General features: G+C 38.6%; 1 protein-coding gene and 1 long non-coding RNA gene across 4 annotated transcripts; one reads left to right on the forward strand and one right to left on the reverse strand.

Moving 5' to 3' along the window:
* Positions 1–25619: 25619 nt before the first annotated feature.
* LOC146553325 (uncharacterized) lies at positions 25620–85914 on the reverse strand. Its single transcript, XR_014889554.1, has 3 exons — positions 85669–85914; positions 65319–65543; positions 25620–26025 (listed from the first exon to the last, which is right to left on the reverse strand). It is a non-coding gene; the product is annotated as an uncharacterized LOC146553325 (long non-coding RNA).
* On the forward strand, positions 51569–116163 carry LOC146553326 (netrin-G1-like). 3 transcript variants are annotated; one of them, XM_085254978.1, is made up of 7 exons: positions 51569–51713; positions 57678–58321; positions 81969–82612; positions 104560–104732; positions 108758–108784; positions 109974–110018; positions 115525–116163. In XM_085254978.1, the coding sequence occupies exons 2-7, from the start codon at positions 58064–58066 to the stop codon at positions 115761–115763; spliced, it is 1386 nt and encodes a 461-aa protein (XP_085111104.1). In that variant the 5' UTR covers positions 51569–51713; positions 57678–58063; the 3' UTR covers positions 115764–116163. The 3 variants fall into 3 exon arrangements, with proteins under 3 accessions (XP_085111104.1, XP_085111102.1, XP_085111105.1); XM_085254976.1 differs by lacking the exon at positions 51569–51713 and adding an exon at positions 52063–52926; XM_085254979.1 differs by lacking the exons at positions 51569–51713; positions 109974–110018 and adding an exon at positions 52063–52926.
* The last annotated feature ends 12672 nt before the right edge of the window (positions 116164–128835 follow it).

Consider the following 128835-nt stretch of genomic DNA (forward strand, 5'->3'; position numbering starts at 1 on the left):
TGTCCAGGAATAGCATCTCTCGCACCCTGCAATTAATTCACTGATGTCGACCTCTGGCTTGAGTTTTAGTGAAGCCAACATCAAACCCCTGCAAATGGGACAGAAAGGGACATAAAACAAATGACCTGTTTTAGTACGCCTCATCAAAGCCAACAATAAAAAATCAAATAGGGCAGCAGCAACCAGGATCTTTTGCAATTGCCTTAAAGTAAGACACTAAATGACAAAGGTCAGCTTGCCATTGATCTGTCTACAGCAAATCAACATTTACGTTCACACTTTGGATGGAAAAGTATTTGGAGGATTTAAGCAGTTTATTTCATACACAGTTTTAAATGTTGAAATAATTGTTGTTAAATGAAGAGACCAAATACAAATGAGGGTTTGTTTTGTACTCTTAGAAGTGATGTAGAAACATACTGGAAAGTACGCAGAAATGCATATCAAGTATTGCAAACACATCTATAGAGGTCTTGTTTAGAATCTCAAAGTGTTGTATGAAGACTTAGGTAAATGTGACATGCAGTCTAAAGCAATAAATGGTCAGTAAGACTAGAAAAGTGCTTTATGTAAATCCATTTCCAGTGTATCAAACATCTGTGTTTTTATCAATAAAAACAAAACAAAACATGAAATTGCTTTATTTCCTTTGGGTGTAATTTTAATGAGACCTGCCCCCATCTATTATCTAAGAGTTAAAGAAAATATGTCAGTAGCTATGAGATTTAAATCTGAAGGTTTTTGTTGTCATTTACAACATCCTACTCAAGGCAAAATGTTTCAGTATACTTTGAAAGGGTTTTATCAGAATAACACAATATACTAAATCAGATTTACTTTTCAATATTGACACAGCATCTGCGCTCCCTGCCTGTCACATCCTTCATCCCTGCAACTTTGATCAAAGAAAAAGTCTGCCTCACCTGCTATTAAACACCATCGTAATAATGTTTGCCAGACATTTTCACTAATTTATTTGCACTCCATTTATAATTACAATATTTTCAGCCACACTTTGACTTACAAAAGCTGGGTACTCATTAGTGACATTATGCTTTCACATGATGTAAAGATAAGTCGTGCTGGTTTCTAGTTTTAACACCATCAATTTACAATAATTTATTCACTGGAATTTTGTCTTTGAATGATTTTGTTATGGGTTTTAGCCACATTATAAGAGTTTAGCTGTTATTTTATGTTTGTTTTTTTCAATTTATCAACTATGAAGTAATCTGTATTTTTTTTGTAGCTCATCTCTTGCCTAAATGCTTTTTGTTTGTTTGTTTGTTTGTTTGTTTGTTTGTTTGTTTGTTTGTTTGTTTGTTTGTTTTGTCCTACATTTTACTAGTTTGCACAAATGTGTGACTGAAACCACATTGATTGAAAATCATATTGACTGTAAGTACTCATTCTAGGTAAAATATATTTAAACATTGTTAAATGCACCCAAAAATTCTTTCAACTCCATTACATGTTGAAACTCTTATTTATCAACCAGCTTGTTAAGGTAAGAGCCTTTGAACACTTTTTGAACTTTAATTGGATTGGCCACTAATGGATGCTGGGCACCTTGCACCCCTCCAGCAGCTTGCAACCCTGGGGTCCCAGTTTATGAAGTCTTCAGTTACACTACCCCTGTATGACACTCAATAAGAAAGCAAAACTTACAGTAAGTAGATCTGGCAATGAAACTCAAATAAGCAGTATTGACTTAAAAATACAGGTAAAATAAATAGGTGATAAAGTAATATTTAATACAAAATATAGCAATAATAAAAAAAAGGTTTCTCTTTTTACACGAGAGAGTAAGACCTTCGCTATAAACCCAAATCACTGACAACCTATAGTCATCAATAATCTGGAGATTAGCCTCTGTTGGCTATCTGTAGTCACCAATGACAAAGATAGAGAGCTAGGCAGATTAGATGAGAGTGTTATATTTTTGTACTCTGATCAAGTGAAGAAAATGATGGATGGACTAATACCTGTCTGTGTCGCCCTCCACTCCTGACTTGAGCTTTATTGAGGTCTTTAGATTCACTTATCTGCAGGCCCGCTGGTTATCTCTCTCTTCTCTTTCAATGACAAGTGCCACCTCAGAGAAGCACTGCAGATGCTCTTTTCCCTAAACAAAGGAATTCAAACTGCTGCTGCCTCTATGTTCCATAATGCATATCAAGGGTGAAGTAAATGCTCAGTTTCACCACTACCAACAAAATTTCATTTTATATTTCATTATATGTCATAATAACTGATTCCAAATTATACTTCCATACATCGTCAACATTGGGCTGCTTTTCAAGTGAAAAACCAAAAACTCCTTGAAAGCGTGCTGAAATCTCCACTCTGTTGTTCTGACCATATGACTGGTAAACATTGTTTCCATGTTTTTTTGTTCCTTATCTAATTCAGCACATTGGATCTCAACCAAATAAGCAGCAATACCTTTGCATGGGTTTGAACATCTGTGTTTGATGATTGTCAATACTGTGCCAGTTGTCCTTGTTTTCTGCTGCCAGCACAAACACACAAAGGGTGGAAAGTGAGGTCGCAATTCAGTTTCGTTTGATTTCAGTTTATCCTTTTGACCAGGCGGTATTTGAACAAGTTTTGTAATCTCACTGACTGGCATCTGACTGGACTGACCCAATACAGTTACTGGTGCTTATATTCCAACTTTTCCTCAGCTAGACTAAGTGCTGCGTACTGAGAAGCATTTGTTTGCTCTGTTTTTGTTTACAAAAAATGTTTTGTTTGAGTTAGTGAGACATACTTTTGAGAAGCAGTTTCTGCATATTCATTACATTTTACAGGCACTTCAAAACACCTTTTCAATCTGTCTTCAAGCAAAGACAGCTTATTGGTATTAAATATCCTTTGCTATGATCATCCCATTTACTCAGCTGTGAGCAACATAGAGGACGCTCATCTACCTAATACCCTACTGCCTTGAGGCAAACTCTTCTTTTCCCCATCGGGGTGTTGGGTCAAATCCAAATCTCTATCACCAACATCAGGTATGACTCAGTTGAGTACTGGACGTATGGACTGCTGTCTTTTTATGTTGATCATTAACCAACTGGTTCTTCCTTGTGTAGATCTTATCAGTATATTAAATTAAAAAAAAATAAAAAACTATGTTAGTGTTGTTACCTTCAGATATGGTGGAACTTACCATTTAACGTGCATTAAGTGTTATTAAAGTATTATTAAATACTATATTAAATGTCCTTATTGCTTGATGCTTTCATTCAAACAACATGAACAAATTACTAAAAGTTATAGATTTGCATTTTCTATTTCCAGTATGCAACACACATCTATTTTTCCTATTAAAAAAGACGCTGTTGTCATTTACAATAATTAACATAGCTACAATGAAAAGATTCTGCTGTCATGTGGGATACAGAAAGTTCATCAGTGCAAAGAAAAATAAGAAAAAAATCATATAATCACAGGTAAGAATTTATAATAAAAAGCATGTTCAGCCTTCCACTGCAGCTCTACCTTTAGATTCTTAAACATTTATTTAAGAATACATGTCAAAAAGTTGCAGTTTGCCCGACAGTTAGCAAGTGTGACACTTTGCATTGAAAAGACAGGAACAGCATGATGTCACCTAGCCCGCTTTTTTTAGATGTCCTGCCTCTGATGGGGAGTTGTTTCAAGGAACGCCCTAGGGCCTACGGTGTCTTAAAGAACTCTAGGAAATGCCCTTGACTGTCTCAAGAGCACTTCCACTTCACAATGTAAAGGTAGTCAAACAAAGAGCAATTACATAGCTGATTGTGTGGTATCCACAGTAATGTTAAATATCTATGTATTATTGTAATTATGGCTGTACATAAAGAAAAGCTTAGGTTTTAAAATCTTAAGAAGTACTTGCTCAGAAATAAAAGTAAATAAATAAAATATTCAAAAAATGCATTATACTTGTTTTCAGCTGAAATCCCCATGTAACCCTATCTATCTATCTATCTATCTATCTATCTATCTATCTATCTATCTATCTATCTATCTATCTATCTATCTATAAAATAATCATGTGATATGAGATAGTGTTGAGTTAGACAACAGTGAAAAGTATTTGAAAGTAACAAAAAGAAACTGCTGCATCAGCACTGTCATGCATTTAAAGATTAAACTTTCAAGAGGAGGAAAGTATCTGCCAACTTACATCAGTGCAATCTGTGAATCCAATCTAGAGCTAGCAGCCATGGTGACAGTCACTGAAGAGGGGAAAACAATCTTAAACTCGACATAAGCTGTGGAAAGAGTGCAGCCTTGTTCTACCAAATGGATCTAATTTATTTAGCAGAACAGGTGTTATAAAAAACAATTATTTTGTAGAGATATTTTTAACAGTAAATACACATTAGGTGCTGAAATCAAAGCAAATTCTAGGAGACGGCTCCTTTAAGCCTTGAAAATAATACCCAAACTGAAACTTTCAGCCTTAAATCCATCATGAGTTGAAGGACAATGTCAGATGAAACATTATCCATCTGTTCTCTGTCCACTTGCATGGCTCCCTTTGCCTCTCTCCTTCCCTTCCCCTGGTGAGGCAGAGGCGACTTGTGCATTACAAGTAGAAGGCTGATGATTACATTGTTGGACTGAGAGCGATGCTCATGGTGCTGTAATCCCAGCAGTAATCAATATCTCTGGCCGCTTCCCTGTCCCATCCCTTCTACTGAATGTAAAATATCCCCAAGCAACACTTAGCCCACACTTTAATTATTCTTTCAAAGTCATCAGTGGCTGGAACCAATGCTGGTCCTCAGTGTACCAAATAATTCACAGGTTTTTTTTTTGGGTCACTTTGCAGCACCAGGAATTGTGGCGATTAATATTAGTGTACATTTTAATGCTGGAAAAATTGGAGTACTTTGACATTTATGGAATATATTTAATTATTTTTCTTGTCAAGAGCTAATTAAATGAAGTGATTGATCCCACTATTATATTTTCAGGTTAAATAAAAAGCCACTGCTACCTACCTGTAACCTAAACATATGACAAAATCTTTCAAAGAAAAAATGAAAGAAGTCTTTGCTTTAAATTCTTGCAAATGTATTAAAAAAATAATAAATACTCGATACTTTCTTGAAGCACCTTTTTCAGCAATTACAAGCTCAAGTCTTTTTGAGTATGATGCTACAAGTTTGGCAAACCTGTTTTTTGGGCAGTTTCTCCCCTTTTTCATTGCAGAACCTTTTATACTCCATCAGGTTGAATGGGGACATGCACTGCCAACTATGGTACCTTCTGTAGATAGGTATGTGTCTTTCCACAGCCAAATGGGGTGACCATGGTTCAGGGGTTTGGAAAGCTCATCTTGTAATCAGAAGGTTGCCGGTTCGATCCCCAGCTCTGTCTGTCTTGGGCATTGTGTCCTTGGGCAAGACCTTCCGCCTACTGGTGGCACGATACAGCGGCCTCCCCTCTGTCAGTCTGTAGCTTGCCTCCACCAGTGTGTGAATGTGAGAGTAAATGAATAGTGGAATTGTAAAGCTTTGAGGGTCTGAAGAAGCGCTATATAAGTGCAATCCATTATTATTATTAAATCATGTCCAGTTGACTGAATTTACCACAGGTGGACTCCAATCAAATGTAACAGATGATCAATGTAAACAGGAACCAACTGAACTCAATTTTGAGTACCAAAGACTTACATATGAATGTTATAGTTTTGTTTTTATTTTTTAATAAAAAGAAAAGTTAGTATGTAACTCTGTGTAGAATTTTGAGTTGAAATATGAATTTAATACATTTTGAAATAAGTCTGTAACATTTCAAATGTAGAATAAGTGAAGCACTGTGAATACTTTCCAGATGCACCGTATTCTGACCAGTTAGACTAGAGCAATTCTGGTCAAACTATTTTGGTTTCACAACATGACATTAATATCTGATGGACACAGATTTTTAGACCTGTCACTATGTTGGAGAGAGTGTGTGCACTTAATATCATTGCCACCCCTAGAACAGCTCTTCTAAATGTACCTTTAAAGTCTATAACCACATATCCTGTCTGACACTGTAGCTGTTGCTATGTAATATTGTCAGGATATGATGATGTGTCCAGAAGACCTTTTTTAAGCACAAAACTTAGAAAGTGATGATGAACGAGCTAGAAGCTAAAATTAGATGACTGCCTACTACATATTTTATCTCTGCTCATCATTTAAAAGCAAGTTAGTGAGAGGTCAGCCGTCCAGTCCTGAGAAAATTCCTCTACCTCAGTGTTCTAACATCACTGGCAACTATTACACTCAAGTCAACCTTACAGTTCTTCTTTTTGCTTTTCAGCTGACTGTGAAGTTGAATTTCTATAAATTAGTACAGTGCTTTCTAAGAAAAAATACTATAAGGCAAATCTTGATAGTCTTTTACTGTTTTGGTTAAATAAATTAATACTTTATATTTTCTTCTTATAATTGCATGTTTCTTGTATTTTACCAATAATTACTTTGTAGCTAAACATTAATAAAGTATCAATTTGTAATTTAGATCGCTCTAGATTGCTGCAAAACAGTCAAAGATGCTATTACTCTTTGGATTCAATGCCCCAACTAAGGAAAATTTCTTTTCTTCCTGCATTTATTTATGTTGATGCTGCTATTGATCATGCTCACAAGAAAATTATGTCTCTAGGCTGCAGTGCTAGTAGGTGGGCCAGGACATTAATCAGGAAATCAATTGTGCTGTCGATTGGCCTGGCTGTGTTTGGAAAAGGATTGTGATCTGAAGACTCATTTAGATTGGAGTGTGAAGCTACTTATTCTGCAATTACGCAGCAATATTACAGTTTGAAAGGAATTTGAAGTGTTATCAGTTACCGGAGTACATTGTTGCCAGATCTTTTCTGCTTAAGCCACAAAACTGAACTGTGAGATTACTCAGTGCTAGTAATGACAACATTTATTGAATTTCTGTTGTTTATGGTTTCACAACTTTTAAAGGGCAAGACAGGCAATAATCTATATTTTTCTTGTTGTCTACAAATTGCACTAAAAATAGGAATGAACTAATCCTAACCAATAACTAAAAAGGCAAAGCTGGATGAAATGTATTCTTCTTTGCTTTGAAAAGTCAGCAATAAAACTATGAAAAACACATTAGTGCAGCACACCAATGTGTTGACATGATCTTTCAATATGGTGCACAAGACCACTGCAGTTTTAGTCAGACCCATGTAAGCTGTCTGACTGCTGCAGATAGTAACTGGTGCAACAAATGCATACTAATCAGTGGATGAAAAAGTCCAAAACAAATGGCCTGTGCAGTGGCATTTGAGTAATGTTTGCTAAACACTACAGTTTCCTCACATCTGTGTCTTTTTCAATAAAATAAAATTAAATTGAGGTATGAAGATTATAATTCATATTTTCAATGTTAATGAAATCAACTTTACAATATATCACATAGTGATTTAGCAGCTAACCTGGTTTGATGGTGCTTGCAGTTACTTACTATATAAATAATAGTAAGTAATTGTACGGGGTGATTGTGGCTCAAGAGTTGGCAATTCGCCTTGTAATCGGAAGGTTGCCGGTTCGAGCCCCGGCTCGGACAGTCTCGGTCATTGTATCCTTGGGCAAGACGCTTCACCTACTGGGGGGCAATGGCGCGATATGGCACCCTCGCCTCTGTCAGTCTGCCCCAGGGCAGCTGTGGCTACAACCGTAGCTTGCCTCCACCAGCGTGTGTGAATGAATAGTGGAATTGTAAAGCGCTATGTAAATGCAATCCATTATTATTAATAAAGCATACATATATATACACACATATATACACACATACACACACACACATATGTGTGTTTGTGTATTTTATGCATAACTATATACTATATATGGTACTTGGACCATTTATTAAATCTCATTAAATGCATTTCTAAATACAATGCCAAAATAATCTCAGCATGAGTATAGTTCCTTTTTTCAAACGTATTTGCTTCAGATTGTGATAATATCAGATATAGTCAGAGCAATTCATGCAATTACCAATTGTTGTTACAAATTGAGATGTTAGGTGCACGAGTTCAAACATTAACTCTGCAAGGCATCAACATGCAGACCACATGTGGTCGGAATAATGATCAAGAGAACAACAATGCTACTGTTCCTGGGGTGAGGTTGAAGTTCTCACCCCCCTTCCCCTCCACCACCATCACAAGGCTCTTTGACATGGTATGAATCACTGGCATCTCTCATTCCATCTGTCAGCCTGTCTCTGTTTTTCCTGCCTGGTTTCTCTCTCTCCATGGACAGCTTCAAACATACCAGCTCCTGTTGACAGCTACAGATGGGTGACAAATTAAAGGAAAAATAATCCTATAAAGTTGAACCCTACAGATCTGGTACCTTTATTAGGCTGTAGTAATAACATATACTATAGCGTTATCAGTTGCACCAAATATTTCAGAATGCATCATTTTCTAGAAGCTATACAGCAGTTTTACAGACTGAACACCCAGGATTATCCTCTTTTTAAACTTTCTCTTGGACACAAACAGTTAACTCCTAGTTGCACACCTTCTTACTTCCTGCTTTGGAAATACCTTTGTTAGGGTGGAGTGTGCACAATGAAAAGAAACTGTAGAAACAAGTTTGATTGCACCAAATCTGTCAGTGAGGATCATTATCTCTAGAAAGTTTCCTACAGTGAGCAGCTGGGAAATTGTCAAAAACCATCTTGTTGTGAATGCAAATGAACCCCTTTGAACTCCATTTTATGTATGTAGGTGTTTATGGCTGTCAATCACCATTAAGATTTTGAGAGTCTTGCAAATAGTGCACCAGTTCTCATTTCTAGTTACCTTCTGTTGTTTGGAAGCTGGAGTGCTGTAGAAAGATTTTGCCATATTTGCCTTCAAACCTGGCTAAATATTATGAGCAGAAGATGCATGCATATGGCTCCAAATGTTGAACCTCTCTGTGAAGTCTATCACAAACCAGTATGTCATTATAAGATTTGTTTTAGCAATAAAGTCACTAAAACAAAGTTGGACTAATGACAAGAGAACATACATTAAAAGAAGGATATATTGAGTTTGATGTTTTAAAATGATTGTTTTAATAATTGCCACTGGTTTCATCTTAATACATGAAACCAGTGGCATGCCGTGACTTTTACGGAAAGCCTGAGGCCACGGACCCACTCTCCAATCTACTCCTTAGAAAAAGAAAAAGAAAAGTAAATTTTTACATTGCTTTGAAGATGACAGCTGGTTGCCCGCAGACATTTCTAGCTCTGGTTGCCTTGGTAACTCACTAATGTATTTACTACCAGGTTATATATTAATTAATTATGTATTAAGTGCTTCAATCGCTTGCCTGGAAGTTGAGAAAAGTTTCACTTGGGCCCTACCTCCCTCTTCCCAGTCACCTCATCTAGAGGCACACCCAGACATCTCCAAACATGCCAAGAGATATTCGGCCCCCAGCCAGTCTCATTCTTTCAGTCACTACCCAAAGCTCATGACCATTGGTGAGTGTAGGAACATTCACAGCGTCCCTTTTACACACAGCATTCTCATCACCACAATAGATCGGTGCAACATTCACGTCATTGCTGCTCCTACATCAGTCTATCTGTCAGTGTTATGCCTAAGTCAACCCTCACTCATGAACAACTCCTCTACTCAGGGCAGCAACTCATCCTTGTCTTTGAGTGAACGGTTCACTCCTTTTCAAGGTGGGAATCATGGCTTTGTACCAAGAGGTGCAAATTTCCATACCCACATTCCATTCTCACACTAACAGAAAACTATGTCACTGCAAACTGGAGGCCACCACTTGATGAATCCAGCAGAACCACATCTTTTGCAAAAAGCAAAGGAAACAAATCCAGCAAAGTGCAGACTCTCACCTAACTGCACCAAGAAATTTTGTCCACCAAAACTCAGGCAGCCCTTGGAGTCCAATACCAACCGGAAAAAAGTCTGACTTACTGCAAGCAATATGGACCAAGTGATGCTCACTAGAATTTGCAAACAAAACCTAATTAAAATATTATGTTTCTAATATTATTTTGCAATGTTTCCATCATTTTAAAAAAAAGGCACAGGAAATGATAATTGTCACATAGATATGTGCATTTACTTTGCATCATACAATATAGGATGCAGACATAAAGCATTGCTGTGCTGCAAAGATTACTCCTCAATATATTCTTTTTTTTTTTTTTTATTCTTCACAAATGTTAGAGTAAACACAGGGGTAACGTTGGAGTGCTGACAGACAGACTCTCTTTTTTCACACAAGCATTTTAGATTGTTTCACAAAAGACAGTTTATCTTTTATACATTTATCATCATGTATTCTCCCAGTGAAAAATTCTGTTTCTGTTTCTTACTTTGCTGATAAATTTACAAAGCTTCCTTGTAGTTTTGTGGACTCCTGTGAAGGAGAGGGATGTGATGTCTCCCTGATGTTTTGGTCATGACACATTTGGAGCACAACATGCTGAGATTGGTGACCTCTTCATCTTGACAGTGACTCAACTGATAAGGCTACTGAGTAACGTGGCAAATACACTGTTAATTTTAAACTAGGTGAAACAGTAAATAATTTTCTGGTTTAAAAGACCTCCTTGTTGTATGCTAAAAAGGGAGTCTAATGTATTGCTGACCACTGTCACTGTCGGGGACTGGATAACCCGCAACAATGTGCCAGATACCCCATTGTCCCAAAGCACCCCCAAAAGGACATCCTGAGAGGCCACCCTGCAGCCTTCCATGTATACAAAACACATGTAGACTGTTGGGCAAACTTGCATGAACCCTCAAATATCCTCTAGAGGGAAAAGAGGAATTTTTTCCACGACCAGGATTAGTCAAAATTTGTTCCTTTGAGGTTTAACTAATGGACAGACTTTCCAACCCATTGGCCCCGACCTCCACTTGATGTTGTAGAGGCCAATGTTTAAATACCTCAGTGACCTCACACAAAGTAATGAATGGGTCATCCCCTTTATCGCCACACTCTGTTTCTGCTATAGGAGGTGTGTCACTGGAGTTAGCAGATCCTCAAAGAATTCCTTCCACGGTCAAACTATATCCTTAGTTGAACTCAGCAGGAGTCCAATCCAGCCAGATATAACATGAGCTGGAAGCTGCTTTACTCTCCTGAGGCACCAGACAGCTTCTCCAAACTACTTAGAGACCAACAGAAAATCTTGCTCCATGGCCTTAAGAAACTCTTCCCACATCCAGGTTCTCTTTCAACTTTTGTCCAAGCCACACTCCACTTAGCACCGCCACATGTTTTCTTTAAATATATTCTTAAAGTAAGAATCTCATATATCCTTGAAGTTTTTATATCAACCACAGTATAGCATATTGATGTGATTTTAGCCATCATTAGCAGGTAACTGAAGCATAGTTTCTACTAGATTGTTAACTGTCAATACCTGGCAGCTCTATGTTCATCATTCTGGCTCCATTTTTAAAAGTCATGCATAGTATTAAACTTTGAGGAAGGATGAGGAGACAAAACAGGTGCAGGAAAAACAGTACTTAGACTGTTAGGCAGCCATACAGCTGGTAATAGAGAGAGGAAGAAGAATTCCAAACAGTGAACAATTCACAGACATATGAACAGATGTCTGGAAGAAAAACAGAATTAAGGATGATGAGTTAAGATAACAGACCAATAGAAATAAATGTTCTTGGAAGGTGTGAGGAAAAAGTTCTCAGAAAAGATCATTTGCCTAATATCATGTTCAGTGTTATCAGCTCGTGTGCCTCTGGACCATTTTCAGAATGGCCTCTTCTTCTAGAATCCTTTTGTAAAATCCTTTACATCTATGCTTCTCCCATGAGTACTGGCTTTCCTCTAGTGTGTCAAAATGGAAATTCTTTAACTTGATTTTCATTTTTGGGAAGTGGAAAAAGTGTTGACAAGTGTTCTAGGTGGTGAATGAAGAGTATATTTATGTGGACAAGAAAATGTCACATTATCACTGCTCTCTGACATGCAAAAGACAGCATGCATAGCAGTTCAGCTTATTTCCTCTGAATGTTCTTCTTTAGACCTCGGGACAATACAGCCAAGTTGACAAGTTGCAGTCTCACTATAGGAGGGGTTGGAAACTCCAGGCCTCAAGAACTGGTGTCCTGCAGGTTTTAGATGTGCCCTTGATCCAAGACAGCTGATTTAAATAGCTAAATTACCTCCTCAACATGTCTTGAAGTTCTCCAGAGGCCTGGTAAAGAACTAATCATTTGATTAAACATCATCTGCAGGATTTAGGTGATATCTAAAACCTGCAGGACAGGTTCCCCAGCCCTGAACTATAGGGAAGACATAATGCACATCCTGATGAATGTTAAAAGAATGAATGAATGGCTTTACTCCTTACCTGATGCTATGCCTTAAGTGTGGAGCCTGCAACTGAAAAATACTGTAAACAGGACAGTCATTGCAAGAGACCAAGGTCTCATCACCTGAAATTCAGTTCAGCTTGGAAGACACATGTGCAAGTCCATTGGTGAAACAGTAATGTGCAAGTGGTCAAGGCGACTCCAGCAAGTGAGCATAAAATAGCAACTGAAATTGAGTTCGTGTGGACATGCCCAAGTAGACGACCTTGAATGACTGGATAAATCATCTATCTTCTAGGAAAATGCCCTAGACAGATAAAAACAGCCAGATTGTTTTTTATTGTTTCTGCAAGAATATTTTTGCATAGATAGAAAATTGGTTATTAAGTCTATTTTATCCGATCTCTAAATGTCATATTTCATAAGGTTAATCACTGTTGTTCAATAATGATCAAATGCAGATATAGCAATACAGAAAACAAATATTTATTTATTTACTTTTCCCCCCAGATAACAGTATAGTGTAGACCTCAGCACGGGGCTCATCCCTTTTGTGTGTGGATTAATGGGGACAACATGGAATTATTTCTTCAACATGATTCTTTAAATTTAAATATCCTATTACGATTCAATAAATGGAGAGAAAGGGGTGAGCATCTAAAGAAAATGCACTGGATCTGTCTAAGAATACTAAACAGATTATACATATTCACAGGGGCCAGCACACCTCGGTGAATAGAGAGCTATGGATTTGCCCAGGCTCTGTTCCTGGCATTTTAATCCACTATGGAGATTAAAGCTGTTATCCACCTTCATCTCAAATAATTTGACACATACTGTACAACGCATCCTAACCATTGCAGGTGCGATCTAAACATCATCTGGACATTTTAATGAATATTCTCAAAATACATTTCCTCTGAAGGACAGATACAGTGCAGAGCTTTCCTTTCCAGACAGATCCTTAAAATAATTCTTCTGATTTGACTGGTTTTGCCTTTTTGGATTTCTGATCAAATGGTTTAATCTTGATTTGCTCAAACTGCATTCTTAACAGCAATGCATATATTATTCCTAGAAAAGTTTAAGATATCTGCAAATGATTCACAAATTTAAATCAAAGCTGTAAACTTATGTGTCTAACAGTGTCGCTGGTAAAGCCCAGAAACTCAATCTAAAAATCCCCAGCTACAGTGAAAGCTGACACAAAAGCCATAGAGTAAAGAATTGTGGATCTTTGATCCTACAAACTTTAGTCCCTGAGGGCAAGTCGTAAACCCGTCTTTCTGCTTTTACTTCAAATATATATTTCTGCTAGAATTCTTGTGACACAGCAAGCTACTGAACTTCCTAACACTGAGTGCTGCCATTGTCTTTAACCTTTTTGTCATTTGTGCTTGTGTCTACTACTTGACTCAAATTACATGATATCTAATACTGGTCTTTGGCATTGAAATGTGTGGCTCATTCTTACCTTTTCTTGCTTGGGCCCTTTTATCACTGCTAAATATTGATAAGGAAAGATGTTTTTGAGAGAAGCAAATGTTGGCTGATTGTGCAGCTTACTGTGTTCCTGACATACTCGGGGCTACAAACATCACATTTTCCTGTAATAGCCTTTGTAGCATTTGTTTATATTTAAAAGCCTTAACCATTTTTATTTAAAGTGTTCACGGCAAAAATTTCTGGTACAACTTCACCTACTTCCAAGGTGCATGGAGAGGATGAAAGAATTCACAATGCAGGCACTCCAGCAACACTTAAGGGAAGATGAACAACTTTAATAATTAACCAATGCGTTTCGGCTTGTGGCCTTCATCAGGGTCGATGACCCCTGATGAAGGCCACAAGCACTTTAAGCACACACTTAAAATTGTTATTTAAAGTGTTCTAAATGATTAAACCTGAACACATTTTTAGTATAACTACTTTTGCATAGCCACAATCTTAATTTAAAGCAACACTGCTGTGGTAGTTAGCACAGAGTATTCAAAACAGCAGCTTTTACCAAATTTCGGTCTCATGACTGTGGAAGCTGTAAGAATGAATGAAATGAATAGAAAAAAAGTTTAAAAAAAAAGAATGAGAGAAAGATAAGAAAAAAGATGCAGGTGCTTAAAATAAGAGGTTGTTTCTGTAATATTGATTTCACACCACAAGAGGATCAGGTGTACCCCTAATGCACATTGAAGAATTTTGACTTCAGGGCGTTCTCTCAGAGAACCTTGTCTCCTTTAAACCAGAGAGCTTTCTACCAAAAAAGCTTGTGTGGATAACTTTGTAAAGGGGTTTATTGGAACCCAAATCACAATCATTAGCTCAGTTTAATTAATCTAGTCAATCTAATAGAGTAGCTTTATTACCCAAAAACGAATATATAACATAACGGATGTAGCTCTATTATCTGATGACCTATTATCACACTCAACTTTCTACGACTATGACACTAAGCCTTCACAATGTGACATTCAACTTCCTGTGTAAAAAAAATAAAACTCCACTCCTCCTTTTTTACAAATTTAAACAAAGTATTTTCACAAACAAGAATCTAATTTAACAATTTAGATCTGGCCTAAAAATGGAACCGTCAGATTAATTTTTTTACTGGCCTCTCCAGGTAAGGTTGCTGGCTGGTGGAACCGCAAATTGATTGAGCCCCACTTAAAAAAGAAATGATCAGTTCTTGCTGATAATGCAATTCAAAGTCTGTTTCTATTTTAAATTCTTTCTTTTTAAAATTTAATTCAATTCAGTTTTTTTATATAGCATCATTCACAAAAGCAGTCGCCTCAAGGTACCTTATATTATAAAGTCAAGACCGTACAGTAATCCAATCGATAATTAAACAACCCCGTACGAGCAAATATTTGGCAACAGTAGAGAGGAAAAACTCCCTTTTAACAGAAAGAAACCTCCAACAGAAACAGGCTGGGGGGGATGGCCATATTGTGGGACAGGTTGTGGGTGATGGGAGGTAGTATAGGAATAGAGCCAAAGATTAAAAATAACTAATGATTAAATGTAGAGTGGTGTTTAAGCACATAGTGAGTGAAAAAAGGTGAGTGCAAAGAAAACAAATTGATTCATTATTCACATTAATTCATTACAACATTTAGAACGATGTCTGTTCCTTTTTGTCATGTTCATGTTTACAGAAATATGCAAAGCTGAAAATTCTATCTAGGAGAAATACAATATGCTAAACATGTAAACAATTGCTATCTTCAGTCAACACATATCTAGTATAACCATGCCCTTATCTGCTGCTGTACTCTCATATAGAGAAATTCTTTTTTCTCCACTGAGAGGAGATGTTGCATGCAACCAGTGAATGCCCCATTTCTTGGTTTGCAATATACATGCACATGTGAAATGTGAAGGAGGTATTATTTTCTTCATTCCCTGTCAGAAAGACCTCTGTGGGGTAAATCTTTCTTCTATGACAGCCTCAGGCAGCAAGGATCTCACCGCTACCAGCGTGCTCCATCTTTATAATCCTGCCTTATTTAAATGGTGACTGTCTGCCAAATCTTGGTATGTTTTATTAAATCCTCATGTCTTTAGATCCACTTGGTTGGATCTTGGAACTGTATGAAAAATTGTCACAAAGAAAGACAAACTGAATACAATTTTTCAGCCATATTGAAACTAGAGTTGAATCTGAACTGAACTAATTTCAGGTAATCTTGTTTTTGAATTATAAATTTAATCTTTATTGGATTTGAATATGGGAATAATTACAGAAAAGTCTTGCTATTTTTTAATGTATAAATGATCCTGGAAAATACTGAGTATATTTAGCATATTCCAAATTCAAATTTATTATTATACTGATCATCTGTACAATAGAAGAGCTGCCATTGTTTCACTGCCTCCTTAATGAAAATAACCAAGTGCACATGCACACATATTGTAGATGGTAAAACTTGTTGCTCATTGTTGCAAATTGTGTATAAAATCAGCCACCTTCTGTCTAAGCAAAGGCTTTGGGCTTGTTATGAGCAGCTATGGAAATAATGCTTTTATTCCATTTTTAAGCACTATTTGCTCCCTTTACACTAAATTAATCAAGGCTTTTATCCTTTAATAGGATTAATCTTCACACTGACTGTTGTGGGTAACAGTGAACCAGGAAATAATTCTTTAAAAGCTTTGAAATTTAGGTCAATCTTTAATTTTCATTTGTAAAATATCTTTTATGTCCTTTTTGTAGTTGTGACATGTTTAGTATTTAAACTGCTTTATTAACATTTGTACCATGAAATTCCTCTTTATTTGCATAGCATACAGACAAAGAGGAATAAAACATATGTTTTCTTTATTTTCATGACACTCAGATTTTAGGTTACTCTACTGCTAAATATTTTTGCAGGTCCTGCTTGATAAGTAGACATCTTTTTTTTTGTCCTTTTTTCTTCTGTGTGCCATCTTCAGCTGAGAGGAAAGCCAGCGGTCAGGAAAAGCCAAGACAGGCAAAGTTTTCAAGAGGATTACAGGCAGACTTTGTCAAACAACCCAGGACAAGGAAATCACTTTCACTAATCCCACTCTCTGATGTCCGCTCCACAAAATGTCCCTTTCATCAGCAATAATTGAACATTGAGCAGACTACTATTGTGCTAAAGTCATTTCCTATGCCCTTAGTATTGTGACTTTCAAAGTATCTTGTCTCGCTGCTCTGTCTTAGATTTGGAAGAGGTTTTGTCATTGCCTTGATGCTATATGGTGTATGGTTCCCTTATGCTGAGGGTGAAAACCTACATTTAGTTTCATATTGGCGCACAACTAAACAAGCTACGTAACTTAAAAGAAAAGTGTGCTTACCTCCAGTAACTGCACATTGGTCAACACTTTTCTCTTTAGTTAATTATTTTTGCTACTCCTGTACTGGTGGAAGGTGAGTTTATTGTTCAAAATTGACTTTAATCTTCTTTTTCTTTTCTTTTTTTACTACTGTGGAGTCTGACTTGGCTGATGTGTATACTATTCATACAAACTGTTTCTTGAAAGTAAGATGTGAGCTGTGGGTAACCTCTGCTGAAGTATTTGACACATTCAGTCCACATGACCCCGAGCTCCATTTGCCAGCTTTGTCCTTGAAATAAGCTTTCTGTCTGCAATACAGAGGAGCTAAGAGAAGCTGAAAAATAGGAGAAATCCACTAGGCAGCAACAGTTCATAAATCAGACAAAAAATATGCAAGAAAGAGATTTCAGGTTATGTCAAGAGAAAGTGATTACAAATAGTAGCTTTTAAAAATTAGACAACATATAAATAGTGTTAAAAAAGGGATAGGCTTGAAACATTTACGCACAAAATGTGGGTGCTATGTGGGCGGGTTATTCACAGGTGTAGGTGAGCAATCAGTGTGGATTGACAGATTTAGTAGATTGGAAGTCTGTTGTGTGAGATGGACATCAGATGGACATCAGACGGACACGAAAAAACACTGACATTTTCACTGCTGCACTTGAAACCTAGTATTTCTTTTATTGCAGTGTCCTGCACACTGCTTTCATGTGTTGAGGAATACAAAGCAAGCAGTGACAGGTTCAGTTTCTAAACTCTGGACAATCACTATTCAGAGGAGCATTTAAAGAAGTATTAGTTTTGCTTGTTTGTTTTGTTTTTTAAATGCCAAAAGCCTAATCTCTGTTGGTCATGTACAAATGACGTTTATTTTTGCTGGCAAATTGCGAATTCAGCTATAAAAGGGAACCCTCTGCATATAGCTGTAGGTTGCTAGTGAGGAAAAAAATAAATATTGTGAATCTAATCTCTGAGTCCACTGACCTTGAGTGTTTGGACATCACTGCGATAAAAATTCAGAAGGATATTTTAGTTTAACCTAGTGCAGCTCAATCCAACAGTAGCTGCAAGTGAACCATCATTTCAAAGTGCTCTGTCCCACACTGAGTTAGTGAAATGTCAGAGTGGGTTTGGGTATTTCTCATACACTTACAAGGAAGGACAGGGTGTTAAAGTTTATACATTTGGGCTTGTTGTTTTGTCTTGTTTCCCCAGCAGCAGGGAGTTCTCAGGCTCTGCCGTCTTTACACATGGTTTAGCCTGGGGCACTTTAAACCCCCTCTATATCAGACACGTACGCATCACTCTTCCCAAGCCTCTCAGTCTCTCTTTTTCTGTATCTGTCATTCTTTTCAGTTTTGTCCGTCTGTCTGTCTCCCATTCTATCTGTCACCATCTCGCTCCACCTGTTCAGCGTTAGTTAGCGAATCCCTCAAGTCTACAGCAGAAACCTTCCTTTGACACACACAGCAAAAGCTCCTGGACTGACAGGATGAGGCCAAACTTACCCAAAAGTTATGTATGCAGTGTATGTAAGAATGTTTGCAAAAGCAGAAAAATATCAGTTTGTGTAAACATGTAATATAAAGTTAAACATTTTTCAAATACTTTTTTGCAAGATACAGTCATCTGAATATGCCTAGATACACAACATCCACTCAGAATTTGGCTTGAACAGATTACTAACTGTATCCATAATTCACACTGGTGGTGTAATGGTGCCAAAAGCATTTTCTTGGGACTCTTTGATTCCCAAATGGGCATCATTTAAATTCCACAGCCTACCTACCAGCACTGTTGCTGATCATGTCCACCCGTTTATGTCCAAACTGTACTCATCTTCTGATGGCTGCTTTAGCATCATGTCACAAAGCTCAGATAATCTCAAACTGGTTTCTTCAATATGACAAGCTGAGTGTATACTGAAATGGCTTTTGATCTCGATTCACCTTTGAGATGTCGTAGAAAGGGATATTCACATCAAGGAGGTGCAACCTACAGCTCTTTAGCAACTGAGGGATGCTATCAATGTCACTGTGCCCAGAAAAGAATAAGAAATGTTTCCAGCACCTTGCTGAATTAAGAATTAAGAAATTTCTGAAGGCAAAAGAGGGTGCAACCAAAAGGTTCCACCTCAGTAATATAGGAGAATAACAAAACAGGAACAATACACTATGACAGAGATAACACAAGTTAATGGCATGCAGGGTGACATTATTTCGTGACATAGCGTCAGCAATGCACAGGATTATATTATTATGGACTCTCTATCTTAAGTGCCAAGAAACAAGGCATCAAGGAAACAGGGTTGCAATGAAACTGTGGGTTCATATGATAAAAAAAATGCAATAAAACTGATCGGACCAAAGCCAAAATACATCATTTACTGAGCCTTTTTACTGAGGCTTATTACATGATCAGATCGGACCAGTTTTGCAGGCGATACATCTGTCATAAAAACCTGTCTGGAACAAGGATGACTTCAGGGGGAGGGAGAAGATAGAGACAGAGAGAGCCTTTATTAAGCTCTTGCTGCCTCTTAAAGCTTACTATTTAGTGAGACAGTTGGCCTTGTTTCAGATTTCAAAAATAATTTATTTCTGAATTATTTTTGACGCCACATGGAAAAAATTACACTGGGAGGTTGTTGATGACATGAGAGAGAGAGGCTGATGAAGTAAATCTACTGTTAGTAGGTGCACTCCCATCAGATGATGAGAATCAGTGAAATTACTCCAAATCAATGCACAATAATTGTGCACATAGACATAACAAGCAACCCATGAGCCATGTGGGGAAAGAAACCCAGTATCCTCCAAATGTCATGCAACAGGCATTATTGAGAGTCACGTGCACACTGCAGAGTTTAACATGAATTTATTATACATAACAAAACCATTAGATTTTCTTACACTTTATGCATTTATAAAAATAGTCATTGTAGTGTTAAAAAATGGTTGTTATAAATTTGAAAATTTTGAAAGACAAACCTGAAATGTTGCAGCTTCTGGGGGTGACCTGAGCCTTTAAGCCAGGTATCCATGACATTTATTACACTGAAGATATATTGTCTTTTTACCACTGCTGCCACATTCTATAATACAGCAACACTCCAGTTTAAAGCAGTACTTTCATTTATGTAAGTTCTAGTCACCAGAAGCAGCAGAAAGCAGACTGATGGTGAGCACTCAGAGGGGTGAGCAAAGATAAAATCTGGTGCAGTGTTTGATTTTACATGGTTTGAATTGTCTCTACGGGAAGTCATCCCTCACTGCTGGTGTTCAGCATGTTTTTGTCATTTCACACCAGCCTGACATTGACATTTTGTGCCTAATTTAATCTTTGTCCTGAGTTTGCATTTTGAATATCCTTCCCATAACAAATTTCATGAATGCTTGAATGACTAACATGTTTAGGCTCCATCTGTTAGTCCACAAGGGATCTGATTCATTGTATGATGGACGGACATGATGGCACAAGGGCTAAAGAAAAGCATGCTGTTGGACCCTCAGTTTGAGCTTTGCATTATATATAATTTTGGTTGCCTTTAAGGTTGTATACATTTATATTACTCTACTATATACTATATTTTTCTATATTATATTACATATATATATATATATATTATACATTATATATTTTATATATATCAAATTATATATAACAATTATATATTAATTAATTAAGCTAAATATCAAATTCCATAGCCACCTTTTTACTTTTAATGTTCAGTTTTCATATAGAGCAGTTTTCATTTATCAATTCCACTGAAACATTGAAGCCAAAGAAAGAATTATGCAGATCATCATAATCAACAGAAGATTATGAGAATTACACCTCGCACAGATGATAAGATCAAAAAGTCGGTCTGAAAAATGCTCAGAACAAATTATCCTGACCACTACCTGATGGCAAACAGTGTGAATATATGAGTCACAGTCTCTAGACATGGCATATACAGATGTAGGTTTATGTACAGATAGGTCCATAAGTATTTAGACAGTGACATAGATTATACACACACATATATACACACACACACACGTATATATATACACACACACACACATAAACAACAACACCCAGCACGCCCCTGCGGGCGGTTTATCCTTCAAGCTCGGGTCCTCTACCAGAGGCCTGGGAGCTTGAGGGTCCTGCGCAGTATCTTAGCTGTTCCCAGGACTGCGCTCTTCTGGACAGAGATCTCCGATGGATCTGCTGGAGCCACTCGCCTAGCTTGGGAGTCACCGCACCTAGTGCTCCGATTACCACTGGGACCACCGTTACCTTCACACTCCACATCCTCTTGACCTCTTCTCTGAGCCCTTGGTATTTCTCCAGCTTCTCGTGTTCCTTCTTCCTGATGTTGCTGTCATTCGGAACCGCTACATCGATCACTACGGCCGTCTTCTTCTGTTTGTCTACCACCACTATGTCCGGTTGGTTAGCCACCACCATTTTGTCCGTCTGTATCTGGAAGTCCCACAGGATCTTAGCTCGGTCATTCTCCACCACCCTTGGGGGCATCTCCCATTTTGACCTCGGGACTTCCAGGTTATACTCGGCACAGATGTTCCTGTACACTATGCTGGCCACTTGGTTATGGCGTTCCATGTATGCCTTGCCTGCTAGCATCTTGCACCCTGCTGTTATGTGCTGGATTGTCTCAGGGGCATCTTTACACAGCCTGCACCTGGGGTCTTGCCTGGTGTGATAGACCTATATATATATATATATATATATATATATATATATATATATATATATATATATATTATAAAAAAAATAATATAATATAATATAAAGGTTGTTTTTAATACTTGTAAACCTTTTGTAGTCAGTGACTACCTGAAGTCTACAACCCATGGACATCATCATCAGTGCTGAACGAGAGAGCGCTTCCAATTCCTTGGGGATGATCTTATAACCAGGTTTTTCCCATATTTGGGCCCATATTGTAGTGATTTGTCAAAGTAAAAGTGTATCAAAGCATTGAATCAGTCTACCATGACTAGGTGTGTTTAAAAACGAAGCAATTTTCTATTGAGACAGAGCACTATTTTTTTCACGATGCACAAATATCCATTGTGAAACCATATCATCGAAGGACAGATTACCAAATAAGTTACACGGTCACTGACTACTACAGTGCAGTTTCACAAGGAAATACTTGAGCATCAACAAATTGCCAAGTTGACTTTGCTATTTTCTTCAAGGACATTTGCTCCATGCTTATCTCTTCGACTTTGCGGGCTTGACTGGTGCAATGGAACAAAAAAGTTGACACCTTGTTTCAACAAATGAGAAATGACAAATGCATAAATCATTCAAGCTCTGGCGCGTAGAGATTTCAGTTTGACACAAACTCGGGCTGTTTGATGCTCTGCTGATGAAAACTTCCAGGAAAGCCCACGGAAGTCTCATGTCACCATTGATATGCAAAAATGGTCAGAGCCGTTGTTCAAGCTTCAAACCACGACATAAGACCATTACATCATACCACTCTGTACATATATGTTGCTGCACTTTTACAAACGCAATCATTCATGCATCTCACTTGTGGGCATACGGTCAATATAATTTAATAATAAATATTGTGAATCAATGTTCTAAATTAAGAATAAGGGACTAATTCAATATATTCTACATTATAGCCTTGTTGATGCTATATTGCCACTGATATTGTGCTTGACCTCAATAGCAAAAGACTCTTATCTTTGTCAGAGGTTAGTATTCCTCAGTGAAACAAAGCAATATGTGAGATTTCCAGGGAGAGTTCATCTTATTGGATGAAGCTACACAATGGTAGCTTAGATTATATTGTAAACACAAACCCAAAGTGGTTCGATATTTGCTCTTTTCTGAGAAAACATAATGGCGACAAACAATATTTTACAAAATCTGAAAACACACTTTATTTACTAAGAAAAAAAGCAATTTCACCTGGTTTTATGGACTCGTAAATCAGTAGTTATCATAGTATGGCATACTGTAAATTTGCTGCTTTGCATTTCTTCAAAAATTACTGCATTTCAAAGCATTCCTCAGAAGCATTAATTTATCTTCAAGCCCATCCAATTATCTATTTAGCCAATCGTATAATTACTTGTCTGTGTGCCAAGAGTGTTTATTAGGATTCCTAACACACAAATTAAATTGCCCCATAAACAATTTAGGAGCCATTAGAGCATCCTAAGAAACGATTCACTTAATGAGGGGGTGGGATGGCTATGGTGAGATGAGGAGACAGGGGGTTGTAGCAAATAGCAGCATCAACTGACATTGGGGTAACAGACAATTAAATCTTGGCAAGCTAAACTGCTATACAACCGATATGATGGCTTGTTTGAAATCCATATAATGAGCTACATGCAGAGTCTTGTAAATTTTTTATTTTTTTATATAACAGATGGAAAACACACCCTCCCTTGCTATGTTTATGAATGAGTACCTGTATAGAAAACCAAATTACAGACGAATCTTTCACTGTATCCCACTGGTGGTGGAAGCGAGTATCATCATGTCACCAGCATCTTGTTGAAGTTGATTTCTCCTGAAGGCAAAATGGTAGGCGTGTGAGTAAAATAATTACAATATGTAACAATCTGTTTCTCCTGCTCACAATAATTAATTTAAACAATTAATGTCCGAAGGTTAAATTTGCTTTATAAAACAAAAGGGTTTTCAGACAAACCCCACTCATAAAAAACGTCCAATATAAAAGATATTAGCATACATATACATATACACAATAGCAACACAGTTAAGTTTAAGGAGAAAAAAGTCCTACAAAAATAGAAAATGTACTTATTTTTTGCAGATCAGTTGTTTCTTTGGTTGGTATACAATACTATATTTTATAATTTCACAAGTTTTACTGTTAGATGTTAAACATTTTATCTTCTTTTAACTACACCTATAGCATATAAACCACAACCTTATACCATGAAATATGTTGCCACATTACTTTTTGCAGCATTACAAGTATGTGTTTTTAAACTTCTTCCAAACAAACCTTGAAGAATCAAATTTTGTCCACAAGAGGTGCTGTCATAACTTATTCAATAGCAAGTGAGGACTTGTGTTTTGACACCTAACTTCAAAGTATCTGGATTCTTTTTCATGTCGGCATTGGAGGAAAGTCAAAAGGATGCCAAATGCAAAATCCGTCACCGAGGTCAAAGCTACTTCCCAAGATGACAGAGGGGTCGGCAGATTCATTGTCAGTGCAGAGTCACAATGCCACCTGTCCTTGAAACACTGTTCTAAGCATCAGCTTTGTCTTTTCCATCCAGCATGACCAGCTCTCCTTTCTCTTTAGCTGCTCTTTCATCTGGTATTTAATGGAGGGATTGTCGACATGAAAGACATGACCACTTTGCCTTTCATCACAATGACATCATCCCTCTGGGTGCACCTGAGAACTTATCTTGTTAAAGTGGAATTCTGTATATTAAGATAAAATCCCACATTTCATTGGGAATGGTTCGCTTACACAGAAGAATGATAACATCGGGGGGGATAAAGCTTCAACATTTAGAATGATTTGTTGACAGGATCTTTGACCCTCTTTTTATTACACTATAACCATTTTAGGAAGAAAAAATGTAGTCCCTAACATTTACGTGCAATAATGAAATGTGTGTATTGTATTAACTTTTACTTCAAATGAGTTATCTGATCAAAAAATTACTTTTTTAGTATTAAATATTGTGTATGTAAAGCTTTTTGCTATTCAAATCTCCGTGTGACTGTTGACTGAAACTCCCTATGCTTCAGTGTAGTATCATTTTGAGTAACAAGCAGGATCTCTATTAGCAAAAGCTTTATTTCCCCTTGATAAAGCTTTAAGGACCTGTATATTTTTAATGGTACTTGTAGGCAAGGAAATCAGTGAACCACACAAAAAAGTATTATTTCACATTTAATCTTACTATCTGCGTGTTTGAGAAAAAGAGAGAGTGTGTTGAACATTACAGCAATGAAATGGATATCCTCTAAATCCAATAATTACGCTGCTAAGACACGCACTTCTGAATTTAATCAAACTTATTGAACAGAACCTCTTGTACCCCTGCACTGAGTTTAACAGGAGCTCCCTCTTTTTTATTGAAGTTGTAATGTTTTGCGGTACTTGGTCCCTCTGAGACTGTAGACACATCTTCAAAAGAACACCTGCCCTTATCTGTGTGCTTGACCTATTTCCCCAGCTTCTTTCCTCTATCCCTCCCTCTGTACAGCTTGGGCTACAGAGGACAGGTAATCCCATTGACAGTACCAGAGACTGATGCGGTGCACCTGTGATCTAGTTATCTTGTCTAATCTTAATCATGAATAAAGCTGGTAGCAAACCAGTGAGGCTTTTGTAAGAGTTCCTGGGCTGTCATAGATCATTAGACTTAAAATAAGTGAGCACTGAACTAGATATTGTCAGGGGAAAACACTGGACAGAAGAGGTGAATGAAACTGCTGATAACAGTTTGTATGTAGGTAATGTTGACGCTTTTATGGAAGAGAGTCAAGTTAAAACAGCACTGATGGTATTCATAAAGAGAAAGAAATGATAAGGCCTTTAGTTCAAGGTTTAGCAGGACAGTTTAGAAATGCTTTTGATTGTGTTTTCTAGGACAAACTGAATTAACACAAGAAACCTAGACAAAACAGTACATGCAAACCTAGCGGCTTGGAGCTGTTGCAATATGAAAACAAAGACAAGAAAGGAAAATATTAAGTTCCCTGAGCATGGTCAATAAAGTGAAACAGCTAAACATAAACAAACTTAAATATTGATGGAGGATGTTATTCTCCTGGGAGGGAAAGCAAAGGCGTCTTCTGGTGCCTCGGCGTCTGTGTGAGCAGCAGCATAACGCAGGGAGCCTCTGTAGCTGTAAGAGATGAGAAGCAATGAGTACAGTCAGTATCTTTGCTCAGCCTCCAGGTGCTTAACTCGTTTTTTACCGTAATGTGCACTTTGTTTTTATCAAAGCAGTGAAACTCGATCCATGCAAGAGTTGTCCACTCATTCAATTAATTGATTTTGCTGTCATCAGCCACTCTCTGCTGAACACTCTCTCTATCCTGTGCAGTCTCTCGTTCTTTCCGACCTCTCTGTGGGCTCTTGATGGCAGCTGAACGTTTATAGAGAGGCCCAGCAGGTATTTAGGCTTTCAACAGCTCAGGATAATGTGCATCTAGTGCACGAAGCTAAAAATGTAGCTACTCAGGCCTACCTAATTCATTTAACACAGCCCAAGGAGGCTGTGTTCTGGATCTTCAAAATCCATCAGCTTGTGGAGGAGTTCAGACACAAGTACAGCAAACAAACTGTTCCCAAGAAGCCGAGACAAGTGTGCGGAAGAGTTTTAATCCTCTGACACAATTTACTGCTTCCCATCAGATGAGGATTCATAATCCAGATTTACTGTGAATCAGAATCAGAATACTTTATTCATCCCGAGGGAAATTAGGGGTTACAGCAGGCAGCACGCTAATGGCGCATGCGCACTCACAAAGGAACCTTCTGACCAACTTTACACAAACATCACATTGGGCAGACATGTCAGAAGGTAGGCTGATAGGAAAAAAACAACGAAAATACACTACATGAGGTAAGAGGAGGAGAAAAAAAACTCCACTCAGACTGAGCTCCTAGTGGGAGAACAGTTTGATAAAAGAAAAAACACCTCAGCACAAAAGCACATGACTATCAATACACCATAGAAACACGAGACAAGCAACAGGGGCGGGTAAAGGGTAAGAGAGAGCCGGCGTAGACAGCGCATCCGGTCCTGCAGCATCTGTGCTGGTCCAGTTGACTGCTATCATCCCCGGTAGGGCACAAGCATCGAAGGCGTTGGAAAGGGAGGGGGATGAGTGAGTGCTTATCAGTGTAAGTGTGTGTGTGTGCGTGTCCATAGTTTAGCTGAGACAGTGTCCTTCGGCCTATCAGGCTAAGTAAACAGTCCTCCAGCCAATCCAGGTGTCCTTCATGGGGCGGGAAGAATAGTCATCGCACAGTCGTTATCAGGGAGTTGTTTTGGTGGGCTCCAGCCTTGGGCCTGCAGCTGGAGCCGTGGTGTCCAAATGTTGCATATTGTTGATTTCTCCTTTGTGAGCAGCTCGAATTCTAGCACTCCGAGGCTGGTCTCTCGATCTCCCGTTGAAGAGCTGCGAGCCTCCCCATGATGGTATCAAACTTCTGTTCCGTGGTGTTGTCAGTCTTTTGATTCTGAGACCTCACAACTGCAGTGATCCGTTCCGCGATGTTTTCCAACTGTCGCTCAAGGGTCTCATTTTGAGCAGGCCTTTCTCTGATGTTTCCCCTCATACGCTCAATGGTGTTGTTTTGAGCCTTCACAGCAGCTGTAAGCGTCTCCAAGGTGTTGACCATATTATGTTCGTTGTGAGAGGTCGCACCTCGTCCCGTCGCTTCGAATCCAGCGGGCAGCCTTGTGGGGGTTTGAACAGCCGGTTCCGCTTTCTTATTTCTCTGATAAACCAGGGCTAAGCCAACGCCGATCAGCATGAACCCTGTTATCATGGTTCCGAATAGGTAGATATCTTCAGCGTCCTCGATCGACAGTCCCGCCAGGCACACGGTCCTCCAGTTCTGCCACCCGTCCAAGGTGCATAACACTAAAATAATGACAGAGCTGCTCATCGTTCTCAGTATGGTCAGACTCAATCTACTTAGTTTTGCCTTGTACGAGAGTTTCCCTTTTTTCAGAGCTTTTCCTAATGGTTATTTTTTATTTGCTGCATTCAGGCAGATTGCATCTTTGTTCTGGGGTTGTGCAGGAGATGCTCATCTTTCTTGCTAAGGAAACCAGGGCAACCACCTTCTGACAACTCCCTCGACTCCACTGGCTTATGGAGTCAGACAGTGAACACATGCATACACAGAGGCGCACGCCAACACATACTGTAGGTGGTGATAGACAAGTTAGAGGAGGAAGAATGCATTCACATACATACTGTATAAGGTGAGAGAGAGGTTCAAAGATGGATTGGAAGGCAAAAACAAGTGCACTGTAAAATCTGATTCTGGTTTTAATTTTTGTTATTAATAACATAGATAATCACATCATCCATAATCCTTAAAAAAAACATACCACTACATCAATGTGACAAAATCTGTACCATTTAAAAAGCTATAAATCCTTTTAAAGTACTCCTGAAAAAAATATTCTATCTAGCTTGCTGATATGGTGGGGTTTATCAAAAATTCTTAAAGCTTGTCTACCCCAATATATTTGCCCCACATTAAAGAAAAATACCATCTAACTTTTTTATGCATTCACACAGTCACAAAATTTTCTCTTGCAGCGACAGAGGTATTGAGGCCTGTCTATACGGATGCGCTGTGGCATGGTTGTCTTCAGCTGGGAAGAGGACTGCAGAGGGTTTTGAAAGTGTTCACTCCAGATATCCTGCTCCAAGTGGAACTGATCAGAATAGACGCCTCTCTCAGCACTGCCGGGTGAGCTCCACATCATGTCTGTCACTGCTGTCAAAAAGTGGGGCCTGCACTTGGATGCTCACTTTATAACATAGAGATGGGCTGTAACATCTTGTTAAACTCTCAAAATTGCCTATTTTCTTTCTTTCTTTTTCTCATTGCATTTTTTACCGTGTTACCTACTAATTTAAGACTAAAAAGATTATCTGAATGATCTGAATAAAAACTACTGCTTACTCACGGCCCTCAGCTAATGATGAAACCCATCTCTTTGCAGGTCTTATGACAATTAGACAGAAAGCAGATTTGTTTATTTATTTATTCGTTCATTGAATCAGCACATTGGCAAGTTTGTTGAATGTGCTACATTATACCATACAGTTATTATTTCTCGTCATATGGTAGTTAGTTCTGCTTCCTCACAGCCAGAAGGTCCTGCTTCTGAATCCTTTCTGTTTGGTATTGCAGGTATTCCAGCTTCCTCCCACAGTCCAAAGGTTAATTTTTGGGTGTAGGTGTGAATGGTTGTCTGTCTTTATGTTTTATATCAGCGACTGATCAGTGACCTGTCCAGGGTATTCCCTGCCTCGTGTCCTATGACAGCTGGGATAGGTTATATTCCCTTGTGATTCTGAATTGAATGAGTGCAGGAAAATGAAGGGATTATTATTTCTTTTAATTTCTTTGTGCGTCCAATGAGGCAAATCATTTTGAGTGTTCCATAATATCCTAATATTCTATTCTAGATAATTGTACATAATAATCACTATTTAGTATTTAGAAACAAGCACCATCTTGACAGAACCACAGTGGTGAAATCTTCTGATAAATACCCAGTTATGTCATTTACCCTCATCTTTCTCTGTGAGAACATAGTAAAAGTAAGAAAAGATTTTTGTAATTTCATTAGAAAATGAGCCTGAAAAAATGAAGTGAGTTGTGTGATGCTTTTCTCATCAGTATTTTGATAAAGGCTCTGTCGAAGTGTTTGGCTGCTGTACTGGACGGGTGGAGAGTGTCCCCATCAACACTGAGGTGAAGTGAAATCTCAAACCGACGGAGCTTTCCCTGGTGACTCGGCAACATGGCTAATGGCTTTGCTCAGGGCCTGTCCAGGCATAGCTTGTCAATACAATTCTGTTCCGCTTTTCCCACTTGCCAGTTCCCATCTGGAGCCAATTCATGAACTAAGATGGTGTGTACCTTTCCCATGAGGTCACTGCCTGTTTCTACACAACACTTAGCCCCAGTCCTGCCTTTCACATCCCATGTGCTCCTCTTTCTTCTCGCTCCACTGAGCTTCTTTTTCATTGTGACAGACCATACAGGGAAGTGCTTTACAGTAACTTAACTTCCTCTTTACTGTAAGGCCTCTAAGGCCTTTATGTCAAAGAAAGTAATGAAGATGTTGCTATAGGTCAAAGCACAACTTTGTGATCTATGTATGCAGTAAAAACATAGGTGCACGTGTATATAATATTCCTGAAAAGTTTGGGATCATTGTAATTTATTGTTCTGTTCTTCATGTATAGCCTCTTTTTGTGTCAAAATACATTTGACTAGAATAGGAAATTTATGTTTACAGTTTAAGTTCACTTGAATTATGGACTGGATTTTCATTCAACAATTCTGAAATGCTCAGTAAAATGGTAGAAACAAAATCAAAGAGAGGATGCTGGTCATCTGCAGTGAAAGAGGTTGATAACAGCAGGTACAACCTGCAAATTATTGGCCTGCTGTTGTTAGTCCACTGGCCATGCTGGCTCCCACAGTTAAAGCATGCAGCCCTACCCAAGTCTTGGGGCCATTATTTTCAAAAAGACAGTGTATTACACATTTCTAATTACTTTTCATTTTAATTTGTTACACTGGTCATACGGCTTGTTTTGCTCTCTGCAACATCACCAGGGATCCAGTGTAACTTAACTGACAGTTAATAATAGAAACCCTGAAACTGCCCAGGCATTAGCACAAATCCCTGATCTTATAAGCAGAACACATGCAAGATCTCTGCACTTTACCATCACATCCTTTTGTTGATCAGTTTCAAAGTAATGTGCATATCTTCAACCCTCAGCAGCCAAGGATTTCTGCACCTATTGAATTCAGGGAGCTGTTGCACGAGGGAGTATAAAAGGCACTTGTTGGTACCCTTCTCAAAAATTTCAGCTGGGGATAAACAAGTACTTAATTACTTTTACATACGACAGTTCCACAAGTATTTCTGAAGGGCGCCAATTCTGTATACTGCGTTCTTCTGTTACTAGGTCAGTAATTGCATTCTGACACCACTTTAGTGGAAATCACTGTCACTTTGATTGTGGCATAAGAAACAAACAAAGAAAGAGGTTAGATAAATTATATCTTTATCTAACCTCTATATTTATATAACCTCAATACATACTTTTATTTGTCCTCCAAATAGATTCCTTGTCAGTCTCCAAATAATAATTTGGTAAATTAAGTGACCAAGCTTAACAAGTATATAATAAAGTTTTCCTCTTATCATTTAGGAGCAGCTTAGCTTTTGAGCCACTAAAACATATCATCCATAAAGAAAAGAAATGTAAGCTGCCACAAGTCAAGTACTAAACAGCAGGAGGTTGTCAGACAGCCTGGCTAAGGGGGTTACGGTTTCTACTCACCCAGTCAAAGTGCATATTCATTCTTGCTGCTCTACTCTGGTTCAGCACTGAACTGTTCAACTGTGTCTCAAGGGTGAGCATCAGACAGGCATAATTCCAGGGCCATGCACTGTTGCTCACATTACTATGCCGAGCCATATTTACCTGTTTAGTTGAAGGAAGAACGAGTGAACAAGGAGAAACTGTTAGATCAACTGAAGGAGCATCAGGGACTTTGGATTTTGTATTAGAACATTTAAACAATGGTCTGTAACTTGACTGCAAAATAAATATTTAATCTTTTTCTGACCAACTCTGTAACCTTTTTGGATTTGAGAAGTTTGAACATTTAGCAGTGCTGGGTAAAAACACAGAAATACTTTTGACAGATCTTCAATATATCACAAAGAAAAAACACACGTTAAACCTAGGAGTATCTGCCTGCTTGTACAAGTAAACTAGGAAGTGGACGAAAAGTAATACAGTCAAAAAACATACAGCCCCAAAGGATGGATGGCTACATTTGTAAATTTGCCTTTGAATTTTGAGATATACTGCACAATAATTATTACACATTATTATTTTCACTCATGTAATAATGTGGAAACAGCAAGAATGACCCATATATAAGCAGTTACACAAGAATGCTTCCCAAGTCTGCTGATTGCTATTTCTTATTATGCCCCCTGATCAACGTGCCTTACAATGTGTATTTGCCCTTTTTCCTTTTCTATGCCTGAGATTTTTATACATTTTAAAACTTATAGTTTACTTTTTTATATTTTATACTAACAAGAGTAACTAGAAGGGGAGCCAGAGAGTACATTTTGAACATCGTATAAAATCTTACAACTTACTTCAGTCAGTTCTGATGTTGCCCATGCTACAACTCTGGCCAGGTTTCATGAATTTTTGTTTGGTCAGTGTCCTTGTAGTCTTGGTAAATTCTAAATAAATAAATAGTGTACCTTTAACTTCTTAAAAAAGTTCTTAGAAAGTTTGAAACTTTGCCACAAATAAGGGTTTCAAAAACTTTCCCTCTTCAGATTATAGTTTTACTATGTTTACTATGTATCTACAAAGTTTCGCAACTTGTTGCTTCATTTATGAATTAATCCAGAGGGCTGACTAGAATGGTGGTCATTCACTAATATTTATGTGAAAATGGTCCTACCCTGCACAAAAAACAAATGCATATGTACGTTTACCATCATAAAACATTCATAAAACCCTGTGCACCAGAATATTTTGTTCTTACCATTGAAAGGCTTGTGAAATCTGCACACAATCGGCATAGTGCCCCATTTCTCAAACCTCCAGGTGAAATGGAGAAACTGGTTACAATGTGAAAGGCAAGCCTACACCGCTAAAGGCAAGAAAGTAGGTCCCTGCATTACAAAGGGAGTTCAAAATACCTAGCATACGTCTCTGTTATCTGGATTCCCTTACCCTTAGTTATCAACTCTTTTTGTTAACCCAGGGTTTCCCCTGCATGAAAGTGCACATGAAAGACATGACCTTGGCAGCATCTGACCAATTCCAGTTACTACAAAGTCTAATGCCAACAAGTGGAAGATGAATCTATACTATGGAGAAAAAATTTGAAGAAGTTAAACACAATACAAACTGAAAACAACACAGCTGCTCCCGACAGATCAATAGTGTAAGTGTGCACAAGAGGAAAAACACTGTAGAGTAATATAGTAATAAAGGTGTATGCTTTAAGCACTTTGGTAGGTAAGACTGGAACAGCGCTACTACATTAATAAAGTCCACCTTATTCGAAGAAAGGAAAGAAGGCCTGGAAAAATGTTAACAGACTCGTCAATATCATATCTCTATCATTAAGACACAGGAGAATCTGATGGTTTATGATTGAGTATTGCCCTGGGGCAGACTGACAGAAGCGAGGCTGCCATATCGCGCCATCGGCCCCTCTGGCCAACACCAGTAGGCAGTAGGTGAAGTGTCTTGGACACAACGACCAGGACAGAGAGCCCGGGGAACAAACCGGCAACCTTCCGGTTACAGATGCGCTTCCCAACCCCCTGAGCCACGGTCGCCCATAATCTTTAGACTAACCAGATTAGGTTTAGATTAGCTTTACAGGGTAAGATATAATGACTGTATACCACATCATTGTACTTTGAATCCAGTGTTAGCCTGGATAAAATAAGTTACTTGAAGAAATTCCAACAAAAAAATTGAAACAACAGTGGCCACCAAGGAAGCCGGAAAAATTACATTTTTCCATGGTTTCAAATATTTAATGTGGTGACACTTTAGCTCGGTGTATAACCAGATAACAACATACGACATCTACACTGATCCATTATGCAATTAGTTTTTAATTAATTACAAAATCTGAGGCTCCAAGTTCTCAATGCTGTTTCTCCAGTGCTAGCAATTGTATTCAGTTAAGGGTGTATGTAAATTATCTGAGATAGCTAGCCCTTAAACTTAGTTTGCATATATGGTCAGAGGGTCTTCTAAATTTGTTTGGAGAGTATGAACACATTTAGGAAAATATTGACAAATCAGTTTTGTGAATGAGGTCCATTTTTGGATCTTCCTACCAAAGTATTTGAACTAAGAACATGCTAATGATGTGGATACAGTAGCCTAATGAACAGATCACACAGTTCTCTCATGATCTTGCTTCAGTGGGACAACATGACTGGCACATATATTTCCAGGCTGGGCTGCTGTTTGGCTCTTTGGAAGCAGTGGCTTGAACACAACCATTTTATTATGCATTATGCAGTTCTCCTGTAAAGTTCTGCTCAGGATATTGTGAATACTATTTCTCTCCCTCCCTCTCTCTCTCTCTAACTGTGTTGGCATTTAGATAAGCAAATGCAACAATCACATCTTGGCTTGGCATAATTTTCGTGTCATGTTTGTGTCCACTCAGCAATTCTATAGTAGCATATGGTTACAGTATGCTTATGTTACAATGGGAGTTAACAGAAATGCATATCTGTGTATGAAATGCATGTCAACTGAACAAAGAGTCAGAAGCATAGTGACACATGTCTGATATTACACAGTGTGTGTTTGTGTTTAGAAACATTAGCTGTAACTTTCTGAAACTGACAGTTTCTGATGTTTACATCTATTTTATTTAATGGTAACAGTGAAGATTCTGGCTTTTTTTTTTTTAATTTCCCAACATCACATTCCTTTCATCTTTATACACTTGATTTTCAACAAGTCATAGTTATGAGATGCCATGACACAATGCTCTGTACTGTCTTTACATGTCAGTGACCTAATCTCAAATGGTATTCAGCAGTGTTTTGCTTAAATCACATTCTCACATACTGTACTGTCACTTTTCAGCAAGGTTGCTGGAAATAATCATGACATCTCGGTGTGTCATGCATCATGGTGGATAGCTCAGGTGACACAGGGCTGATGTCAGCACCCCACATCATATAAAAAAGCTCTCATCATTCATACCCACAGGTCTCTCCCTATAGCAAAGAGTGCTGAACCTGACACACGCCAACCGTCAGGGAAATGTGCTACTTCCCACGTAGCTTTGCCTGTTGGACAAGTTGGTGCAAACATGCAGTATAGCGTACAAGGTTTGACTCGGTGCTCAGCACTGTAGGCCTAGGCATCTGTCTCTCACACCCACAGGTCTCTTCTTGGCCCACAGGTCTCTTCTACAACACCCTCTCTCAGTCAGCAAATGCCACCCACCAGCTATCCCAGCTGCCAAACAGTAGGTGGTGGAAAGCAAAATAGGCAGGTGTATTAAGTACAACAACACCTCAAACCACAAAGCACAGTCTCATCTGCCTCCTCCTGGTTCTTAGCACAGATACAGGAAGCAACCCACAGTTTCATTTGTAGGTAATAATTACAAAATTCATTTTCACAAGAAATGTATTTAAATAGCACAAGAACAATCTTTTCAGGGCACTTTACATCATAAGGGGACTGATTTACAAATGTTATATAGGAAGAAATCTAACATTGCCTTTTAGGCAAGGACTCAAATGTAAGAACCTTCAGGTGCATAAGATATACCTGTGTGTACAATCTGGCTAGTAAACTCCATGTGGTCAAGGAGTAGTTCAAGGACCAAGAAACAAACAAGCGAACAGAGCATGATTTTGTGTATCGTAGTAAGATTGATGTGCCTCATGCAATTTCTGTCTGCGCTTTACAAAAAGAAAAAAAGTCTGCCCCCTTCTTAACCGTTCATCCACTTCTGAGGGAAGCTAGAGCCTTTCTCATGTGTTATAAGGCAAAAAGCAGGGTACACCATGGAGAAGTTGTCATTTAGTCTTTTAAAGGGCCAGAACAGAGAGACAGACGGTCATTCACACTGATGGCCAATTCAGAATCATCAGTCAATCTAACATACTCCCACACTCTAAAGACTGGGGTGAGACATGTATGTCAGAATAGCCACACGGGCAAAAGAAGAACAAGCTCCATGCAGACAGGCCCTGGCCGCTTAATGGATTCAAACCCAGAACCTTGTTGATGGTAAAAGGTAGTACTTACCACACTGCCACTGTTGCTGCACAGAAACACACTGCTGACACTGCTAATTAAAAGGTTAGTACAAAACATGTTGCAGAAAACTTCCAGACCAATGGTGTCTTTTGTTTAGGTATATGTAAAATTGGAACTGCTTATAAACTGTCTACGGCACTCTTCACACAAGCAAGGTGTGGACTTTTAATATGATTCGCAGGCAAGCCTTTTGTCAGAGCTGTGCTTCTTTCCTTCTGTGAAACACCACCTATTATGATGCAGAATCCAATTACAGATGGCAGAGGCTTGTCAGGTGCAATGAGCTCTAGTGACCCCTGACCCTTCAGTCAATGTTTTCTAGCTTTCCCTTGCAGCTGATCACTGGTGCTGTCGAATTCTTCCACTGAACGGTTATGCAAAAATTTAAACAGCGATAGCGATGAGTTAATTAGTGATGGATGGAGTCAGTCATGACTGAGCTAGGTATCAAACTTACATTATGAAACAAGCACATGTTTTAAATGAAATGATGGTTCATATTGTGAATTTTACTTCTGATAAAGGTTTTAGTTTTTTTTATGTTGTTTTGATCCTGCTACAGTCACTTTAAGTAAATACAATTTTGCACGAGGCTGTTTGGGTTTAAAACTGATAAAATACAATTTGAGTGAACATTTTATAGCAATGAAAATTTGAGGATGTATTCAGTACATTTTTCAGCTTTCCTGGTAAATAATTTACAAAATGCTCTCATTATTTTTCTTTAAAAATAATTGTGGGTGAAATCGAGGAGATATGGTTGGATTTAGAGTTAGGGTTATGTTATTGCACATGATCCCAGTGTTGTGTTCACTTGCTTGTACTGGGTCCAGTTGTATTTGTTTCTTTACTTATGTCCAGACTTGTTACATTGTTTGCTGCCTTCTTGGCCACATGTGTCTCATACAAATAAAAGATTATTGATATTAGACCAAAACTCTTTTTGCAGTAGTTGTGTCTACTGACATTGCATCACAACATCTTCTGTGCCCCATGACTTATGAACATTTGAATTAAGAGTCAGTGTCAGCTGCATTAATTTTTTAAATTAAATAAATAATCACTCAAAGCACAATCATACAGAGTCTAGAGTCTCTGAATGGAATATAATATTGTTGAATAATAACTATGTGGTGAGGTGTGAGTACTAGAAATTTGGATCCATGCAAACGACAGGTAACAACAGACGCAAGCCTAACGAGGCTTTCAAACTTAGAGCCTGGCTTTTCATGTGAAATGAAAAGAGTGGATCTTAATATCCTTGCATACATGGCATTTCTGCTGCTCTCTACCTGCCAGCCTCTCTGAGGTAGGGCGAATATTACATGGCTCCTTTTTTAATGTTCTCTGCAAATCCTGGGGGGAAATTACCCAAGCCCGGTCACCGCCGTTTGTGACAGATGGAAAACCTTTCCAAAGGGATTATGATGCCCTAGACTTACTCTCATTCTCATTTCTTTTAAAGCCCAGGTATCAGGTATCTGTCAGGCAAGCTTGGGATTGCCTTGACAGAGGTTCTCATGTCTCAGCTCACCCCTCGTCAGAGAGCAGGTGAAATTCCCCGTTATAACCCCTCTGTCTCTGGCATTCACAGCTGTCAGGCAACACAATGACATAATGGCAACATTTGAAATGCACCCTAATAGTGCCGTGTTGGACCTTGTTAACACTATCATCCAAGCCAAAGAAAAGGCTTTATAGCCCATCAGACGTGTGCCACATTCACAGTTGCCCCTTGAAATGGGATTAACTTTTAAGTACACATCTGAGGGAGACACTATGAGGAAGAATTGATGGACTGCTCCATTAAAGGAGATGTTGTTTGTTGAGATTTAAGGTACCTTGGGGAAAGTCACAGTGAGTGTGTATCCATGGTGTTGACAACATGTAAGAATGTGTGCCCATTGTTCTCTATTTGTAAGAATGTTCCCAGGTACATACTTAAGAGTATGCAAGTATTTATGATCTGCATTTGTTGTGGTTTCAATTGATTTTGATAATGTCAATATTATTTTTAAATAATAGTATAGTATATAAAAGTATTATTTATAAATGTTTATATATATATTACTGTGTAAAAGTCTGTGCAAATTAGTCAATCCCCATTTCTCTATATTTGCTATGAAAGTGGGAAAAAGGAGCAGCAATGTATTATTACTGCTGATTTAAATGCATTGCATGAGGCAAAAGCAGTGTTTGTACAATTCAAATAGACCTGAAAGTTAATATTTGACATGACCACCTTTTTTTCTTCAGAATAGCCTGAACTCTCTTGGGGTAGCTTTTCAGTAATTTATCAGTAGTCCTCCCAAAACACTTCCCCACACTTCTTGAAGGACATTCTGAAGCTCTTCTTTCATTGTTGGCTGCCTATTGTTCAGTTCTCTGTCAAGATGATCCAACACTGCCTCAATATAGTTGAGGTCCAGTCTCTGGGGAGCCCAGTCTATGATTGTGCTCCATTGTGTATTTTTCTACACTGATATGTTTTTAGTGCTTCAGTCCTAGTGTGTTTGGGATTATTGTCCTGATGAAAAATGATCAACCAGACACATTTTTTTAAATATGATTGTATGGTGAGTCAAAATCTGACCAAATTTTTCTGCGTTCATTTTCAGGCCACTGCCTGAAATGCAGCCCCAAATGAAGACAGATCTTCTGCCATGTTTTTAGAGATGTCTATAGCTATTGTACATGTGTCCTGACCTCCTTTGTACAATCTGAACACAAAGTTTGATGTTTCAATTCATCATTCCATAAGACGAAAGTTGCACAAGGTTTTCAGTCCAGTTCTTGTGTAATTTGGCATACCTCAACCTTTTCTGCGCATTTTCCTTCATTAACAATAGCTATTTGACAGCCACCAGACTATTTTTGATGAGGCCTCGGGAAAATATTCAGTTCAATTCAGTTCAGTCCAAATCAATTTTATTTATATAGCTTCAAATCAAAACAACAGCTCCCTCGAGGCATTTTATATTGTAAGGTAAAGACCCTACAATAATACAGACCAAACAAAGAAATAGTAGATGGATTAACTGAAGGGTCAGATGTATCTGTCAGGTCCTGTGTCAACTTTGCTTGATTTTTTTCCTATTTCATAATTACTTGAATTTCAAATACTGTTCATCTGCTGTATATAGCTTTAAGCCAGCAGCTTTTTCTTTAGACCTCAACTTGTCCAGCATCCTCATTTTTAATAACACAGTGTACATCATGTTGAGTAAGTTTTCAGCAGCTAACTTTTTGGAAATTACATTTTTGATGCCAACAATGTAGTTTTATGTCTGTCAAGGTGTGTTATCTTTGGCATTTTTCACAGATTTGACAAAAGAAATTGGTACAATTATTTGTTTTGCCAAAAGAAATGATTTGAAATTGATTAACTGTCTGAGTTGTCTGTTATGTACAGACACAACACTGGCTCAGTGCCACAACAAACTAAATAACCTTTCCTCTAAAAAATGGTCAAGCAGAAAATATCAAAAGAAAATCTCTGAAATAACTTCAGAAAGCCTGGAGAAGTATTCCTCAAAACCAGAAAGCCATGCTCCTTGGGGGCAAAATAATGAAATAAGGGGTGACTATACTTTTGCACAGTACTGTTTACTAAATATTGCATATATGTTATTTATCAGTCTCGGTAGGCGGGGATCAGCCAACCGAGGCCTCCGCTCCTAGCCGCTTGGCACACATTGCACCCGATCCCTACCGCACCTCCTTTGGGTGGTGGGCCTGCAGGACGATGGGCCCATGTCCCTTTTTCGGGCTGTGCCCGGCCAGGCCCCATAGAGTAAGGCCCAGCCACCAGACGCTCGCCCTCGGGCACCCTCCCCAGGCTTGGCTCCAGGGTCTAGGGCCCCGGTAACCTTATCCTGGGCAGTGTGAACTGTCCAGGCAAAGAGCCCCAGTACAACATATCCCCTGGAATCCCTGGGACACACAATTCCCTGCACCACAATAAGGTAGCGATTCGCGAAGGGGAACATTAACAACAATTATCAGCAACAATCAAAATTATGCAGTTTATGTTTAATTTATGTTTTTCCATGTGGAATTGTTATTAAAAGATAGTCAGTGGAAGTTATCTTTCTTACTATGTGTTTTTGTTATGTTTTATTATGTTTGTATCCTGTTTTAACAGCATTGGTATTAAAGGTTTTTTAACTTTCTGTTTTATTGTATTGTGATTATTCCTAGTTTTTACTTATATAGCTATATAGGGCTTTGTGACTTTGAAAAATTTTCTGTACAGTGTAAAATATATAGATAATTTTACTTGTCCCTCCCAAGTGGAATTACTTTCTTATTTGTGTATTACTAGTACCTCATTTATCCATGTTCCTGTCACACACTATGCTGAAAATACTCATGAAAGGTACCAAAAGGTTGCTTTTTGAGTGACATTCAGAATATTTAAAGAAGCAAGACTAAGAGTCTACCGTTCTTCTATAGCAAGTCAAGCTGTACAACTTTAACAATACTAACAAGTTGCTGTTTAGCAATATTTATTGTGATACCATGTCCACATCTACTAATTGCTGTAGCTCTAAACACAAATTAGAAGTCTACACACTGAACAGAAACATTTTAATGACAGTCTATCCAATAGATGTTTAGGCATTTTGGTCAAAACTTTATGTTAGCCCCAAATAAAAAGTCAAAGAACAACCAGAGTCATTACGACTTCTCTAGACAGCATGAATATTTGCCTAATTAAAAGTAAAAACCAAAGGCTACAGAGACAGTTTTAAAAAACAAAAATATAAGGTTGTTGAGTTGAGGAATTGTTTGGAAACCCACCAGCCAAAACTTCAGTTTAACGCCTCTGGACAATCACTAAAACCCAATGTCAATTGAGTACAGGCATTCCATGTTTAAACTGCAGTATGCAAAAAATAAATGACACATTTAACAGTATGAACATCGGACACACTTGATTTTTTTTTTTTTTTTATTTCAGGCTGCATTTGCTGTTATTGTTAATACTTTCTCTTTGTCCAATAAGATATTCCCACTGGTCACTAAGCACTTATTCCAGACCAGCCACACTATTAAAATTAAATAAAACCTCAGAAGAAACTAATTTCCATTTGCTTTAACTGAGAGTGGAGACTGTATTCTATGCATTGTCTACAGGTTCACCATCAGCATGGATATAGTTCTTTTCATCTTTGATATTAATTTAAATTCCATTGTCTGTTTCAATTGCAAATTTTTTCAGGTCCATAATTTCCACTCTCCTCATTAATGCTCAAAAAGCATAAAGAAGAATATGTAAGGAACTGGTTAAATAACCCATTAAGAAAAAAATAATTACTTAATGCACAGAACACAGTTTGTAAGGCTGTTGTTGAACTGCATAGGTAATGCATGCTTTTGTTTGAAGTGAATCAAAGACTCATCACCCTAGGGGTGATAGAGTCAAAATTAAAGAACGCTTTCAAATATTGGGAAATAAACTCACTTGTCAAGAGTGATGACTACTGTGGTATGCTAGGTATTCAAGCACTGTGCTTTTGGGTTCAGACATAGATGGAGCCCTGCGCACCTTCCTAATATTCATACCATCTCCTCCCAGCCACTAACAGCCACTAACAGCTCATTACTACCTTTTACAATTCTTCATAATTATTAAGAAAAATATACTGAGATTAGCAGCATTTTTAGTTCTGCAATAAGTGACCTGGTGTAAGGTTAAAGGGATAGTTCAGCATTTTAAAACTGTAAATCTTAATAGTAGTCCTGCCAGTTATTTGAAAAGAAGCTTCTCTTTGTCTTTGTCTTTCTTTATAGAATGAAACTGGTTCAAGCTTAACTTAATTTAGCTCAACTTAGCCTAAAGACTATAAATAGGTGGAAACCTCTATGCTACGCCCAAATTTTATTAAGCCGTGCAAAGACAATATATAAGTGTGAATATTCTTAAATGTGACTATACATATTTAAATACATTCCCAGTAACTGGAGTGGATTCTGCTCCTTGTCAGTTATAGAGAAGCACAAACCAACCCTGTAACCAAGGCAGTCCACTACACATTTCTCTTGATGACTGCTCAGTAATGATTTAATATTATGCCCACGGACTGCAAGAGCAAATATCCACTGTGCATTAAATGAGGGATTTCAATTTGAAACAAGGGTGTTTGTGTTAACATCGTGATTCAGTTAACCAGAACGCATCAGGTTTCGGAGTTCATCTCTCCTACGCTGATGTAGTCCAGGATCCATGTGTGAGACTTTCTTTCCAAGCTCCTTAGACGACTTTCTTGTGGTCAATCCAGGCGGTGTGCAGGTCAGTCTGGGGGGCTGGGGCTATCCTAGCTACAATAGGGTGTCCGGCGAGGTATACACCCTGGACATGTTGACAATCTGATGAAGGACTAACATAGAGAGACAAACAACTATTCACTCTCACATTCACACCTACGGGCAATTTAGAAGCACCAGTTAACCTAACCCCACTAACTGCATGTCTTTAGACTGTGGGAGGAGGCCAGAGAGAGAATGTGGAGAACATGCAAACTCCACACAGAAAGGCCCCGGCCAGATGGTGGATTTGAACTCAGGCAACAGTGCTACATATATATGTTAAAAGATATAAACAAAGATCCATAACTATATTAGGAAGATGGCCACGATCAACCAAGTGCTTAGTGAATACTTCAGGCAGCAGAAACCTGAGAAAGAAGATAAAGCAAGAAGAGGAACCACCATGGTAGGACAGGCCCCCGCAAGGCAAGTTCCATTGGCAGATAGGATTTCTTTATGTCAGCAGCTTCTTCTATCAACGGCTGGACATAACTGGGCTGAAAGTCAGCACCGAGACACTATTCATTCTGTAAATTTTAGCTTTCTTTTTGTAAGAAGGCTCCAGTCAGGTGGTAATTCAACATTGGCTTCCTTCTTTCTTTCTTTTATTTTGCTGAGTTGCCAAATGCGTTGCCACTTGTAGTAAAAGTGAATGTTTATATTACATAAAATGTCAGAATCCTCAACAAAACTAGAATTTTGTTTAATTATAGGCATGACAAATTAAAATTTCTGAACTATTTTAAAACAGCACCTGCTCAGAAATACTCTACTCTACATACTCTTACTTTGGTGTACTGACATATGACGGATTTTGCCAAAACCAAACATGGCCTGGAGCAGAGAGACCTGGGTGTCCAGGTGGAGTGGCATAGGAAAACAGATGAGCAGGAAAGGTTGAATAAATAGTCGGAGAGCATGGCAGACAAGAACAGTTGCACTGGAGCTAGGAGACAGGAGAGAGACCTCAAGAGGTCACCAACTGAGGTGAATCCCCTCTGTAAGCTGGGCAGGATTCTGAACTGACTCTTGAGCAGAAGCTGAAAAAGACCAAGGCCAGCCAAGGGCCTGGAAGCATTAGAGGCCAGGGAACTGCAGTGGCTGCAGGACCTCCAAAGCACTAGGGAACAGTGACCCTGGCACGCTGGGCAGCTGTGGGTACAATGAACATAAATAGCTAAGAGAGGGGCAACATAGACTGTCAAAAATCTGGTTAAAAGTTATGGTCGTTTCATTCTATTAATATAACACAGGGGAAAAGACCCAAATGCATGACCGTGAAGCATAATTAATAATGAGAAAGTAAGTCTTCAGTGTCTAAAACAAAAAAGCAAGAAATATTTAGCTCAATGAGCTACTTAAAACAAAACAGAATTCCAGCGTGAGTTGACACAACTCATACATTCAGGGCTGAACTGTTGTGTATGAGACAGACGGTCACAGAGGATGAAAAAACATAGCAAAAGCACCAGATATGCTGAAGAAGCTCAAAATAAAGCAAAGGGAGGACAGGGAAGCTAACACTGAGAGAAAACAATAGATGATAGACAATGACAAAGAGATACAGGAGGCACTGCAAAAATGTGAATAATTACTAATCGCTTAGAAATACAAGAAAACATGTCAGATAAATGAAAACAGGGAACAAATCTCAAACATAGCCAGGAAAGCTAGACTAAGAAATTATCTAATTGAAATATAAAATGATCAAGTTTATGCGACGAGTCCATCAAATGCTCTGACATCTCAAAATTAAGTCTTTTAACTGCCAAACAGGGGGAGGGGGTGGACTAGGGAGGGTAATCTTTGGAGACAGGGTTGTAATTTTTCTAAGTGAGTCATCAAAGATAGCCATTTAATCCACATCTGTCCCAGACAGGAACAGAGAACTCTTTTGATCAGGAAATGAGGCCAGCACTGGGCCTCCAGAAAAATACCCAAATTCCATTTGGGGGATTGAAGTCAATTCAAGGGATGAAAAGATCAACAAACCATCGATTTGTTACATGCAATGTGCATGTCATCTAATTAAGTAAAATGTACACAAATTAGACTACTGCTGTTTCGCGGTTCTTCTTACCCACATATTTTAGATAAAATGAATGACCTGTCAGCTTGCTTTTAAACTCTGTGGATACGAGGGATTCATTAGAGAGCAAAATATGTTATTTATTCTTCTATAACAGTCTATACATGCTGTAAAGGATGTAAATACATGTGTAATAATACACACTGTTGGATGTTTATGTTTTTAGCATTATTGTAAATGTGCTTTATATCTTTCACTGTTATGCAATCACCACTCTCTTACACATAGAAATATTACAGCTTCAACTGCTGGCCTGTATTATTGAACAGAAAGAGGAAAAATATTGCAGGTGGTTGGCATTTAATATTTAAGAGGTTTTGCTGGATTCAAGCACCTGACTCGCATGCTGAAGAAAAACTGAGGATTTCTCTGCAGACCTGGCCTGCAGACCCTGTGGCCTCCACACTGCCCTCTATCCCACAACACCCCCTACCCACTCTCAAGCCATCCCTGTCTTGGACACAAAGCCTGGTCTGCACCCAAACACTTCGCCTTCATGCCTTATTCATTTTCCATAACATGAACATCGCAAGTAAGTCTCTGTCTGTCAGCCTCTCTCTGGATTCTTGGATTAATGTAAATCCCAGCAAACAAAGAAGATTCAGTAGTGGGTGATAAAGAATAGCTGCTATTTGCATCGTAATGTGAATTTATTAGATCGGTCTATATCCTGGAGATGGCTGCCTATTTCAGCAGTGATGTGGTGTTTTGTTGTTTTTGTGGAAAATGATGCTTCCTCCGGATGAGGGGTGGAGATAGAAGTGTCCTTGTTCATCTGGGGAAATGTTTATCATGATTCCCACACATTTCTTTCTCTTCTGACAAATCAGCTGCAACACTTTTTACACCAACATTTGAAGTAGATATCCCAAGCGACCTCCTTTGGGACTTCCAATTCTGAAGACTCTTGTTTGTGTCCTCTCCGAGGCTCTCAGCAGGGAAGGATGCAATGTTCTATGTTTAAAATGAAAAGAGGTGTCATGAGGTGTCACTAAATGCAGCGGGACTGTTTGATTGCTTCACTCGGCTATGAGGGGCTGTTCTCGTGTCTGTTTGGTGCCTATCACTTGCTGCTGGTTTGCCTCATCATAAATAATGCAGTCTTCATCCTGCCCACCCAACAAACACCTAAATGAAGGCAGCCTGCATTGCAGATTCTCAGAATGGGAAAGGTTACTTCAAGGAGTACAGCAAAGCCGAACGAGAAAACAACAGGAAATGTTTGACGAGGATGCCTCTGTTTGAGGGCGCTGTTTACAAATATGTGTATTCTTGTTGGAATGATATGTGTGTGCTGGTGTCAGCGTACTCTTCTGCATATGTATCTATCTTGTGTGGGTGGAATAAATAAAAGTAGCAACATATAAGGGGTAGTATAGAGAGAGAACAGAGAACACTATGGGCAAATTCATAAGCCTGCAAAATACAGTAGCTCTATTTCCCAAAATATCGTGTTTTGGGGGAAGATGAGATTGGCAGAAAAAAAATATGTGATGACAGTTATCTCCAACATAAAAGTATGCTCACGCAATGCTCCAGAAAACTTGTGGCTGAGACATTCCAACAATTGGAAATCTGCTCCCCCTCTACTTTTAATCACCTGAGTTTCTGATGAAATACTGAGCTGGAGGCATGTCAGTATCTGTTAATACTGGGAGCAAGACAAACCAGTTGTTGTCATTCTCCACTATATGTGTGAATGGGGATGAATGCATTAACAGATGATCTTATAAACCTGGTCTAACCTCAGACTAACCTGGATTTGGTCTGGAAACTAACTTTTTCCAGAGTCCATCCCTGAGATTACAGACGCCACGCTGGGTAATTTGTGACTATTACATAAGGTGCAGTCGATAATGAATCTTTTTTATAACAACTATTTAGAAATAATAATATCTTGCCGTGTTTGGTGGCAAGAGACAAGCAAGTTAATAGTCTCTGAAACAGCAGTAAGCCAATTTCTGCACTATTCTAATTCGAAAGTGAAATGTGTGTAGTTTGGAGGAGCTAGTGGGAGCAGGTTTGTTATTCCTTCTGCTGGCTGGAGTTTTTGAAGATGTGATCTCTGCTCTCCTGATAGTAAAGAAGCTCATGCAACTGAGTTCAGTTTACGAGCAGCTAGAGTCAATAAAAAGTAGATTACGCATGGATTGGTGACTACTTAGTTCAGCATTTGCATATCGCATATGCACACAGAAATCAAGACAGTGGACTCCTTTTTTTTTTTTTTCTTTCTTTTTTTTAAACATTCCCATAATCTGGGAATCAATATTCTGAAACCACACAGACACCAGAAGCAGTTTTTATGTGAAAATATGTTACCCTCAATCAAAAATAGATTAGGTAGAGGTCACTGACTACCTTGTTGGCTGCCAATGGTCCATGTTGAAAATAATGAACCGCTGAAAACATGACAGACGCAAATAGCATGATATATGGGAGTAACAGACTGTGCAGGCTTAATTGATAGTCAGGTGATAAATAAGGCAGAACACAAGAAAACTCCTATCAATTAATAGCATTTGCAAGAAAACATGCCCATGACAATGCTTGTAAAACAGGGGGAAGCATTTGACTGTGAACAAGGATTAATGAATGACTGATCAGAACTTTAATTAATGACTGTTAAAACAGTGGTCTGTCCTAAAGTGTTTTAACATGTGCCTAGCATCAGCTGGTTAAACTCAGTTTTGTCTCCAGAGTACCTCGACAAGCTATATTCAGAACTCTTGTTCTTTGTAATACAATCCAGTTTATAGATAATTGATTCTGGGATATAGTCCAACTAAGTCAGCCTTCTGGGAAGTATGTTAGTGGTCACCCAACTACTGAAAAGCTTCTAGACATCCATACCGAGCCAAGAAACAGCATCCCACCCTGAATCTAATGATTTTCTTTTTTATTCTTCCTGAAAAATTCAGGGAATTTAATAAACTTTACAATGTATAAGTGACACAGCAGTTTCTCTGGATTCTGGCATTAAACCTCACCAAATGTCATGCTGGCAAAGATAAAGCCAAACAGCAATTACGACCCAGCAAATAGGGTTACCAAAAATCTATTTAAAGTCTGTTTTAGAATCTGAAATTGTGAGTCACTGTGCTGTGGAATAGACTGTTAGCATTATGATCCACCAGAACTCTTGGAAGAAAACCTCAGCTTTCCTCAAAACCTTGTCAAGACACAGCAAAAGAACCTCAGGGAATACGGGACTTTTTGGCATGCCATACCTAATAAATGTCAAGAGGCTCACATGGGTTTGTGGACATGTGAATCCGATCTTAGAGCTATCAGAATCAATGCTTTTGTTTAAAAAAAAAAACAAAAACATGAAAGGCTCCTTCAGTCTATTACCAAGTCGAATGTTCTTTTTCACCTCCAAACCTTGAAGTGTTTTTATTTTCAGGCTTGTCCACTCACTTTCAGGCTTGTTTTGTGAAACCTCAAGCACTTTGATTCTATCATTGTGAATACAATTTTTTTCAAGGTCATCTTTTCATGAAAATTTGAATAAGCCCATGGCGAGTATGAGCTATCTGCCGCGCATAAAGCCACAATTGAATACTCAATAGCATCATCTCATCTGTCTACTGAAGTAAAAGGGCAGGAAATAATCAGAACGTGTCAATTGGCCTATCGTTCAGATGGGAATCGTTCACAGTTATCACCTCATTAGAGGTTTTAAATTTTAGCCGTCGTCCTAAAAGAAAGCCTTTACCTCCTCTCAACTATTAATGAGCGCGCTTGATGAACTGATTTGTTGTTACGGTTAAAATTGACTTATGCTATCCATCATGTTGTAAAATGTAGAACAGCTCCCAGAGAGTTTGGCTTTTTGCCAGCAGCTCCCAAACCAAGTGATGCTGGGTTCCAGCTGCTTATGAGCCCTGGTTTTGGGGCCAGATCATAGCTGGCAAACAGTTTAGGTGTACTACCCAGTACCCACTCAACACAATATATTAATATATTTATTTATAGTGATGTTTACAATGATGAGCCATTCCTATATGTAATGTAAGGTGCTTCTTGCGTTTTACACAAGACTATAGCAAACTACTGGGTTTATTCATAATGTGGTTTAAGCTCTGAGAAAGATTTCCACTACTACTGTTAGCCTGACAATCAGTGAGTATCTCTGCTTCTTTTCACTTGTTTAGTCTGACATCGTCTTTAGGTTTCTGTTTTTCAGGCATAGAGAACAATCCATAGTGGGGAACAAGAGACGGCAAGAGACGACACTCACTCAAGCATATCCATGAATTGTTCAGGCAATAATTAGCATGATTCACCATGCAAGTCTTGCTGAGAAATTCCGATAAATTAAACTTTAATACAAAAAACTTTCAAATCATAAATCTAATGAGATTTTGAAATTGCTGGCATTAAAGGAGAAGCGCCTTCATTAATTTTGTGCTCAACAACAACAACAATAACTCGTCTGGCTAGGCTGCGAGTCCTTTACAAGGTGCGAGGCTCCACGAGACCTCCAGATTCAAACCCAGGACCTTAATGCTGTGAGGCAACAGCACTAATTAGTGTACCGATACTCTACCCAATTCCTGCTCAGTGGTGGGTCTGCTCTAATGAAAGGTGCAGACAGCATATAGATTTATTTGTTGTTGGCAGTTCTGTTGTGTTGACACTTTTTTTTGTGCACTGGTAAATAAAAGAAATAAAGATTTTAAGATAGTGATGTAATCCACTAACTTTCATCTGTAACATCTCACCAAAGAAGTAAATAAGGATGTTTACAAACTTAAGTGTCTCAAATGAGCAATACTCTTGCCTGAACACACATGTACTCAAACAAACAAACACATGCACACAAGGACACACTGCAAGTGCTTGAACCAATTCCAAAGAGTGTTTCCTGCTTCTCCCAGCTCCTTCCTTACCCTGATCACTTCCTGTTCTAAGCTGCACCGCAGTGGCTTTGGCATACTTTCCAGAACAGTGTCACATATTCCTTCTACACAGACACTTTTAAGTGTGGTAACAACCCACTCAAATTCACAACTATGTCTTGCCAGGTGAAAAGCTATACTGTCACATGCCAACACAGGGTTGCTCAGCTCATCATTTCAGAGGTGACGTTTCACTTCAATTGTGAGTAAGCTTCTAGTGATGCAATCAGCACGTGTAAACAGTTATAAGAACCTCTTCACCTAAATTCTGCAATAGCTGAGTGATGTTTGTCAGAGCATGTGAATTTTACTTTAATTATAGCCGGCAGGCCTCTGAGATCTTTATGTAAATCACCAATACCTGAAAAAAACAGCTTTTGGGTTAACTTTCACAGGGACTTGGGAAGTTATCTAATATTTATACCCCCTCTAATTGCATGCCATAATTACAACCTTGGCCTTAAGAAAGGTTTCTGAATAAATTGAATTAATTTGGCAGCCATAAGTTGTGCCTGCATGCTGATTCACTTTGCCCCACCTCTAGAGAGAAATAAGATTAAATACACCAATAATACATTTAAATAGGATAGAAATGTGTCATTAGGAAAAAAGAAGGAAATCTTAAGCTAGGCAGAACAAAGAAAATGTTTGGAATTTGGAAAAGGTGCAGCTCACCAAAAACATCTATCTCATCTCTGCAGGTCCAAATGTTTCCTTATCATCTCTGCATGTCAGCCTCTCCTTCTTTTCCTCTTCCTCTTGACTGCTCACACACACTCTAAGTACGAGGCTGCTGATCCTGCTGTCCCACTGTGGTCTTCCAACATGCAGTGGGGTCACAGATGATTAAAGCAGTGGCAGGTGGACTCCACTTTGAAACTATCAATAGACCCCCGGGAACTGAATCAAACAGCAAGCGCTCCATCTCTGTCAGCCTAGGTTCTTGGTGGCACCAAGGGAAAGGGTGTGCAGAGGGTGAGAGGGCAGACTCCACCTCTGTATCCTCGTCAAACACTGTAGCACTCTGCTGAAAAACTGTGGAGCTGCTATGGTGGAATTCTAACTCTCTGATGTGATTTCAAGGAGGCTTTGTCTATTCACTGAGCTGACCCTGGAGCCTTTGACCAGGGGGGGCTGAGGCTGGGGTTTGCAAGAGTAGCAGTCTGCATTTTTTTATATAGATCAACTTGAATAGCAGTCTGCCTAGATTAAAGGTCCCAGTACTTCACCGACATTGTGCAATCAGAAATTACAACTATATCAAATTCACATGGTCAGTCTATCTATCTATCTATCTATGTATGCCTCAAATCAAAATGAAGCGGGGCAGTCATGTGACTGTCAGGGTGGTATAGTAGTATTTCCAGGAGGAATGATTTAATGGAAATGTCAAGAGCAGCAGTAGCTGGAAGCAAAGGCTGAACCCTCTGATACAGCGTGAGACACTTTACTCACTGGGGTTGAGAGACTTGTTGTCATGCAGCTCCAGTCCTAACCAAAATCTGCCTTTATCAGAACAGAAATGGCATTGTCACTTTTTAATGGGATTACAGGTCTTTCATTGCATATCAATTTGCAAGAAATCAATATGGGCTTTGGTGCTATTTGGGGGCATTTAAAACACATAACTGCTTAGCTTACATTCTACAAAACCAGGGACAAGCAGGGAAATGAAGGGTAGGAATAAGACTTCTATTCAGATTTCTGGAAGAAAAAAAAAGAGGCGGGAGGAAAGGGAACAAAGAAGGAATGAAGGTCAAGTAGATGCCTTGAAAATACAAGAAAAAAAATTGTCAATTAGATGGATGAATGGATGATGAATATAAGAAGGGAAGAAAGGAAGGTCATCTGCATCCATAGATATGAGAAGAAAAGGACAGAAAACGCCAACAGCCAATACTGGAAAGCCCTCGGCTTTCAAAAACGCAATAATTATTACCTATTATAGCAAACAACTTCAACGCAGAGCTTTGAAACGTCACATATTTGAAAAATATTTTGCTCTTATTGAAAATCCACTTATACAGCCGGTCAGTTTGCCTAAAGGGCGCAAGAGCCGCCCAGAGTACTCAAGATTCATGCGAGTCGCAAAAACGGTGAAAATGTTTAATCGGAGAAAAGATTATCAGAGAAATATGGATATTTGCATTTCTTATTAAACTTACAACAGAAAAAGACCGTTTTTCACTTCGTGCCTCTGAATGTGCATAGTAATTTTGCAGCTGGTAGAAATATGAACTAAGAATAAGCGCGAGACTTATTGATTCTGATTGCTTTAGAAGTTTTTAAACGGTTCCAGCGTCGACGTGAGATGCGGACTGCTCAATTACTGTGGTGACCTTCAGCTGGGCGCGGTTGTTCTTATCGTGCAATCGCCACCAGTTGGCATTACAACACAATTAAAATGCGTATTCAAAGCGACCTGTCACCGTGGTTGTTTGCCGTGCTGCTTGGCACCCTGTAGTGGAGCGGGTGACATCTGTGACTCCGCGCCAAGGGAGCCCGCCAGACGCACCTAACTGTAGTTATTCTTTTAGCTCTGCCCGCAAAATTCAACGAATAATTACAGCACGAACTCCGACCGGAGGAGTTTTTTTTTTCCACTTATCTGTTTTACAAGCGCAGTTATTTCCCCACATTGTAACATGTACAGGTAAGATCTTTTTTCCCCTTTATTTATTTTCTGATCGCATTAAAACCCGAGGCGGTGATGTTGTAGTAGCAATCAATGTGTCAGACAATCGGGCGGTTATTGGTGCATAGATGAATAACCTATATTATATTTTTAGAGGAGGGGGGGGGTCCTTCACTTATTTCTTCCGAGCTCGTGTTCTCAAAACTCCGCAGGCTGCATTCTAATTGTGCTGTACTTGAAATTTTCGCCCCGAAGAGTCGCAGCTGTCAAGTTTTGGGGGGTTTTACTCTTCACGTGCAGCCCTTCCTTTTCATGGTTCGTGCGATGTGATAATGAAACCGCAGTGAGTTTTGCTGATGATGAGATCTGTGCGGCAATAGGGTTAGATTCAGAACTGTTATACAGTAAATCTAGGTGGACATCATTATTGTGTGTGCGCGTGTGTTTGTATGTGTGCGCAGTGCAGCTGTGGTTTCGAAATATCATTAGCGCATTTACAGTTACAGCTGGCTTCAAATGAGTTGGAAGCTTATGTAGAAACCGATGTAGTCCGTTGCAAGAGATCATGGAGCAACTTTATGAATATTATTCAACTTCAAGACTACAGCAAGTTTGTCTACTTTGGAATAATTTAATGTAGATTAAAAATAATCAAATGCTCAAATATTCTAGCATTTTTGAAAAGCGCATGTTTTACTGTGCCTGCTCTGATTACATTTAATTTGCGCGTGAAGGGGAACTGGCTGTAATATTCTGGTAAAACAACGACTGAAGTTGAGATTTACCAGCCAGTCAGTGTTATCTTTAGGACCCGGCGGAGCGCTCATATGTAACTGGACATAGTAGCTCCATTTGAGAAAGATTGCTTATCTCTTTCCTCCTCCGAGCACAACTCGGCTGGGCTGAGAAATCAGTCTAACCTATCCAAACGACCCCGAGAGTTGTTCTTCATCGGGATGTATTTTAATAGCCGTTGATGGACTTCATCGAATTTGGGACAACTGAGAATTACCTTAAAGGCTTCTGAAGTATTCGCGTGCGCCATTCGGATGAACGCTGCGCCAACCAGCGCTGCGTAAATCAAGGAGCCGCTTGTTTGGACACCCGTGAAGGCACAGTGGCGTTTGTAAAAGGGGGAAGAAAAGCTCTGGTGATCGGGTCCCCGTGTTCATTATTCGGATGCAAAAGTTTAAAGAAAGTTGGGAGCAAGAGAGAACATCGTAGTCTCCAGGTCAGTTCCCGCTTTCTGCGCACACATCATTTTTATTGATCTATGTGGTGCAAAAAATAGAAGGAAATTAGAAAGAAAAGAGCCAGTCAGAGACCAATAAACGTCTTTCTGCAACTACCGGTGGCCTCAAAATAACTTGTTGAATGAGCAGATTGTCCCAGGAGCGTATTTAAATGTAAGTGTTATGTTTTGAGCATTCAGATGAGTTTGTACGTTTTCGTTATTTGTGTACTGTTGCTTCTGTGACCGGGATCGTCGTTACTAAATGGGCCGCCGTAATAGGGTAATTGCAGTAGGCTGTTTGTGGGAACGGTAACGTTTGTTAGGTGAGAAGTGGATAACATAACCACGAGTTTTATATGAGATATATAAAAACTGTTGTGCATGTCCATAGTGTTTAATTGGCATCCTTCTTCAAAGAGTTTAAATGTATTCAGAAGGTTTTCTTCATTTAACAAGAAACTGAAATGTGTAGTCTGCACCTAAACCTAAACCCTTTCTTCAAGTCCGCCCCCAAAATTTAATAGTGGAAACAATGTCAGTTTAACCTGTTGCGCAGCAAGTCAGCAAAGTCAAATCTAGGTGTGCCATGTCTCTGCGCAAAACTGGATTCAGAACATAAAAGAACAGCTTCTTTAAAATATGTCATTTTTTCAAGCTCTATCAGATATTTGCATGTTCCATTTTGAAATCATTTAGAGACCAGAAAAATACTTTTTTTTTTTTATTTAAAAAGACTTTTGCTCGAGGCTCTGTCTTTGAACATTACATGTGCTGAACAATAATTTCAAAAATTTGTTTTGATGCTGTGCGTTTTTGCATGTTAGTCGTCCTGGAGAAGAACTCATGACAGCATGATTTCATATGTGATTGTAGTGAAGGCTGTCTGGCTGTGTCTGGGGCCATCACACTGTAACTACATCAACCACATCCTAGAGTGAGTCCTTAAATAACAAGTGACCTAACGTGGCTCCAGTTGGAGAGGTTAAAGGTGCAGCCCAGGGGCAATAATTGTATGTTTTATGTCAAGTGTTCATATTGGGAGAAGCTAAGAGACACAGTTGTAAACAGAGAGAGAGACAGAAAGAGATAGTTGAAGAGAAATAACAATTGAATGAAGGATCAAGACGGAAAGGAATGACAGTCAGAAGATAAATGTGTTACAGTACAGACATGCTTCTGCTTGCCAGTCGATCCCACTGTGACTCATATTGGGGGGTTTGTTCTTGGCTGTAAGAAATTTGGAAGCATTAACCCGTTTATTGTTGCACTCATCAGCCAGAAACAAAGCATTAGTCTGCTCAAACTGGCTATGGATCATAAGTTATTGGTTGGAATTCAACAAAATCAATGAACACAATAGGAGGTATTGTATGTGTGCACATCCAAAAGCCTGACTGATGCCCAGTACAAAAAAAAAAAAAAAAAAAAAAGAAAAAGGCAAGACGGTAAAATAGCAATTGTCAGTAGAAAAACCACAAAGCGCAAATCAGACTGTCATGTTAGGGTCTTTTTTTATTTCAAAATCAATACGAGTGTTATTTTGCAATCATTGATGTCAGTTGGTGCAGAGTATTGGAGTAGATCTGAGGTCCTGCCTTTCAGCACCATGGACAGCTCTCTTTCACGTTGGTTAGAAAATGAGAGCTAAGAGGGGATCAAAAAGCCACACTCAGAGACAGAGAGAAAAGCCACACTTAAGCAGGATTACTATAAAATGAATGGAATACATCCGTTATGGTTTTTAAGAGTCTGGCTGGGAGTTTGTAACCAATATAAGCCACGGGGCACGACTGCCTGCTGACTTTTAAAACACTCTGCTATGCTTGAGCTGCCCAGGGGATGGAATGCAAGTGGACACAAGGGGGTGTTTCAGAGGCTTCAAAAACAAGTAAAGGAAAAGAGATGAAGAGAGAGGGGAAGGGAGAGAGAGAGAGAGAGAGAGAGAGAGTGTGAGAGAGAGAAGGAGTGGGGGGGTGGTCATCCAAAGTTCTGAGCTTTCTCCCGGCATATGGAGGGCTACTCAAATATTAATAACTTCTAATATAGAATCTGACTCATATTTTTCTCAGTGAAATTATGACATTCACAGGTTTCTCCTTGCACTTTGAGTAGCACAGAATATGAGGTAGACATGCGATGACAGAGGAAACAAGTGTTCTTCTGCATTTAATTTTTTCAGTGTAATAATTTTGATGCAAAATATACAGTGCTGCCAATTATTGCAATGTGTTCCCATGTGCAGCCAAAGCAGCTCTGGTCCATCGGGGCACTGACATTTCTATGGTGTCCTACAGTGTCAGGCTAGAGTACATTGTCAGCTGGTATTATGGTCCTCTATGGAGCTGCCTTGTTTTGGTACCTCCTATGGATGCTTAATCAATTTGGGATTTGTGGAGACTGGAGGTCAACACACAGAACGCGTTTTCTTGAGAAATGTCCCAAGTGTTAAACAGGTTTTCATGTCAGTGGTTTTAATGTTGTGGCTGATGGTGTTGCTGTATAGCCCAATATGCAAACACTACAGCACGGAGGCATATTATTAATGCAGTACAAATTGCTGTGGCTATCACAAATGTCACCTCTCTTGGTCATGTTTCATTGAAAAGCAGTTGAATTTACTTCATAAATTGTGTGGGAACGCTTACTCGGCGCACTAATTTTCTCTTTTAGAGGAGTAAAGATTAAAAAAATTGCAATTCCTTTTTCCTACCTTAGCACCAATGAGCATACCTGTCTATGCCGATTTACTGAGCTACCTGATACCTGCCTTTCATCTGGATATAATTTCATTGCTCTAGATGTCTGTGAATTAAATCCAGTATCCCATGGTCAGGCCTATTTGTTGTCCCTTATTAGCTTTGAATGTTCCTAGCGATAAGTGACCTACACCACCCTGCTGCTGCTACCTAATTTGACTGTCTTATGAAAGCCAACCTCAGCATTATGAAAGGGGGTGTGGGACTTTGCAGTATCACGGTGTGTGTGTTGGTTTGCATGTCAATCGTAAGTGCTCCATCCCATGACGCACCTCCGATCAGACACTGACATTTATATTTATGAAATCTTATACACACATCCTGCGAAAGAAATTACTTAATCAACAATTACACTTCCAGGCATGTTTTAAAGACACTTTGCCGACTGATACGAGTGCATTTAAAGAAAAAGAATTCTACCTTTTCGCCTTTATTTCCTCTACTTTCTTTCTTTTTTAAACAACCATTCATCTATACCTTTTGTCATGGCCCACTTTGAAGGGTCTGAAAAGCAGCTCAGTAATTTCTCCGGCTCAGATGAATAACTTTCATTACATTTGGAATGTATTCAAGCCCATAGTCATTTTGTAAAAGGGGCATTAGGTTAGAAAAAGGAATGCAGTATTTCTAAGGAAGTCTGAAATGTGATCTTAACTCCTTCAAATTGGCACCATTTTCAGTCCAAGACAAGATGACCAAATTAAAATATTGAATTCTAATACCTCCATATGCTAGCAGGCATCACGTAGTATGTGTTCGTGAACAGAGACATCGCTCATTAAAATGAGTTTCTCTTGATAAATATTGTTAAATTGCTTAATTGATTAATTTGATTTAATAACCTCAAATATGGTAATACTTTGTGTTGACACACCAAATTTTCTCACTCTTCTGAACATAAAACTCCCTCCACACGCTTCAAACCCCAGGTTACCTAAATAAATAAATAAATTTCAGCTGTAACTGTCAGTCACAGGGGGGGGTGGCTGTAGCCTGAAGGGTAGAGAGGAAAGCTGCTGACCGTAAAGTTACGGGTTCAACTTCATGTACTGTATCAGCTGGAGGAATCAGAGCAGAGAAATTCAATGAGTAATGGTTCTGCCTCAACAAGTACTGCTGAACTCCCCTTGCACAATGCGTTTAACCTGCACTTAAGAGGATAACCATGCGCGTTTCTTAACATTGTGACCTGTGTGGGCAAAGGTTAGATTGAAATGTATTTTTTCTGTACAGCTATTCACAGCAACAAATACTTTTCACTAAGGCAAAAGCTCTGGCAAATTGACAGTCAACAGTAGCTTAACTCTTATTTAAAGTGATACTCAGTTGGAGGTGCTAGTGTATATGCTTGCTTCATTTAGTCCCTGCTACTGCACACACTTTTTACCTGAGTCACTGAGATGGTGCAGGTCTCCGCTGACTGCTGCCAGGCACCATTACCTGATGAGTCGGGCCATCTGACTGATGGCTTGCGATTGCTTTGAGAAATGTACAATCCCTCAAATAGACGATTTCTGTCTTCCAATTTTACTTTAATATTTCCCAAATGCCTCTTAAGGTGCTGAGACAAATGCAACTCCACATTCGGCTATAAAGGAGCAAGAATCAGAAAAGGCAATAACTTAAATGTAGTGACTTGACACATGGAAATAAGTCTTTTTGCACAATGTATGAAAATCACATGGAGATTAGACTCTACAGAAGAAGCTCAATTTGAATTGTACACAGTGATTTTGAAAAGGTTATTATTGAGGGACCCATAAAAGCAGCAAAGCCATACATTACACTTGCGCACTTATTGCACATACGTGTGTCTTTGTGTCTGGGTTTGTGCATGTGTTGGAGTGGGTAGTAAGATGTAAGACTTCTCCACCTAGCTCCCTGCAAGCCATGCTAAAACTCATTTAATATTTTAATGTCGCATTTCAAATGTTTTGTAAATGTATCCAATCTTTTTAATTCATTAAGCTATCCTTTTCTTCTGTCCTTTAGGATGCTGCTGGTGCCAAAAAGTATACTTGGGGATCAAGCTCAGATATCTGCTGATTTATGAGGAGTGTCACTCCTCTGCACATCACATCTGACCGTTAGTTCACCTTTTCATCAACTACCAACACTAGCGAAGACACCCCCTTGTTGACACACCTCATCAGCCTGGCAGAAGCGGTGGCAATCAAAGACAAAATAACTGAATGGGGGCTAATAGTTGCCTGAAGCTCCTCACACAAAACTAGCAAGATGCTGCCACAGTTCCTAAATGCTCTATTGCCCCGTTCAAAGCTGCTGTTAAGTTAGAGTGCTATCGTCATTTCTGTGACTAAGCAAAAGACAAAAAAGAGAAAGAAAAGAAAAGAAGAATCCTACAGAAACCATACTGAATGAGATCAGCGATGTTCTTGCCTGTGTTGTTCGCTCTGCAAGCTTTGTGCACCAGTGTGGGCCACGCTATGCAACATTACCCTGCGGTCTGGGGACACTATGACGTGTGCAAGTCCCAGATCTACACAGAGGAAGGCCTGGCATGGGACTACATGGCCTGTCAGCCCGAAGCCACTGACATGACAGAGTACCTGCGAGTGACCCTCGACCCTCCAAATATCACGTGTGGAGATCCGCCAGAAACATACTGCGCTTTGGTGAGTCGTAACCTCGGTTGTCCCCTGATGGAGACAAATGAGGCTGTAGGCAGGATCGCACAGCATACTGGGTCAGGGATAGAGAGCGGCGCATACAAGGCAATGAGCTGCCGCTGCAGCGGAGATTAATGTACATGTAGACCTGTGCATTAGGACAACAGCAGCAACATACACACACATGCTGTTGTGCAAATCTTGGAGATGAATTTGGAGAGACTGGTAAATGTAAAAACAGACAGATGCACAAAACAACTGGAAACCGTTACATGCACAAACAATCTGTAAATATGTCCTTGCACAACTGATGCACAGGCATACACAAATCTGTATGTGTACATTAGATGTACACAAATTTGGAGCCATTTTTTTCCATATTCTGTTGAAATTCTCTTACAAATGTATTTTTTATTTAAGTTTTTGATGTCCTTCCAACTGTTGCCCTTTAGCGGTCATACAAAGGAAAGTTTTAGGATCGCTCTAATAAATATGTTTTAATATCAAATTATACTGGGGCAAAAATATTGTGAAAATGGATTTATTACTAAGTCTAAACAGACAAAGTACATGCAAATACATAAACAAACATCTATCTTTATAGCTGACTGAAGACTGACTGCATCTGTGCAGATGACTGCAGACACACACACACACACACACACACACACACACACACAGGCACTGACAGGGTAACTGCACTGGTGCTGGCACTGTTATTAAACAAAGAACAGTGAATGCAGTATTCAGCCCCCTTATCAACCTTCATCAACAGTTCAACCCCAGGTTGCATTTGTTTAGAATCACACTCAAAGTAAGCTGTAAGAGCCCATAGGCTTTAAAGTGCTTCATTAGACGTTATGTTCATGCCTGCCAAGAGCTCGTGCGAGTAAATATTTACCAATTAAAATGGGCATCTTTAAAAGGAGGGCTTTTCTTCTCACAGCTCCAGATGGCATTGAGACATTTAATGCCACTGTAGGATGAAAAAGGAGCTAGTCTCCAGTCGGGTGTGACGTTCTGGTAAGCTTTTTTTTTTTTTTTCTCTATCAAAACACAAACTGAAACCTTTATCAGACCAGTAGATTATCCTGAATGTTCAACATTTACATAACACGGGGCGCATAAAGAACAGAACAGAGACAAACAGAGTCAACGTGGTTGGAATACTTTGTATGTTTGTTTGATTTTTCTTGTCAATACAGAATTTGTTCATAGAAAAGATGTCTTATATTTCTTTGCCATGTCATTTTTTTATGCATACTCAGCTTATGTATAATTTAGAAACACTTGTGTTTTATATTTCTTTTGTTGTAATCTATTTTTATTTTTATTATTTATTGATTTTTTATTAAAATATTAATAGCACATGAAATCTCTATCTATTTTGATGTTGGCAAAATACAGAACTAACAAAATATATTGTGGATCAGTTTTCTCCACAGATGTTATGATACACAGGGACAAACTAAAAACAATTTTAAGTAAAATAGTTTCAGTTCAATTTTATTGAGTTGTATTTATATACGGACAAATCGCCACAGCAGTTGCCTCGAGGCACTTTATATTGTAAGGCAAAGAGCCTACAATAATACAAAGACGACAGAGAAAACCCAGACAAACATATGATCCCTTATGAGCAAGCACCTTGGTGACAGTGGCAAGGAAAAACTCCCTTTTAACAGGAAGAAACCTCCGGTTGGGGGTGAAGGGGAAGAAGGCAGGACAAAGACATGCTATGGAAAAGATCCAGAGATTAATAAGAACTAATAATAAATACTTCAGTCTGAAATCAGTCTGTCAAGTGAGTCCAGCACTTAAATTCAGACTGAAATATGTCCGTATTTACAAGCAAATCTGTATGTACGACCCCGTTCACAAGATGGATGGTATCAAATTTTTTGAACAAGCATTCATAGTTCGCATATGATATCATAAAGATTTTGGTGGAATTTACATGTTTCACAGGACTTTTATAATATTTGGTTCTGACTTTGCTACAAAATTTCAGTTCCCCCTTGAGATGCTTTACATCATTTTTTCTATGCGGAACACTTTATTTACAACAGATTACACTGCTAAACAAATGACATCAGCAAAACTTGCTGTTTCGCTTAGGAAGTGCCTAAGAAAACAATGTCATGTTGAAAATAATCAAACTTCGAGGATTTTCCTTCACTGGATGATTGCATGTGCGTAAAGACACAAGTAGACTGTGTTCAGCCACCAAATGAAATAAATTGAAAAGATTAGCTGAGGACAAACCATATTGATCTGTTGTGAGACTTTTCTGCCTCATTGGTAGGACAGAACAGTCCCATTAGTGTAAATTCCAGCTGTATGGTAACTCTCAACTATTCTTGCTTCTGGCTAGAATGCCTTTCACCTCTGACATGAATTTGGGGTCATGATTATCTAGATCATCAAGAACACAGACTCCTTCTGGAAACACTTAAATGCCTGTTGTGTGTTTGATCTGTTTACATGCAGACTGACACCAGTGACCTTATCCACCAGTGCTTCCTGAGACTTTGTTGAAGATGAGAGGAGCATGCAAATCAGCTCTTTCAGCCAATCACTAAGTTGCCTGTTGTTGTGAGCCGACTCTAATCAGTTTTTCCCAGGAGTTGGTTTTCCTCATAGTGGATGGTCAAAGAATCCTCAATGTCTTGGCCCCCATCCCTTTCTCCATGTGTTTATGATTCCCATTTCCTATTTCGATTGCTGCTCAAAGAAGATTTTATGCATATGAAAGGTTCATTAATCATTCAATTGTGTTGTGGTTTTGCTAAAATGACAAAGATACAACCTTTTGAATTAGAGACTCAATATTCAATAATGAGACTCCAGGATATACAGGGTGTAGGAGATGTGTTCTGCATCAAGGAGTTAGCCTTGTTTATATTTTTAGCTGCAGACCTTCAGGGGTTCTTCAGAATGTGTTGGTATTAAGCCTGTTCTCCTACGGTGTGCTATGGCGCTGTCACTCAGTAACACTCAACACTGGTATTTTTTACTGTACAGGTTGTGTGAAAGGAAGGAAACAATAAAATTGTAATATTCTGTATTAATACAAATGATCCAATTAAATGTATTTAAAAAGTTGCTGGCCAAATGATAATTATACTATTGTACCACTTGGGCATTAATGAAAATTAGCTGTTAAAACAGAGAAACTAAATAAGTGTTTTCAATTACACACCTTTTTTCTGTCTCTAAAAGCCATATTAGGCTGGCTTGTGGGGATCTGATAGTAATTCACTAAAGTAGCAAACCATTGGATCAAATGCAGCGAGAAATGAGGTTTAATGTTCAAGCATTTCATAGATAGACTTAATTTTTTGTAGTTCAAGTGCATGAGCATGGATATGTTTACTCCACAAAGCATAAATTAGCATCAGGAAGATGGATCTGGATATACTGGATAAATAAATTCTCTTTTGCTGAATAGACCACCCTGTCAAGCATTTAGTATTTAGTATTTATTTAGTATTTAGTATTTATATGCTGACCCTCATTTTATTCACTATGGCAGCTCTGAAGCTGCCATAGTGTAGTAGTGTCTGGATTGTACCTTTCTGATTAGAGAACCCAGTGGTTTGGTGATTTGAAACGTGGCAGAAGATGAGAGATACTCTGTGCTTCCACAACATCTAGGGATCTGGCAGTTAATCTAAACGAATGAATGTGAGCTCTGAGTTAGGTGTCATCTGCCCACATGCTCTACGCTATCTTGAGCCATGCTGGTTCAACCACATCAAGTTGGCAATTGTGTAAACATTTCTGAGAGTGATTCAGTAATCGTGCTTATGCCAGCTACTCTGGGTCTAACTGGGTATATTCTTGTAATTCCTCTGAACTTTATTCAGCTCTCTCAGAATGGATGAAAGAAGTTGTGGCTGCCAGTTTGCCACACGGCCCCCTTTGGAGGCTTAGTAAGGAGAGACGAGACGAGAGCCCCGAGTAAGCTGCTTGGAGACTGCCACATTATTGACAGTCAATGCAGCAGACTTATCTTTGCTGGCAATGACAGCAGTCATTGTGAAATTTCAGTCTGTGTCTTACATGCACACAGAATTGGCGTAATAGACTTTAAAAAGACAACTAGATTATGGGGGAGAAAAGGGGACGTAACCTTTGATACATACATTGGATGTGAGGGCAATGACAGATGAATCTCCAAAATGGCTTTTTTCTCATGGCATGTAGGGGCCAGTTCTGTGGTTTCATGAATCAATGAAGACCTATTCTATGAGAAAGTCAAACTACATCTCACTCTGTGACTTTGGTAACTATCCCCCCTTATTTGCCAGCTTCCAGTTATTTTCAATAGATCATGGTGTGCATTTATTAGATTGCAGTGAAACATCTTGCTTGTCAAGTTCAAGTTTCAAAATACAAAATGCTCAGCTGTTAACAAAGCATATATCATGTGTGTTTTTAGGCCTGAGTTGGTGAAATATTTGGTTGTGCAGAGCTTGTAATTAGGGCTAAAACTTGGTAAAGTAAAAAGCATTAGGTCTTCAATGTCAAGTCTGCACTGATGTTTGGATTAATCTGTAACAAAAAGACCTGAAGCACACATCAGTGCAAGTCCAGTGATCCTTATTTTCAGCATCTTTCGTGCTTTTCTTAGAGCAGCTTTCCAGCTACCTTCTTCACTCAACACTTCACACACCACTCGCGTCAGGTCCCTACAACTTACTAAAACAGGGAAGGCTTGACCAGGTGATGAAGAACAGCGGTGTGGGTCAGCCTCCTATGCCACCACACCCTGAACCCACTGCTCCACCCCTCCCCTTCAGCTGTGCCACAAACCACACCCCACCACATAATCACGCTCACACTATACCATCAATCTAGTACCAACTGCAAGGCAGAAAAGATTAGATTATATAAAATATGAGAATACATTGTAATTGTATTCTTATGGTTTTGACCAAAATCACTTTTTTACACTACTCCCAGTTATTTCAGTGAATAAAGAAGCAGCATTATTCATTTTATTATTTTGTATAGTTTGTGATCAGCTGTAATCTCTCACTAGTCCAATTTTCTGAGATAAAATGAGGGTCAGCAATAAGTGATGAACGTGTCTGTGCAGAACCAGGTTAAGTAGTGGTATCAGGAGTTATGTGTCTATCTCCAGTTCTGGAACTAACCAAGCAGTTCAGAGGTCAAGCCAGAAACTGTCACTGGACCTCTCTGATCTCTGTACCCCTCCTCCTCGGTGGGGAATTCACTCATCCATGTATTTGTTTGGAGACAGGGAACAGTTGGAGCATTTAACTTGCCGTCACCCCGATGCCCTTGACTCTGTTCTGAACTGGCCCTGCCCAGCACATCATCACCGCACCACTGCGTACCAAGACACCGAGATGACATGCAACATGTCCCCTGACTCCGAGAGAGGAGGAGAGTCATCATTTATTCTTTCACTCGCCTGCCACTTCTTTTGTCTCCTGGCTTTTTAATTTCCTTCTCCCTTGTTTTCTGTCAGCTGATGATGCATAATATCCATGTCTTGTTTGAACATGTGGAGGTTGGATGCTCCATATGAGGTGAGCACTTGACAGATAGAGATATGTCGGCATTATTGCCCCAGGATCTGTGACAGGTTAAATCTTAGAGGGTTGTAAATACAAAGACGGATGAATTATGCATGGAGATATAAAAGAAAATGATGGGCATTGTGGCTTAAATAGGCAGAGTATTCCTGGCTTAATATTCAAAGCATGTTTTCACTCTGATTTAGAGCACATACAGTATTATTGCTGTATATCGTAATTGCTTTATTCTGTTGTCGAGTACACAAAAGCCAGTTTTGACATTTTAATGTGTATATGAAAATACTGCTTCCTGAGCAAAAATGTTACTAATTGTGTTGCTATAATCTCAAATTACACCCCCATGATATTTGCTATCCATATAAAAGTGCATGCCTATTAAGATTATTATCTATTACGAAACGGGAAAGCTTACCATTCTGATTCAGTGAAACAGATGGTTCAGTTCTTATTGTGGATTTGTGAGTTTTACACTCCACTACTTTCACCAGCATGTGATGGAACCAAGCTGGTTGGCACGGCAGATTGTCAGACCGTGATGTTTCTTGACATTATGTTTGCCAACTGCTTTTGAAATCAAGTGAAAATGTGACATACATTTCCACTTAACACAGCTGGGGTCAAGCACATGCAAGTAAGGAAATGCAGGATTTTTCAGCTGAATTACCAAAATGTATTTAAACTTCTATTGTTATAACATTGGCCAGCTGTTTCACAGATTTTTCTTTTTATATATCTCTGCAAATCCTAAGCCTTACATTTTTGCTACATATGTCAGCATGTGTTACCCTTTTTTGTGGGTTTTTTGGTAATTTATCTGCATAACTCTTGATCCATTATCAAAGTGTATTCACTTTGCTGACTCAAAGGCTCTGTAATTGCTATTCATCAAATTGCTTTCTTGCCAAAGTAAGGTAAATATTATTTGTGACCCCAATCTTTTCATTGGAGCATGTTTAATTTGGATATCTGGGTTTTCATTTTCCACAGAGAAAGTTATTAAACCTATACTGGAAACATTTAGCAAATAGAATAATTCAATAAAAAACACTCCCACAAACTTCATGTAAGAGAGATTATCGTGAGCTGAATACATCTCAGTACCTCATCATTCTCTGTTTCAACGTCAAAACATTTCATTATGAGTAGTGACACAAAGTTCCACGATTCTGTCAACGATAACCAAACATTATCCATAATTTAAATCTGCCCGATCCCCCCTTCAGAGTTGGTTCATGGAGAAGGTATGTATGCTTTCTAGTGCATTTGTAATGTATTGCTTTAATTTACTTTGAGAAAAAGGACAAAGTCAAAAGACAGAGACAAATCTGGCAAGTAGGGTGGGATGGTTAAGGGAGGGTTGTGTTGGCGTGACAAAAATGTGGGAAAATTCTCAGAATAAAACCCTGTAAACAAGCATGCTTCTGGTCACATACCTGACATCATGTGCTGCCTTTGGGTTTGGAAGCTGCGTGCTTGTAGTCTGAGACCCGCCCTGCATCCATTGTGATGATTTTCAGCACAAAGTAATTTGGATACAGAAGTTGTTGTTTTCCATGCACTTTGAACTTCATGGTACAATGACAGATGCACAAGTAGAGATGAACTCATCTGTATACCAAAGTATTCTAGACTCAAATGTGAGGCCATCTGTTTGACACCTAAAGCCAGAAAGAAATTGTGTCATGTAATAGGACAATGACGGCAAGCACATCAACAAAAAAGAAAAGAATCAAGTGTTGCAATAGCCCAGTCAACTGAAGCCACATTGTCAAGAAGAACGGGCCAAAATTCATACACAGCATTGTGAGTCTTATAAAGTTATATAGAAAATGATTTCTTTGAGTTGTTGCTGCTAAAAGCAGAAAGCTACTGAGACATGGGGTGTACTTAGTTTTTCACACAAACGCACAGTCCTGTGCAAAGTTTCTTTTTCACAAGACTGTAGTAGGAATATGTATCTCAAAATGATTCAAAGGAAATCCACTTACATCATCTATGACACATCTTTTTTCTCATAGTTTAGCCACATACAGTTAGTTCGCTACACATGCAAATGCTAGCACGTGTCAAACTCAAGGCCCGTGGGCCAAATGTTGCCCACCAAGTCATTTTATGTGGCCCACGAGAGCTTGTGCACGATTGTCTTAAAATAAGTTTAGTGTACGCTGCCTAAAAGTGCTCATTGGCCGTAAAGCAGCATGTATGAAACCACAATGCATTTCAGTTATTTGAAACTCAGTGAGCCCTGGTACCAGGGACAAGAAGGAGAACAGCTAGTTTAACGTGATGTACTGCCAGATCTGTTATTTAAATATAGTAATGTGATAATGTGTGGTATCGACAGAAAGGTCAGAATCTCAGCTAAAAGTTTATAAAACCATTTCAATGACCACCAAAAAGCTAAAACAGCAAACAATTAAAGAGCAGGTAAACAGATTCTGCCAAAAGATGTAAACACAAAGCCCGGATCCCACATACAGGACATGCCCATCGGGCATGAAAAGCCAACATTTGACAGCTTCTCAAACTCCAGATTTGGTCACTCTCCAACCGAAAATCACTGAACCAGCAGCAAAAGAAGACCAGTAAACTACACTTCATATTTGAAAAACATTGTGATGAATCCCCACTTACTTTAGCTGTCTTGCTTCCACCACAATCAAATCACACTTCCTTCACAGCTCTACCTCAGTGTGCTTCAAGACTAGTTTCCCACCAAAAATCTTTATTTTCTGTCTTATTTGCTTCCTTATTACGCACCGGTCTGCCGTTGTGTACAGTGTTGTCAACCGCTGGTTTTTTTTCCCCAAAAAATGCCATCTGACAAGAAAGCCTACAGCACCAGACATTTCAGCTTTCACAATTTATGCAAAATGCTGAACTATATCTCTAATAAAACCTCTATGACTTTGTTTCTGTTTTTTTGCTTTTTACTATAGAAATCTCTGGTTTTTTTATGACTAAAGTTAAAAAAAACAACAACAACCACAAAAAATGGACAATCTGGACAATGAGCTACCAGAACTACTACTGTAATTTTATACATTTATTTCTTACAATTTAAGTCCAAAGAGTCATGCTGACCGATTTCTTTCTTTGTCACAGCAGCTTTTTCCTTAACAGGTGGAAAAAGTAAAATATGTGACTTTACACAGAAAGGGGAGTGTCATGTGTCCGGGCCTCCTAAGATCAAAGTGGGCTGTGTGTGGTCTGTAACTGTGCTAGCACATTCGTGGCACTCTACTGGCAAAGACATAATACAAACATGAGTAAATGAGCACTTAAGAAATAATTTGTCATTTCACTGGGCATGGTGCCTGTCACTACCAGTGAGCCAGCTTAACTCTTCAAGAGAAGTTATAATTCAGAGCTGTTAATGAAGTGCTTTCCCAGTGAAGATATTGTTGCAGTGACTTCCATGTGAGCATGTTTTGCTTTGCACACCTTGCCTCCTGTAGCTTTTCAGTAAAGACATAAAGGTGACTGGACACTGTCTGCTGCAATTTAAAAAATAAAAAGATATTCTTTCACTATTAAGCTGCATTCTTTGTGCTTTCTCGGCCTTCAGTGCTTGTATATCTATTCAGCATCCTTCATGCTTGACAAGCTGAACTAAATTCTTATTAAGATATAGTAATTGAATTACTCAAAACCTACTTGGCAGCATGGCTTTCTATTGGTGCCCCCTGAAAAAACTCCACTTGGTTCATCCATCTGTGAAAGATTTTTTTTTTCTAAGATGTGAAGTGCATGTGTGTGTGAAGGACTTCCAATCCCTCAAGACATTGCCTATAATTTTGCCTAGAATAAAGGGTTTCAAGCAATCAAGAAGTTCTCTCACAGGGGAGGAATGCTTTCAAAGCAGTAAACACTTTGTTGGTGAGATGTTTAACAGGTTACCAGTTATTAGTGTTAAAAACACAGCAAATGTTTTAATACAATAAAATGCAAAGTAATGTAAAGTATTAAAGTGTTTGAATTTTTTTATTCAAATGTTTTTGGAAAATAATGTTAGTGCTCTTTTGCCAATTTCCAGAAAAAAAAAACATTTTGTTGAATTTCCAGAAAGGCATTCTTGTCAAATGTCTACTGTGCTGGATATGGAGGATTTAGGTTGATCAGAATGATCAATGATTATTGAGCTGATTAATAGATGAGAGGCAGTGTTAATTCATACAAGGAAATTAATCAGAGAGATTGAGCACACGCACTGAAACAAGCACAGTCTATCTACAGCACTGTGGAAAAAGTGTTTCCCCCTTACCGATTGCTTTGCTTTGTTTTGGTTTTTGCATATTTGTCAAAAATCTTTTCGATCATCAAACAAATTTTAATATTAGAAAATTATTCATGAATGCTTCCATTTTCTATCACTTATCTGGGTTCGGGTCTCAAGCTTGAGCAGAGATGCCCAGAATATCAATCTATAGATATATAGAGAGATATAGCTTGTATATAAAGATGTATAATATTTTTTTTAATTAAATCAGTGCCCGGATACGAGAAATGGTCCCTGGAGGAAGAGATTAAAAGTTTAACTTGGGTTTGTATAATGTGATTTTTTTTTTTTTTGTGGCTGGCAAGAATGTCCAAGAATTACATGAGGCCGCATCTGGATATTGGCACCACCTTCATTTGGAGCTAAATGTTCAAAAAGTTGAGTTACAGACTATAGATTCTACATTTTACTGCTTTACTGTTACAGTATCATAAGGTGAAAATATACATCTTCCTTAAAAAGTTATCCTATTTGTTATTTTTTATATTTAATGAAGCAAATTAACTTTCCATTTTCAAGTCTTTAAGCTAAGCAGGCAAACAGCTTATCAATTGTAGCTTCAAATTATCCACAAACATGACCAAAACAATTCTGCACTGTTCTGTTAAGGTGATAATATTTATATTGCATCAGACTTACCATATGTTGCCTTTAAAATCTCAAACAAGTCCAAATGAGAAAAATGAAATTTGAAAAGGTCAGCCCTTACAGAGCATTGTTTTATGTTTTTGTATTTTTTTTTAAAGAATCATGCACTGAGTAATAGGGGTCAGACTTGAAAGACAGAAATGGTTAGGAGATGACAGGCAACTGTTGCAACCCACCTCCCCTTAGGAAACCCAGCCATCATGTTGTCAGGCCATATTGATCGCTGAGAAAGAATGAAAGAGACTGTGCTATAAAGAGAGGGAGGAAGTGAGAGGTAGAGATGTAAAGTACAGAGGGGAAGAGTGTTCGTTTGGTGCGATTTTATCATGCTCAGTGAAATGGTGACATTTCAGTAATGTTTTATTCCTTACTTTGGCATTTCAAATTAATAAAAGCCTCTAATAACTATGCAGACTGAAAAGATGGAGGTTGAGTTGACACACTATGAGCTAACACACTGATGAACAATGCAGCAATTTCACTCTCACACTCGCCTCATTCTTGCTTTCACTCTTTCAATTTCATCCCAGTTTCTACCAATTTCTTAGAGATGGCCCCTGCATCCCATTGTGAACAGCTAAGGACTGAGTAGGTGTCTTTTGATTTTCTTCTCAATTAGAGTGCACCTAGAACCAGTGATCGATTTCTATCTGATTCCAAGCTGCTTATATGAAACAAATGAGTCAAATCAATAAAATATTGATTTCACGGCAGCTTATCAATGTATACTTAGCCTGTCAGCATTCTGAGGCAAGAATTGGATTACACTTTAATTCTAATTTAGTTTCAAAATACTTGCAAACTGTAGGGCCAAATAGGACTGAAAGTGAGTGCACTGATGCAAACAGTTGCCATTTTGTGGGTTTTATGTGGCAAATGTTAAACAGGACACAAGCCTCTTTACTCAGCAGAAGCAAGTTTATCTGGACTACAGAGTGAAAAATATGTTAATTCCAGTGGAATAATTTGTTTATGAGGTCAAATTACTTGGTATTAATAAGTTTGACTTTGGTGAACATGAACTTCCAGGGCTGAAAACATTTGAACATGCATTTAATGGCAAGAGGTAGATAAGAAGGTGTTACAGATTATACTCTATAGCTGGTATTAGTTCAGAATTATGCCTGAAACAATGGTTTATATGATCTCTTTAGGACTGTTTGGAGTCATTTACTTGCACTTTTGGATTAACTGATTAGATTTAGATCTAATATCAAGGTCATTGTGACCTTAAGTTTGTGGACCACTATTCTGAACCCTGATATGATTGCTCATGTCTGGACAGGTAAATACTGATTTCACTGACACAGGCATGCAAGTAAGACTTTGTATCATGTAAAAACAAAATGGCATTTAGCCAAAATGGAAAAAAAATAATTCATGCAAATAAAAGTTTGCTAGAAGGTGTAAATAAATCACTTCCAATCTCCAAATGTAAACACAACCTACTGTTTTGCATTGCTATGGAAACTTGAGGTGGGCTTCTATTATAAGCAAGTTTCATACTTAATATTTGTGTATAAGACATAAACACAAGATGTGCAAGATATCTGTGACTAAACTGGCAAACAAAGAGTATATGTGCTAAAAAGTATAATGTCAATATATGCAGTCACATAAGACAAAGGCTCAAAATGTAATTCTGTGGTTTTTCACGTCTTGCTGGGTTCTTACTATAGGTACAGAAAACAACTCTTCCAAAAATACTGTCAAAGTATTTGGACAATGATTTTTTTTGTAATTCTGCCTCTGTACAACACCACGGTGCATTTTAAATTGAATAGTCAAAACGAGGTTGGACTAATCTAGTGACTTTTAGCTTTAATTCAACTGATTTAAAAATACTGCACTAATTATGTAAGAAATACAGGCAATTTTGTAAATAGTTCTCCATTTTTAGACGCTTAAAAATAACTGGACTTTTGAGCAGGTTTATGGCAAGTGAGGGCTGTTTTCTTCTTTCTTTCTTTCATGACAAATTAAGCAGATAAAAAATCTGGAGCTGATTCTTTCTCATGAACTTACATTTGGTAGCTGCCTATTGGAAATCTCAATATGAGGTCCAAAGAGCTGCTGGTGCATTTGAAAGAGGTCCATTATTAAAATGAAGAAAAAAATAAATCTATCAGAAAGATGACAAAAACTTGCTAATAGTGGTTAGAGTAGTAATCTGGTCCACCCTCAAAGAAAGTGAATCTACAGGCCTGCTCAACAACACCAACAAGCCTGAAAGATCACAGAAGACATCTCGAGTGGATGATCACAGAGTTTTTCCCTTGATTAAGAGAAACCACATCTCAGTGTCTAGCCAAGTCAAAAATAGTCCTGAGGAGGCAGATGTATCATTGATGACATCTACAATGGACAGACACCTCCAGCAATAGAAATACAGACAGTTTAGAAAAGGTGTAAACCACTGCTTAAACTCTATAAAAAGCTCTTAAAGGCAGTGCCCAGTTGTGGAAAATGATTCTTTGAACATATGAATGCAAGCTTTATGACATAGAATAAGGCCATATTAAAAAAAAAAAAAAAAAACAGTATTGTTGATCATTTTGAAAATAGTCAAAATTGTATTTTGAGGAAAAAGTTGAAATAATATTTTGAGAAAGACAAACTGCCATATTTGCTATACCCTTTACAAAAAAGCCTTGTGTAGTAGAGATAGTGGAACAAACTGATCAGCCGTCTTGTGATAAAACATACTTCCTCTTTATTGTGCAAGGGTGTAACCATCCTTGCATCTAGCCATGAACAGAAATTTAATTTTGTACAAATCCACTCTTCCAAGTTTGTGTGGTTTTTCTGACTGAGCCGCCGCAGCCGCAGATTTCTGCACCAGCTTTTCAGCATCCTTATACTCATCACCACAATATGTTTATGTGACAAAAGAAAAATTATTTCCTTCCTTGTTACTAAAGCTGATTCTGAAGTATGATTTCACTAACTTAGAGGGTATAGCATCTATGGCAGTTTGTCTTGAAACAACAATTGTAAACACTATCTCAACTTTTATCTCAAAATGATTGATAGTATTTTTTTAATGTGCCCCTAATACTCCTTTGTACTTTCACAAGAATGATGGCAAAAGTATGGATAGGGAAAGAAACAGCTCATAGTCTGAAGAATAGCATCAAACATAATGGAGACAGTGTTAGATCATGGATCTGTATGGCTGCCAGTGAAACTACTACTATTTATTTATTATGTGAGTGCTAATATAAATAGGAGAATGATTTTTGAAGAGTACAGGGCTATACAGTCTGTTCAGATTCAGCCAGATGGTGTAGAACTGATCACTGATTACTTCACAGTGCAAGTGGATAATGACCCAGAATAAACTGCCAAAGAAAAATAAGTTTTTCAAGGCAAAGAAATTGGATAGTTTGATCTTAACCCAGCAGAGTCTGTTTTTAGTGCTGAACACAAAAATGAAGATAGGCACTCATAAACAAGCGGAAACTGAAGATGGTTGCAGTAAAAACCCGGAGAAGCATCTCAAGGGAAGAAACTCAATATTTGGTGATGTCCATGATGTCCGCTATTTAAAATTATGTTAGTCTGTCCAGCCTGTCCAATTTACTTTTGCACGCTTGCTTACTTTATACAGAATCAAAACCTTTTAAATTTGAGTGGTGTTTTTTTTACACAGAAATATCTGACTGCATTAAGTGTTCTGTCTGACAGGTCTTGACAAGAGAAATATAAATTGTGCCATATAAGTAGGCAAAGAGATAGAAATCTACCAAAGAGAATTAAACATCTTCTATTAATCACTGAAACATCCACTCTTTATAGCATTGCTAAAGCTTTTTATTGAATTCTGACACAAGAGAGGATATATCCCACACAAAGCAGATACCTACAAAGCACACACAGCAATACACAGATACACATGGGTGTATAAACATACACATCCACATATACAAGCAAAATCAGCCACACAAATACACAAGTACAAAACACATTAATTCACTTCTCCATACATAAATGCACAAATTTCATACACAGAATCAAGTGCTCACCTCCAACATCCCCCATGATAATAAGGCAGTGTTAAATATACCCCACTGGAACTCTGCCACATGGGATAGATAATGAGGCCAGGTGTTAATTAATGTGGAGTGCGTTTCTCCTAGTCTGTTGACACCCTGTGAATCCCAATCAAGACTGGGGCACTGGATCGTGGTGCGCTTGATTTGCCAAGCAGTGTACTTTAAAAGGCCAGACTGGCTGTGCTGCAACCCTCAAAGGGACTCCTTTGGCAAGAGCTGTGTTCCAAAGGGCGGAGTGTTTGGCATGTGGCAAATTGAAACACGAGCGCCGGGAGAAGTTTGTGTTTTCGTTTTGATCAAACGTCTGCACCAATAACACATTACAACACCCTCCGATATGTTGTTTGCATAACTATCTCATGCATAAGATTTTATCTGCAGTATGCGGTGTCATGCGTGACACTCAGAGGAACATACTGGTGTATTTGCACAGTTTTCTCAAATAACCATTGAGTATATGTCTTATTTATTATCTTTGACGGGTATAAAAACTCTTGCTATTACATTTGTCATGGGGCTAAATTTTTTGTCATGAGTTTAAGGACTGGCTAATCTTAATTTCCTGTTTTATTTTGAAAATATTTTATATCTTGTGTCTTTGGTGTCTTTTGTTCTTATCTTTGTTTTCTTGCCTTTTGTAATGTCTGCCCTAATTGTTTTCACTTGTGTGACATTGTCAGTTTCCCCTGAGAATGCATATATAGCCTAAGATCTATATATAAGACCTTTATATAGCCTCTTTCTCAGATTTTTTGTTTTCCATGTTCGGTTTTGTATATCAGTCTGTTTTTCCAACCTTGTGTCCTTGAGGGTTTTTTTCCCCTGCGTTATTTTTTTTTCCTTCGTTAGATTTAATATTTTTCTGCCATCTTTATGTAGCATCTTGAGTTCCTACCTTTTTGTAACTGGTAAATGGACTGGTTCTTCTGTAGTGCTGTGCTACTCTATCCGAGCACTCAAAGTGCTTTATACAACTTGCTTCATTCATCCATTTACACCCATTCATACAGGCATTCTTTCTTTGCTTTCTATGCAGTTAAGGGTTAAAGTGAGATTCAGAAGGTGGGGGAACCCTAATATCTGTGCAGTGGCTCAGCACAGGGGAGAGAAAAAAAAAAAAAAAAAAAAAAAAATCACAGTAATTTCTGTTGTGAGCTTCAGTAGATTTTCTTAGTCTGCAGGATATAATCAGCTGATGTGCTGCTGATTGTGGATTTACACATCAGAATCAAGCAAGATGTACACAGTTTGAGCAGTTATCATGCCTAATGTCCATCCCTTTCACTGACACTATACTGTTTATACTCACAGTATAAAGTTGGAATTCAGTCAGTTAATTTGAATTAATCAGCTTAATGCAAAATGATCTCTGCTACACTTGATGTAAACCTAAATCTGACCACGAGCACCACAGCCACTGTGAATTCTACTGCAAGCTAACCTGCTTATCCTGCACAAAACTATCCAGTATGTTCATGCAACATTTGAATAACACAGACATAGTATACTTAGTTTGTTTTGCAGGAGGTTTCACAATATGAAAATACATAATTTATCAAAACACATCCTATACAAAACCAATATGTGATTAAAATTATGACATCAGATATAAGCTTTAAATTTGCAGTTTATCGAGTGTTACTGAGCAGGCCTTACCTTTAAATCTAACCTTTTTTCTTCCTCTCCTGTCCTGTCTGTCTTCCTACAGCTTCCTTAAAATTACCTGACAAAAATCCTCCTCCCTTCACATTTCCGTATCTTCTGTAGTGCTAGCCAGATGCAATGTAAGGAGTAGAAAGTAAAAAGTTGCTAGAAAAATAAATACTCAAGTACAGATACCTGAAAATTCTATGTAAGTACAGTAACAAAGTATTTGTACTTCATTACTTCACATCTCTGAGGTTAAGTAATGGTTATATTAACTTTTTTTTTATCTCCTCTGTAAAGCTCCTGCAATTTATAATAAGTATAATTTTACTGTTAAAAATATTTAGTTTAAACTATCCTATTGTCTTGTGTATTAAATGTACATGTTTTATATATAATTTAACTTATGTGTCGTCAGGTCAGTAACACTCATATCCCACCGACCTCAGAAATGATATGATAGCCAGCCAGCCCACACACACACACACACACACACACACACACACACACACACACACACACACACACACACACACACACACACACACACAGACAGGTCGGATGTCCTTCATTCCTCTGAAGGTCAGAAGAATGAAAAGTCTGGCTCTGTTGTGAACCACTGCTGGCCCTGACTGCAGGTCATTAAAGCTCTATTGAGTTTCTGCCAAAGCTCTGACTCTACCAATATCTCACCATGGCTCATCTCAGCTGTCTTTTCTGTCCAATTTATACCAAGCCCTGAAAAGATCAACACCCAGCCTCTGTGCTCACTATACACATGTGCATTCCTGGATATCATCGTTTTGGCCTGTCGCCTGTGCATCATTACAAATGTATCATCCTCACTTAAAGCCAGGAACAGTATGAGTTCAGTTCAAAAGAGAGTTTTCCTGAGAGTTGAGAATTTATTGTCACATCTGATGGGCATCTTCTGATTTTGTCGAGTGGCGCTTCAGCTCAAATTATCGCCATTTTGGTTTTCTTGGATCAACTACCTGAACACTGAATCGCAGCCGAGTTACATCTTCAAACTGTCATTTGTCAGGGTTTCTCCTCCTCTGGTGCACCCCATGAATGAGGATGGGCATCCGATTGTGTGATAAAGGGGGTTTGGGCCAGCGACAGGTCTGCAGGTGTCATGCGGCAAGTCAGGAGGTGCAAGGCCGAGCAGGATGATGGGCTGATTAATCCAGCAACACCTCAGGTCCAATGGGAGAGATTTTGCTGCCACAGAGGTGCTGAGTCAAATAAGTTACTGAAGTCTCAGCACAAACTAGCGAGGCACACGCAGGTCACAGATTAATATTACCATAGGGTTCATATTGCACTTTTACTTCAATTTGTACATATAAACAAATACTGAAGCATCTTAAAAATTGTAGTTGCAGATTTCATGAATAAGAATGGAAACCACAGAATTATACTACAACAATCTCCAAAGTACCAAGAAGTCATGTTGTTGTGTATTTCAGGAAGCCCACAGGTTAGTCAGATTTACCGGGGGAAAAAAAATGTGGGTGAGTGGAAAATTATCATAATATTATATTATCAAAATAATTATCAACCTCTATTAAAATTATTCAAAATCTTGCTAATTTAAACTTTTCCATTTTAAGTCCACTGCTATTTTCTATAAACCTCCAAATAATGCGGTTTAGATAATCTAGATAAACTCTTGTTTTTTCCCTTACCCCCTCAGATTTTATCATACAAATAGTGCTTCTGGTTGTCACATTTACTTTGGCCACCCACACTGCAAGAAAAAAAATGCTTGCTGCATTTATATGCTTATTTTTGTTGCATTGAATCTGATGAAATTGCATTTTTGTTTTTTAACATAAATGCTTACTGAATCATTGTTATCAAGTTGTCAGTTTTAGCTAGAACTGAAAATGTGGTTTCTCTCCTTTTTTGTATAAATTTGTTCTCTACTCCATTTGTATAAGCATGCATACAGAGTATCATTGTAGACATGTATTATTTTGTATATGTAGGTGCTAATGTGGGTTAACACTCCATATGAAAACCCAAAGAAGTTGTTTGATTTAGTCTGACTCTTAGTAATAACTTGAAAAATATGACTTTATAAATGTCATCATTATGTCTTCCTTTTGTTTTTCTTAGTCAAGGTAAACTTAAGTGCACAAATTGCATCTCTCTTCATATCCTCTGAGCCTCTTTTTGCACCTAAAATTGAACACATTTATCACAGGGTAGTGTGTAAATTTAAATGAGACATCACCATGAAAAAAGTGAAGTCTAATTCACTTAATACACATTTACTATGCAAAGTGATATGTCTCCAAGCAATAGACAGACAAAGTAAACCAGCCAAAACATGTTAATGTTCAGTCTGAAAATAGTCTGAAATAATAAGCACGCCTTAAAGAAGATGACTGGAGTGCAAAACTATGCTGAGTTCAATATGTAATCTCTGCTTCAGGTCCAGAAATCTGTCAGCTAAACTGATTGGTTGGATTGCCTCTATCCGTTCTTCAGCAGTGGCTGTCACTGGCCACAGAATTTATCTTCCGAGCCACATCCTCTGTCAAACAGCACCTCAACAGGAGGTTGCACTTTGTCTATCTCACAGGCCATATGTCACTCATTTAAGCATCTGCCTCACACATTATGTGTGTATATGTGTGTGTGTGTGTGTGTGTGTGTAAAATGTGGGTCTCCCTCATAAATGGCTGTACAGTATAGGCTCCAGAGATTAGGACATCATTTGCTGTTCAGGCCTCCTTTCACTCTTTCACTAAGGCAGTGCCCCCGGACGGATCATCTAGCATCAATAGAAACTGTGCTCCGTTACACAGCAGCCATGAGGGTAACAGAGATGTCAGCAATGCCAATGAATGATGACCCATTAGACGCTCTTGCAGTGTTGTATGTTCTGTAATGTCAGTGGGTGTGAGATACATAGGAAGGTCATCAATCTATAACATGAACCTATATGTACTATGCAAGATAAAGATTTAATGAGAAATTATAGTGATAATATGGATTTGTACATCTGCATGAAGAAGAAAATTTTCACATGACTCTATGCAGTTCTGTAAAAAAAAAAAAAAAAAAAAAAAACAAAGTATACTACCCCATGAGACAATGGTTTATAGAAACACTCTTAGCAGTGATAAGTTGAAGTAATTATTTTCTGTATGAGTTTTTCGGTCTCTTACATCATTGTGGAGTTATTTTACAACATGTCTTTAGTTCATTGTGATTTGTGGACTTTGTTTAAGGACAGCTTTTTTTATTCTCTACCACCACATTTCAATCAAGTTGAGGTCTGGACTTTGACTTTGTCATTGCAACATTTTGATTCTTTTCTTTTTCTTTCTTCAACCATCAGCTGAATGCTCTAGACGAGCAAACTATCAAAACCTCTGTCTGCAGAGAGTTTCTTGGACTTCATGCAGTTAAAATCAGCCCTGACTCGCAGTCTGCATTATTTTTTTTTACTGTTTTTTCCATCTACAAAACTGTCAGGTTTTCAGAAAGTATTGCAGAGTGGTTGATAGGTCTGAGTATTTTCAAAAGCCACAGAAAATTAAGCTAGCTAATTTAGGGCTTTTTAAAATGGATAACTAAACAGTTACAAGCAAATAAAAGTTGGTTTCCACCTAAATTATTCTGTTTGAAGGAAAAATATGAACTCAGCTTTCAAATTATTTTGACCTGCAGGTCTAACAGTACTACTTGCTTGCACTGTTAATGTTCACTGTCTTTTTGTAACAATCAGTCAGTTACAATCATCTGACTGTGAAACCACTGGCATCACTGTGTGTCTGCAATCATCCTGTGTGCAGAGACCTCTTTTATAGAAGTGCTCCCACTTATTGATAATTAATTTATTAGCCGCACTGTTTAGGAGAACCTGGCTGCTATTTTTTAAATACTTATTTATCCAGGTAAAAAATCTCATTCAGATACAAATCTCATTTCCAAGAGAGACCTGGCAACTTAATTCCTGAAAGTAAGAATGTTTTTCACAAATCTGCATAGAGTCCTTGGAAAACTTTGCTTTTCACGTGACCATAAGGACCGTGCAAACATGTTGGCTACTATAATTCTTCTAATTTGACAATTAGTTTTGTCTAAATGCTTTCTGTCTGTTAAATGTGAAATAAATCTTCTTGTCTACTAAAATAAGGTGATATTTAAAAAAAATTTTAAAAAAAAACATGCTGCTTTAGCAAAAATGTGTTTTTAGTATTTCAAACATGCAGTGGAATTGATATTGTAGTCGAATCATATCATCACCATGAAACATTTTGGTTAGAAGTGGTGCCATTATTACTTCAATTATATTTTTGTGGCACCAGTTAATTTGTTTGGCCACATTTTTCATTTGATCAATATCTCATTTTAGTCCAAAACTCAGGGGTTTTTTTTCCCCCAAATCCTCTGCTGACTACTTGCCCCTATGATCACAGGTAAAGGATCAAGTTGAGAGGGTTTAATTGTTTTTTAATAGCTTCCCCCCCCGGCATAGCGCTGTAGCCTTGGTCTTGAATGACCACAGAAGGTATTGATCTTCATAAGGCACTGTTTTTGTTGTTAAATAACCACCACAGGAAATCCGATGGAAGGTCCTGACCTTTGTCTAAGTCTTTCATTTCACCTAAACTGGGCTATATGAAAGCAGTGAAGTATGGTGGGGTTTACTGGTAGAAACTAAATACTGTACATGTCACTTCACGTTCAACTGGAAAAGAGACTTTAGATTATTGTTTGTTATTAATGATGGACAGGGCTTTTATGAAAGGTTTGTCCCCAGCCAGCTCCCAAATATGAATGGGCTGTTTGGTTAGAGTGATCACTTCCCCGAAGGCCTGAAAGTTGAGGCAGGCACTAAGAAAATGATTATGGATCAAATTTATGACTGCTTTCCACTGGTCTCCCAACACTTCTACTAGTGTGATGAAGCAAATTTCTCTCTTTTTAAAGCCTCTGTTCACTCTGTTTCTCACTGTTCTGCTGGGAAATTGTTTTTCTCATTAGCTACGGACGCCGTGGTCGGAGTTCTTCATATCGACTGTGAATAAGGCTGCCATTTCGGAAGATGCAAAAACAGCCACCCCACTGCTCCCCGAACCAAACCATGACAACAAATAAATCAAATATAGGTGAAAATTCATGGTCTTGAATGACAACAGGGAAATCACTCTCTTACAATATATTTCTCTCCCTCCCTCTCTCTATAGGTAACATTAAGGTTTGAGCTCTGAGCAGACCTCCAAGGCTGTTCAAGCACAAGTAGGGAATATAAGGAGCCTTAGCACACATCACTGGTAAACAGTTGACTCAAGTACAATTTATTGTCCCTGTGGCAGAACTCAGGCAGCCACCAACCTGCCTATTACTGCGCAACTCTCTCCTTCAAATCTCTCTTTCTCTGTGTTTCTACAGCCCGGCCTTTCAAGCTTTTGTGTTAGCTTTGTATGTGTGTGGGTGTGCATGGGCGTGAGAGGAGAATACTTTTAGCAGCTGAAGTCTTGCTTTAAAAAAGGTTACATTCACTTTCCCTCCCACTCTCTCTTATTCTTACAATCTGTGGTGGCAGCATAACCCTTATTACCCTCCTAATTGGATCATGCAATGCTCCTTTGAGTCAGCTGAGCAGGCCTAGTGACCCACAATCTTTCAGTCTTGTCATCAAATAGTTATCACTTTTAGCTGAGGAGTAAGGAACTGATAACATATCATAGTCTCACAGGAAATAATGCGGTCTCTGGAGAGCTATATCTAAAGCAGGGAAGTCATCCATACATTTTCCTGTGAAGAAGATAAAGCATCACTTTTTTTTTCCCTCTTTGGGGAGGAGATATTTGATGCACTTACTCAAAAACAAAAAGCAGCTACTGGTCTTTTCAAATGAAATATAATAGCGTCTGCTTATCAGTATTCCTGGCAGTGATCTTCAGAGAAAGTGGCAGTCTGGGTTGAATGCACTACAATATTGGAGAGATAAGGGACTAATGTTGCAGATAGCACTTTTCTCACCTTTAGATAATTTTGCGTGTAGAGTGTTGGATGATTGCTGATTATCGAACCGCTTTACAGTTGATCTGAATCTCTTCAGCACTTAACCTCATTGTTCCTGCAGCAGAGGTGAGAGGAATGTCGATTGGAGTGTGTCTTCTGCTCTCTGGGCCTGTTTCAGCTCTCTCTGTTCCTCTCTTTGCCATCCACACACACACACACACACACACACACACACACACACACACACACACACACACACACACACACACACACACACACACACACACACACACACACAAACACATTCAGAGCTCTCTATCCCTCTCACTCACAAACAAACACACAGACATCAAGAGCTCCTCTTTTCCTCTCACAAACATGCTCACTCAAACATCCAGACTCACTATGGTACAGAGCAGACACAGGCCTATGAAAAATGCATGTCCCTTTGCGTGTTTCATAAGAAACACTCATCAGGATTCCATTCCCATCTCACCTGAAATACAACACAGGAATATCAATTACGAAAGCAATTTTGGTGGCAGTTTAGGCAGGGAATTCGTGCAGCTAGAATATGGCATCCACAGTGTCATCTTAGTGAGAGGGTCACTGTCTCCTGGAGCAGATTATAAAATACACATTGGCCCTGAATGTGATAGAATGTTACTGAGTACAGCAGTGGGATCGTGAGCCAACAAGGCAATGTAAAAGTAAATAACTTTTCAAGTTAAAGTACCTCAACCTGTGGGATATTTTTGGATGAGAATATTGCTCAATGTTGCCTTATAACTGTTTTGTAAGTTGTGGCATTTCTACTGAATACTTTATGAAAAACTAAATATTTACCTACCGTTTTGACAAGTCACTTGCCAAGCTTTCTTTTCTAAAACCACAAAGGGCCGCTTTTAAACTGTCAAGTACATAGTAGAAAACAATTTCTGTGCAAAGGTAAACTGGCACGTTAAAATGTTTCAGTATTGGCTGCATTTCTATTGTTTTACAGCTGCTTTGATCAGTTCTGATCAAATCCATGTGCTGTAGCATTGCCTGCCTGCCTGTTTAGCTGAGGGAGTTGCTCCCTGATAGATTGTACAGGTGTTAAAAGGGAAGCAGTGTATAAAGAAGTGCATTTTCAACATACCTTGCACACTGAACGCTTGTCAGCGAATTGTGAAATCTTAATTCACTCTCATGAATAGGTCGTGCAGTTTTAACTTTCTTTTGGTAAATTTGATGTTGCATTCATTTTTATGCTACAGTTGTCTTGTGCTTTTCACTAAAATTATTACAGATACTGAAGTTTTCTTGCACATGTTAAAGAGCTCACATCATCGCTCAATGGGCATTTTTAAAGTAATACATTTTTAAGAATATACTTTTAAATACTGGATTGCATCACATACAGAATGGGGCAAAAACAAACATGTTAATCGATACTTGTATCTTTTTTTGTTTTTTTATAGGAGAATCCTTATATGTGCAACAATGAATGTGATGCTGCCACTGAGGAGCTGGCTCATCCTCCAGAGTTGATGTTTGACATTGAGGGTCGCAACCCGACAACTTTTTGGCAATCAACGTCATGGAAGAAATACCCAAAGCCTCTGCAGGTCAACATCACGCTGTCATGGAACAAGACAATTGAGCTGACTGATGACATCGTACTCACATTCGAGTCAGGCCGACCAGAACAGATGGTCCTGGAAAAATCACTCGACTACGGCCGGACCTGGACCCCTTACCAGTTCTACGCCACTGACTGCCTGGACGCTTTCACCATGGAGCCCAAGACAGCGAATGACCTCACCCAGCAGACCTTGCTGGACATCATTTGTACCGAGGACTACTCTAGAGGGTACGTGTGGAAGAATGACAAGACAGTACGTTTTGAGATAAAGGACCGCTTTGCATTGTTTGCTGGGCCTCGACTACACAACATGGCCTCACTATATGGCCAGTTGGATACCACCAAGAACCTGAGAGACTTCTTCACAATCACTGATCTAAGGATTAGGCTGCTGAAGCCAGCCACTGGAGCCACCATGGTAGATGAGAACAACCTATCTAGATACTTCTACGCAATCTCTGACATCAAAGTGCAGGGCAGGTAAGCTCTTTTACATATGGTAATGTTCAGTAGTAATAGTTTCCTCAGAAAGTATTCAGATTCTTAGCATTTTTGCACTTCAGCTGTTTTTTTCCACGTTGAGCAGATTTTTACCTGCTTTATTAAGATGGACTTGCAAAGATGAGCATTTTGGGGGTCAATATTTTACTCCCAGTCTAAACAACTTAGCCACGATGAAGAAGTAGTAGTAGTCTTTGGACTCTTTGATTTGTGGCTGATTTCATTCCCGTGGCACATCTGAGCATTCTCCCTGTCCTTGCTATTGAGGTTCACCACCATGTTTCACTGTAAAGGTATTTGCCCTTAGGCTGTTCAACAGACATAGTATTCGACAGCAGGGTTCAGAACAGTCTGTCTCATCAGGACATAGAATCTTTTCCTTTATATTTTACTTTAAATTCTGTTTGTCAACTCAGATGTGAGCTTTCATGTGTTTCTTGGTTCATTATATTTAGCATTTCTAGTATAAAGGTTTGACTGATGAACAACGGCAGAGTTGGTTGACAACCAACTCCATAAAAAGGTCTGGTCATTCCAAACCTCCCTTATTTCAGAGTCACTGAGATGACAGATTTATGGAAACTGAAACTTTAGAAATGATTTTACACTGCTGATCCACACCGTGTCACAGTTTTAACAGAAAGGTCTGCAGAGAGTTTCTTGGACCTTGTGTCAGTTAAAATCAGTCCTGGCTGGCAGTGTCCATTATTGTCAATTACATCTGCAAAAATTTAAAATCATCTTTCCATGTCATCATTATGAGCTATTGATTTTTTTTAAACTACGTAAATTTCCATCTACAAAACTGTCAGGTTTTCAGAAAGTACTGCAGAGTGTTTGATAGGTCTCAATATTTTTGAAAGCCACAGAAAAGATAGCTAATTTAGGGCTTTTTAAAATGGATAAGTAAACAGTTACAAGCACGTAAAAGTTGTTTTCCCCCTAAATCATTCTGTTTGAACAAAAACTATGAGCTTATCATATATATGCATGCATGCATGCACACACACACACACACACCTTAATAGGTTGTTGTAGTTGCATATTTGTGTTTATGTTCAGTGCTACTGAATGAATGACAAATGATTTTGACTTGTAGGTCTAACAATACTACTGGCTTGTATTGTTGTTAATGTTCACTGTTTGTATCAGTCAGTTACAATCACCTGACTGTGAAACCACTGGCATCATTGAGTGTCTGCAATCATCCTGTGTGCAGAAACCACTTGAAAAAAAAAAAAATTGCCTGGAGACAGTACTTTACATTTTGTCCCCCACTGTCCAGATATGAAGTGAGATGAATGATTGAAAGACTGGATTCATGTTGATAAGCAGGCTTCCTAATGAAAGAAATTGGTACAAAGGTACACTGTTAGAAAAAACATCTTTAAAAAAAAAAAAAAAAAAAAAAAAAAAAAAAACAGTAATATTCCGGCAGCTGGGGCACCAAAATAATACCGTAAAATAACAGAAAATAACTCAAAAATACGGTTATTTCCAGTAATGAAAATACAATTTGTTGCCCTAATTTTACATGGGATTTTGCCTTTTTCAAGTGCTTTTAAACATTAAATTAGGAACAAATTAATGGATTCCATTCATATCGCGCATTTTGAGACCCTCAAAGCGCTTTACAATTCCACTTTATAATTCCCCTCTGGCCAATATCAGTAGGCGGTAGGTGAAGTGTCTTGCCCAAGGACACAACGACCAAGAGTGTCGGAGCCGGGGCTCGAACCGGCAACCTTCTGATTACAAGGCGAACTGCCAACTCTTGAGCCACGATTGCCCTAAATAGCAATAATGATAATAATAATAATTATTTGATGTAAAAAAAGTTTATAAGAATCATTTTATGCATTTTTCCATAGCATTACATTTTCAAATAACGGACAAATATTTGTGAAATCATGATACATTTGTGAATGTATTTTAACAATCTAAATATGCATATGTACAGACAAATACATTAAAAAAAAAAAGAAAATTATGTTTTATTACATTACAGTGATTTTACGTTAATTTATGTAGCGAGTAAAAGCCACCGAGTAACTGCTAAGGGCCTCTATACTACTCATGCAAACTTTCAGGACCAAAGCTCTTACAGAAACGAGCCCAGAATAAACGGGACAAGAGGGTCGATATCAGTCAGATACGTTAAAATTTATTATTTTAAAAGAAAACAAAGGGTTTGCAAAAGGCCTAAAACATCAAAATGGGGAAGGTCACTAACGACCACAATATAGTTTTATTGGTGCAACCTGCCCATATGGAAAAGATATATATAAATCTTATAAAGTTTGTATCTGTCTTGTGTGAAACTTGTATGAAAAGCATATAAGAGTGAAAACAGATATAAGGTCCCTTGAAAAATTATATAATGAAACTTGTATGTTTTGGATACTTACTAAAACAATATATGAAAGTAATGAGAAAGTGGCCACTTTCATGAGTAATCACATTTTTTACTATTTCTTTCTGTATTCACAGTTTTTACCATTTCTTTTCCGTATGGGTGCCAGCAATGCAACTATCACCTGAGGGCTTGCTCTACCCCGGTGGTCCCAGATGCTCGCTGCTTTAAAAGAAACAAATCCACCCCAAATAAATACGAGCCCAACAGAACACTTATCGCATGCACTGTGTTTTAGTTCAGGCAATAATTGGTGCCACTAAAATCACTCTTAATAAAACTTATTCACTGCAAATCCACACGGAGCACCTCTAAAAGACCTAATTCCCCTAAGGTAAGAGCCCAGCTCCGGGATTGCACATTGCCCGACTAATATTGCACCAGCCCAGTAGAAATAAAAACAAACCCAGCATAAAAAAAAAATCAGTTTTAAAAGGTGACCCTACTCTAAAACCAACTTGGGAGAAAAACGCAAAGAAAAAGAGAAGGAGGAAAAAAAACAGTGACAAATTCACATGTGCAGCCTGTCCTGCAGAAGGCAGTACAATATAAATTAGATTGTAGTGCATAAATATACTTTTTTTTTTTTTTTTTAAATGTCAAATGTATTAAGTTAACATACCTCCAGCAGACAATTGTGTTTGCTGCACACCTGGCTTGTCTTCTAAAATCACTACTAGAAACATAAAATACAATAAACATCAAATACATTTCAACGAATTTTTAAAAAAAGCACTGAAAGAAAAACAGCCTGTACCTCGAAACTCTGCTGTAGAGGTTTAAAACAACCGTTTGTGTAGAAGACAATTAAAACTTCTCAGGCTCTTCACCTACTCACACAACAATTGTTCACAGCCGCTCATCAGTACAAATGAAACGACGAGCACCTGCTGCTACTTGGGTCCCCTGGGTCCTAAAGCCTTCCCCATTGCATTTACATTTGAAATGTGAAATCAAAGTCTATTGATGTAAATGTAACGATATTCTAGAAGAACAGTACAAAACTGTAAAATACACAGTAAAATACTTTTATATTAGGATTTTTTTTTACAGTGTAATTCAGAAAGATAGGACGCTGAGTACCACTCTTATAGTAACCTTTTAAACTTTCACAAGTGTTTAGTTTGCAAAGGCTAAGTTCAATGCAGCCTTTTTATTTAATTTGACCAGAATTTTGGGAGAAGGAGCAGACTGAGCTGATACTAAATTTCTTAATTATTTATCAGAAAAATAACTTGACAGACGAATGGCTGGAGGATTAAGAAACAATCATTGAGTCAAGCTGTAGATCAAGAGTTACCTTACTTACTTCAGTTAAGTGTTTGCTTTGAAAATCTTCTGGCCGTGCAGTCAATAGCCAGTCAAGACCATTACTGTCAGAAAAATAAATGCCTGAATTGGTGTTTGGTGTGATGGCTATATTTAGTGCACAACTTGCTATCTGTTAGGTTGTATACCTACAAAATATCCCAAGATGAGAAGAGCATAAACTCAACAATATTTGCTGTAACTTAGATGATGTCATGAGAGGGAGGAGCTGGGGAAGAGTTGGGTTACAAAGCACCTTGCAGATGTGGAGCAATTGTAGAAAACAATGTAACCATAAATGTGGTGAGATCCATAAAAGGCTATCAGCTAATAGCCTTTTATCAGCTGTTTTCTGATGGCAATGAGAGCTACTGATATTTTTATCAGTAGAATTGTTTTCTGATTATGAACATCCATTATTTTGGGGTAATTGTCCAAAAGATCTGTTTAATTAATTTTGCCATTCTGTCCACTGGCACCTAAAAAAGGTATTTGGTGCTGAGCTCTTTTTCAAGCCTATAACCATATTTGACATATTTTAATTTCAATACTCTTCAACAAGAGTCAATCCCTCTTTTTCCTATATTTAAACAACCATGCTTTGTTTAGTAAAATCAAGGGAACTTATGGTGCGCGTTTAATTTACATAAAGTGTGATATTACAGAGAATAATAGCGTTTTTTTTCAGTGAGTCATCAGAATGCCTCTGTGAGGAAAGGAAATGGAAACACTGTCATTTCATGATGCATGGAAATCACCCACATGATGATCATAAAGCCTCCACAGCTGCTCTCCAAATGGGACCTGTGCTGCTTTCTGCAGTGAGTTTATAGGAGGGTAACTAGGTTGGTAATGACCCATCAGATGGGCCCTAGGTGAATTAAAACAGTTAGTCCCTAATTAGAATTCAGTCAACTTCAATGGCAGATTAGAACCATTAGCACATTGGCTAATTGGTAGGAGACTAATCTTGTAATTAAGAGCATTTGCAGCTGATTAAATGGTAATCATCAGGGACACATCAGTGAAACGTGAATACATTTACAATTACCAGGCTGTTGTTCCAAATTTAGCCTTGCCTTCTTTAATAACGAGTAGATTTATGTTGTGTCAATGAGGTTTCCTATTTGAGCGAGCAACACTTTTTGTTTCAGAAGTAACAGTTTCACAGGTCTCTAATATTCTTATTATTACACTGCTCAAAAGATTAAAGGAACATTTTGAATACACATCTGATCTCACTTGGAAGAAAAACATGCTGGATATGTATACTAATATGGGCTGTGTAATGTGTTAGAAAAGAAAGGATGCTACATCGTTTGATGGAATTGAAAACTATCAAACTACAGATGATTGAATTAACAAACACCAAAACCTCACAGTAAAAAAATGGTTCTGCAGGCTTGTTCTTTTTCGGAAATTTCATTTTAATTGCTCAAAATGTTACTCAGTAGTTTGTAAGGCCTCCACATGCTTATATGTAAGCCTGACAATGTTGGGAAATGCTCCTAATGAGACGATCAATGCATCCTGTCAGGATCTCCTCCCAGATCTGGATCAGGGCATCAATTGAACTTCTGGACAGTCTGAGGTGCAACCTGCCTGTGTCAGTGGTATCAAATCCTTCATTCTCCAGGAACTGCCTGCATACTCTGACTACAATTACCACTCCCGGTCATGGTTATGAGCCAGAAGGAACCCAGGACCCACTGCACCAACACTGAGTCTGACAGTAGGTCGAAGGATTTCATCTCAGTACCTAATTGCAGTTCGGGCGCTGTTGCCGAGTCTGTAGAGGTCTTTACATCCCTTCATGGACATGCCGGTTGAGTTGGTGAGCACAAGGCCCACTAGCCCACCAACCGCCTCAAGGCACCCTCATGAAGTCTGTTTCTGATTGTTTGGTCAGATACATTCACACCAGTGGCCTGCTGGAGGCCATATTATGATGCTCTTGCACTCGGAGCTCTCCAAGAATAGTTGCCTGTCTCCTGGAATCTCCTCCATGCTCTTGAGACTGTGCTGGGAGACGCAGCAAAACTTCTGCCAACAGCATCATGATCATGTGCCATCATGAATTTGGAATACCTGTGCAACCTCTGTAAGGTCAGGTGTCACCTTATGCTACCTGTAGTGACACTGAGCCAATACAAATGCAAAACTAAGGAAAAATAAAAATATGAGGCAGGCATAAGACAGATATACAATACATTCACCATGATCTTTATGGAGTACATGATACTAGTACCAGTGAGACACCTTTTTAGCATCAAAACATCTTTAACGGGCGACCGTGGCTCAGGGGGTTGGGAAGCGTATCTGTAACCGGAAGGTCGCCGGTTCGATCCCGGGGCTCTCTGTCCTGGTCGTTGTGTCCTTGGGCAAGACACTTTGCCCTACTTGCCTACTGGTGTTGGCCAGAGGGGCCGATGGCGCGATATGGCAGCCTCGCTTCTGTCAGTCTGCCCCAGGGCAGCTGTGGCTACAACCGTAGCTTGCCTCCACCAGTGTGTGAATGTGAGAGTGAATGAATAGTGGCATTGTAAAGCGCTTTGGGTGCCTTGAAAAGCGCTATATAAATCCAATCCATTATTATTATTAACCTTTCATGACTGTCATTAAACAAGCTGCTGGAAGTATTCCTCAGAGACTTTGGTCCTGAATTGTGGACACAAGGCAAGATAGATCCATGCGTTTATGTTTTTTACTCCAACTTCTGACCGTACCAACTGAAAATAAATATGAAGCTCTTCAGGCAACATTTTTCCATTCTTTGTGCAAATTGTAGTATCAGATTACTGTTCTTATTTGGCAGGAGTGGCCTTCGCTGTGGTCTTCTACTGCTGTAACCCAACTGCTTCAAGACTGTGTTATGAGTTCAGAGATGCTCTTCCTCATACTTTGGTTGTAATGTGTGTATATTTGAGTTACTGTTTCTTGTGAACTTGAACATTTTGGTTATTTTCCTCTGACCTCAGGCATCAAAAAAGTATTTTCATCCAGAGAACTGTCTCTCACTGGATAATGGACCATTCTCTGTTAACCCTTGATATGGTTGTGTGGGAAAAACCAAGTAGACCATCACTTTCTGAAATATTTACACCAGCCCATTTGGAACAATACCCATGCCACATTGAAAGTCACTCCTATCACAGTTTTTTCTATTCTGATACCAGGTGTGAACTTCAGCAGGTCATCTTGATATGTCTACATCCTAGATGACTAACAGGCGTACCTAACAAAGTGGCCAATGAATGTACATATTTTGCAGTAAACATAGTCTTTCAATATTCATTCTTTTTTGTGTAAACATGAATTGATGAGTTTTAAATTGCAGAGATTGCTCCACAGCACAGAATAGCATCTCCCACAGATATCTTATTCTGCCATTCATTAGAAAGAGTAGCAAAAGGTTGAATGTGAGGAAAATAAGCTATTTTTCCCAATTTTCCACCTTGCCCCTGGGCATCAAATTCAATTTTTGACCAAAAGTTTGCACTGAGAAAGAAAAGAAAATAAACATACGATTTTTGTCCAGAGGTGGATCAGTAACTCACATGAAAGAGGGTGATGGAGGCAGGTGGGGAGAGACTGATTAGAGTTCCCACCAGCCTCAGCAGCCTTCTGGCTACAACCAAATGTGAAAGCCTTATCACAGAATGGCCATCCTGTCCAAGAATTCCCAGAATACTCCACAAACACTGATAAACTTTAACTGACGTATACACACAGTCTCTCTCTACCACACACACGCACACACACACACACACACACACACACACACACACACACACACACACCAGAATATTTAGTCTCAAGTTACATCCTGAAGTGTTTGTAAATGTGATGTTATTGCTCTGAACATAAATATTAAATGATTTTTTCACGGTGATCTATAAGTTAGGATTTGGATGTACATATTTTGCAGTGACACACTGTCTTTCAATATCCTTTTTAGTGTAAACACAAATTGTTGGTGTGGATTTATCCAAAAAATGTCATTTTCAAAACCCACAAACATAACATAGTAATGATAATTTTCCCTTTTTTGTTTATTGCATGTCATGATAATTTGGGGCTTTTTACGATTTTTTTTTTTTTTTTGATAAAATATAGAGTGCGTATGTAACCCCTGACTCACTTTAAATGGTTTAGAACAGCCAAAAGTACAGACCAGTGGCTAGGTTTGACAAGATTACAATAGGAACTGAGGTGGATGCGAAATGAAATGGCTGGAGACAGGAAATGAGTGACAAAAGGTTTTTTGTTTTTTTACAGAAATGAAAATAAAATGAGACACAAATTCCACAATAACAGCAGTAATAGTAATAATAAGCCAGCATAAGCTTGTTGTATCCATTCCAAAACCAGTCTTGATATGTGTTTGGAATCATTGTCCTGTTGGAACCCCCAACTGTGTCCAAGTTTCAGCCATTTGCCTGTTGGTTTGAGGGGAAGTTGAAGATGTTGAGAAGTTGCCACGTCATAACTTGTCGTACTAAAGGCAGCTCAGTCCGCTTCCTACTGAATGTCTTTAAATCTGACAGCTTCATGCCCAAGAGGAAGGATTTCAGAGCAATGAAAAGCGTTTGGTTTCTCTATGTGGACAGCTTCAAATTTCAGGCAAGCTCGATGCTGTCGATTTAGGAGATGGACTCCTTTTTTTGATCAGCAGCCTCTCCGTCCATGGCAATGTAAAACTCATTTTACTGTGTACAGTGATCCAGCAGTTTTCAGTTCATGGCAGTCTTGAACCTTGGTGGTTCCTGGGTTGTTCCTAAACATCCTAATCAGTTTCTTCTAATCTAACAGTCACAGTTTGTTACACATCCAATTAACTTGCATTAGTTGTTAGAGCTGATGGTTGTGGAATCAGCATCGGTTTAGAAATGTCTTCCCAACTTGTCCTCCCAGTGCACTAGACAGGTGTCTCAACGACTCAGCACACAACCACAATGCAATTAATAATTATCCTTCTAAGATATCAATAAGTTACTTTCCCACTATTTTCAGTATCGGTCAGTTCAATTATTGCTGTTAAGCAAATCCTTTTTATGCTGTCAAAGAGATCATTTGTAGTCAATCATGATTACTAACAAGAAGTTTATAGACATTCAAATATCATGTTTTGCCTAAACTGCTATACATCACATCTCTATCACTAAAATCTTATGATTTTTCACTGAATGTGCGTTCATCCATACAGCTGTAGTAGCTATCACAAATAAACTGACAATGTGCTTTAAAAAAGAAAACGGCAGCTTTTCCTATTTGGTTCATTTATAAAAGGCATGCAGATGGCATATCTTAGCAGATTCACATTACAAAAGTGAGGAACCTTGAGTTTACCTCTTAGGGCAGCCAAGAAAAGGAGTAGATTTCTCCTTTAATAATCTACGAGTTGTTTATAAAATGCCTCAACAGTGCTTTGATTCAAAATGTACCAATACTGTCACAAATCATCCCCTGTAATGATTTATTGTGACAGAAAGGAGATGGGTAAAAGGGAAAAGAATTGAAATGGAGTTCTCCTTTTCACCTTTTCTGAATAGAGAGTCAGAGAGTGCGGCACTGCTAGCTGTGCTATTGATTTCTAATGTTATTCCACATCAACAGAAAACAAAAACCTTGAACCATGCAAGCGGGCCCACCTTTCTCGTCTCCCTCTCCATCTTTCCTCACTTATTGATCAGATGTCTGCTTGTTAATTAAGACATGACCGCTACCGGCAGGTTGCGTGGTCACCGCTGCACATCTGCAGGGCTGCAGTGGGGCCTGGGAACGAGAGGCATCTAATCTATAAGTGCTAATGTGCTATTTCTCGTATTCTCCATGTCACGCTCTAGATTTTTTCACCTTTTCTCCTTTATTTCTTTCTTTGAGCATCACTGTTTCGTTCTCCTTCATTTCCCATTTTACACAGAACGGTCTCAAAGTAACATTAAAATTAGCAACTGTCAACAACATGGCTACGGTTGCCTCATGATGGATACTGTGTAAGATCACTTCAGGATCACAGATTGCTAAACATGAGGTTCTTTTTAGGTGAGACAGAACATAGAGAAAATCTGTGGTTTTTGCTCTGTTGTATGAACAAAATCACCTTAGTAGATAAAGCGCCTTTAGATGCGTTTAGATGAACACTGTCCTGTGTATGAAAGGATTTAAACACCCCCTGTTATCTTGCAAGTGCAATTTTGTAAATAAAATATTGATTTGTCTTCCGCCTGCTATTCATTTATTTGTTTGTGTCAATTTTTGTTAGTCTTTTTAAAGTTCCTGTCACAGTCCAATGTTGGGAAGGCAGTGAGGACATCCCAAATGCACACCAAAGCAAGTCAGGAAAAGTTGATTATGGGTTAATTGGGGAAAAAAGGATCAAGCAAACAAAACAGGAGGGTGAGAACAGAATAAAGACTGTAAGTAAGGCAAGAAATCTCAGAAGGCAATAAAGTAAACAGGACAAAACAAGGCTGGAATGCTTGATTGAACATCCAAAGACAACCTGGGAAGAGTACATTTGGAGAGACAGAGAATCTTGAATATATTGTACACTATGCCAGAGTGATGAATGGAAATAGACAGGCTAATGGGAAAACTGGGAGCAAGGTGATGTGGGTGTGGCAGACATGAGACTAGGTGGAAGGGGTGAGGAAAAGCAGCACTCTCACATATCTAGTATTAAAACTTGATATCTTAGCCATGAAAGACTATAGCACTTTCTAAGTTGACTGTTGGTTGGGAATTGTACAATCATTATACTTGTGTTTAGTGTAGTTAGTGTAGCTGTGTTTAGTGTTAGCAAAGATGCAGATTTTCTTCTCTTGTGTGAGTATTTGTCTGAAATGTTCATTTAATCAAAGTAAAAGGTCTGAGGTCCATTAAACAGCCTTCTTACTGACAGAGAAATTTCATGACACAACAAAGAAAAAAGCATTAAAAGAAGACGTTGTGCTTTTTCTTTGACTGATGTCAGTCGTGAATCTTTAGAATGACCATAGACTGGCTGAATATAGATCAACCAAGAGATATTGCTGAAATGCCACAATCATTTTCCAAGACATTGCAGTTGCTTGGTCATATGTTTTGTTAATGGTTGAATGTGATTGCTTTCAGAATGCACCTGTATTTTCATTTTATTTTCAATGCTGTGGTTTGACTGGTAGGTCTCACTGGGATGTATTTCCATTTTGAATAGGTTTAATTTGTAACAACTGACCATTATGACATCTTGATAAAAATGAATATTTTACTTTGCCATCTGTAGTAGAGTAATGCTGTGGCTGCATCGGTTGGTTTAGTTAGATATGCAACCAACTGGCAGATACTGCAAAAGCATGAATAGATTACAGTTGTTGTGGGTGAATACAAGATTGCAGATGGCATGCCTTGGCTAGGATTATGGGCTGTACTTGCGTAACTTTTGTGTAATAAGCCAGTTTTAAACTTAGAATAGACATGATATGCTAGTTTTTCTATCAACAGATCTAGTGCAGATCAGTGTAAAACACAAGCTTTGTAACACATAAGAGTTGTGTTGACATAACTGCAGGCTTTCAGAAATTAAAAAGAGATCCTTTATCCCCCACTGACTTTTTATGCTGACAAATTTTAAACCAAACCAAATTTTCAAAGACCAAAAATTATTTTATCCTGAACAGTTCCTCTGAGGTAGACATGGGAGTTATTCAAAGGCAATTTTAATAAAAAGAATAATAGGTTTAGATAAGGTATGAAACATTTTACTGTTATTTTACACTCCCAAATGTTCCCCTCAAGCCACAGAAAAACTTTACATCTCCCTCCCCTTGTGGGAATCCTAAGTGCATAAAAGTACTGTATCCCACATTTCAACTGTATCTTGCACTTAAAAGAAGACTAAATTTGTAGCTCTTCCCCAGTGCCATCACATGATGGTTACCACACCCCATTGAACTGCATAAAGAAGATCTAAACCCAGAGGATATCTATCAGTTTGTGTCTCAAAGAGCTGCACACAGGAATTGGGGAAAAGCAGAGTAATGACATTATGCCACGTTATCTCCTGTATAATGTGCCTACACATTTCCCTCCCTCATTTAAACTAGAACTGACATTTGAATATCATTCTATGCAAAAGATAGCCTTTTTACTGTCTCTGCAGATCTTTCTTTCAAGTTTCTCAGTTTATATCAGTGTTTGTAGCACTATAGATTTTCTCCTTAAGTCTTAGTTTAATCCATCTCCCATATTCTACAATTGAAGCCTGTGCTGCTGACAAATGGCAGTAGTTTGACCTTGATTGGAGAATGTTTTGCAAGTTCATAACATCACAGTGTATCTGATTTGGGAAATGCTTAGCAGTTTTGCTCTGCAGTGTGGTATTTTGTGCTGATAATATTGTAGAGCTGCTAGTTGTGTTCTAGGATGTCACCCTTAACAGGACTGAGAAGTGACTTATTTTAAAACTACTGCACAGAAAACCCATGCTCTGTGAATCAGCTTAGTCGCTGGGTTCTTACCATGGCTTGTTCAATTTTATACTTTTTCGTCCTGAAGAATTTTTACATGGAAATTTTCCAGAAACCAAAATCACCTTCTTTGCATAATTTCTCTTTCCCTCCCTTGTAGGAGGTTGCCCTCAGAGTGTGTCAGACCTTGCTGCCATGGCCCAAGATTTAACTGTGCACTAATTGCATTTAAATGATACCCAACCTACAGGTATATACAGTACGTAAAAATCTAAGTATAGCGGGTTAACGAGCTTGAGTGACCATTTATCATTATCAAGCTATAGAAAACATAAAAAGTCCTTATTAGTTGTTGTGTACAGTTACAGCACAGTGTATCTGAAAGAAATACTGATAGAGTTGTTACTTTTTAGGTTATTAATAAAGGGTGATTAATAAAAGGATTTTTGATATTTATGCTTTTTAAAAAATTCAAATTTTACATTTTACAAAGTTTCACTGACACACGACAAAGTGAATAGCTGGAAGGAGATATATTGTTCAAAGCACTGTGTCTCACTGTGACTTAAACACAGCTTTGTGTTTTGCAGTTTTTTCTTGTTAGTTTTTTTGTTACAGAATCTCTATTGCTGACACTGTAAATGCGAGCTTGCTCTTCACATAGCCACAGAAGCCAGCACAAACTGCAAACATGCTTGCACACAAAACAAGCACACCGACTTACTGGCTCTTATCCAGTCTTTTACATACAGTACACACACATACACACACTCCCAATCCTCTAAGCCCATGCCCTGTGAACCATGACAGCTGTAGCCAGCTTGATTGACAGAGTTTGAAAGTCAGGTTCAAGTGCAGGTTCACACGACCCCAGCATTACTCTGCTTCCAATGTAAGGTTCTTCCCAGCTCTGCCAACGCCTGCTCACTTATCTTCCACCAGATGTCTGTCACATGCTGCGATGTTTTCTGCCAGTCATCTCCTAGTCTCCAGTGTTTAATTAGTGCTCATTAAGGCCTAGGTTTTCTTTGTAAATAATATATGGTAGATAGAGAAAGTAAATCAACATAAGCAGTCTCCGGAGAGGATCAGAGTCATTTTTCCAGTAAAATCATCACAAATTTTCTCTTGCTACATTTATTGTATGATATTGTACGATAAGGCTATACCAGAAGTGAAACAGACAAGGTTGCTTTGGCTTCTTGAGTGCTAATGCTATATGGGCATATAAAGGTTTATGTGGGTGTTTCCACTCTTAACGAATGCAGTGGCAAATTGTTTTCTCTCCTCTTCCTATTAAAGTGCTAAAACTATTTTCCTGAAAATATTGTATTAATGCTTTCACTCATCATAATGCACTAGGTGACTGCGTGCCCATGCAAGGGCCTATGCTGTCAGATATACTGTAGAGCATGCAGCCAAACTCTGATTTTCATATTAATATAGCTTTCCCTTTCTGGTTCCTTCACTACTTCCTCCTTGTCTCAGCTGCTTAGATCACATCACGAATGATACAGCTCTCCACCATGAGGAGTGAGGTGGGATTAGGGGGATAGACATTACCATACTGTATTCCTACATCAAAGCACAACCTCAATAATAGGCCCTGTCATGTAAACAAATCACAGGCTTTCAGGGGCAGTGGCCCAAGCCATGCAAATTCAAATTTCATTTCGCTTCAGCAGAAAATTGGAGCAGGGGGAATTAACTTGTGATCCACTCCTAATATTTCTCCAGCGTTTTGTGGAGCCTTGGCGGTGCTACTCTATATTTCAATGGGGAACACAAACAATTTGCTTGACAACGTTTGCATAACACCGCGAAGAATGACAAAATTGGCCACAGCGTAGAGCGACAAAAACAAGCCTAATCGGACTCTTCAATTTCACGGTGACACAGGCTGCTGTAATGAGGTGACTCTGCGACTCACCAGCCTTTTTGTGAAAAACTTCAATGCCATCTGAAATGTGAAGGAATTCAATGTAAAGAAACCCTGGCAAGCTCACTGTGTTAGCTGGATTTGTTCTGTTCATGCTGTAGAAAGACTTGTGTTTTCTTTTCATTGCATTTTGATGTTATGCCAATTTATGAAAGGTAAAGGTGAGGCCTTCAAGCTTAAGAACACTGTACCAACTGTCAAGCATGGTGGTGGCAGCGTCATGTCTGGGACTTTTTTGCTGTCTGTGATATTTATACATTGCAGAACAATGAAGAGGACTACCTCCAAATTCTTCAATTTCTCCTCAAATCAACAGCTAGCTGGTAACTAGGGCCAAAATTTTGTATTTTAACATGACGTTGATCCCAAACACAAATTAAACCTGGTTCTGGAATGGATTAAGCAGGCTAACTTTAAGTTTCTGGAAAGGCCCCAAACTCAAACCTGTGTTTTGGAAAACCTGGTCTGTGCCAGGAAACCAACCAATTTAAATGAACTCTACTTTGCCAAGAATGATGGTCAAATATCGGAATTATGCCACACACCTGTTAATGGCTACACGCACCTGGTCAAGTTGCAATTTATTAACCAAGTATACACACACACACACACACACACACACACACACACACATTTTTTCAATAATAAATCCATACATAATAAATCAAATAATAAATCAATTCAAACTTGTGCACCCAATTGCTGTTTGAATGCAATTATTACACCCAGGAAAAACAAAACTTCAAAAAGATTACCATAGTATTCATACCCATTATGACTTCATGGCCACTTGTAATATCATTAAACCTTGACACTCACTGATATATATTTCCCCAATAACTGGTTTTAAGGTTATTCCAGAAATGTAAATATTGTCTTAGCCACTTAAGCCCCACGCCCCTGGTACCGGGGGAAAAAGGAGGAGATCACGTTTAATCGGTTATAACACGGGTTGAGAAATATAAGTCCCAACATGTGTGGTATCCACAGAAACCTCTGAATCTCAGCTAAAATCGCTTATAAATCGTTTCTACAACCACCAAACACAACGAAAACAAGCCACGATTAAACGAGCAGTTACACAAATCCGCAAAACAAACAACACCAAACAAGAAATTCTCCAAACTTCATGTAACTGGCTAAAGACAGGCTGGTTATCTTCCAGAGCTATTACTGACCCCAAACACCAAGTTTCACCACGCTCTGACCAAAATTCACTGAATGCGTCGCAAAAGAAGACCACAAAAACACACACTGCGCAAATGCTAAGACAGAAATTGGCTTACCGTCCTGATTTCTGTTATTTTTGTCGTAGCCGGTAGCCACGTGATTATCAGCAGTTACCATGCCTAACTAGCTGCATCAGAGCCGTTTCCGTCAACAACCTCCATTTTAGACCCACCTACAGACACGTGACTGGACAGACGCCACATGCAGTAAATTTGGGCCCACGGGATTTGGCCTTGCAACTTCTGATTGGTTGAAGTAACATGACCGTGACATCGTTATTGTGCTCCTATTGGCTCAAACGAATAAAAAGAGGTGTCAATCATGCAAATTGACCAAAAGAAACCAAAGTTACAGCCCCTCAAATTTTAAAGGGCCAGTGGCCAATTAAATGCTCCATGCGCACGGCAGAAAAGGCCATGTAAATGTGTGGTTAATTCCTAGAAAAATATATTTGTAAAAAAAGCATTTTTAGGCTTGTTAATAAAATTAATTAATTTCTGCTCTTTAATACCTAAAAAATTCAACTGGCCTAGTGTCCAATGTGTACCAAAAATTGACATTTATTCATGTATTGATAGTGTTGTAAATTTTTCACTATTTCACTGTAGAAACAAATCAAAATAAATCTTTGCACAGATGATGTTTATATGTTGGTTACTGAATTTCTGGAATGAAATGTGAACTGAAGCATATTTTTAAAATGGTTATATGCTGAAAAATAAATAAAAGAAATTAGGCGAGGTTAAAATCTACTTCCTTTTTCTGTGTTCCAGTCTCAGTAACTTTTACACAGTAATATCTGCTGCAATCTTTACACCTCTGATGAAATTTCACAAGTGTTAGCTTTATTTTGATACCAAGATTGTAAGCACAGAGTTTGTAATTGCAGAGAAATAATCAAATAATTTTGGGCATTTCATTTTCGAGCACGAAGCTCAGAAACCCCTTTGGGGATAAAGAGGTTAGATATTGTTTCAGGGGAAATAATTCTTTTTAAAATAAAACAAGGACTTCTGATTTTCTTATTTTGGAGCCCTGTAGCGTACTTGCACTACAGTGTTCATTCAAACAGCCACCATCTCTCTGTTAGGTGGTGGCCTTTTTTCTGTCTTTCCCAGCAACACATTGACATTCTAAAACTCTCACCAAGGCCAAAGTTTCCCTCAACAGCCTTGATCTCTCCATATCTGTCAAAGCTATCACTGGTCAGGATATGTGAGGCTCAGTACAGTGTCTTGTAGAGAAAAAGTGTCAGGAAACCTCAGTATGTATTTATACAGCATGGAGGCACATTACGGACTCTGACCATGGGTGACTTGTGTGAGGAAACAGGTGAGATATGGAGCTGAGGGAGACTGGTTTGCTCAGTCTTATCAGTCAAAGTGTCGGCCATGGGTTAAATCTCGAATGAAAAAGGGAGAAAGGCTATCCATTCTAAGATACTGTGTGTCCATTTTAGAAAAAAAAAAATCTGACAGTAGTACCAACATAAACATTTTCAGCTTTTTTAGACAATTTTCTTGCAGTGATGCTCTTTGACAAAATAGGAATAATAATGAATAATAATAATAATAATTTAATAGTATTAATCTGTTGTATTTTTTAAGTGTAAGTTATATGGAGGTGTTCTTATTTTGCCTGTTTTCATAGCAGTGGACAACGCTCTAGCAGTTTATATCCTAACTATGTAGAAGTGTTAGTTTGCATGCAACCACAGTAAATTATATCATTTCAAGAATCCAAGTTGAACCAGCTACAACAAGGCACATCGCACATTAACACATTAACATGAAATAATATTTATAGCAGCAACAAATTAATTGAAGTGGTAAAAGAAAAAAAAGGGCTTCCAGCTTCCTCCTACAGTCCTGCTATTAAGTTAATTAGTGATTCAAAATTGGCTATAGGTGTGAATGGGACTGTAAATGGTCTGTCCCTCTGTGTTAGCACTGTGATGGAATGGGATCTGTGGAGGGTATATCCTGTCTCTTGCCCTGTGACAGCCGTGATAGACTCATTAGATAAATAACTAAGACGGATCGATGGATGGATGGACCTAAGATAAAAAAGTAAGATGTGAAATAAGTTAGAAACAGAGAGTTTGTAGCATTTAAGCTTTATGTAGCTTTTTGGTAGACATGGATTTGGTGATTTATTAATCTGCTAACAGTAAAATATTACTGGAACAAGTTTATATATAACCAACATCTTCTTTAATGTCAGTGGTCTGCACACATGTTCCTGCACACCAGCACACTTGATTGACTGGACCTATGTTCAGGCTAAAGTTAGCAGCGCTATCCTGGGAATTATAAAAGGTAAAGGCCAGACTCAGTGCACCAGCAGACCTTTTCAACATGGAAAATTTGTAGGAAAAGTATATATGTTACTAATAATATTGATTCTGTCCTAATAAAGTGCTTCAGAAAACATAAATTGCAGACAGGTTTCTCTTTCATCTTAACTGTATCTTGAAAGTGCCGTTAAACTAATGCAGAAAATGTAATCTCACAAAATGATTTTTTTAAGTCTGTTTCCATTGCACTTTGTCACTTCTTACTTTTATTTGTTCAATAACACATCAACTTTGCCTTTCACACAAACCTGAAAGATTTTTTTTATAAAGTGAATATAAAAAGAGCTAGATCAAGATGCACTTAGAGAGCCCGCAGTAACCAATGAGACCTTGAAACCATGACAGCTAAATTGAATTTGTCACCCATCAATTATATCAATTAGCTTATATAGCTTGTCAAAAGGAAAAAAGAAGTATATATTTTTTCAGATTCAGACCAGTGCAGAAGCAAAACATTATGTTCCTCGAGTGCCCACTTGAGGCTGGCTCCACAAGCCAACTGTGGTCACTTTGACCTCTTTAAGTGGATATCTAGTCTTAGATCGAAAGTGACAATAATTTAAGGAACTAACTCAAGGAATTCAATCACTTGACCATGATTGTATTGCATTTTAAAGGGAATTATCTAATATGATTCTTTAAGGTAACGTTCCTAACAGACTGTCCAAGAAGTCAATTTTGGGGGTGGAATTACATTTTTATTATTCATGTTAATAAGCACAAATTAGTAGGTACCTAGTGTGATGCCTCTTTTCTCAACTAAGATTTCTTGTTATTAAAATGTTTGAAATGTTTTCTTAAATGAAATTGTAATAAAAATATAATTTTTATCAAAATAGTTTATTACAGTGGTTTATTAGTCAGTGCTGCTTCACAATAATACGTTTATATAACTGTAGAAAACAGCAGTAATTACAGGTATTTGTCTGAAGTAAAACTACACTCTAGTAGATAAATTAATGGGGGGTTTTTTCCGTTTGGAAAATCCAATTTGACGGTTAGCAACAAAAATGTAATAAAGGGAAATGAAAAAAGAAAGAAAAACTATAATAAAAACAAAAAGAAAGTTTCTCTAACCTGCCAGTTCAGGCTCTCTATTTAACTTAAGTTCTGTACTTCTCTCTTGTCTTGAATCAGTGATGCTAGAAGCTGTCACAGGGAAGAAAAGCTGTGTTAGACATAGTGAGCCTGTCAACACAGTGCCAAGCAGCTAGGAGAAGCCAAGGTTAGGCAGCAGCCAGAGGAGAAGAAAAGGCACTTCTGCTGTCTACTCGAGAGTATCAACAGAAAATAAACCAAAAATCCATCTTGCTTAATAATTTGCTAATTGCATGAGCAGGCAGCAAATTTAGTTGGAATCAAGATCCGTATGTCTCTTTATTTTCCACATGTAGCAAAAATTAGCAGTATTATAATGTCTTCTTTTTTAATGTCAAGATTAAAGACTCCTTTTGCTTTATTTTGTTTTGTTTTGTTGACAGCAGTAGTAGGATGAAACATCTATTCCACCCTGTTAAATCTGCAGTGTTGCTCCTTTTAAATTACCACATTTTAAAAAATTTTCTTTCTTTGCACAGCAGCAGTCAGCTGTTTTGGCATTTGAAATAGAGTTCATTGTTACTTTGTTGCATAATTGACTGATGGGAAGATTTTAATATTTTAGTGCTAGTTACCTGTTTGTGTCATTTGTATTTATTGAGATGCTCATGTTGTAATTGTTTAATAATCCCCTCACTGCAGACAAAACACGCCTATATCAGTACTGAACCAGCAATTATAAAATGTGTTTTTATAGTGTTTTGAGCTCAATAGGTTGGAATTACAGGGGACCGCTTTCCTCTTGTGGCCAAAACCATTTATTAAAAAATAAAATTCTCTGATTTCAATATGACATTGCCAGTGGCAAAAGCGTCACATCCCCAAGCTCCCCCGAGTCCACATCCTCTACTCTATCAGCCTGCTAGCTGCACCGGTTGGGCCTGATGATCCAGATTTTGCTGGTTTTTAATTAAGTGGAAGGTCAAATCTCATCGCTCTTGACTTCAGGGAGCTGATGCTGTCTGCATGGCAGAAGAGCTACACCCAGTCATTAATTTTATGAAGCGGGGACTTTAATTGATTAAAAAGTTAAGGACTATAGGGAATGCGTGGTAAGAGGCACTAGTATTTCATTGCTGTGATTGTCGTCCAATATTCATCGCAATTTATAATGGTTGCTAATGAGGAAAGATGATTTGTGTGCGTGCATTTAGACACAGATAGATAGATAGATAGATAGATAGATAGATAGATAGATAGATAGATAGATAGATAGATAGATAGATAGATAGATAGATAGATAGATAGAGACTTTTTCTATTCAATTCGGTTTTATCTATACACAGCCAAATCACAACAGTCAGTCACCTCGAGGCACTTTATATATTGTAAGGTAAAGCCCCTGCAATAATACAAAGATGATCCCCTTTGAGCAAGCACTTTGGAGGCAGTGGAAAGGCAAAACTCCCCTTTAACAGGAAGAATCCTCCAGCAGAAGCAGTCACAAGGATGTGACGACATCAATGTCACGATGTCACACAAGTCACGATGGTTTGGGGGAGAGGGGAGGGAGACAGGACAAAGACATGTGAGAACCAGAGATGAATAAAAACTACTAAAGTTGTGTATAAACGCAGCATGAGTGAAAAAGTATGAGAGAAGGAGAAACACTCACGCATCATGGAAAGCCCCAGTAGCCCAAGTAATGTAGCATAACTAGGGTTGGATTCAGGGTCAGTTTATCCAATTGTCATTGTACATACTGTAAGTAAAAAAGGAAAGTCTAAATCCTAGTTTTAAAATAGTTCTGATATTATTGTGCTGATGGTTATTTAATGTCCTGTTTTTATCTAAATTCTACTATTATTTTATGTAAAGTACACTTTTGAGCTTCTTTTGTTGGTATTGATTGAAGTAGGCCATGGCAGAAATAGTTTGAGAACCGCTCCTTTAAAGCTTATTCACTGACTCTCTAATTCTGTTTAACAGCAATACCAGACGGGGTCTAGTTTCCTTTGTTTCCCGCAGTTATCTATCATTAAAGTGAGATGTCACAGTAAGGCCAGAAAGTCAATTAGAACAGATGTATTTCAGATTGCTGCTGCTATTTCTTTGTCTCATGTTCAGCGGTGATTATAGGAAACAGATACCCAGATCCTGACTCTCAAATGAGAGAAATCTTCCCTCGGAAGCACATTGTAAAAACAAACATAGGCATGATGTGAAACCATGAGCTGACCAAACCTCTGGGGAGGTCTCCCGTGTCAGATTCACTCAATGGCCTGCATCCCAGCTGTTTCTGTATCAGTGCCCTCCTCCTTACAAGATCTGAGGTCACTAGCTGTAACCTTTTACCCTCATGGGACTGAAATCAAATAAAGGGAATTATATTTGGAACACTTACTATATGAAACTGTATTATCTCATTTGGCGACAAAAACAGCTTGTTCTGCCTCGGGTAGAGCTCTTTCCTTGGAGTTAACACAAATGGAAAAAAGGTTATATTCTAAGTGTACGTAGTTTACTGTCTGCTCATTCAGGTTGTTTAGAAACACTCAGAGGAGACTCAAATTGCAAACAGCTTGTTCTTTTTCAGCAAGCATAGGCGCATGCTTCTTCCATGTGGTCAGAAGGGAGGTGGATTTGGAGCGCCTGAAAGCCATCCGCCCTTTTCTCTTCTCCTGTCAGGAGAATCTGTCAGCTCTGCCACAGTTCGGTCTAATAAACCAGCTTTGCCAACTGGTAGGGTTTCCTGCCTGGAAGCTCCCTTGCCAAATAACTTTGAAGAGAAAGAAAAAAGGAGTATTCTCTGGCTGCCCAGCTTCTCTTTATTGTATCATCTCTCTATCAGATCCCTGCTTTGTGCTCAATTAGCGAATCTTACAGAGTGCCTTTCATTTAGAGCAAGAGTGGCAAAAGTGACCTTATTCGCATTGCCGTTCTCTCCGCAGGGGCAGTAACAAATGAGGCCTTGTTTTTTTTAAAGGAGAGCATAATGAAGCTTTGTGGAGGAACGATCCAAGTCAGATAACCCACCAGGATTTTAATTTACCACTGTCAAAAACTTTGAAAGCTGCAAAAAAACATACCGAGGGCAGGGTATGCATATTCCCTCCAGAAAGTATTGATTCAATGGATGCAGAATGATGCCTATTCATGTCTCTGTCTTTTGTTGTTATTCTTGTGTCTCAGGTGCAAGTGTAACCTGCATGCCAACAGCTGTGTGTTTGACAAGGGGAAGCTGGGCTGTGAGTGTGAACACAACACCACAGGGCCAGACTGCAGCCGCTGTAAGAAGCACTACCATGGAAGAGCCTGGAGTGTGGGGTCCTACCTCCCTATACCCAAAGGAACTGCAAATATATGTAAGTACGGAAGCGCTTGTAATGCTATGTGGACAAGCACTGGCCATGCAGCTAATTTGCAAGTGGCTGGCAGCACATTGTTTCCACTCTTGCTGCTTGTTACCAATAAAGGGAGCCACAATGAAACATCTTTTTTCATTCTCTTTGAGAGCTTATTCTGCCTCTTTATGATTTCAGCTCTTTGCCACTGCACTGCATTTTTGCCAGATGCTGTTTGTAGCCCAGTTTTTTGACTATGTTTTCTAATGCATTGTAGATTTAACAAACTGCATACTGAGGACTTGCATGTCACATCATATTTGACAATGATCAGTAGTATAACTTGTATTTTTGACATTTGAGGTGAAACTCGTTAAAAGACCCATGTTTACATTGTGACAAGCTGACTGGTGAATAGCTGGGTATTCCAAGAGTGCACAGCCTTTCAACATAGTTTACTCAAATCATTTGTCAAGAGAAATTACAACATATTAGTTATAAACACAAAAACATTAAAATATGAAAAAAAATTCATAAATAAAAAGGGTGAGCTTTCATTTATTCAATATTCATTTCATGTAAAGTCAAATAATATAAGCTTTTTTTGTGTTTTCACAAAAAAACAATCAAACTCAATTGTCTCAATTTATTAGAATAAATGATGTACAGCTTTCCAAATGTATGTCTATTTAAACATTCGGTAGATTACCAAGAATTACTTGGTAAAGTGTGGTGTGGTTTGGAGCAGATCAGCTTTTGGCACTTTAAAAGCGGTCTTTGGCTCATCTGTATTTCTGGGTCATTTGTTTCTTATCTGTCTTGACAATACCTGGTTCAAGTCTGGCAAGTTGGCTGGTTAGTCAAGCACAGTAATCTGAAGGTCAGCAAACCATTTGGTAGTAGCTTTGGTGGTGTGGGTAGATGTTTGGTACTGCTGGGAAAGGAAATCAGCATCAAGCTCTTGATAATACTAGATGCACTAGTATTTGTTCTCGCTAATGATTTTTTTCAGATCCTATAATTTTCTTATTTTGATATTGTATTAAATTGCTACTTATAAATAATTTTAAAGTATTTCCAAGTAGTTAGCAAAGCCAGTATAGAAAAAATATAGAAAAATACAGCGGAAAAAAAACCCTGTTCACATTCATGTTTTGTCAGACAATAACCAGATGGGCGACTCAGTCCAAACATGTGACATATGGATGTATGTGTATGTAAAGGATTCATCGGTGTCACATTTAAACATACTGAGTAAGTCTCCATTTTTCAGTGTGAAGGGTTAATGTTGGGAAGGGGAAAGCTCCTGAGCAGGTCACAGACAGCTTTCTCCTGTCTGACAAACGTAAGGCATACTATAGCGAGCTTTAACAGAGAACTTTAATCTCTCTGTGTCTAATATTACTGCAGCCAGCAAGTCAAGGCACTGACACCAAAGGACACCTTGTCCATATCTCTGCATCTGACGGAATAGAAGTATTTTGTGCCCTGGGATGCGAACGCAATGGGATCACTGACTCAAATTCAATGTAACCTGTTAGTCTTAGGGTCACTGGCATCACTGGTAACCTATTTTCTGTATTTCATTCATTTAGTATTCACAGTTAAATAAGTGTCAATAGTCCTCCTACAGTAGTAACACTTTAACATTGAATTTGTTATTGCTACCTCAACTCCATGACAAGTGTGAATTTGGTATCTCTGAGGCAGAAGGTGCTCTTTTGCATTATCCCCATTATAATCTTGGACTGGAGTTGAGTCACATTTATCAAATCCCATGCCTGAGGCAGGGGGCTCATTGCTTCAATAAATCTAATACAGCCACGCAGGGATATGGTGGTAGACGGCCAGGCAAGGCCAGATGGTGGAAGATCTAGCCCTCTGGTCCCCCATTCGCTCTGATTCAGCCTCCAGTCAGAAACACTCTCATAGCAGCCGTCTGCTGGGATTGACAGCAAGTTCTTCAGATGTTCAGTTTGATTGTCTCACTTGAATTCTCAGACATCGTGTTATGATTAGATTTGTACAGAGATATGGTATTGCTATCGATCCGCTGTGTTGGTAAATTTGTGCAGTAACACTAGTTTTCTTGCTCTTCTAAGGGAAATTTCTCATTGATGGATTGGATGATTATTCGTTCATTAGAATTTTTTTATCAGTCTCCTGTTTGCATGTATGCACGCTAAGCTGTGTGCACGCACACGCATGACATACACGCTCACGCACCACACTCGATTGTGTGTGGGAGTCTGTTTGTGGGAACATTTGTGAACTCTAAGGAGATATTGCTGGATTTACCCCTACACCTCCTCTGTGTTATGAATCTCCTGGCAATGTGGTGCTCACTGTCAGATTGACAGGGTGTTATTAAAAAATCCAACACTTGGCCGCATCTGCACTGAACTGATGAAACCAAGGTCTACCCATATCAAAAGCAATATTAGCAGTTGTTTGGAAGTGGCATAAAATGCAATAATGTTGCACATGGTAGTGACGTAACAATATTGGTCCCCCAGGTGTTGAACGAACACACTTTAGTCTTGAATGATTCTTATTTCTAAGCTTGGGTCCAATAATATGCCTTTACCTATTATGTGAAGCTCATTTTTCCCATGAGGATATTAAACATACAGCCCTTATATTACCACAAATATGTGGAACATGCGAAATGTAATTACGATTTAATAGCTTTCATCTGTCATCAAGTCTTCCTCTTTAATCTCGGAAGTCATTTATCTCACCGCTAGGAACAGGGCAGGGTCTATTACATATTCAAAACCACTGTACATGCAGATATATGGACATACGTGACCCTTCATCTAATAAATTTTAGCCCAAAATGGTGCACTGAGTTGCTAGGGGCCATAGCTGTCAGCAGCAGAAAGACTGAGAGTGATTCAAATCCATGATTTTCTGAAGTAAATAGCTCTGTGTGTGTGTGTGTGTGTGTGTGTGTGTGTGTGTGTGTGTGTGTGTGTGTAGGTGGTGGTGGTGGGGGAAAAGGGGTGTTGTCTGTAAGTTGCCTTCAGAGCAGAAGAGGAATCACTTCAAGAATTATGTTGACAGTTCACTTTGCAAAGAGCGTCAACTCATCTTGTGTTCCAAAGCAGGTTCAGAGGTTAAGGCAGGTTGGGTCTGAGAGTTTGATCAGACTGTAGAATGTGCTTTGGCTTCAAAGGGCAATATTGTTTGCCCTCCATTTCTCACATAAAGCTATGAGTGAGAAATTGCAGCCTAAATGTGCTTTTTGCAAATTGGAGCTCAGAATCTCTGATTTTCCGTTTTTTTCAACAGTTGTTGTAACAGGTAATTTAGTGATGAATAGGCTGCAAACAATATTAAAACCCCCAGTGAAACATAATCACGTGACGCAAAGTGATAAAGCTTGTGAAAGGCATCCAAAATTGCACTAATCCTGGAGTCACATTTGCTTGGTGATAAATATCACACAAAGATGGTGAATCCACAGCCAGATCGAAACACACATGGATTGTCAGGTTGTCATTGTTTGCAAATGTGTGTTTTGTTTTAAGACAGTTGAAGGTAATTTTTTGTTGTTCTTCTTCCCCAGTGTGTTTAATGAGCTACATATTAGGAAGTTCCACGAACCTGACAATGAAAGACGATTACAGCAACTAGCATTTGTAGATGACGTTTGATGTGTTGATTCATTCATTCAAAGATGATATTGAAAAACGGTGAACATAAGCCAAAAGCAGATGAGAGAGAAAAACTCTGTTTATTGAAAACATGAATGAAACTGCTGATGACAAGACTTTTTCAATAGAGTTTTGATTCGGTTGACATTTTGTTGCCAGCAGGCCTGTTATTATCATCAGAAGAAGGCGGAGTGGTCAGGTTCTCTTTAGAGCAATACAGTAGCTGCTGCTAATCAGCGAATGCACTGGAGATCAATGTGATAAGTGCTGGTGTTTTGTTTTTTGTTTTTTCAAAGTAAATAGCACCATCAACAATATTTTCTCTCACGAGTAAAAAGAAATGAGTCAATGCATTAATGATACATTATTTCCTTGCTCTTTCCGCAGGTATTCCCAGTAATCACGGACCAGTGCGTAAGTTGATCAGGCTTTTTTATTGGCATGCTGACTAATATTTTCCTCCCTCAGTCATGGCTAACTCTTGTTTGACTGATGATGTTGTGTGAGAAATTGTGCTGTACGTTGCCATTACCATTGATCAGCATGTTTTCCACAGTGGGGAAAAAAATCCATCCTACCAGGGCACTCATGTAGAATTGAATCCTAATACCCTACGTCTATTGAGGGGGTGAAACGATGCATGGCGTGAGGTTGAGTTTCTCCAGTGTAGTTCTAATAATGATCACTGACATAAAAGTAAGAGTGTTTGAAAACTTTAGAGTTTATCCTACTAATAAAAATTTAACCTTTTAACATTCCTCTAATTTATTTCAAACCTTTTCCACATTCCAGCAGTTTTTCATATTTCATGCTGCCGGTTTTCATAGTTTGAAATGATTGTTTTGCCATATTAAATAAAAAACAATGTGCATTAATTCCCATATGGCACTAAATCAGTTACACTTCTTTAAATTAAGCTATCAAATTTCTGGGTTTTAATTATACCATAAGCCAGTCTGAATAATCTTTGAGGTTTAAAACAAATTCAGATCTTAAGATTTGCCATATTCATTACTTTAAGCTATGCATAAATTGGATTGGTGGTTAGAAATATTATGTATATTTGGTAGCTATTATGTGAAAACTTGCAAAATAATGGTAACAATTGATACATCTTGGTACTGGCGAGTTTATAAAATATGGTGGAAGTCCCGAGTGTCTGGCCAGTGTATCAGAATGATTTTTCCTTTCCAAACTAGAATATTTGTTCTAAGCGCACAGACAGATATTTGCCCTAAAGAAAGGAAAACCTTTTTTTTTTTTTAAATGAAGGTGTGGTTCCAGCCATGCTTCCCTCTGCATGTTGATGCCTGAAGGTGTCTCCACATACTGGATAACAAAAGCAGCTACCATGCATACACATTGCTATCTTTGTACTGTGGAAAATTCATTTAAGCTGCATGCACACTATTCTACATTAAGCAATTTACTACTCCAAATGTATGGCAGGAATCTTCTGGAAAATTGGACATATCTTTGGCCTGATAAAGGTCATTATTGTAAAAACCAGCAACTATGCATGCTGTCCCTGTGCTTTAACTAAATAACAGCATGACTTATTTGACAGCCAGTGTAATACATAACCTTTCCCATTTTTACACAGATCGGGCAAATGCTTCATCTCTTGGTGTTGCAAATCGTAATCAAGGTAGGCTTATTGGCTTTGTAACTTCAGCATGACATTACCCATAGATAAAAAATTATCGACTGGTTATTGATTGACCGTTTGGAAAAAAACAAAAGTGTAATGTAGAATATGCAAATTCTTGTGTGCAGTAGGTTGTCTTCCCAAAGCCCCAATGCTTTCATCCTGCATGCAAACAAACACACGCTGGTCCTTACAAGGCAGACCTTTTGTTGTGAGAACACTGCAGGGAATGGACCACATGCCTCATGATCACCGAGTCCACAGCCTTCTAACCCCTTTGATCATGCCCTTTTTTTAATTACCCAGTACGTTCTCTAGGGGTGCACCCTTTCTGCCACGTTCTGAAAGGAAAAAAATGAAGAAGAAGAAAAAACAGGGAGAAAAAAGAGGAGAAGGAGAAGGAAGGAGAGAATAGGCTCCAGGGGGGGTTTATGTAGATTGATCTCCAGCTATCTCCAGATAATCCTCAAACCCAGATTTTCTGTGTAGTGTGTGTTAAGTCACATCTGCACCACTGCTCTCACAACCAGGAGAGAAAAAAATTAAAAGAAGACTTTGAGGATTTCCACAATTAAGATGGGGAGGGGGGTTCCCTCTTTTTTTTCTTTTTCTGGATTTGTAAAACTGTGTATGAGATTAAACAATAATCTAATCTTTCTGCCGTCAAAAAATAATTAAATGAAACTGGCCATTAAACAACAACTCCATCAAGAATTTTCTAAATCAAACGTGACATCTTTAAATGGATTATGTTACTCCACCAGTAGTTTGAAGCAGACAATGTTTTGAGTAATTATTTAGAAAATTATCTGTTAATTTTCTGTTGATTTGTGATATATAAAACTAAAACCTTAACCTGAACACCCGCTGATTTAATTGCTCTTAAGTGTAAATAGCATTTACAACAAACCAGTCTGGACTATAATAATGGGTATATAGTTGACCTAATACGCACTTCTGTTGTTTGCGAAGACCCAATAAAAAGCAAAACACACAAAAAAATCAACTAACAAACTACATTAGCAGAGGTTTCTCCCGTGTTTCCCGTGTGCTAAGCTAAACTGGTAGCATGTTAGCTGCATTGAAGTATAGCATATCAACATAAAAGTGATAGCCTTGTCCTCATCATACTGTCGGCCCAGAAGTAACTAAGCACATATACTAAAATTTTCTTAAATGCAACTTTCAGATCTTGCAGTTTTGAGTTGACAAGCAGTAACAACTGCAACATTCGAGTAAAAGGAAAATCATGCACTTTCTGTCTTCAGATCCTCACCACCTTCAAGTGCTACTGTACAACTGACAGTTTATATTGAACTTCAGAGCGCTGAGTTACTGACTAATGATGAAGCCTTCATGCTAATACGATAACTGGGGATATGGCTGAATGAAAGTTTCAGCTTTCACTGACATCATGGCAAAAGATATTGACTGAGTGTAATTGAAACAACAGTATTCTGTCTCCAGGCAGATAATAAGATCCTGTATCTGACAACTGTCTCCAGGTAAAGTCAATTACCTGTACGAATCCATAGTTATAGAGACATTTTAAAAAATATTAAATGCATAACTGTGAATGAATATATTTTAAACTTTAATTAAATACAGGGGCATTTTGTTTCTGCAGGGTAGTCTTTTTAAAAAATTGGATCTTAAACTTTATGACTCACTTTCAGTCATCATGAGCAAACCTCATTCATGTAATAAACCCGATTGGCTGGTACAGACAGATGTATGTAACAAGATTGGATGTTCAATAGAATACACCTCCACTACATGACATATCTAGATCTTTAATTAAAAGAGTGACACTAGCTACAGTGTGATCCAGCTTATCGATTTGTGCCTTTTAACTTATCGTGCTGTGATTTTCGGTATCTCAGACACTTCAGCTGCGGAGTATGTGAGGACATCAAGAGTTCACAGAGATGAGAGGATAAAAGAACTGTCTGAGTGTGCTTTTGGACAAACAGACTACAATCTCCTTTTAAAAAACAGAAAAGAAGGATGAATAAGTCCAAAGTGTCACAACCACAATAGACTCAATGTATCCACAATAGTCTAATCCAGTTGTAGCACAATGCAATTGCTTTAAATTGTGTCACAATTGCAATTCCACAAACAACAATGGGAAACATAATTCAGGTGTTTGTCCTTCCTGTCACTTCTGTGCTGTTGCTTTGGTAAATGTTCTCCATGTTGCTTCGTGCAGCACCAAAACCCCAGAGTGGCTCTGTCATAACAGTTATATTGCTAAAATGTCACACATGTGACAGAGGTGTGAGGTGCACATATGTCTCCCGCAGAGTACGCCGGTCCTTGGGTACGACTGGAATTGCTGTGTCTTCACTTGCACAAGCCCAAGAGTGAATGATGTCACACAGGGTAAATTTGTAGACCCACTGCATTAAAAAAGGGGGGGGGATTTTTAATGTCTTCTGGAGGGTGCTTTACAAAGGCTGAAAAATAGCCCTTTAATGTTTTCATTAATTCCTCCGAGCCAGACTGAAGACTACAAATTTTAAGCTAAGAGCTGGTGTGGCATACAGTGAGGAATCTCTACAGGGACGCTCCCTACAGTGTCCCACGGTGTCCTTTCAGATTCCATTATTCTTACATGGGAAAGGCTCATCTATGTAAATTGAAGATAGAAGGAGGACCAGCTCTGCCAAATTTCCCACATTATTACTGTGCTGCCAGCATCCGCTCCATTGCCTATTGACTAAGAGATGCATATGTGCCACTGGATGGGTTTGAAGCAGGAGGACAGTTTAACTTTCACTGCCAGTGCACTTATTTAATGTGTCACTTAAAAAAGTAAACTACATAACAATCTAGCTCAGGAAATTTAAACTACCCATAATAATGAATTTCTCATTCACATCTTCCGATTCAAAAGACACTTTTCTCTCATGGAAGATGGTGTGATACCTAGTGTTAGTAAACCACATCTAATAGCAGGTCTTGAATAAATATTCATGTCAGGAATTATTTTAGATTATATGATCTTGCTGCTTCAGATTGCAGGCCTGGAGAGACTGGGTGCATTTGTTGTCTTTATAGAATATTTCTTGATATAACTTGACAACTATTATCACCACAGGGGAGAACTGAGTAATAGATTTACTCTAATGTTTGTCCAATAGTTTAAAAAATATTGGGTATATACGAAGACTTCATGATAAAAGTATTAGTCACTTCAGCGATAGCAGAAGAGCTGAGAAAATAAATACGATTTATTCTTTAAAAAAAAAAAGTAAGTAATTTAACAAACGTTCCACACCCCAATTTTAAACCTAGGGAGCACTCTGGGTTGAGGGCTGGGGTGGATGTAAGCCAATCTGTTCTTCTTCTGTACACGGTTATGTGAAATGTATTGCATCCAGGTAGTTTACTTTGTGGATGTTGTATTCTACCATGCTTGGTTTGCTGTCCTTTGTTACTATAATACAACCAACTGAGAAAGTTTTCATTTCACTTTAGATAACAAAAAAATAATAATTAATTTATAGCGTAAAGCATCTTTTGTCACGACAGCACAACAAAGACAGAACAGTCTTAAGCCTCTGCATAAGCAAACTAATTGGTTTTACAGATGCTTTTAGAGAGGTAATGGTCCTGAGGGTCTGCTGGAGGATACACAGATTATCCTTCGGCCACAGGCAACAATGTTAATGTGTTGACTAAACTACTGAGACTTGAAGTGTTTTCCAAAACACACTGAGCAGGTGTTTGCATTAGCTGTTAGAATTTTTATTTTTTTAACTGACTAGAAATCACTGATTGGGGAATTGCGAGAGGGCCATTAATGTTTGCGCCCACTCTGGACCCATAATTCATGAGTCCATTCCCACCACACCTGGTTAAAATATCTCCCCAGTCATATTTGTCCCTTCTTTGAGAGCAACAACTACAACATTGTTCCCACGTGGTGGTCCAGTCAGTCAGTTTCACACAACAGAAAGACACGATTAATGCATTGACATTTGATTGGCAACCTATTTAGTTATGAAATGGTTGTAATCTGAAAGTCCCACAACATTCAAGCCGTGTACAGAGACTGGATTTGCCAAAGGCCCATTTTATTATTAATTAGTTTAGTTTGTTTATTGCATTTACATATATCTACATGTAAATTATATTCCTGTCTCATGTGTTACTTAGCTTATGTGTCATGCTTTGTCTTGCCCTGTCCTTGTCTCTATTTCAGAAAAAAACTTTTGCATACAGTAACAAACTTACTATTAAAATAAAGGGTTTGACTACCATATTTGCTTGTTTAGTGCCACTGTTATTGACGCTTTAAATAAAAGCACAGAAAGGCCATTAAACATAACAAGGCTAACACAAAACAAGTCTGGAGACTGTTCAAAGAAGATGTAGACATGTCAGGAAAAGCAGATCTACCAGAAGCATCATTTCCAACACTTCATCGCAAAGTTATTGAAAATCCTATATTAAAGATAAAACCCTGTGTCCACAGCTGGAATTTCCATTTAAAGTGCATAACAGCAGTGGTGTCTATGTGCAGTGGGTGGGAATATTATTAAGTTAAATGCAATACCAATGCCTTCTTAATCGGTTTTGGCATGAGCAATGATTATTTGTTGAGTTTATTCTGATGCATGAGCCACATTACTGAAAACCAAAAATGTGATTACTATTTATGCAAGGAGAGATATCCAATTACACTGAAATCTCTTGGCAAATATTACCTCTTCCAGGATTTCACCTCTGCAAGCAGAGAGGCTTCCTGGGATAATTGAGTTGTGAGTTTTTGTCTGGAAATGTGGATATTAACTTATGTAGTCCTAATCAGTCTACATCAAAACAAAGAAATGTTTGTTAGCCGGTAAAACTCCAGCCACTGATATTACATCCTTCTTCTGACAATGTTGTATTGCTTGCTGTAAGGTTAACTACAGAGAAGAAAATAACAGCTACTGGTGAAATACCTGGAAATGCTCATTTGCATATGAAAGGTTGTGGTGATGTGATGGAGCCAGGTATCCATCCCGTGTCTTCTCCTCTTTCTGTTCTCTTCACCTCAGCACAGAGGGGCTGTTTCACAATACTCTGGCATCCTTTGATTCTCAAATAATTAAATTCACCTCATCAGAGCCATGGTTTGCTTGCTCTTTTGTTTTGCCAGAATTATTTGCTATAAAGTCCCTTTGGCGCTACTAAAAATATCCATGAATCCATACAATGTCTGTGTTCCTTTGTTAAGTATTTTCAGAGGCTGTTGGCAGCATTATATTCTTTTAATATGTACCCTTGCTGTCGGTGTCCTCTTCCTTTTTTTGCACACTTTCTGAAGTCCTTGGCTTTACCCTCTCTAATGTGTCAGCTGTGATCTAAGGACACAGAGCAGTACAGACAGGACAGGAAGAGGCAGCTTGTGCCCCGTGAACCTGCCTGTTGATGTTCTCTGCCGCCCTATCACTGAGTGATCTATTAATCACGCTTTCCTGTCTCCCCTGCCCTTTCTGCTTTGTCTGTGCAGCTCGGGTGTGTGACAACGCGATGCTGCGCTGTCAGAACGGCGGCACGTGCCACCACCATCAACGCTGCCATTGCTCCCCCGGCTTCACGGGCATCCTGTGCGAGAGAACTCGCTGCCAGGGTCCAGGAGACTGCGATGACCAATTGTCTGGACAGGCCTCGCTCCATCATCGCCCCACAGGCCGCCACCACACTCTTACCCTTGTAGTGTTCCCGCTATTATTCGTTTCCCTTTGCTGAGGGACCTGAACCAAATCCTCAACCAAAACATGAAATGCTGAGAATGAACACTCAACCTTAAGGACATGAAGAACAAAGAATGTGTGGACAATGTGCTGAGCAGACAATATAAGCAACTCTTTTTTGTATATCCAAGGCCACAGTGGTGGATGGCAGTGTTATTAGCGCAAATGGCTGTGCACTGATGTGTTATACTGAATGATAGAAGGATTTATGAAAGGTCTGGTGAAATCACTGCTGTCTTATAACTTCCCAGAGGAAACGGTTGGAGCCTTTGCTTTGTGATCTTGTCATTGGCTTATACTTCAATAAAGGCAGACTGGATACTCCACTCAGATAAAGATACCCACATCCTGAGAGCAAACTGTATAAAACTAGACACATGATTTCTAAGTATCATCTGAAGTTTAAAAAAAAAAAAGTATATATATATATATATATATATATATATATATATATATATATATATATAATAGTGTGGACGGGACTAAAATCATGTTGCCTCACTGCCTCCTTCCTTACTTGCTACCATCTTCTCTCCTTTCCTCTTTTCCCTCACTTTCTCCTTCATGTGCTTTGGTGACCCTGGTGATTTTACTTTGCGGAAGGGCGTCTGTTGTTTTGCCAAAAGCTGCACATGCGTTTTCAATTCCCTAAAAGTACCAATCTAGTATGTTTTTTTTTTTTTTTTTTTTAAGAGGCTTTGTAGTCATGCTTGAACTCACCTGTATGGGGGGAAAAAAGGTGTAACATACTGTAACTGTATTTAATTTTGTATAAAACAGATATTTTCATGACTACGCAAAAAAAAAAGATGTATTACTTGTTTTCTATTGCTGGCGACCTGTCATATAGTAGATGTGGACTATGAGTGCGTAAGGAGTTTTGGTTGTATTATTTCTTTGCTTGTGTGGCACATGGTTCTCTTCATGGTTTGAGAACTGCTGTCAAAACTATGTTTACATTCCCACTTACACAATACACTTCCACCAAAGCGAAAAAGCGAAACATGTCTTTGTGTTGTTGTTGAACAATGGTAACATTATTAGAAACAACATATGTAGAGTTACGGGTTTATTGTTTCTAGATAGGTGCAAACCAATGACAATAGATGAATGTCATTATAAAGGATTTTAAACTCAACAGCAGTTGCTGATAATAATATCAGTTAACGCGTAACTCCCTGGTTCTTTGTCCATGGCTGGTTATTTTACTGTGTTGTGACACGCTCTTGTTGTGCTCATGAAACATGGGAGAATGAAAAGAAACTCAAGACAAAATCCCATCAATTTTATGTAAATTTAACAAGAAGATTCAAAGAAAAGGAGATTGCTCCGCTGTCACAGAGGTTGTTCAGCTCAAGTCTGTAATCAGATCTAATCCTTGAATCAAATGGGAAGAGGGGACGTTTTTCTGAGCTAGTGCGACTGAAAGCCTGCATCCTGCTGTGGCAGCCACCACAAAGCTACACGTTGAGGAAATGAGCTTTAATTCATGCAGGGTCAATGAATAGAAATTAAGATGCATCCCACTGGGTGACATATTGAGCACTGAGACCAATTTCATTTGAGAGATTAATTGTACTCCCAAAGGTTGTCATGAAACATCTAATTGTGCTAGAGTCTATTATAAGTGCCTCTCATTAAATTACTATCTATGATAAGAGTTGCAAATGCCTTTTTTGACAGACTCTTGCTTATAAAGCGTCCTTTGAGAACCAACACAGGGTATTTGAAAAAGGCTAATTCACTATATGTAATCACTAGAAAGGTATGGGTGTATTTTATTTAGCAAGGTTTAAAGTTTTGGAAGAGAAAAAACAAAATCTTTTGCTTAGAATTTCTGATGCAGAAAACACTAACAGACTTATCAGTTATTCAGAAAATGAGTCAGCAGCAGCAGGTTTGGTCTACACCCGACTGTATTAAAAAGGCTAAATCTATGTTATCTAGTTGAGGTGTGATGAGCTATTCTGTTTACTTACAAAAAGAATACAGTGGAAGACCAGATGTCCCAGTTTTTAAATAGGACTTGAATGCAGCTTACATTCGTGGATCTGTGTGAAAATCTGTCTCAAAACCCTATGTGGGCCTGCGACTCAGTGCCAAGCCCGTGCCAAGCTACATCAGCAGCAGCACAGAAGGGTATCAGCTGACCCATAAGGTGTCATCCCGATGGATCAGCAAAGAAAGAACAATCTCCAGGATCCTAGAGACTGTGATGACCAACTGTCTGCATAGGCCTCAGTCCATCATCACCCCGCAGGCCACCACCACCACACTCTTACGACTCCTTGTTTTGATCTCAGTATTATATTATTTGTTTACCTTTGCTCAGAAATTTGAACCAAATCCTCAACCAAAACGTGAAATGCTGAGAATTAACACTCAGCCTTAAAGACATGAAGTACAAAAACACATGTGGACAATGTGCTCAGCAGACAATATAAGCAAGTGTTTTTGCTGGCAGTGTTATTAATGCGAAGAGCTGAGCGCTCTTGCTCTCCCCACGTATTATTTCCAGGTACAGTTAGATCTATATTGTGCATGACATGTAGCTTTAATGCAAGGGGTTTTACAAAAAAACATATTAAGTGTTTGGGAATTACAGCCATTTTCATACTTTCCCCATTTCAAAATTAATTGATAACTAACAGCTGGCTAACAACTGACTGACAATCACTTTCATGACCAGCTGAGGCCTGTTGATGAATAAAGCAGACATAATATCTGAAGCTGATTAAAAGGGTTGAATTTTACGTTAGGCATTGCTCTTTCAATTACGAGGCCCAACAGTGCCATGCTGCCAAACTACTGCAGATGGAAATTACAGAAGGGAAATTACTTTTTACTATAGTTGTCCCATCCTCTGTATATTAATAATGACAATAGCCAATGTGACATCACCCACTGGTTAATGGAGACGAGTCATGAAGCACTGAGCTGAGCATTTTTATCTTGACAACACAAGTCAAGGAAACAAGGGATGCTGCACACCTTACCACTCCACCCTAAAAGCACACACGGCTATAGCCTATATAGGATTCCATGGGAGCAATAATGCATTATGTGAGCATCATGTTGTGTTCAACCAGACTTAAAACGAACAAATTAGACCACAGTCGTAATGATATCCAAAAGCTACGTCTAACTTTGAAATACAGTCATCTGACTGAGAGGTTCTAACTGAACATTACGCTAAGGATTGCAAGCTAACTATTTACCAGCAACAGCAATAATTGAGCTGCTTTTAAAGCCAAGGAAAATTTCATATTTTGAAAGTCTCTACTCAGAGTAGTGCATATACTGTGGTGTATTTGTCTAATGTCTGTAGGTGCCAGATTTCTGCCACAAATTTTGTCCGACTTGTAGTTTATAGACTACTTGCAGTTCTGTGATGGATTCATGAAGGTTCACACACTACCAAATATCCAGCTCTGAGTTTATTACAGTTTTCACTAAAAGGGCTGTAATAATAATAAAAAAGCAACATACAGGTGGACAGACAAAAAACGTAAAAGCCACGTTTTCTATCTTGTTTATTCAGGTATCCTATGTAGCAAGCAAGTGCGTAAGCGAAGCTGCTCAGCTATAATTAGGCCTGTGATTTATTATACTTGTTTTATCTTAAAAAACAACAGCTTTTTTATTTGAATGTCTAAAATCATTAGCTGGTGATGCAGACTTTTCCCTGGGACATACAGCTTTAGCTTCAATTATTTCACATTATATTGCAGGCATCAGATTAATGGAAACTTTCATCCTTTTTTTTTTTTTAAATGACATGATCTAAAGCAGAAAGAAGTGAGCCAGAAACAGCACTAGCTAATAAAATCTATTTGGTAAAAGGTGCTATTATAATTAGCTAGAAATGACTATCCATTTTTCATCCGGAATGACTAATACATTTAATGGTAAAGTTGGCTCCATTGTTATATTCACCATGTGAGAACAGAAGACTTCATATGTGTCTCTGCAGTAAGGGGATTGTGCTCAGCTCTTTAGGATGTGTGAGTAAATTGGCAAATAACTACACTGTTATCCTAAATACAGCAGCAACTTCATCTGTCCAGCATTATATCGCCTTCAGTGATTTAATACTTTGCTTCAAGGTTCCTGTCTCCGAACTGGCTTTGGAGAATGTGAAGTGGTCCACTTGAGGCTGTGGTTATAGTTCAAGGAAAAGAAGTTTTTAGAGCAGTGTGTGTGTAGAAAAGAAAATTACCTTTATGACATGTTAGTGCAATAAAACTAGTGCTTTATGACCCTTTCTCTTAGCTTTGGGCTGTATTTAGCTATTGCCACTAAAATGTTTTAAGGTTAAATCCAAGTCTCTTGCCCTTAAATACTGATGAATGACTGGATAGGGAGCATTGCTCCAACTCAAAAGCTGCTCCAACACTCTTGCAATGAGATTCACAAGGAAACAGTCTGCTTAGCACTGACATATTTTAATGGTAATATCAATATGTTTTTCTCACTAGTTTATCTGTCTTTGGAGAGAACAAAAATAAAGGTGGAAGGTAGATATTTTTATTCAAGAATTTTTACTAACTTATTGGTGGCAACAGTGGAAGTTGAATAACTGGGATGATTTTGTAAAGTATGATGATTTTTCGGTCACCAGAATTTAGACCACAGAGAGAAAGAAAGTTTTTTTTTTCCTCCACTAGCTCTGCTCCCTACTGTTTTATGTCACAGCAACGCCTTGTCCTTTTTACTTTCACATCTAAGACTCAGGAGGGGGTATTAGGAGGACATTTTTAGACATGTACAGTCCTTGTGTTCTGCCACTGTCAGCACTGGTGGCACCAACAGAAGGTTACATAACGTAAGACAAGGGGTATTCAATATCGAGGAAAGAAGAGGCTCAGCAACATGACTGGAGCACTGAGCAAACCAATATCCATATTCAGCTCTAAAATACCCAGCAATAGAACTGGTGCTGTTCCACCAGAAATCTCCACTTTTCTGTCAATCGGCATTACAGATCGTATTAATGATCTGCACTTTGTTATCCATAAACCTATCAAATTTGTCTAAATATTTGAATATTGATAAACTCCATTCTGTTTGCAACATGAACTCGTCCTTGACCCTGTCGCTTAGCAAGCTTCAACTGCTGGTTCAGCTGTCGCTGTAACAAAAGAAAGGATGAGAGGATGTCTTGTTCATGCAGCACTAAAGCAACTTTATCCATTGCGGTGAAAGTTGTTTTATTTATTCACTTACTAACTTATCGTTTCATTTATTGAGTTACGCTTACTGACTTACTTACAATTGCGTTGTTCATAGTTTTATTTGTTTGTTTTGCAAATGCCATTTGAAAAGAAAAAAGTTAAAGCGACTCTTCTTTAGACACATCAAATTAAAGGCATTTTTTGTACATTATCTTAATAAACTTTAAACTTTAATCATTTTTAGGATAAACTTTTGATTTGAACTTAAGTACAGTAATATTAAGTGTCAAGTAGTCAGGTTTAACCATCAGTTAGTGAGCCTAGTAAATAAGGGACACCACACCTCTCATAACTGTCTTAAAATAATTCCTTCTGTAGTTCAGTAGCATAAAATTTTCATTGTGGACTCTTTAGAGGAACCAGTGAGCGGACAGTCTTGATCCTTTCAAGTAAATCTTTTCATTACAACAGTCCTGTTTAAAATGATTTTACTTCAAAATTGGGTTCGTCTAAATGCCACCATGAGGAATAAGACCATGTAATAAAAAATAATAATAATAAAAAGACGATGTAGGTGCAGAAAACCTCTGCAAGGAGATATCTGCTGTTTTAACACAGCTACTGTATTCACATATTAGCAGAGCACAAGTCAGGTGTTTTGAATAAAAAATAAGAGCATTTATTAAACAGATAAATGGCAGTAATGTTGTTTTGGTGCCAGAATTGAGCAGCGTAATTTAGCACTTTTAGATATTTACTTTTTGAGCCAGCATAAAGAGGTTTAACACCTTATGTGACAGCCTGAAAGAAGCATACTTGCAAACCTGCATCACCTGTGCGCTTATGTGTACACTGACTCACCAGCATCTATAGGACTTTCCACCCCCTCCATCCTGATCAATGTTTATCGACTTCATTTATGTGACACCACATCAGGAATGGCACTTATGGAGAGGTTGGAGCAGCATGCCATATGTGGCTTTATCAAACTGCTATTCACATTCCTGACATTGCAAGGACAGCTGGTGGGTGGTTTGCTGGCTTGGCACAGAGAGCCAGAGTACGCTGGAATCAATAGACAAAACAAAGAGGAAGTTAAGCTGCCCCTGCTGAAGAAACCTTGAAATACCCATTTACTCTGTTTTTAAATATGGAAGTCCTTTTACTCTTTAACTATTTTGTGGAACATGGGATTAATATTATTGTTCAAAATGTTTTGATAGCAGTCCTTGTGTTGTTGGACACTTGTGCTATAATAGTTGTCTCACTAAGGGGAAATAATTACAAAATATTTCTTATTTGCTTGAAAAGCATAGACAGATTTAAGCAGAGCAGCGTCATGTTGTAGAGATTAAAAGAAACCTTACAGAAAATTTTGCTTAAATCAATCTGAAGTCTCCCCTCACTTCGATACAATCTTTGCTACAGATTGCAATCTTTTTCAGTGTCAAACATGATCACAGCACTTGTCTTCTACTGTTTTCTTCAGAGCCAGATCCAGCACTTCTGGCCTTCAGTGCCACACCTAAATTGCAAATCAGCCCCGTCTGGGATTGGCACCACGAGCACCCCAACACCCTGTCGAAGAAATTATTTATGTATCACACCAACACTGTCCATAAATAAAAGATACCTTTCACAGTCTGTTCCTGGGTTCCTGGAGCTCGGAAGAAATGGTTTATCCTCATTTTTTTGCATGCTGGTAAGAAAGTGTTTTTTTGTGTTGAACCTCTAGGTTGCATTACAAACACGTCTGACTGGAAAAATAAAAATAACGCACCTGGAGAATGTGTGAAAGATTGCCACCTGTTATTAAGTACAGTCTACACTCAGACTGTGATATATAAACTGAGCTGCAGTTACAGGCTACATGTATATTAAGAAAATCTGAGTTGTTTTCTGGGTATGGGAAAAATATTTTTCCAAATGAGAGATTCAAATGATTGAAACTTAAAATTGAAGTTGCATTGATCCTTTTAGTCCTAAATTGCAGCTGTAGCAGGCCGACTACCAAGTCAATCAGTCTCTGACTTCTCCAGTCCAAGTAACCCACTGTTCCAGTACCTCCCGATGCATTCATTGGAGTATTAGAATATAGTGAATATTAGAACGTGCTTAGACACATATAAAACTGATGATTGTGGGACCGGGTGAATGAGACTTCTACGAGAACACACTTTGAGTGCTCAACTGAGTAGAAAGAGGCTATTTAAGTACCAGTCAGTTTACCATTGTGGAAATACCTACATACTAAATACCTGAGAGATCCATCCAGCCCTTCAGCAGATCCATCGACTGTTCCCTGAAACCTGATTTCAGTGGAAAGGTGGCTGTCAAGAACCCAATCTTAAGAACAGAGACAGGGAGAAAAAAGGCTGAGGTGCTCCAAATTACACAAGAAATATACTTGTGAAGTGATGAATATATATTATGAGTTTATGCTATGAAGGATGTTCCTCCAGCAAAAAATAAAGCTGAAAATAATATAAAGTTTATTTTTCATGCACGAGTGTCTGCATTTGGGTCCACTTCCTGCCTGCCCCAGCCATACATGACTCAAAAAAGACATGCAAGGTAACTTAATTAACTTTTTACTTTCATTTTCAACTAATTTTCCCAATTGTAAATTAGATTTAACAAAATAAGTATGTTACGATTAAGTTAAGCTCATTTTACACATCATCATTTTTTCATTACAGATCCCAAAGGTAAAATATATTTTTATGACCGACTAATAAGCAAAGGGCACAACAGCACAATTCCTCAATACATCTAAATCATTTAATTGCTGTAGAAAAAGAGCCCTAGAGAAAAATTAAAAATGAACTTTGGATAGAGTGTGGTATTAGTTATGCTAAAATAAGGAGATATAAATAACAGAGCGCTCACTGTGAAATATTTGAACCGATCACTGCCTGTATTTTAAAACTGACCACACAGCTGGCTACAATAAAACAAAAATATGTTTTAATAAATTACTGTAGAAAGGTTAAAGTTTATCACCTTTTTCACATCTGCCTGCAGCTTCCCATGCCTGCCTCTCAGCACCATTCGCACCACTCTGCCTCATTTTTGCAGCTTTTACATTCTCAGCTCTACTTTTCAGGCTTGAAACCATCTGATTCTTCTGCTCTGCTCCAGATTTAAATCTTTATTTACTCGGATTGGTTCCCCTGGTTCTCCATGTGTCCACAATCCGCTACGCCACAGCTCAATATTCCATCCATGACCCTCAGTGAGCTAGGTGCTATGTTGATGATAATGGATGGCTAATGTGGGTGATTGCTAATAAACAGCTAACATTACCTTGTGCACAGACCAAGTTAACATTTTATTTAGTTAATACTTGATATTGCTGAAACAGGAGCTTTACTGACCTTTGAAATTCCTCCTAAAGTGATATGAAACTACTTAACTACTAATTACAATATTCATTTGCAACAGCATCTTAATTCAATTTTAATGTTTAGTATGGATTGATGTTTTTTTACAACTCTATTTCATTGTATATGTGCATGTTTCAATAAATCAGTGCACCTATTTTCATTTTTCTAGCAACATGTAAAAAAGTGAGCTGTGACTCAAGACTGCTACATATCACTTTTTTCACACAGTTGCATAATGTGAATACACTGACTGCTGGAATGTTTTGCTTTTGGCAGGAATTAGCTACCTTCTTTATCATTTCCCTCCAATTAAAGCATATTTGGACCTTATTAATCTGTTCTTTACACCTGTAATTCATGTTCTGCAGCAGACATTTTTCACAGCCATAATCTTGACATGAAATAGTAGCATCCTCTTTTGTCACATCAACCATCTGCATTTCCTCCTTCACTAGATCCATGAATCTCTCTGTGGTCTTTCCCTTGTCCTCCTCCCTGGCAGCTCCTTCTCCAACATACTTTGTCTAATATATTCACTATCCTTCCATTGCACGTGTCCAAGCCACAACAGCCTCACCTCTAACTTTGTGTCTTTTACCCCCCTCTGATATACTCATTTTTAAACTTCCATCCTGCTCAATCTCAATTAAAATGATGAGATCTTCAACTCTGCCACTTCCACGTCAGCACCATGTCTTTTTGTCCGTGCCATCATCTCCAAACCATACATTATAGTGGATCTCACTACCATCTTGTAAATCTTCCCTTTCACTCTTGCTTGGTGTCCTTCTGTAACAAATCACCCCTGACACTCCTCTCCACCCACTTCACCCTGCCTGCACTCTCTTTTTTCTCTCTCTCGTGCAGTGTCCTTTGCTTTAGATAGCTGACCCAAGTTATTTAAACTCATCTACCCGCACTATCTCTACTCCTTAGACATTCACAATTCAAACACATGTATTCTGCTGTGCTTCTACACACCTCCACTTCTCTCCAGAGCATACCTTCGTCTCTCCAGGCTCTCTTCCACCGGCTCGCTACTCTCACTACAGATCACAATATTATCTGCAAACATCACAGTCCACAGAGACTCCTGCCTGTCCTCATCTGTCAGCCTCATACATCACCATTGCCACACTTACATACTTCTCTGATCCAGCCACAAGGGGGTCACATGCCGGTGTACATCTAGTGCCGGTCCAAGCCTGGATAAACAGGGAGGATTGTGAAAACCCAGAATACTTTTTCCTCTGTTTCTGTCTACTGCCCTCACACAGACTTAACGTTATTTTATTAAGCATTTATTCGTGATTTATTACAAAGCAGTATTGACTTTGGCAATTAGTGAATCAAAGGATTGCTATTACATGTATTAAAAGAAAGCTGGAGGTAGTGGCACAAATAATGGGGTCAAACAAGCAGAAGAATATAAACAGAGAATGACAAAAACCGAAGTAACATGAAGATAGACAGCTTACAAGGGGGACAAAAAAACAAAAAAGGGAATCAAGTGGGAAGAAATAATAGCGGGAAGACAGAAACCTTCATCACAAAAGGCTGCCATGAAACAATGGTTCCCTGATGGAGGAGGCAGCTGTAAACATGAACACCCCCATTTGGCAGACCTGAAGGAAAGGGTTGGAGGAGAAGAGGTAGACATGAAGGGGGGTGGGGGATGAGCAGGTGGGGTTAGAGACAGACAGACCCTGCCAAAGCAAGCCCCCATGACAAGCACCACCACCTCGTTAAACCTGTCCCCGGGAGTCACAGGCAGATGCTCTGCTTTTCCTATGATAATGACCGACCTGCTAAGCAGCTACCAGCGTCACGCTCCTGTGAACAACTATTGACCTCAAAGCTGTCACTCGCTTTCACGCCACTGCTGCTTCCAACTCGCCACACTCAGAAGGGGCTTGTTGCATCATTCGTTTTAATGCAGGCCTGGACATTTTAATACTGCCTGTTATCAAACGTTGTATTAAATCTCTTCCTGCCGATGGGGTCCTCAGAGGTTTTGTGCACTGCATGTGGACATCAGATACAGCGGCTACAGATTCGTGATCGTCAATTATGTCTTAAGAGCTTTGAAAACATGCTCCCCAACCTGTGCAAATTGACATTAAGGATATGAAAGCATTACCCATTAATACACATTTATTCACCATTTTACATTTAGAAGACCCACCGCTGTCAAGCATCAAAGCGCAGTCAGCACATGGAGCCCATGAGTCAAGAGGAAGTAACTGGGGTGAGGGAGACACGGAGAGAGAGACAGACAGAGAGCAGCGGTTCTCTGAGGATTAGCTCATTTAGACTGCTTTGATCTGTGAGATCTTAATTGCTGGGTAGCACTGATAGAGTCCTCATGGAGACTTAGCAACACCATACAGGCGAGCAGGGAGGAGGGTGGCTGTGTTCTTACCTTCTCTTCTTCTCTTGTTTTACTGATTAACTCGTCTCAGTTCGACAGACCATTCAGCAATGGTGGCCTATGGCATACTTAGCAATCACTGCATGTGACTACAGCAAAAAGAATTAATGAGCATTTTCAACTTTGTCACTGATACTCACTAAGTTTTCTGTACAATTTCTTCTTTCCTCGATACCTTTCCTCATAATGACATTTTTGAAGCGTTAAAGTCAACCGCTCATACTTCTTCTATTCTCTTGTAGGCACAGAATTGATCATTTCCCTAGGGTTTTCAAATAGGTCATGTGACTCAGAGCCTTTCTCCTAGTGGGCCAAGTAACTAAGGACTTCCAAAAAACAAAAGCACTGTGGTCAGATTGAGTTATTTTCTAGCATATAAATTAATGAATTAAGCAAAACTACCGTTCATGTTTGCTCATGTTTCTAAATGAACAATCAATACAGTTTTTTGTTTTTTCTTATGAGGGCAACTTCCCCATAAAATCCCAGTAAGAGCACTAAAAAGAAGAATAACACATTATTTTCAGATTTTAATCAGAATGTTTTGCATGTATGAGGTGGAGCTGCCATCAGATCATATATGTCATGTTATAACAATTCAATTCATCCACCCATTTTCTTCCGCTTTTCCAATTCAGGGTCGTGGGAGGTTGCTGGAGCCTGTTCCAGCTGCTATGGGGTGAAGGGCTAACACAGGGAGAGATTCACTCTCACATTCATATCTACAGCCAGTTTAGAACTGGCAGTTAACTGAACCCATTGCATGTCTTTGGACCGAAGCCAGAGTACACAGAGTGAACTCACACAAGCTCTACATACAAAGGCCGCAGCTGTACGACCCCAGCCGGCAGATTTAAACCCTTCTTGCTATGACGCAACAGCGCTAACCACTGTGCCATCATGCTGCACCCCTACCCATCCATTTCTGTTCACTTATCCAATTCAGGGTCAGGTTTGGGTTTTCTCATAAGATCTGATAACTTTTTCAATCATTCCCTTTTTTCTTGTGAGACATTTTATATGCACCTTCCCTCAGTGAAGAAAAACATTAGCTGCAGTTTTAGTTTGTAAGAGGTTTCATGGTCAGAAGTCATCAGTTGAATGTAAATCATACTGTTAAACTCTCTCAGAGAGCCGAGCCCCTTTGAGGGGACGTGAGAGCTCACTGTATTTGCAGTTTCAGCTTTTGCTAAACTCCCTTTTAGCCCCATATAGAGATCCAGAGGGACTGACAGGTGAAGACTGGGGTTAAGAAGATCATCCCAACAGATGAAGATGATGCAGGGCCTCCTTTGCTTTCTCTTTCTGCCTTTGTCCCTCTCTCATATCCATACACACTATCGTGTTTCTACCTGTTCTTTATCTCACCATACTCCATGCAGCTTTGTACATCCATTTCTCTCTCTCTCTCTCTGGCTGGTGTCCAACTTCTCTGTTGTCGCCTTTCATCTCCTTGGCTAAGACAAGAACAGGCAGATTAAGGAGAGGAAGAGTATTAGGGGAGCCATTTTTTCTACCTCTTTCGTGATGGGAGGGTTACTGTTAGCTGAGCAGCACCCTCCCTCTGCTGGGTTTGGTCATTAGAGTGGCTTCAGAGCAGTGGGGGGAAAGAAAGCCTGAGGGAGTGTTTACATTACAAGAATACTGATACTGTGAGGCTCCAGTGTGTAAATCAATCCATTGTTATATTTGATAGAGAATTTCATCTATGGTAATATATGATCAGACTGTATAAAACAGCAGGAAATGCACATTCAGTAATTAAGAGAACTAGCTTACTGCATCACGGCATTAAAATAAACCGAAACCAGTAAAATGAACACACCTATAGATAAAAGAGCAGCATCTCACTAGATGCAGGGTCATCAGGATCACAAGGGATTAACTGGAGCATTTGCTTAATTTGTTTGCTTAAAATACATAAATTTAGCTAAATGTAGCAAATTCTGACTTTTGAAGTCAGTGAATACAAGGTGGAAACAATAATGTAAACCATGTCATCTCTGTACCAGCAGTCCCTCGAGACTGCCTGATGTGGCCATCTGCACATCAATAAAGACCTTTCCGTTGATGTTG

This window comes from Mchenga conophoros, linkage group LG18 (genome assembly GCF_057382185.1).
Source record: "Mchenga conophoros isolate Kocher_MC1m ecotype Shallow Benthic linkage group LG18, M_conophoros_male_GT1.1, whole genome shotgun sequence".
NCBI lineage: Eukaryota > Metazoa > Chordata > Actinopteri > Cichliformes > Cichlidae > Mchenga > Mchenga conophoros.

Bases quoted from the DNA above. Each gene is read 5' to 3' on its own strand.
- LOC146553326 (XM_085254978.1), top strand. From the start codon at position 58,064: ATGAGATCAGCGATGTTCTTGCCTGTGTTGTTCGCTCTGCAAGCTTTG. The intron at 104,733-108,757 runs GTAAGTACGGAA...CTCTTTCCGCAG, and splicing joins CAAAGGAACTGCAAATATAT to GTATTCCCAGTAATCACGGA. The intron at 110,019-115,524 runs GTAGGCTTATTG...TTGTCTGTGCAG, and splicing joins TGTTGCAAATCGTAATCAAG to CTCGGGTGTGTGACAACGCG.